Genomic DNA, 144179 nt, shown 5'->3' with positions numbered 1-144179 from the left:
TTCATGGACAGCGCCGTATATAAAGCTTGTTTTCATGGGACAAATTGTATATTTTTTAATGGTACCATTTAATGTACCAATTTTAATATATTGAAAACTTTAAAGAAAATTTAATTGGGGTGAAATGGGGAAAAACGTAATTGTGCCATTTTCAAGGGTTTTGCTTTTGCAACATTTATGGTGTGGTAAAAATAACTTTATTCTATGGGTCAGTGCATTTTTTAAAGGAGTGCCAAGCTAAATATTTGCCCCGAGTAACAGAACATCTAGCTATGCCTCTGGCTTCTCACTGTTTTATAAAGATAGCCATAGAAGTACCCGTATTGTTGGGTGTTCCAACTTATTTGTGATCAAAAAGCTCCCTGGGGAAGACATGTACATGAATAGATAGTTCTCAGCATACTATAGGAACTGTTATCCCATGAAAAGCTGTCATTCCAGATCACAAAAGTGAGCACTAATAAACATTTACTGCTAATTGAAAATTTGTATGTGTTGTGTTATATTCCAATTAAATATATTTCTAGCATGCCCATAGAATCCATGTTTAATTGGTGGGGGACACTAGCAGTCAGGATAACAGATGTTTTCATGCTCTTCAATTGGGTCAGAAGCAGACGTAGACAGTCGGTGTTCCTGCTTCCTAACCCCTATAAGAAGTTATGCAGTCGTGTATCTCTTATTTCTTTTGCTATAGTATCCCTTTAGATAAAATAATTTGCTAAAGTTCCATTAAGAAAAATTCACAACTGCCGTTCAAACTTCACCCTCATCAATTGTAAATTGCAGTCAACTGTTATTGAATGTCTGTAAATATGATAGTTTTCTTACTATCCAATACTTATCCAAGCCAATTGAGCATATTTACATTAATCAAAAGCAATGCGACTATCACATTTTTCTAAAGAGAGGTCCTATCTGGACTGAATATGGAGAGTGACATAGTGCTAGAAGCCATGTTGGAGTTTGTCATCTGTCAGCATAGGCGCCCATGTTAAAAAAAGGTGTAAGTTCAACATATAAGTTTTGCTTCGAAGAGGATCATAACACGACGTGCTTTTGGTTGCCCTATGGCAACTTTGAATATTAAGACTGAAAAAAGACACGTCCATCTAGTTCAGTCTATTTTCCTACATTGTTGATCCAGGGTAACGCAAAACAATTAATAATCCTTAGATCATCAACCCTTCTGAAGTAATCAGTGACTACAGTATGTAATATTATACTCAAGAAAGGCATCCAGGCCCCTCTTAAACTCTTTTAGCAAGCTCGCCATCACCACATCCTCAGGCAGAGAGTTCCATAGTCTCACTGCTCTTACAGTAAAGAACCTCTTATATGTCGGTGTAGAAACCTTCTTTCCTCTAGATGTAGAGAATGCCCCCTTGTTACAGTCACAGTCCTGGGTATAGCTAGATGATGGTAGAGATCTCTGTATTGTCCCCTGATATAGTTATACATAGTTATTGGGTCGCCCTTCAGCTGTCTTTTTTCTAAACGAAATAACCCCAATTTTGATAACTTCTCTGGATATTGTAGTCCGCCCATTCCATTTACTAATTTAGCTGTCAATCTTTGAACATGTTCAAGCTGTGATATGTCCTTCTTGAGCACCGGTGCCCAATAGACCAAGGGTGGTCTGACCAGTGTTTTGTAAAAATGACTTACAAGGTTCTCATCATGTGCAGCTACCCCTCTTTTAACAGAGGTATTTTAATTGTGATGGTGGGAGTTCATATATTAAAAAGAAGTCTGCAGCACACAAAGCACGCCACCATCTTACATGCACCTGATAGTTCTCAAACGTACTGTAAGGCCTCCCTTACCAAAGGCGTTTTTGTACAGAGTTTAGCGCTGCCCTCCAGCAAGAGATTGCTCTGATTGGCTGATCCCACTGAGTGTCAGCAGGCTCCACCAATCAGAATTGAATGGCTGTGATTGGTGCATCCAGCGCTAGCTGTGATTGGCGGAGCCAGCTGTGCTGAAAACTGCAGCCAAAACGTTGTAAAAAAATGCATGAAACCACAGCATTTCTGCAAACGCCTGTGTGAGGGAGGCCTGAGTATACCCATAACCTTCACTGGTTTACCCATCTATAGTTGCACATCTGTGTCCACCCATTGCAGTGTCACAAATATGATGACGCTATATAAACAAACATAAGACTATTATTATACTAAATCAATGAAATGTACACGTACACCTATACATGTTCATACATATGATGCTGACCAAAGAGTTCTACTTAGACTAGTATTCTACAGGAGAATTCATTAAGGTAGATCTGTCATTATTTAGGAAATGGAATCTATAGCAGAATTTTGCTTCACTGGGTGCTAAAATATCCTTATGGTATTCCTTTCAGCATAAGAGTTTATTGAGTTGCCCAGGATTACAAAAACATGGCTGCTTTCTAGCAAAAAGAGTGCCACACCAGTGCACAGGTTGCATATAGTATTGCAGATCAGCCCCATTCACTTCATTGAAGCTAAGCTGCAATACCAAACAAAGCCCATGGACAAGTGTGGCGCTGTTACTGGAAAAAAAGCAACCATGCTTTTATCATCTTGCATGACCCCTCTAAATAGATACAGAGAACAGATGTGTATCCCAAAAAAGGTTGGCCACAACCTAAAAAAATAGAGAAGCCCCTAATGTTTTGATCTGCCATAACCCTTTCCAATCCACTGTCTGACGTCTAAAGACATTCTGATTGAAGGCTGTACAGCTCCGATGTCGGAAGACGTCCAGCAGCGTATTTTTACTGTATATTACTGGCCGCTCTATTGTCAGGGGGCCTCTCCGGCATGTCACATACTGCAGTACTGGCTCTAGCCAGCAGATGGTGCCATTGTATAATGACAGAAAGAGAAAGCCCCCTAGGAAACCCTGAATCCAAAATTGGATTGCAAAGGGTTAATCATGGAAAGATACTATGTAAAAATGGGTTATTTTCTGAAGGCACATAGCAAATACAATGTTCAAGGATATGTGTAAGTAAAGCATTATGTGAGTTATTGGTTCTGTATTACCACTTTATAAACAGGAGATAATAGTGTCATGCTGAAAGGAGAGTTAACAGCAGGTTTTTATCCCAATTCTGCAAATGGAATTAGAACAACAGACCGACTACAGGCCTTGTATTGATCATTCTTGTTACCAGGTTCCAGTGTCATCTTTAGTTAATAACAAGTGTAGATCTCTCTATGAGCTAGCTAATGGGTTTACAAACATAGACGGCAGTTTCCCAGATGCGCAGAATAAATGTCATGGTGATATCTCTCCACACGAAGATGATTGGGTTATCTGGCTGTGCCGGTTACCATGTGTTCAATATGTTGTCCTTACTGATATAGATTTTTGTAGAAGATTACAAACTGGTTTGTAATTTCAGAAGTTCATATAGACTGTAGCTGCCTACAACCTGCATTCACACCCACACACCATTTTCTTCGCTATCATATTCTGCTTTAATTCCAGGTTATATTCAATTTACCAAAAAAAACCCAAAGCATTCAATCAATGCTCAAATGTTAACCCATCTCACCTTATAAATGTACAGCACTTAACACCCATCACTGTACATTTATAGCAGGTGAGACAACCACCACTCCATAATATGGATTCCATGGCTGACAGCTTTATGGTTTCCAAGCACCTTCAAAGGCTATCGAACAAATACTTATTTGGCAAATGGTTATTTCTCCACATTTCTCAATGCACATACATGCTTGGTTTGGCTGGGTGTTCATATGTTTTCTTCTGGGGACAGTGGAAAAAGGTCAGCCAGGAATTTCTCTGGTGGTGGCTTATCTCCCAGTTAAACAAAAGGATTGGGCATTGAAATCTAAAGGACAGTCTAAGAGATTCAAGGGACAGTCTAAGACAGGGGTGTCAAACTCATTTTCACCGAGGGCCACATCAGCCTTATGGCTGCCTTCAAAGGGCCGATTCTAATTGTAAGACAGTATAGTAAAAGTGAACCCCACAGTGGCCCGGTTGGTAATAAGGTCCCCCATAGTGGCGTGCGGCGCACACTATTATACATACATACACACACACAGGCACACACTATTATACACATTTAGCACACTATTCTACACTTACATGCGCACTATTCTACACGTACATGCGCACTATTCTACACGTACATGCACACTATTCTACACGTACATGCGCACTATTCTACATGTACATGCATACAAACGCACACTATTATACATATATATGCACATACGCGCACACACATATATACACATACATACATATGCACACAAGGACACTTCTGCATTTTTATACACATTTTTATACTTACCTGCCACCAATATGGTCCCACTGACAGGTATACCGGCTGCTCTCAGTCCTTCTTGGGGCCCTCCTGCATACTTGGGCCCCTGATGTCTTCTCAGGCCTGCAGCCTGAACAGAGGTAGGGCCGGTGTGAGGAGGTCAGCGCTGACCAAGCTCTCACCCTGCAGCTGCTCCCCCTCAGCGTCACTCTCCTTGCTGCAGAAATCATGTTCTCTGCAGTCTTCTTCCCTCCTCCGCGGCTGTTGTAAGTGTGCTATCGGCACTCCTCTATTACTGTCTGCACTAGACAGAACAAGTTGATAGAAGATCGCCTACTGACAGCAGCACGGAGGGTGAGGGAACTTTGTGCACTGCCGGTGGGCCACAGAAAATGAGGTGGCGGGCCAGATTCGGCCCGCGGGCCTTGTGTTTGACACCTATGGTCTAAGAGATTCAGAGCTGTGAATTCCTGTTAGGACGCGCCTAAAGTAGCAATTAGAGATGAGCGAGCATACTCGTCCGAGCTTGATGCTCGTTCGAGTATTAGGGTGCTCGAGATGCTCGTTACTCGAGACGAGCACCACGCGGTACTCGTCTCGATTAAATGAGCACTGACCATTGAATTCAATGAAGCCGGCAATACAGCCGGCTCCATTAAAAGCAATGGGCTGTCGGCGATCGCGGGATGAATTGTTGGGAAGGGCTTAAATATATAAGCCCTTCCCTGCAATTCATCCAGAAATGTGTAAAAAAATATATATATATATATACTTACCTGGTCCCGGCAGACGGAGTTCAGCGCGGCCAGCGGCAGTCCTCCTGAACTGCTCTGAACAGCTGTGAGTAGTATTCAGCAGCCGGGGATTTAAAATCCCCACCTGCTGAATGAGCTGCCTCTGATTGGTCACAGCCTGACCAATCAGAGGCAGATTCCACTCACACACCCATTCATGAATTTATGAATGCGTGTGTGACTGCTGCCTCTGATTGGCTCAGCGGGACCAATCAGATGAGAGGCAGCAGTCACTCACCCATTCATAAATTCATGAATGGGTGTGTGAGTGGAATCTGCCTCTGATTGGTCAGGCTGTGACCAATTAGAGGCAGCTCATTCAGCAGGCGGGGATTTTAAATCCCCGGCTGCTGAATACTACTCACAGCTGTTCAGAGCAGTTCAGGAGGACTGCCGCTGGCCGCGCTGAACTCCGTCTGCCGGGACCAGGTGAGTATATATATATTTTTTATTTTTACACATTTCTGGATGAATTGCAGGGAAGGGCTTATATATTTAACCCCTTCCCGACAATTCATCCCGCGATCGCCGGCAGCCCATTGCTTTCAATGGAGCCAGCTGTATTGCCGGCTCCATTGAATTCAATGGGCTAACATCGTTCTTCTCTGCCACAGCTGTTACAGCTGTGGCAGAGGAGAACGATCTTTATGCTGACAGTGGGGGGGGGGGTGTCTCACTCTTGCCACTATTGTGGCTTAATAGTGGGACCTGTGAACTTGAGATGCAGCCCAACATGTAGCCCCTCGCCTGCCCTATCCGTTTCTGTGTCGTTCCCATCACTTTCTTGAATTTCCCAGGTTTTCACAAATGAAAACCTTAGCGAGCATCGGTGATATACAAAAATGCTCGAGTCGCCCATTGACTTCAATGGGGTTCGTTACTCGAAACGAACTCTCGAGCATCACTGAAAGTTCGACTCGAGTAACGAGCACCCGAGCATTTTGGTGCTCGCTCATCTCTAGTAGCAATACATTGGAGTACACATATTATGAGGCATTATTGTTAATCCTAGAATCATAAAGTTGGAAGGGACCTCCGGGGTCATTTAGCCCAACCCCCTGCTCAATACAGGATTCACTAAATCCTCCCAGACAGTTGTCATTGATCACCCTCACTGTCAGAAAGTTTTTTCTAATATCTGATCTGAATCTCCTTCCTTTCAGTTTCATCCCATTGCTTTTAGTATTTCCTTGTGCAAATGAAAAAAGTTTAATACCATGTTAGCCAGTAGAGCAATTATGCTCAAAGAGATCTCCAGCAGCACAACCAATAAACCAAAAATCTTGGGGAAGTATGTAGAGTGCCCGCTTACCATTCGGATCCTGACTTGATTAGGGCCCAACGAAGAGTGATCTCCTAGAGGTGTTTCATAAGCAGCACACGGAAATCTTTATATTAAAAATAATTGCATCTGTAGATGCCTGTTTATTATGTCATTAAAAGCGACGTTTCGGCCACCATCTGGCCTTCTTCAAGCTTGTAAAAGGCCAGATGGTGGCTGAAATGTTGCCTTTAATTACATAATAAAGAGGCACCTACGGATGCAAAATGCCGATGCGTTGTCCCGAACCCACTGCTTGATTAGTAAAAGTTAGAGATGAGCGAACGTACTCGTCCGAGCTTGATACTCGTTCGAGTATTAGCGTGTTCGAGATGCTCGTTACTCATGACGAGTACCACGCGATGTTCGAGTTACTTTCACTTTCATCTCTGAGACGTTAGCGCGCTTTTCTGGCCAATAGAAAGACAGGGAAGGCATTACAACTTCCCCCTGCGACGTTCAAGCCCTATACCACCCCCCTGCAGTGAGTGGCTGGCGAGATCAGGTGTCACCCGAGTATATAAATCGGCCCCTCCCGCAGCTCGCCACAGATGCGTTCTGACAGAGATCAGGGAAAGTGCTGTCTTGCTGGAGTTGCTATAGGCAGAGTGTTAGGAGTATTTTAGGCTTAAACAACCCCAACGGTCCTTCTTGGGGCCACATCTAACCGTGTGCAGTAGTGTGGAGGCTGCTTTTTGCAGTGTTACACTTTTTTTTTTTTTTTTGTATATCGGCCGTGCAGAGCATTGCGCTCTGCAGGAATTATACATAGTCCAGGGCCAGTAGTGGTGATGCAGAGAGAGAAGACATATACAGTGTATATAGGCAGTGGGCCTTTCCAAAAACATTTGGGAAAAAAAATCTATTTGGGCTGCCTGTGACTGTCCTCAGTGTACTGGGTCTGTGCTGGGGGTAGTTGTCCTCCTAATTCATACGCAGCCAGCTAAGTGTTACAGCAGGCTTGCGCAAAATTATTTCCTGGCTCTGTGTTGGCTGTTACATCACCGCTGTATTCCAGTCCACAGTGCAACAGTCTGCAGTTCTTTGACATACTCCAGGGCCAGTAGTGGTGACGCAGGGACAGAAGACATATTTATTGAATATAGGCAGTGGGCCTTTCCAAAAACATTTGGGAAAAAAAAATCTATTTGGGCTGCCTGTGACTGTCCTCAGTGTACTGGGTCTGTGCTGGGGGTAGTTGTCCTCCTAATTCATACGCAGCCAGCTAAGTGTTACAGCAGGCTTGCGCAAAATTATTTCCTGGCTCTTCTGTGCGTTCCGTAAGCGAAGTCAGCCTCCAACCACAGGCCAATAAGCGGCACATTTAATTACAGCGTTCTGTTTCTGCACTACTGGTAATACACCATGCTGAGGGGTAGGGATAGGCCTAGAGGACGTGGACGCGGGCGAGGACGCGGAGGCCCAAGTCAGGGTGTGGGCACAGGCCGAGCTCCTGATCCAGGTGTATCGCAGCCGACTGCTGCGGGATTAGGAGAGAGGCACGTTTCTGGCGTCCCCACATTCATCTCACAATTAATGGGTCCACGCGGTAGACCTTTATTAGAAAATGAGCAGTGTGAGCAGGTCCTGTCGTGGATGGCAGAAAGTGCATCCAGCAATCTATTGAACACCCAGAGTTCTGCGCCGTCCACTGCTGCAACTCTGAATCCTCTGGCTGCTGCTCCTCCTTCCTCCCAGCCTCCTCACTCCATTACAATGACACATTCTGAGGAGCAGGCAGACTCCCAGGAACTGTTCCCGGGCCCCTGCCCAGAATGGGCAGCAAGGGTTCCGAATCCTCTCCCACTGGAGGAGTTTGTCGTGACCGATGCCCAACCTTTTGAAAGTTCCCGGGGTCCGGGGGATGAGGCTGGGGACTTCCGGCAACTGTCTCAAAACCTTTCAGTGGGTGAGGAGGACGATGACGATGAGACACAGTTGTCTATCAGTGAGGGCAGTAAGTCCGAGGGAGGAGCGCACAGAGGATTCGGAGGAAGAGCAGCAGGACGATGAGGTGACTGACCCCACCTGGTTTGCTACGCCTACTGAGGACAGGTCTTCAGAGGGGGAGGCAAGGGCAGCAGCAGGGCAGGTTGCAAGAGGCAGTGCGGTGGCCAGGGGTAGAGGCAGGGCCAGACCGAATAATCCACCAACTGTTTCCCAAAGCGCCCCCTCGCGCCATGCCACCCTGCAGAGGCCGAGGTGCTCAAAGGTCTGGCAGTTTTTCACTGAGAGTGCAGACGACCGACGAACAGTGGTGTGCAACCTGTGTCGCGCCAAGATTAGCCGGGGAGCCACCACCACCAGCCTCACCACTACCAGCATGCGCAGACATATGATGGCCAAGCACCCCACAAGGTGGGACGAAGGCCGTTCACCGCCTCCGGTTTGCACCGCTGCCTCTCCCACTGTGCCCCAACCTGCCACTGAGATCCAACCCCCCTCTCAGGGCACAGGCACTACCGTCTCCTGGCCTGCACTCACACCCTCACCTCCGCTGTCCTCGGCCCCATCCACCAATGTCTGTCAGCGCACCGTCCAGCCGTCGCTAGCGCAAATGTTGGAGCGCAAGCGCAAGTACGCCGCCACGCACCCGCACGCTCAAGCGTTAAACGTGCACATAGCCAAATTTATCAGCCTGGAGATGCTGCTGTATAGGGTTGTGGAAACGGAGGCTTTCAAAAGTATGATGGCGGTGGCGGCCCCGCTCTACTCAGTTCCCAGTCGCCACTACTTTTCCCGTATGCAGTCCCAGCCCTGCACGACCACGTCTCCCGCAACATTGTACGCGCCCTCACCAACGCGGTTACTGCCAAGGTCCACTTAACAACAGACACGTGGACAAGCACAGGCGGGCAGGGCCAATATATCTCCCTGACGGCACATTGGGTGAATTTAGTGGAGGCTGGGACAGAGTCAGAGCCTGGGACCGCTCACGTCCTACCCACCCCCAGAATTGCGGGCCCCAGCTCGGTGGTGGTATCTGCGGCGGTGTATGCTTCCTCCACTAAACCACCCTCCTCCTCCGCAACCTCTGTCTCGCAATCAAGATGTGTCAGCAGCAGCACGTCGCCAGCAGTCGGTGTCGCGCGGCGTGGCAGCACAGCGGTGGGCAAGCGTCAGCAGGCCATGCTGAAACTACTCAGCTTAGGAGATAAGAGGCACACGGCCCACAAACTGCTGCAGGGTCTGACAGAGCAGACCGACCGCTGGCTTGCGCCGCTGAGCCTCCAACCGGGCATGGTCGTGTGTGACAACGGCCGTAACCTGGTGGCGGCTCTGCAGCTCGGCAGCCTCACGCACGTGCCATGCCTGGCCCACGTCTTTAATTTGGTGGTTCAGCGCTTTCTGAAAAGCTACCCACGCTTGTCAGACCTGCTCGGAAAGGTGCGCCGGCTCTGCGCACATTTCCGCAAGTCCCACACGGACGCTGCCACCCTGCAACATCGGTTTCATCTGCCAGTGCACCGACTGATGTGCGACGTGCCCACACGGTGGAACTCTACGCTCCACATGTTGGCCAGGCTCTATGAGCAGCGTAGAGCTATAGTGGAATACCAACTCCAACATGGGCGGCGCAGTGGGAGTCAGCCTCCTCAATTCTTTACAGAAGAGTGGGCCTGGTTGGCAGACATCTGCCAGGTCCTTGGAAACTTTTAGGAGTCTACCCAGATGGTGAGCGGCGATGCTGCAATCATTAGCGTCACCATTCCTCTGCTATGCCTCTTGAGAAGTTCCCTGCAAAGCATAAAGGCAGACGCTTTGCGCTCGGAAACAGAGCCGGGGGAAGACAGTATGTCGCTGGATAGTCAGAGCACCCTCCTGTCTATATCTCAGCGCGTTGAGGAGGAGGAGGAGGAGCATGAGGAGGATGAGGAGGAGGGGGAAGAGACAGCTTGGCCCACTGCTGAGGGTACCCATGCTGCTTGCCTGTCATCCTTTCAGCGTGTATGGCCTGAGGAGGAGGAGGAGGAGGATCCTGAAAGTGATCTTCCTAGTGAGGACAGCCATGTGTTGCGTACAGGTACCCTGGCACACATGGCGGACTTCATGTTAGGATGCCTTTCTCGTGACCCTCGCGTTACACGCATTCTGGCCACTACGGATTACTGGGTGTACACACTGCTCGACCCACGGTATAAGGAGAACCTTTCCACTCTGATACCCGAAGAGGAAAGGGGTTCGAGAGTGATGCTATACCACAGGACCCTGGCGGACAAACTGATGGTAAAATTCCCATCCGACAGCGCTAGTGGCCGAAGGCGCAGTTCCGAGGCCCAGGTAGCAGGGGAGGCGCAGAGATCAGGCAGCATGTAAAGCACAGGCAGGGGAACACTCTCTAAGGCCTTTGACAGCTTTCTGGCTTCCCAGCAAGACTGTGTCACCGCTCCCCAGTCAAGGCTGAGTCGGCGGGAGCACTGTAAAAGGATGGTGAGGGAGTACGTAGCCGATCGCACGACCGTCCTCCGTGACGCCTCTGCCCCCTACAACTACTGGGTGTCGAAGCTGGACACGTGGCCTGAACTCGCGCTGTATGCCCTGGAGGTGCTTGCTTGTCCTGCGGCTAGCGTCTTGTCGGAGAGGGTGTTTAGTGCGGCTGGGGGAATCATCACAGATAAGCATACCCGCCTGTCAACCGACAGTGCCGACAGGCTTACATTCATCAAGATGAACAAAGCCTGGATTTCCCCAGACTTCTCTTCTCCACCAGCGGACAGCAGCGATACCTAAACAATACGTAGGCTGCACCTGCGGATGGAAGCATTGTTCTCTATCACCATCAAAAACGGGGACATTTTAGCTTCATCAATCTGTGTATAATATTCCTCCTCCTCCTCCTGCTCCTCCTCCTGAAACCTCACGTAATCACGCCGAACGGGCAATTTTTCTTAGGCCCACAAGGCTCAGTCATATAATTTTTGTAAACAATTTTTATACGTTTCAATGCTCATTGAAGTGTTGAAACTTTCACCTGAACCAATTTTTATTTTAACTGGGCTGCCTCCAGGCCTAGTTACAAATTAAGCCACATTAACCAAAGCGATTAATGGGTTTCACCTGCCCTCTTGGTTGGGCATAGGCAATTTTTCTGAGGTACATTAGTACTGTTGGTACACCAATTTTTTGGGGCCCTCGCCTACAGTGTAATCCAATTAATTTTTAGCCCACCTGCATTACAGCTGACGTTACATCAGCTGTGCTGGGCACTGCAATGGGATATATTTATGTACCGCCGGTGGGTTCCAGGGAGCCACCCATGCTGTCGGTCCACACGGAGTTGTAACTGCATGTGTCCACTTCTAAAGAACCCCAGTCTGACTGGGGCATGCAGTGTGGGCCGAAGCCCACCTGCATTTAATCTGACGTTAGCTCTGCTGTCCAGGGCACTGCAATGGGATACATTTATGTACAGCGGGTGGGTTCCAGGGAGCCACCCATGCTGTGGGTGCACACGGAATTCCCATTGCGGAGTTGGGGATTCCCAGTTGTACCTGCCTGTGACTATTTATAAAAAACCGCGGTCTGACTGGGGCATGCAGACACCTTGACAGAATGAATAGTGTGTGGCACATAGGTTCCATATTGCTATGCCCACGTGTGCAGCTCCTGATGGCGGTGGCACAGGATTATATTTCTCATTGCTTCTGTACAGCATTGTGGGCTATCGCCCCACCCCTTTTAAAGAGGGTCGCTGCCTAGCCGTGCCAACCCTCTGCAGTGTGTGCCTGCGGTTCCTCCTCATGGCAGACGCACTTATAAATAGACATGAGTGTGGCGTGGCATGAGGGCAGCTGAAGGCTGCGCAGGGACAATTTGGTGTGCGCTGTGGACACTGGTTCGTGCAGGGGGGGGGGGGGGGTTGGGCAGCATGTAACCCAGGAGAAGTGGCAGTGGAGTGTCATGCAGGCAGTGATTGTGCTTTGTTGGAGGTAGTGTGGTGCTTAGCTAAGGTATGCATTGCTAATGAGGGCTTTTCAGAAGTAAAAGTTGTTGGGAGGGGGGGGGGGCACTCTTGCCGCTATTGTGGCTTAATAGTGGGACCTGGGAACTTGAGATGCAGCCCAACATGTAGCCCCTCGCCTGCCCTATCCGTTGCTGTGTCGTTCCCATCACTTTCTTGAATTGCCCAGATTTTCACAAATGAAAACCTTAGCGAGCATCGGCGATATACAAAAATGCTCGAGTCGCCCATTGACTTCAATGGGGTTCGTTACTCGAAACGAACGCTCGAGCATCGCGATAATTTCGTCCCGAGTAACGAGCACCCGAGCATTTTGGTGCTCGCTCATCTCTAGTAAAAGTGTTCACCCCTACAGGTTCGAGCAGAGGGGGAGGGTATGTGAGGTACTTAGGAGCGTAGTGGTGGACGGTCGCTACGTCGCCCCTAGGTTCCGGTACTATGCATAAGGGGACTGGAGGAAGGTCATGTCCCGCTCTCGGAGACGTAAGAAACCAGGAGCGTAATGTGGTCTCCAGCAAGCAGTTGCTGTAGTTCTGTTCTTTAAAAATATCTGGGCCTGTTTTTTTTGGAATGGATGGCAGGTTGGTAGTTGGGCTGTCCATTCCACCTCCTCCACTCCAGGGTGTGGGCGAGTTCAATCAGCCCAGGTGCTGCGGCTAAGCCAGTTCTAGTGTGCACATAAATAGCAGGTGCACGGACACAGGGTAGCTAAGATGGCTGCTGGACCCTGGCAGCCTGTGTGACCAGCTGGAGATAGAAGCCCTGCTGTGCGCTGCACCTGCTAAGTGCGGCCTGATAGCTGGATTTTGGACTATTATTTGTTTGCCTGAAGCTAAGGTTGGACTTCTATGTTGCTGTTATAAAAAATAAACGCAGGTCATGCCTGCTTTTGGACTGCATCCGCTGGTGTTCCGTCTCTGAATAACGCGAAACCAGCACGCTACTGAGCTATCCTCCCACAATACATATACACATGATCAAATGGGACGGCACAAACATGTGATTAATGTGCACTTAAAATGAATTCCAGAACAGAATAAGAGAGCACAGACATGATGTAATTAATAGCATTCAGATAAATGCCAGAAAGGGATGAGCAGAACAGTAAATACTCAATAAGTCCAGTGACAAGGGATGTGGAAGCATTATGCCTCCTAAGGTCCCAGGCACCCTTACTTCCTCAACCATTTCTTCTCTACTGGTAAGTATTAAGTCCAAAAAAAGCAGATCCTCTTGTTTTCTCTTCTACCTTTTGGAAGATAAAGTTATCAGCGAAAGCGGATAAGAATTAGTTGGATCCATTACTTTTACCTGAGAGAGATTCCCAACAAATGTCTGGATAGGTAAAATCTCCCATGATCACAATGTCATGCTTTTTTGAGATCTGGCCATCTGATGTAGAAAGAGTTTATCCAGATCTTTCGCTTGTCCAGGTGGCCCATAGAAAATGCCTACAATGGTGTCCTTTCTGTTGTTCTCTTCTTGTATGCTTACTAGAGATGAGCGAGCGTATTCGGAAAAGCACTACTCGCTCGAGTAATTTGCTTTATCCGAGTATCGCTGTGCTCGTCCCTGAAGATTCGGGTGCCGCTGCGGCTGACAGGTGAGTCGCAGCGGGGAGCAGGGGAGAGCGGGCGGGAGAGAGGGAGAGAGAGATCTCCCCTCCGTTCCTCCCCGCTCTCCCCTGCAGCTCCCCGCTCCGTGCCGGAACCCGAATCTTCAGGGACGAGCACAGCGATACTCGGATAAAGCAAATTACTCGAGCGAGTAGTGCTTTTCCGAGTACGCTCGCTCATCTCTAATGCTTACCCAAACAGCTTCTACAGAACTACAAGCTCTGAAGCTTGAATCTCTGTGGAGATGAATGTTTTCCTGACATACAACGCATCACCTCCTCCCTTTTTATTATATCTGTTTTTAATAAATAAGTTATATCCTTCAAGCCTTGTGTTCCAATCATGTGTATCATCCAAACAAGTTTTTGCGATGCTTATGACATCATATTTCTCTTCCTTTTTTAGAAGCTTTAATTCTTCTTGTTTGTTTCCCATGCTTTGTGCATTTGTGGAGAAACATTTTAATTTGTGATCTGTGTCTCTTGTGCCTCTACTTTTCTTCTGAATTTTTTGTCTTTGTTTTTTCTTTCCACTTCTAGAAATCAAAATCTTTGTTGACAGCACCATCGACATAGCAAGTTGTTCATCTCTACAATCCTGTTCCATCTTCTGTATACTATGGCCAGCTACTGAGAGGATGGATGAGAAGACTACCTATGGTTGCAGTTCCTTGAATTCCCTGCCGAGGTCTTCAAAGGCTCTGCAGATAGTTGCAAGGTCCTTTTTTGCAGTGTCATTTGTCCCTATGTGTATTAGTAGGAATGAGTAGTGGTCTGTAGAACTAAAGAGTCTTGATAGCTTATCAGACACATCTTTCATATTTACACCTGGAACCACCACTCTTCTTTTCTTTTTCACAAAAACCCTTCTTTTTCTCCACCCAAGAGGATTCTAAGTGCTTACTGACTAGACTGTTTTTAGTGGACAAAGTAATTTCTTGATGTACCTCTTTGTTGTTCTGCATAAGGGCCTGGTGCCAGTTCCTGAGCAGTATGGGTGCTGACTGACTCCTGATCCTCCTGCTTCTTTGGGTCACATGTTTCCATTCCTCTGCTTCTGCAGGTACACTGAACATTTCTTTTCCTTCAACATTCTGAAGAGTTACTTCTGCTCTGTCAAGGAAATCCTCATCTTCCCTAATAAGTTTCAATGTAGCTATTTTCTTCCGAAGATGTTGCACTTTTTTTCTGAAATAGAGACACAAGCTTGCATTCCTGGCAGGCGAAGATTGACTTTTCCTCTGTTAGGTCTGTAAACATATAGCATACGTTGCAGCTCACCATATGGCTCCTCTCCACTTCCATTTTGCACACAGTTAGTTGATGTCCACTCCTGAAATGCAAGAATTCCTGTGATGATATATAACCTACAAGATGTTACTAGGTGTAAATGTTTGTGAGCGGTCTGGCGATGTCCTCCAAGCAACTAGACCCACATAAACCCAGCAATCCAGTGAGTGTGATTATCCTCCAATCTCTGGTCTGAATTTTTATGAATAGGTTAAGTAATAGTGATGAGCGAGTATACTCGCTAAGGGCAATTACTCGATCGAGCATTGCCCTTAGCGAGTACCTGCCCACTCGGGAGCAAAGATTCGCCTGCCAGCGGCGGGCAGGGAGCTGTGGGGGAGATCTCTCTCTCCCTCTCTCCCCCCCCAGCTCCCCCTTGCTGACTGCCGCAACTCACCTGTCACCCGCGCCGGCAGCCGAACCTTTTCTCCCGAGCGGGCAGGTACTCGCTAAGGACAATGCTCGATCGAGCAATTGTCCTTAGCGAGTATGCTTGCTCATCTCTATTAAGTAACCATATTTTATGTGCTATAAAAATGTTCAGATTCCTACTGTCTTAGATTCCAGCTATAGCAAGTTATGCAAATTCTATGAGCGCTGTTGACTTGGGACAATATGATCCTTACTTAAAATCAGTTCTGTCATTTTTGTGAAGTAAAAGATTTTCTCAATACCCGATGGCCGTGATTTGGCCCGAAGGCAGTCGCAACGTCTACAATCTCAGCAGATCTGCATCAAGGTATTTATAGTACAAAGAACATATCAGAATTTCAGATTTTCCCGGTATAATCCATTCTCTGGGTAATGCCAGTGATATGAACGTGCTCAGGGAATTCCTATGGTCTGAACAGCAGTATCATAGGACTCTTGGGAGTCACCATAATTCAATATCTGCTCAACCGAGTAAGCTAGGACATCTGTGTCTAGCATTTATAAACTTCTAAATTTATATTCTGAGATCTAATGGTCAGAGATTCTCCCTAGGAACTTCCTATGGGGAAAAGTGACCAAAATAAGAATTATTGCTGGAAAAGTTTAATCTTGAATGCATTCAGTTGGCCCCTATCACATCGTCAGAAGGAGGACCGTAAATTTCCCGCACTCTGATTTGAACCAATCTAATCTGGTAGTCTACGTTTAGTTTTTGTAACGTTTTTTTCTTTGTACTGTACGTTATTTTTTATATTCTCTTTTGGTAACTTTTCATAAGCATTGCAACTTTTTGTACTAGAAGTTTAAACTTTAGTAAGTTCAATCCTTCATGCTTTATAAAAACTTGTTAGGCATTTGACCTGCCTTACAATAAAAAGTCAGTGGGGTACATGGGACTGTGTTGAGGTGTGATTTATGCTCCATCTTGCAACAAGTACAGCATTGAGGGAGTGGAAGTAGGTAAAAACCTTACAGTCACCCACACATCATGTTCGGTGAACTCCCAGTTTGTGAGAATTATAATAAATATATATATGTGTGTGTATGTATATATGTGTGTATGTATATATGTGTGTATATATGTATGTATATATGTATGTATATATATATATATATATATATATATATATATATATATATAAACTTATAGTTCAAAGTAACATTAACTTGTGGAAAAAAGAATTAAGTTAAAAAACAAAAAAAAACATACTTCCAATGTAAAAATATAGAAGATTATTATTCTTTTTAAACATTTTCTTTTTATTAAATGTAGAAGCAAATAGAATATGAAACAGTAGGATCACGCAGGACCCAAACATAACAGGGTTACAGCGTCAGTAAAGCCAATTAGTTATAATTTCAATACAACATAGTGATAGTATCTTCTGAAAGCAGCAATGAATTTAATAATGCTAGTGAGGTGGAGTGGGGGTAAGACCGGGGGTAACATTTGGTGAAGGAGGGACGGGATAGGGAGGGTGTGGGGGAGATACAAACAGCAAGTAGATTTGCTTTCTACCTAGTTAGAGAGAGGAGTGCTAGACTGATACTACTTAGGTATGGCTTGGAATGCTAACATGTTGGTGGGCTAGGTTATCTCGATTCTCATGAAACCGAATCTATGGTGACCACAGAGATGTAAATTTGTCTCTTGCACCCATTTTCCAGGCTACAACTTCTTTAAAACTGAAGATTTGTGTGACCCTTTCCTTCCATTAGGGTATTGAGGGGGATTCTCTAACCTTCCAGTAGAGGGGAATGAGGAGTTTAGCTGCTGAGATTAGGATTGTTGGTAGACTTTTATTCGAAGGTTTAAATTAATTTGAGGGTTTCCAGATCAGGATCTCCTCAGGCATGAAGGAAAAAGAAGTGCCACAGATTGCATTAATGTGGTTGGTGATTGTTTGCCAGTAGGGTTTGATTCTGGGCAGTGCCACCAGATGTGTAGTAAGGTTAGTTTCTGTGCCTCGCATCTCCAACACCTTTCAGAGATCTCAGTGTTCACCTTCGGCAGGGCTGCTGGTGTCCTGTACCATCTGGTCAGGATTTTGTAGGAGTTGTTACGTGTGCTGCTGGGATCTGTAGTTCTAAGCTTCCTAGCAGCACATCTACAGGTGGTTGAGGGTTAATTGAGCTGGCTGGGTGTGGTACTTCCTGCTAGCCAATTTCCTGGGTCTGTGCTCACATATAAAACCAGCTCCGGGTCAGTCACTGGTTGGGTCCTAGGGTGAGCAGTCATGTTACTTCTATGTTCTGTAACTTGTTATCAGTCATGTTCAGCTTGTTCCCACTGTGATCTGTGTTTGCAAGTAGGTCTGTTGTGTCTCTGCTTCCAGTGTGTCAGTTGGTGGATCCTTGACACAGTCCCCTCTGTCAGCTCTGTGGCTGACTGTCTATCCCCCCTGGTATGAGGACACATAGACTTGCTGTGAGTTTCATCTGTGTTCATGTGAGCTCTGGGTAGAGTCCGTGCCCTGGTTGTCTGTCCTGTTGCAAGCTTGCTGTGTCATCTGTGACTTGCTGGTTCATGTCCGTTTGTATGTTTATTTCCTGTCAGCTTGCTGTGTGCCCTGTGCTCTGTCCTGTTCATTATGCAAGCTTGCTGTGTGATCTGTGTCTTGCTGGTTCATGTCCATTTGTTTGTTTAAATTCTGTCAGTTTTGTGTTAGCTTGCTGTGTGACCTGCTATCTGTATCCTGTCCTGTTGCAGCGTTCTGTGTGAACTCTGTCCAGTTCTGCTGGACTCCTGGTTAGTGTAGGGACTAGCGGTATAACCAGGAGCCGTGAAGTTGGCCCGCTAGCTTTCACGTTTTGTACAAAATGTCAACTAATACCTGGTATTTATATTCAGCTTATCTGTTTCTAGTGGTTGCATTTTGTATGCTGTGTATTCTGGCTCTGTGTGTCCTGTTGTTCTGTCCCTGTCATGTGGCATGTGAATGCGTCCTGTTCTGGTGCGTGGCTCCTAGGATCAGCTAGGGCCCAGTTCCGAAGACCGCTGGGCCGCCCTCTTATTCGAGCGATGTCCCAGCTTAGGTAGGGCCATGTCATCCTCCCGTGTAGCACAGGGTCAGTTACCTGAAACCCGTGTGAATACCATGTGCAACCTCTGCGTCCATCCCATCCACTCCCTTTTTGGGTACGATCGTGTGGGCCCCGTGCTTAGTTTGCCCACACGATGGTAACAGGAGTTCTCTTGAATACGAACACATCTAGAGAAACCATGGAAGTCTTTTAATACATAAAGGGTTTCATCTTTGTTGAAGCTAATGCCTAAGTCTCTTTCCCCCTCCCTGAGAAACCAAGGCTTTGGGAGGACTGTAGGATTAGACCTTTATATAGGCGTGCTACCACTTTCTTAGGGCGTGAGGGGAGGGAAAGGTATCTTTCGAACCAGAGGGGGTTCCTAAGTTATACAAGATTTTTTTAATGAAAAATATTTTAGTAAATAAGACACTGCATTAGGTGTTCCCTCTATACCTGGTAAAATACATTTAAGACCCTTCAAAAACGATAGGAAAAAAAACTAATCAGCATTTTTGTTAGAAAAATTTATATGAAACGCTAATCTTTATGTACCAAATAATTCTAGAAAAAAAATCACACTGACAAAATAAGTTATGGTTTTCAGAATGTGGCCTAAACAGGAAAATATACTGTGTACTTAAGATCAACATTTGTCACATGCTTAACCCCTTCCAATCCAATTTGTATCCTGGTTTTCCTAGGGGCTTACTCTTTTTCTGCTGTTATACAATGGCACCATCTACTGGCTAAAGCCAGTACTGCATGGGGTGACACGTTGGATAGGCTCCGACAGCAGAGAGGCTGGCAATATACAGCAAGAGAACCCCGACGGACGTCTTCAAACATGAGAGCTGTACAGCCTTAAATCATAATGTCTTTAGACGTCAGACAGTGGATTGAAAAGGGTTAAGGGCTTATTCAGACAAATGCATCTGTGCTGCGTATTACATATGCAAATTTTGCTAGAGTAATATATAGTGAATAGATGATTTAGATGGCTTCGTTCTCATGACCGTATTCTGCGTATACATTTAGTTTGCGTATAGCGCAAGAAAATAGCACATTAAACTAATTAAGCTTCATTGCCCATTGAAATCAATGGGAGCAAGCTTGTGCTTGTTTTCACGCACAAATATGCATTGTATTAAACCAGAGATTACTACAGGTGGGTAACAAAAGGGAGACGACTTATTTTATTAATTCCGCAATAAATTACAAAGGTAGTGGACAATAAAAAAAAATGCAAACAAATTAAAACTGCATTGTGGCTTTGCCTAAAATTGTGAAGAAATAATATTGTATTTGATTTCACTGTAACCCTGAGGAAAGAAGACCCAAAATGTGGAAATTCAATTTTTTGCAATTAAGTGTAATAGTTATATTTGGGGTGATATCTAGCAGGATTACATTAGCGCTGTAATCACACCTGTTCAGACATTGTGGAGTCCTGGCCTTATGGCTCTTTTTACCAAAAAGTTGTTAGGGGAAATAAATACTTTGCCTGAAAAACTTTCCAAGAGGTTAGAAATTCAGAAATCACAGAGCCGAACTTCATCTAACTATTAAACAGCCGCCACGATGCAGATACAGTATGTGTAGGAGGACTCCACAAATTGTCTCTTCTCTGAGCCTTACATATCCTGCTATTAAAGGGGTTGTCCCGCGCCGAAACGGGTTTTTTTTTTTTTCAACCCCCCCCCCCGTTCGGCGCGAGACAACCCCGATGCAGGGAGGTAAAGAAAGCTCACCGGAGCGCTTACCTGAATCCCCGCGCTCCGGTGACTTCTCTACTCACCGCTGAAGATGGCCTCTTCCTCCGTGGACCGCAGCTCTTCTGTGCGGTCCACTGCCGATTCCAGCCTCCTGATTGGCTGGAATCGGCACGTGACGGGGCGGAGCTACACGGAGCTACACGGAGCCCCATAGAAGACTGCAGAAGACCCGGACTGCGCAAGCGCGGCTAATTTGGCCATCGGAGGGCGAAAATTAGTCGGCACCATGGAGACGAGGACGCCAGCAACGGAACAGGTAAGTATAAAACTTTTTATAACTTCTGCATGGCTCATAATTAATGCACAATGTACATTACAAAGTGCATTATTATGGCCATGCAGAAGTGTACAGACCCACTTGCTGCCTCGGGACAACCCCTTTAAGTGTAAGCCACGATATCCATCAGAACTGCATGATATAGGGGAGTTCAATGTCAATCAGGATTTCATGTATTATTCACACATCCAGAAATGTATGCATGCAGTGAACAGAGAATTCTCCCAGATTTGTTGACCGAGAAGAAAAAACAGGGCTTATCTGAAAGTTATAATGTATGGAGACACTGAAGAGCATCTGACAGGATTCCTAATAACCTACGAATGATATTAGGCCTGTTTCTGTATGCAGATTTGTCACATTGAGGACATGGACTGGTAATCACTCTGTCAGCAGGGTTTTGGTCCTTTTTAAATTGATACTGGAATATATCATCTGTTGATTTGCCCCGCCAAATCACATAAATGCTCGGTTTGGCGGGGCGTTCACATGTTCTGTACTGGGGAGAGTAGAACAAGTGCAGCCAGACATCTCTGCCAGTGGCTTATCTCTAGCGAGAACAAAAAGATTGGGCACTGAAATTTTAGTTGGAGTCCACCAACAGCTGGAGAGGCAGAGGTTGGGGAACACCGCTTTAGGGCTCAGTCAGATGGGCGTTTTTTGTTGTGCATGTTTTTTTGCATTTGCGATTCGCATCTATTAAAACCAATGCTTTTCAATGGTAGCGGTCACATGTCTGCTTTTTACATGCGCAAAAAATTTGCATTGATAAAAAATATGACACCGAGTCGCCAAACACAAAACGCAACTAAAATTCGCATATAAAGTGCGGTGCCATCGCTATTCCAACAGCACCGACCCCATTGAGAACATACAGAGAAGATCGCGATCCTCTGCCACAGCTGTGGCAGAGGATTTCTTCATCCCGGGAAGTCCACACATCACTGAACACTGTGACAGCACTGTTCCAGTGTCCAGTGACAAGGCGACTCCCCGCGGGGATGAAGAATTCCCCTTCCATAGCTATGACAGCTGTGGCAGAGGAGCGCAATGTTCGCCAATTGCTTTCAATGGGGATGGCGCTTCTGCAGATCCATTGAAAGCAAGGGGATAATAGCAAGCCTGCTTGAAATATAAGCCCTTACCTGAAAATTATCCCTAGCATGTGTAAAAAAATAAAAATAATATCTACTCACATCTCAGGCTGGAGGAGCTCAGGCGCATCTAGCCGCTTGGTCCCTCTGCACTGCTCTGAAGTTCTTTCAGCAGCCGGGGATTTAAAATCCCTGCCTCCTGAAAGGGCTGTGTCTGTTTGGCTGAGCGCTCAGCCAATCACAGGCAGCGCTCAGCCATTCATTGAAAGACAGCTGAGCACTGCCTGTGATTAGTCACAGCGCTCAGCCAATCACAGGCAGCAGTCAGCCATTCATAATTCAATGCTAGGTAAGTATTGCTTTGGGTTTTATTTCACGTATTGTAGCTAGGCTTTATCTTCGGGGCAGGGCTTATATTTCAAGCCAAACCTCCCCTCCCAACGCACACAAATCAGAGTAGGGCTTATTTTAGGGGTAGGTACTACTTTTGGTGAAACACGGTATATTCATAGAAAAAGATAAAAGTTATGGGTGTCAGAAGATGGTTGCAGAAAATAAAATATATTTGCTAAAAAAATAAAACATTTTTTAAAGCAGTACAGCAAGAAAAAAGCAAAAAGTAAAAAATGTAGGTATCACTGGAATTGTACTGATCCATAGCATAAAACTATGTCATATTTGTCATAGTGTGTATGGTATAAAAACAAAATCACTTTCCCTCAAAAAAGGTGAAACTTCCTTTTATTTTTCCATTTCACGCCACTTAAAAATACTTAGACGTTTTTCAGCACAAGTCTCCAGAGACTGCTATCCTCCGCTCGCCTCTCCACCTGCGCTAGCGACCCTTCCCTCTTCCCGGTGGTCATCTCCCACCTCACCACTATATTCAATCTTTCTCTGACCTCTGGCATTTTCCCCTTCTCATTCAAAGAGGGTCTCATTTCCCCGCTGCTAAAGAAACCAACTCTTGACTCGACCGATGCTGCCAACTATCGACCCATCTCAAACCACCCCTTCATCTCCAAACTACTAGAACGCCTGGTTTACTCTCGCCTTATAAGCTATCTCTCAGAAAACTCTCTTCTTGACCCTCTACAGTCTGGCTTCCACCCCTACACTCGACAGAAACAGCCCTGACTAAAGTGTCAAACGACCTCCTGTGACTGCCAAATTGAGTGCTCCCTACTGATCCTCCTCGACCTCTCTGCAGCATTCGACACTGTTGACCACAAACTTTTCCTCACTATGCTTCCTTCCATTGGACTAAATGACACTGCCCTCTCTTGGTTCTCCTCCTACCTATCCGACCACTCCTTCAGTGTCTGCTTTGCTGGCTCTACCTCCCCTCCTCTTCCCCTTGCTGTTGGCATCCCCCAGGGTTCGGTCCTCGGTCCCCTCCTCTTCTCCATCTACACAGCTCCCATTGGACAGACCATCAGGAGATTTGGTTTCCAGTTCCACCTCTATGCTGATAATACCCAGCTATACACCTCCTCCCGGGATGTCACAGCAACATTCCTCCAGAACGCCACCAACTGTTTGTCTGCTGTCTCTAACAGTATGTCCTCTCTCTACCCTCTACCTAAAACTGAACCTCTCAAAAACTGACCTACTGGTGTTCCCACCCTCTACTAACCGACCTCATCCTGACATCTCCATCTCAGTGTGTGGCACCACCATAACTCCTAGACAACATGTCCGCTGCTTTGGGTTCATATTTGACTCTGATCTCTCATTTACCCTCTACATCCAATCTCTTGCCTGAACATGTCAGCTGCACCTCAAGAACATCGCTAGAATACGCCCTTTTCTCACCGTGGACACGTTAAAAACGCTCACTGTTGCCTCAGCCACTCTCGGCTCGATTATTGCAACTCTCTGCTAATAGGCCTCCCCTGCACCAGACTCTACCCCTCTCCAATCTGTCCTGAATGCGGCAGCCAGGCTCATCTTCCTGTCCGGCCGCTACTCGGATGCCTCTGCCCTGTGCCGGTCAATGCACTGGTTGCCCGTCAAATACAGTATACAATTTAAACTCGTTACGCTCATCCACAAAGTGCTCCACAGCACCGCCCCGCCCTACATTGCTTCCCTCATCTCAATCCACCATCCAGCCCAGGCCCTCTGCTCTGCTAATGAAATCAGACTGAGTGCCCCTTTAATTTGAACCTCTCATTCCCGCCTCCAAGACTTCTCAAGAGCAGCACCTGTCCTCTGGGACACACTACTAAAAAATATCCAGGCACTAAACTTCAGGCGGGTTCTAAAAACGCACCTCTTCAGGGAAGCATACCATATCCCCTAAACCAAACCTCTCGGTACTCCGCCTGTTAACATGCTCCCTATCCTACTGACTGCAATACCTGCTAGTTGTAATCAACCGGCACCTGCAGTCATCCCGATTTTGCCACTATACGGCCTGACCATTGTCTGTGTGTATAGCATCCCTCATTCTCCACTTCGCCATACCATGCACATCTCCAGCCCCTTTACCTTCTGTATCACCCCATTATCTGTAGTATGTAAGCTCGTTGGAGCAGGACCCTCACCCCTACTGTTTCCATTAATTGATTACGCCATGTAACCGTTGCCTTGTGTTATTTCCCCTGTATTGTATGCGCTGCGGAATATGTTGGCGCTATATAAATAAAGATTATTACATTATACAGTACATTAAATAGTACCATGGAAAAATACAACTCATCCCTCAGAAAACAAGCTATCAAACATCTGTGTCGACTGACAAATAAAAGTGTTACGATTTTTTGCAAGTGGGGAGGAAAAAACGAAAATGAAGAAAAAGGGCTGAGCCCTTATGAGGTTAAATGGAAAGCATGGACCTGCCACGATTGTACTTTTTTTTACTCTCCAGGAGTTGCTGAACGAAGGGTAGGTGTGAAGTGTCTGGTACTGTGTTTTATTGCCAGGATGTATACTGCAAGGACAAAGTATGCAGCCACCAAGAGAGCAGTTTTTCAACTGTTGCCATGTTTTGTCGCCCCTTTGGAGGTAGCCCTTTACTGTGGAGACAGCATAGTTTTCCCTCTTTTGTTACTGGCAGTCTGCTCAAATCAAAGATGGCACCATTGAGCTATAGCGCTCACGTGCAGAAATCCCGCGAGTCTCATTAGAATAGCTATGGTGCGAATCTCTAATGCGCTTAGTTTACTGAGTGCTCAGAGGCTCCAGGCCAGGCAGCAGTTCCTTCCGCAGGATTAAAGGGGTTGTCCCGCGCCGAAACGGGTTTTTTTTTTTTCAAACCCCCCCCCCCCCCCCCCCGGTTCGGTGCGAGACAACCCCGATGCAGGGGTTAAAAAAGAACACCGGACAGCGCTTACCTGAATCCCCGCGCTCCGGTGACTTCTTACTTACCCGGTGAAGATGGCCGCCGGCATCTTCTCCCTCCGTGGACCGCAGGGCTTCTGTGCGGTCCATTGCCGATTCCAGCCTCCTGATTGGCTGGAATCGGCACGTGACGGGGCGGAGCTACACGGAGCTACACGGAGCCCCATTGAGAAGATAAGAAGACCCGGACTGCGCAAGCGCGTATAATTTGGCCATTAGACGGCGAAAATTAGACGGGCACCATGGAAACGAGGACGCCAGCAACGGAACAGGTAAGTGAATAACTTTTGATAACTTCTGTATGGCTCATAATTAAAGGAGATGTCCCGCGCCGAAACGGGTTTTTTTTTTTTTAAACCCCCCCCCCGTTCGGCGCGAGACAACCCCGATGCAGGGGTTAAAAAAACCACCCGCACAGCGCTTACCTGAATCCCGGCGGTCCGGTGACTTCAATACTTACCGCTGAAGATGGCCGCCGGGATCCTCTATCTTCGTGGACCGCAGCTCTTCTGTGCGGTCCATTGCCGATTCCAGCCTCCTGATTGGCTGGAATCGGCACGTGACGGGGCGGAGCTACACGGAGCTACACGGAGCCCCATAGAGAAGAGGAGAAGACCCGGACTGCGCAAGCGCGGCTAATTTGGCCATCGGAGGGCGAAAATTAGTCGGCACCATGGAGACGAGGACGCCAGCAACGGAGCAGGTAAGTATAAAACTTTTTATAACTTCTGTATGGCTCATAATTAATGCACAATGTACATTACAAAGTGCATTATTATGGCCATACAGAAGTGTATAGACCCACTTGCTGCCTCGGGACATCTCCTTTAATGCACAATGTACATTACAAAGTGCATTAATATGGCCATACAGAAGTGTATAGACCCACTTGCTGCCGCGGGACAACCCCTTTAAGGTAATATGTATGTCAGCACTTTGTAGCTGTTGTAGGTATCACAGCAGTGTTGTCATGCCTCCACTTCACTTTGTGCTGCCAATTACTTGTGAAATCACACGGTGGTATCCGTTCTGGTCTTTGCCTATGTCTGCAGTATGAGTTTTATTACCTATGACTCTGCTTTGTTATACAGATTATGCTACTACATTGTAAGTCTTGCAGTAGTGTTTATGTAAAAGTACTCAGGATAAGGGTTTTCTCTGCTCTCCCCAGATATCTGCCTCCAGCATACAGGAGGAAAAAAAGTAAGAGAAAAAGTAAACACAGAATGTGCAAAAAATGTGATCAGCCCTTGCCAGATGACTCACCTATAGATCACTGCAAAGATTGTATGCCACAGACAGAAACCACATATTTTCTGACTTGGCTAAGAGACCAGCTTAATAAAGTGTTTACTGAATATAAAATGTCCAAAAAGTGAAATTCATTTGTTTACTACAGGCACACTAGAGTTCACCCTCTTCCACCTGAAATATTACATGGCCATAGCTAGAAGGGGGAGCCGGCGGGGCATCTGCCCCAGGTGCAACTAGAAGGGAAGGTGCAGAGGGGGCTCCAGCATACACACAAATTAGTATGTACCTTGATATCACCATCACCTTGTATTCACAACATCTGAACGCTGCTGTTGCCACCCGAGCCTGACGCTTGCAAACAGACCTCTTCTGATACAGTTCAAAATAGCTGATTGCTGCTGATTAGTGATCTGCTGCTCAGGGCTAGCTAGCTGCAAAACATAAGTAATGTTAGAAGAGGTTTGTGTGCCAGAATCAGACTAAGGTGGGAGTTACAGTCAAACGGTAGTGAAGTACATGTCACGTCACGGCCAGTCATTTCTCTGCCAGCAGACCTTTGCTTCTGTAGGTTATATCCTGTCTAGCTAGGGTTAATGTCTTTGGTCTTTGGTCCTGTTGAGTAAGTTTTATTAGTCCTGCAGCTGTTAGCTGAGGTGGTGATGGCTGGTGACTGACAGCTCTGTCAGTCAATCAGTTTCTCTCCGCTCCCTATATAACCCCGTTCTTCCTGGTTGGAAGTGCTGGTTATATTTCAGTGTTCCTAATCTAGTAAACTTGCTCAGTGCGTCTGTCTGTGGTCTGGCTCCTTTGTTTCTGTTTGTCTGGCATTCTGTGTTCTTGTCTTATATTTTTTGTCAGTTTCTGTTTGTCCCTGGTTTACTGTTCTCTGGTTTCCCTCTGATCTTGGACCTGTCCTTATGGGCGTAGGGGATTGTCCCTTTCGGGATGGGTGCTCCGCTATGAGGAGGGTTCTGTCGGAGGGGCTCAGAGTGCTCTGCTCTGATTGCTACCTCTTGTTTCTGTCTGCTTGTGTAGCAAGCAAAAACGTCAGTCCTGACTGCTCCAGTACCAAGTCATCTCAGGGTTTTGTTAGCAGTCCAGGACAAACGTAACAGTACATTCTTGGTGTGTGGACCAGCACTCCTCCCTTCCATTCCAATTGTAATGTAATGAATACTGCTCTATGACTGAGCTGCCTACTGTGAGGCTGGCAGTGGCAGTCCTGGAGTGAGTGTGGGCAAGGGGTTTCAAAAGTAGTCAAGTGGTCACTTGCAGGCACTTATAAATTCACACCAGTGTTAAGGCATAATTCAGGATTTCCATCTCTCTGCTCTGATTTTGGAGCATAGAAATGGAAATAAATGTATGTTTTTTTTCGCTCGTTGATTTCAATGTGATTTAAAAAAAAAAAAGGTGAAAAAAAAGAATGTTTATTTGCTTCCTGTGCTCCAAAAAACAAATCAGAGAGATGGAACCCCTGAACTGAGCCCTAACGCAGGCGTGAATTCACCCTATGAGTGCAGTGGTCCTAACTCCTCCTTTCAGAGTAAGCATTCCTGCTCCACTTGAGTCCTAGATTTGGAGAAGCAATGTTGCATGTTAAGCAAGACAATTACAAAAGCAACTGTCTGACATCCACCAAGCATTGTCCATGGGTCCTATTAATTAAAATAAGACCCATGGACAATACCTGCTAGGTGTTGGGCAATTGTCTCTGCATCTGTTCCACCCATATTGCATTTAGTGTTCTCTACATGAGATGCTAGAGCAATTGCTTCTATTTTTGTGTATTCCACCTCCAAAAAAACACAAAAACTGATAAACAGCATAAGTACACCACAGTGTAAAAAAAAACATATGGCCATGTGGACGGAAAAATAAAGTTCTGCCTCTCAAAGCACAGTAATGCAAAACAAGTTACCTTATAGGGGTATTCTAGGACTTTGAGGGCTTGTATTATTAATGACCTATCCTCACAATAACTCATCAATAGTTGATCGTCTGGGGTCCACCACTCTGGATCCCTAGCAATCAGTTGATCTCAGCCCCCGCACTCACTACAGCTGAGCTGCATGTTGATGAATTATCAATAGCACAAGAGGTAAAAGTCCTGGAATACCACTTTAAATTTAGCTGGTAGGGGAGGTGCATGACAGACTGAATTAAGCCGTATATTGGGGAGGGGAAGTCAAAATTGAATTTTTGTCCTGGCTGCAGGATAGCTTAATTAGACCTCTGATCTCTGTCATGGGGAGAGTGTATTTCAGATGCAGAGGATTCTGACGGTCCTGATGATGTTTATATTCTTAAAGAAAAAAGTACCCCATGTGGTAAAAGCAGTCAAAGACACAATGAAGTCCGACAAAGATGTATCCGATATCCCCCCCCCCCCAAAAAAAAAAATACTCTTATTTTCCAAAACCCCAAGATAAATGTCTTCCTGGGCATCTTCTCCTGGCAGAATGGCTCCAGAAAGATTGGACCAAACAAGACAAGAGTTTTGATCAATCTGCAAAGTTTCATTCTCTGTATGGTGTTGATTGATTCTATACTTCAGAATGGAAGTCTGTCCTTAAAGTGGACCTAAACTCTCTAACAGGAATCATCACCATTACATTGGAGAGAAAGGCAGAGAGTAGCCTAAAAAAGTTTATGCTGACTCAACAGCAGCTTGTAAAGTTGCTCTAGCCTCAGTGCCAGTAGCAAAAAATGTATGTTGTTGACTCCATTATTTTACGCAGGATATCTTAGAGGACATACCCTGTTTCCCTGAAAATAAGACATAGCACGATTTCCCAGAATTTTTGAGGATGCAAAATGATTTTTCAGGCTTTTTGAGGATGCTTGAAGTGTAAGCCCTACACCAAAATTAAACCTTGCTAACAGTTAATTAAAAAAGTCAATTTAAATAGTGTCCAGGCAGCTATACATGTAAAAAAGTTAAACCTTTTTGAACAAAAATTAATATAAGACACTGTCTTATTTTAGGGGAAACACGGTACCAAGAGAAAAGGTATTTTTAAAATTGTCAGTAATCAAATAAAGCAGCAGAATTTCTCTGTGACAGCCTACTAGATGTAATAATGTTTTCCTCCAGATCCTTAACTGTGTCAACATCCAAAAGAAGGGCTCTCTGATTAAAGCAATGGAGTGGAGACACTGCATCAAAAATACACTTCTGCAATCTACCATTTCAGCCATACAGTTTGCTTGGTCCACAACTAGAAGGAATTTAAAACCTTTGAATGAGGATAAAAAAGCCAGAAGTTTCCTCAAACTAGTAAAAAACCAAATGAGCCCTGGCATTTTTCTAGCAGAAGGTCTCCCAGGCTTCAAAGAAACAGGTAATTCCAAAACCAACAAGAAATGTATAAATCACTAAATGAGCCAACCATTTCCAGTAAGAAAAAGAGTAACCAAAAACCAAAGGATTTGTGATGCCAAACCAGATATCTGCTCAGTTGGAGGAAGGTTGAGTCATTTCTCTTTGATACAGTCTCACTTTTGCTCAAATGCGTGGGTAAGGGTATCCTCCAACATAAAAAGTGGAAACTCCCTAGAGTTCACTGAATTTCCCCAGATAAGTTTTTCATACATCAACCCAACAAAATCCTCCTGCAACATTTACAACAATTCCTAGAAAAAGATGCAATAGAAGAGGTCCCAGTTCAACAAAGATCCAGTGAGGCGTATTCACGAACTTTTTCCAGTACCGAAGCCCAACGAAGGGCGTTTATTCATAGACCCAACTTATCTAAACAACTTCATTCTGAAAAAGATTCAAGATGGAAAATCTTTGGTCAGCGATAGCAGTTCATCAAAGAACAATTTCATGGCCTCCATAGACCTCACCGATGCATATCTCTACATACCTTTTTTATCCAGACATAGAAAGTTCCTAAGGATAGCAATCAAAACATCAAATAGTCCTCGCTATTTTCAATTCAAGTGCTTTCCATTTGGCATCACCTCAGCCCCAGGAGTGTTCTCGAAAATAGCATTGTCACTAACAGCAATCCTACGACTGCAGGGTATAGCAATAATTCTGTATGTAGATGATTGGCTGGTTCTAGCTCAATCTGAGTAAGAATCGATACACCTTCTCTAGTTAACCATAGAAAATTAATGTTTTTTAATCAACAAGAAAAGATACTGCATACGTGAGCAGGAGATACAATTCTTGGGATTCATATTCAGCCCAGATAGACTTTTACTATAGCAGGTCTTCTTGCTAGCAGAAGAGTATTAATTACGCTTTTGGAAAACCAGCTTGACTTAGGGTTTCCTGCTCAGCTTCCAGACTGTTAGATGGAGTTTGTCCCCCAAAATGTACACCATCTGTATTGCTGGACATATCATCATTTTCATGTTTTATGATTGATACAAATGTCTTTGCTAGTATGTGCTCTATACTAGAGGGGTGAACTCCCTCACACCTGTGATATGAGGTCACCAGCTGATATTCATCCATTGGTCTAGTTTTAAGGCTAAGGTCAGCATTCATGATTGGTAATCCTGGGGGAGGGTTGGACTGTTGTAACATGCCATATCCTTCTATACTATTTAAGACCTTGATTTCTACTGTAATGCCATGCTACGAATAAGGCTATATAACAGCCAAAACGCGTCAGCTTGTCTTTTAATCCTGCTGCACATGGGAATTTTTTTATATGTATTTAATAAAGAAGTGATTTTTAAAAAAATAACATTGGTGCTGGATCAAATCTTCGTACTTTTCAGCTTTGCTCCAGGACTGGGCTCGGCCTACAACATCCATGCACCTGTGGATTATTCTACAAGGTCATTTGATCATTCTAAGTCAACATCTAACGGTGAGCTGTATCGTTTTTTTTCCTTTTTTCCTCACTTTTTAGGTCATGTATGGCACTGTATGGAATTGATTTAGTATACACATCAGGAAAAGCTCATAATGTATACGTAAAGAGTTGCCATAATAGTCAATAAGTGTAATGATCTGGTTTTGGGTTGGAGTCGCTTTGTCGTAATCAATACGGTAAGAGGAGCAGGCAGGTAGCGTAGTCAGTGGAAGCCAGAGGTCGGTAAACGGGTAATATCGGTGCGCAGTACAAGAGGAGCAGGCGGGTAGCGGAGTCGGGGGAAGCCAGAGGCTGGAACACAGAGAAGTTGTTTGTAGACAGAGGAGCAGGAAGGAGATGAGCTTGATTACAGACTGGGAGGTCAATAACCACTCACTGAGGGAGGGCTAGGTTTAAATAGTGTGGGTGGAGCTAATCCAGAGCTGGATTGCAGGAGCAAGAACTGGACAAGGTGTAGGCAGGAGAGCAACGACACCTGGAGCACAGGAGTTCCCAGGTTCGAACCCTGACAGTAAGTGATGGATGCCACTGTTGGGCATTTGGTACAGCCTTCATTTAATGTAGAGTATAAGATAGTACTGCAAAAGTAGCAATCAATAAGGCAGAATGTCTAGTTATCTTCACAAAAATGGCAACTGCAATGAAATTTTCTCTCTGGGAAAAAAAATACATTAGGAAGCTTTGTTTTGCACTGATTGGGAAGGGTATGGCGTCTCCTTAGGGAGAGCACCAAGTGAGGAGACTTCTGAGGTCATGGATAGTCCTCTGGGAAATTTATGCAAATGGTAAGATGGAACAATACAACTACAGCACTACTTAATGGAAGGCAACATTACTGCAAGTCAATGAGAGACCTTTTAAAAGGCCTTGTAACAATGACTGCATAGGTTTAAAAGAGGAACATGCATGGTCTTGTATGTCTCTTCACTACGTGTTCTCCCTAAGGAGAAACCATACTCTACCCGAAATACATCATAGGCCTCTCACCTAGCCAAGCCAGCAACCTACTTTACACTGATGAAGGGTAAAAGCCCCGAAATAGTATGTCTGTGCATGGCTTATCTTTTCCTTCTGGACTTGGTCTTCGGCTTATATTCCCAGTCATTGTTACAAGGTTTCTTAAAAGGTCGAAGTTGATTAGCAGGAATGCTTCCTTCCAATAGGTGGCACTGTAGAGGCATTGTTACATCTTTCCATTGTTTAACACTGTGATATCTTCTGATTTACTTTAATATGCCAATTTTTAATCTTTTGGGGGTGAAAAGTCCTTTAAAAATGGTTGTCCCATCAGGACTACCCACCCCTGTCCATGTGCACTATTAGGTGGGTCCCATCATATGACAAGCTGTAGTTCCCTTTCTGGCAGACTTTTGCTATCTTTCTACTACATGAATGTCTATTCATGTGAATGGCCACCAAGTAATACCCCATTTTGCTGCAGGGAAAACAATGCCAACCATATCGTCCTCTGGCAATCTGTGCTGACAACCACAGCAGGTCTTCCATTGCCGAGGTTGTTTTTGTTGAGACAACCAATTCGAAGTGGTTTTCCTAAGACTGAGATATGTATGATTTATCCTAAGGATAGGCCATCAATATCAGATTGGTGGGGGTCTGCCACTTGAGGCATCATTAACTGAAGAGGCCACAGCACTCACCTGAGCATCATGGCCACTTCAAATAGCTAATCGGTGGGTGCTTCAAGTAACAGCCCCCATTGATCTGATATTGATGACCTATCCTGAGGATGCATAGTCAATATGTCAGTCTCCAAAAGCCCCTTTAAGTAAAACATTTTGAAATACCCTATTGCTTTTTCATTTCAAAATATATAAAAAATATCTAGGAACCACTTTGGTAACTTTCTAAATCCGTCAGAGAGCAACAGTCAGACAATGAGTTAATAGTAAATATGAGCTACAGTACCTCAACAACCTCTCGTCCGCAAATACTGGACCTATTCGGAGTTAACTTCCTAAAGAAAAATAATACCTGCTTTGATCCACGGAGTTCCTGTTGGTGAGAGGTGGGTGTGATGGCCTATTTTCATATTCCTGGTATAGCTCTTCACAGTAGGATACTGATTTGCCGTTCTCCCAGTGCTTTCGGGGAGGTGTCATTTCACAAGCACATTTCATAGTCCTGATTGCCTGGCTAATTAGAAACATCTGTAGCTGCTCATTTACTATTTTACTTTAAATATAGTGTAAGTATCTTTAGCTCCTGTCAATCACAATCTGCAGATCTATTCTCTCCCACTTAATTCCCTGATAGACGATACATAGAATGTCTTCTGAATCTCAAATTTTAAATGACTAAATCTTCCCATCAGTTGAATACAAGCAGATGTGACAACTTCTAACGTGGGATTATATTTGCAGTTGTTATTCCACCCACAACACTAGGAATAAGACGCACTTGTATTCCCAAACAAGATCTTGAACACTAGGAAGTCTTAACTCTTTCCGATCCAACATTGGACGTCTTCTGATATCATTTAGCCTTTACAGCTCTGATGTCAGAAGACGTCCGACAAGGCTTTTTACCTGTATTGGCTTGACCGCTGTTGGAGTCTGTCTGATACATTACCCAATGTAGTACTGGCTTTAGCCAGTAGACAGCGATGGTTGTTTCTCGGCAGATAAGGAGTATGCAGATGGTAAAAAAATTGGATTGGAAAGGATTAGTAAAGAATGGCTGTACTGTTATGTTGAAACGTAACAGATGGTTACAAATATCATATGAACAGAGGTCAACTGGAACTTGGGAGCCACATTAAAGTTTTAGTGACGGTCGGAAGGAGAGACAAGAAATCATAATATTGCAAGAATTTGCTGATCAAAAATTAACACAAAAATTATAATATCCAAGTTGGTTTGGAAAAAAAAACAGCTTACGGGCTCTTTCCCACGAGCGTAGGTGATATTAAGTGCGCCCACCGGTGCCATAAAAACACGGGAATGGGCACACAAATCTAACGTTTGTGCGCCCATTCAGACAGCATGGGCCACACATATATGCCGAGGCCACAATGATGTTCGTCTCCCCCTTCCCTCCCCCTCACAGGCTCACTTCCTCTCTCCTTCCCTCCAGCTGTTTGCAATTGGAGTCGGTGGGGTGGAGCTAAACATCCACCCCACCCCTTGTCTGCAACCAGCAATGTGAGGGGTGGAGCTTAGCTCCGCCCCTTCCCATTGCAAACAGCTAGAGGGGAGGAGAGAAGGGGGAGAGACTTTAACAGACATGCTGCTAAACTCCCTCCCACCTCCCTTCTCCGGCTGCTGTCATTGGCTCCCACTGGAGCCTTTGCAGTGGCCAACGTATTTTGGGTACAAAGATAGTTCCAGGACTATCTTTGCAGCCTGGTGTAAAAGCACCCGGCCCTATATTTGTCGGCCGGGCGCTTTTACGCCATGGGAATACGCCTGTGTGATCTGATTCTTTGGAATCCAATGCATCAGATCGTAGTGTATATCGGTCGGACGTGAAAACGACCGGCCCATATACATTCATGTGAATAAGCCCTAAGGGCAATCTAACCACAGTATATTAGTATTTGAATGGACAGTGCAGAGATCGTATTATCATTTTACACCGTAACAATGACAAGTGGGCATCCTCTCATCTAGAAGATAGAATGTTTTACCATCATCATAGATGGAGCTTCTTTACTGTAAGAGCAGTGAGACAATAGAACTCTGCCACAGGGTGTTGTGATGGCGGATTCACTGAAAAAGCTTGAGAGGTGCTGGGATGCCTTTCTTTTAAGAACAAATATTAACACCTTAAAGGAGATGTCTCGAGGAAGCAGTGAATTTTTTTTTTTGCCCAGTCCCCCCCATTAAGTACACATTACTAAGCCCCCCTGTAAATGACATTTCTAGCTGGTTCGTACTTACCGTTCCAGCGTTTCAGCAACTTATAAAAGTTTCCCCAAGATGGCCGCCGGCTCTTTTCCCGTCGCTCGCTGCAGCCCGACGTGCGCGCTCCCGAGACGCTGCCAGCTGTGTCTCCATGACAACACGACGCCCCGCAGCCGCCGACCGGACCCACCGCAGCCGCCGACCAGTCACCCACCGCCAGGCAGCAGGTAACCGGCGCACCCCCCCCCCAACCCCCCCCCCCATCACAGCGGCAGGCCCCCCCGGCGCAGCGACAGCCCCCCCGGCCCAGCGCTAGTTCCCCCGACGCAGCGACAGCCCCCCCCGGCCCAGCGCTAGTTCCCCCGGCCTAGCGACAGCCCCCCCCGGCCCAGCGCTAGTTCCCCCGGCCTAGCGACAGCCCCCCCCGGCCCAGCGCTAGTTCCCCCGGCCTAGCGACAGCCCCCCCCGGCCCAGCGCTACTTCCCCCGGCGCAGCGACAGCCCCCTCCATCGCAGCGACAGCCCCCCCATCGCAGCGGCAGCCCCCCCCCCAGCCCATCACTTACCAGGACAGCTGGACGGCGGGACAGCTGGGCGGCTTCTCCGGACAGCTCGGCAGCTCTGCACCTTCCTCTAACAGAGGAAGGTACAGAATGGCCGCTCCAGCGCGCTCCCGAGCAGTGACAGCCGACCAGTCACCCACCGCCAGGCAGCAGGTAACCGGCGCACCCCCCCCCCCCAACCCCCTCCCCCCCATCACAGCGGCAGCCCCCCCGGCGCAGCGACAGCCCCCCCGGCCCAGCGCTAGTTCCCCCGGCGCAGCGACAGCCCCCCCCGGCCCAGCGCTAGTTCCCCCGGCCTAGCGACAGCCCCCCCCGGCCCAGCGCTACTTCCCCCGGCGCAGCGACAGCCCCCCCATGACAGCGACAGCCCCCCCATCGCAGCGGCAGCCCCCCCCCCCCCCGGCCCATCACTTACCAGGACAGCTGGACGGCGGGACAGCTGGGCGGCTTCTCCGGACAGCTCGGCAGCTCTGCACCTTCCTCTAACAGAGGAAGGTACAGAATGGCCGCTCCAGCGCGCTCCCGAGCAGTGACAGCTCGTCTGCGCATGCGCAGAAGAGCTGTAGCGGGGAGCACACTGAAGCGGCTCGTGCTGAATGGAGAAGACCGGACTGCGCAAGCGCGTCTAAAAAAGCAAGCTGCCGGCGAATTTAGACGGAACCATGGAGACGAGGACGTTAGCAACGGAGCAGGTAAGTGGAATAACTTCTGTATGGCTCATATTTAATGCACAATGTACATTACAAAGTGCATTAATATGGCCATACAGAAGTGTATAACCCCACTTGGTTTCGCGAGACCACCCCTTTAAGGACACGGCCCTTTTTTTTCTTTTCCCCATTTTCGTTTTTTCCTCCCCCCTTTTAAAAAAAATCATAACTTTTATTTATCCATCGACGTCGCTGTATGAGGGCTTGTTTTTTGCGGGACGAGTTGTATTTTTCAATGGTTCTATTTATTGTACCATATAATGTACTGAAAAGGGAAAAAAATGAAATACCGTCATCTTTGGGAGGGTCTTGTTTCTACGGTGCACACACTGCAGCAAAAATGACATAGCTTTACCCTCCGGTCAGTACGATCACTGCGTTACCAAATTTATTTATTTATTTCCGTCGACATATCTGTGCGAGGGCGCATATTTAATAGAGCACATAGCGTATTGTTTAGCTGTGAAATAAATAAAAAACCTACACTCAGCCACCTCCATCTTTCCCCTGCTCGCTGCAGTCTTGCCTGCTCCCCAACAGTTTTTGTATCCTGTCCTCCAAGTGATGATGTGTCATATACCTGGGCGGGGTATAAAGTGTAACTTTGCTTTTAGAGTGTGTATTACTTTGTATGTGTGGATACATTCTGTATGCGTATTTACACGGAATGACCCCTTTATTAGGCTACATTCACAGTAGTGTTTTCTTGACTGATCAATCTTTTAAAAAACAGAAATCAGAAAATGGAAAGCATCCGCAAGCTTTAACTATATATCCACTAGCAGCAGGGGTCCGAGGTTCAAATCTCAACAAGTGCAATATTAACTTTGAAAGATGCCATATAGACAACACCCTTGGTCAGATGTGCTAATGGCTGAGCTACCGTGCAGAATAAACATAACAACATACAACCTCCATACAGATGTTCTTTGGTCAAATTTGACCCCAGTGCAGCAAGGCGACAGTGGTAATGACTAAGCCGCTGTCCTTTCTTTCTTCTACCTCCTCCAGAGGAAAATGAGAAAAAGAAGGTGAAAGGGGATCTAGAGCAAGAGGAGAATAAGAATATCATCTTCTCCTGAGAAAGAAGGAAGAAGCTTGATGGCTCAGTGGCTAACACTCTTGCCTTATAACCTTGGGGTTCTAGGTTCATGTCTGACTATGGATAACATCGGCATGGAGGTTGTATGTGCTTATTCTTAAGCATGGTAGCTCGGTCAGTAGCACTACTGCCCTGCAGTGCTGGAATTGTAGGTTCAAATCTGACCAAGGAAGAGATTGTATCTGCTTCCATACATCCCACAAAGCCCAGTTAACAGAGTCTGAGAGTGGGCGCATTATTGGAATGCAAGAAGCTGGATAGTTGTATCAATGAACTGCCCACCACCTGGGCTGCTCTGACCAGACTATTAGAAGGTGTTGGGTCCAGTAGATGCGTGAGGGCATGTACACAATTCAACCAGGCTCAGGACACTCTGGACAAACCACCAGTAGAGAGGATCATCTGATTCTCCGAGAAGCATGAGCAGCTCCAACTGTTTCATTGTTTGCCATCCAGAGACAACTGGCACCATTGTTACAGGCCCCTGTGGTTGACTAAAGGGCATCTGATCTCATCTCATGGTGCCCATTACGTGTACTGTCTTTGACACTCACCGCTGCCTTCATTTGCAATGGTGTCATGAACCGAGTGGAATTGTGTTGTCTTCAACGACAAATCCAGGTTTAGTTTGGGCACAGACGACGGCCATGTTCGTGTCTGGAGACCATGGAGTGAGAGCCTCAATCCTGCCTTTGTTGTGGAGCGGCACACAGCGCCCCATTGCTGGTCTGGGGGGGCTATTGCATACGATCGTCGGTCCGCCCTAGTAGTGGTAAGTTCAGGCCATCCTGCAGCCACATCTGTTGCCTCTCATTACAGGGCTTCTAAGAGGATAATGTTTGGTTGCACACAGCTAAGGTATCACCGGAATGCCTCAGACATTGTCACACTTCCGTGGCCTGCCCAGTTGCCAGATTTAACGCCTGTAGAACCATCTGGGGCGCCAACTTCAACAGACTACGAGTTTGCATAATCTAGAAGCTCGGTTGTAGCAAATGCGGATCCAATGTGCTGCAAGATACTATAACCTGTATGCCTGCATTTCCGCTTGTAACACATCTGGTAGTAAATTCTCCTTTTGCTCTGATATTGTAAATCACTTACTTATATCAACGTTACAATCACACAGAGAAAGTTTCATTTAATTACAACTCCTCCTATTGGGCGCTTGATTTCATTTTTGACAAGGAGTGTACATAGGTGAAGACTGAATATGTAAGGGGATTTCATGGCCAAGTCAATCATCGATACTTGTTCTATGGAAGTCGTAAGCAACGATCACACCGCAGAATCCAATTTGAATTTTTCATGTTGATCTCTGTGCGTATCCAACCTCATATAAACCCCTTTTAGAAGTAATATCCTATTCTCTATTTTGTTTGCCTTCAATTACTGATTTCTAAAATGAATGTAAGTCCTAGAAGTGCCTTATGTTATGAATAACCCATACAGTACTTACCTCTTAAGTTCTCTACTACTCTGGTCCCCAGCCGATCACTGTTTGCATGGCTGCATCAATCATGTCTCGTATGACACACCAACTACTGGTCAATACAGTGAGGTCAACATGTATGGCATGGGCGGCAACATCAAGATTAAAGGGGTTGTCCCGCGCCGAAACGTTTTTTTTTTTTTTCAATAGCCCCCCTGTTCGGCGCGAGACAAACCCGATGCAGGGGTTTAAAAAAAAACAAACCAGATAGTACTTACCCGAATCCCCGCGCTCCGGTGACTTCTTACTTACCTTGCGAAGATGGCCGCCAGGATCTTCACCCACGGTGGACCGCAGGTCTTCTCCCATGGTGCACCGTGGGCTCTGTGCGTTCCATTGCAGATTCCAGCCTCCTGATTGGCTGGAATCGGCACACGTGACGGGGCGGAGCAACGAGGAGCAGCTCTCCGGCACGAGCTGCCCCATTCAGAAGGGAGAAGACCGGACTGCGCAAGCGCGTCTAATCGGGCGATTAGACGCTGAAATTAGACGGCACCATGGAGACGAGGACGCTAGCAACGGAACAGGTAAGTGAATAACTTCTGCATGGCTCATATTTAATGTACGATGTACATTACAAAGTGCATTAATATGGCCATACAGAAGTGTATAACCCCACTTGCTTTCGCGGGACAACCCCTTTAAGTCTGCATGTCTACGGGCGCGATTCCGCTGGCGAATCACGCTGTCTGAAGCTTTCCATAGCATTGCTATGAAAAAGCACAGCCGCGGTATCCATGAGCAGAGAATCATTGCGATTCTCCACTCTCAGGATTCAAATCGCAGCATGCTGCGATTTGCCACGGTGAGCCTATTTGTCAGATAGGCTCAGTGTAGAGAACTGTCAGCTGTCTCCGGCTCCCCTGCGGCGGCGATCTGCCGTGGGATATCGCTACGCTCGTGGACAGGCAGCCTAACAGTTGTTTTTAGAAATACATGACCGTGTGTCATGTTAACATTTCCGATAAGTTGGGATTATTATATCACCACCTACCAGGAAGGGTAAGCTGTACTTTATAATATGGAGCCATATACATTTATCATTCAGCATCACTGAACACAAAGGACCTGAGGCAGTGGAAATGTTGTGCACCATGTGTCATTTGGGGAAGATCCATTAATTTTCATGTACAGCGGATTGTATTTTAAATCAGAACAAGTAGAATTTCTACAATTTTGCTCAAAATACTTTTTAAAACTGAGTAATAAGTGAGTCCGTCTTATCCAGCATTTATTTTTGTGTTCGTAAACATATGCCCTCCCATGGATAAAATAAAGATAGTCGTCTTTTCCTGAGATTAATGATTCTAAGAGGAAGAGAAAAAATAACAAGAACTGCATTCACTTGCTGAAATCTGGGTCAGAGTAATTAAATACTCAAAGGAATTGTGACGGTAAAAATTCTATATCCCACTGCAAGATCATAAACAAAATAATGGCAGATGGCAATGGGATCTGGTTTGAAATATCACTTATGCATTGCAGATAGCCTGCACTTGACTCCGGATTCTTGGAGAACACTACGTTCCTGTGACACTGAGCAAATGTACATTACATAATTGTTACTGTTTATGTTGTAGTAGGAAATATGTACATACACACATATATATATTTATATATATATACATATACATATATACACACACACACACACACACATATACACACACACGTGTTACGCATTTTATAGAATTACTTATACTTACAAAATAAGCATTTAACCCCTTTAGTGGTACGCCCAGAAAATCTCCGGGGCTTGCTGTACTGACCATGCAGGTAAACCCCAGATGATTTCTGTGGACAGCTTTAGTGCTGAAATGTGCAGAGCACTGAAATGTCATCTGAGATCTTCCGGGGGTTTTATTTTTATTTTCCAAAATTGTTATTATGTATTCTTTCATTACAAAAAAATGTTGCAATGTGATTGTTGCATTCCTTAATTAATACTTGTGAGATTAAGTTTAGAGTTGAGCGAACATACTCTGCCAAGCTTGATGCTCGTTCGAGTATTCACGTACTTGATGGTGCTCATTACTCAAACAAGCATCAAGTGTGTTCGACCCCGCCCCAGTTTTTGGCTTTGTTGGCCCGTCCCCGCCACAGCGCGCGTCATTGCAAATTTTTTGTCTGGCAGGGGAGGGAGAGGGAGAGAGAGAGAGAGCTATGAAAAAAAAAAAAAAAAAAGGCTCGGCACCCGGCGTCCCACATACAAAAATGCTTGAGTCTCCCATTGTAGTCAATGCGGTTCGTTACTCGAGTAGAGCTCTCGAATTTTACAAAACGCTTGACTCGAATAACGCGGACTCGCTCATCTCTAATTAAGTTGCATTGTTGACTCATTTAAGAAACCTGTGAGGCGTGACATGGTAATAATAAACCTGCCACTGAAGGGGTTAAAAGTGGATTGATTAAAGGTTTTTCTCTCCTTTTATAATAACCGCAACCACTGTTCATGCCTATTGGGGTATATAGACATCACAGATGTCGTTTCCCGAATCAGAAACCCCTGATTCTGTATTGCCAAAACAGTTCTGATAGACTGCTATTCATTCGAAAGGACTACTATGTGAAGATGGAACAATGCCTCTGTAGCGCCTCCTATTAGAAGGTAGAAATCCTGCAAGCCAATGTTTTGTTCCATCTTCCCATTTGCCTAAACTTCCCACAGCCCCATGCATAGCCTTATAAGCCTCTTCACACCTAGCAGGTGCCTTACCTATAGAGAAACGTTACCCCTCCGACTCACATCAAAGGCCACTCATCCAGCAACCAACTGTACCATCATGAAGAGGAAAAAAAAACAGGCTGTCTGTACATGGTTATCTTTTCCTTCTACAGAAGACTTTGACTTCTATTCCCGGTCATTGTTACAAGGTCTGTTAAAAAGTCAGACATCGACTTGCAGGAATGCTGCCTTCCAATAGGTACAAAAAAAAATATGGATAGCGCTCCACCCATTGGACAAAAGAAACAATAGGGATTTAGAACGGACTCCCCTGGTGTGGATCGCCCATCTGTTGACTGGCGTCCACACCATCGGTCCAAGTTTGCCTCTAATGTGGTTGTAAATCGAATCCACCACAAAACCTTTGAGAGGCGTCCTGCTGCGTAATGAGAACAATAACCACCAGGATTAGGCTCTGTTCACTTGGCATTCAAACTTGACATTCTATGCATATGCTGGGGACATAGCCTGACATATGTAGCAAACATAACGCCTCACTGTATGCCATTGCATAGGTTCCATAAAAAGGTAAGGAATACTGCGTTGTATATGCTTCTTTGTGGGATGCCGCTGCACTGAAGAGCATAGTCAACCATGCTGTTGATTACAGCAAAATACAGACAGGAAAAGGTTTGCCAGCGCATACCCCAAATGTATGCTAAAAGGACAAGCTATGGGCATGCATTGGTAAATTGGGCTCTATAGATGCATTCATTGTATATCCCGCAACTTTTCAGGTGCATATGCTGAACACAATGTGAAGCTAACCCTAAAGAAGACGGAGAAGTGATGATCAGCATGCCAGCTTTCTTAGAAAAAGTTTTTATTGAGACTTTCCACATGTATGTTCCTCTGATGGACACAAGGCAAGCATTATCAAATCTTTATTTTGCCATTTATATTCCCACAAAGCCGTCAATAGTGATGATGCTTAGAAATCATTGGCTTTTAGGTATCTACAAGATCCATAAAATCCACTGTGCGCAGACTGTCATTGCAGGATCCATCGGCATAGTTGTTAATGTCGCCTTGTCCTTCACAGTGGCAGCAATAGAAAGGGAAACCCGTTGGAAACCTCTGTCCTTCATACATTGCAGAAGCACAGTCATCGGATGTCAACACCTACGTGAATAAGGATATGCTAAGAGTAGTTGACAGAAGGCTCATTGAACTGGAATACTTCCTCATCATAAAGGTCTTCTGGCAGCTCTTCATCTCCATCAGCAAAATATGTAGGGAATGGAAGATTTTCAAAGCCTTTTTGTTTCCCAGGAATAATCGAGTCTCTGACCTAGAAAACAAAAAGGATGAAAAAAAACCCCCAAAAATTACTTTTTTTCTGCTATTCTTGTAGTTTCCTAAACTATGACAATAAAGCTGACAGGCAAATAACTTGAAATAATTAGGCCAATGTGGAACAAAATATATTTACTGTCCTTATATAATATCATCCTATTAGGCCACATTCATGCCGTCTGGACCCCAATATGTAGTGTACTAGACCCCAGAGGTGGCAGTGGAGCCGCAGCCTGGAGGATAGGAATGTGAGAATGCCCTCCCATAGAGGACTTATTACTCATCTGGGAAGTTGGACTGAAGATAAAAAGGCGGCCTGATGAAAGCCGGTCCGGCTAAGAAACACGTAGCCCAATAGAGGGATTGAAGGCTATGCCGCCTGGTCCATGTTTACAGCAGCGCCAATCTCCCAGTTATTGCTTTTGCCTATTTGGTATTTTTTATTGGCTCCGAGTACAGAATAATGGAAATGTGACGCGCCTTAGTGACAGGAGCCTTACCTGACAAACCCTCATGCATCAATAATAATACTAGTGTTCAGAGAAAGTTTACAGAAAATAACATTCTACATAATTACAAAAACATCAAGTCTGAGGTCAGGTATGGGGGGGTATCTCCAGCATTCAACTAAGTCATTCAGAAAAGCCTAACGTAACCCCCAACAGGCGTTAACCCTCTAGGTATCAAGCCTATTGTTGGCATTAAGGCCCACAGTAATTTTTTTCAATTTTGCGTTGCAACATTCGGTGCGCCATAAATGTACTTCTTCCTTAGGGCAGCTGTGGGGTGCCTTGTTTTTGCAGGATGAACTGGCATTTTGAAAGAGTACCATTGGGGGTACAAGTGACATATTAACTCTGGGGGGGAAATGGAAAAAAAAAACAAAAAAAAAAAATCGCACCATTGATTTTGCGTTTTCCATTTCACAACATTGACTCTGTAGGAAAAACAATATTATTATTAACCCTTATTATTTATTCTAAGGGTCTACATGATGACCAGGATACAAAATATGTACTTTTTTCAGTTTTGCTACTTTTTGATCAACTCATGGGAAAAATACTGACAATTCTGACTGTTTTGCATTTTACATTTTTTTTCCAGTATGGAGGACTTAAAAAAGCAAATCTGCAGTTTATTAGTCTTCTTTCTTTTACACCATTCACTGTATGGTAAACAATGTGTTAATTTTATTATTCGCTGTGACGACTGTAGCAATGCCATATAAAAAAAAAGGGTAGTTTTTTATGGCAATTTTTCTGTTTTTAAACAAATTACCGTATATACTCAAGTATAAGCCAAGACACCTAATTTTAAACCCCCCCCCCCCCCCCAAAAAAAAAGGGAAAACTAGGTGCCTGGAGTATAAGCCTAGCTAGACTAGGTAAAAAAAACAAAAAAACGCAATACTCCCCTCCCAGCCGGCATCTGTGTCTCCAGCGCAATGGTCTCCCCGACAGTGCGGCAAGCTGCTATGTAATTCTCCCTGCTGATAAACGAATCACAGCCTTCCCTGAAAATCATCCCTAGTTGTAGTAAAAGAAATAAAAAAAAAAATTCTATACTTCCGCCTGCTGAAAGAACTTTATTACAGTGACGGGACCCAAGCGGCTAGACGCACCTGAGCCCCAGCAGCGGCGGAGAGGTAAGTATAGATTTTTTTAGATTATTTTTTACTACAACTAGGGATGATTTTCAGGGAAGGCTGTGATTGGCAGGATGACAAGCGGGTAGACACGCCTGAGCCCCGACAGTGGCGGAGAGGCGAGTATATATATTTTTTTATTTTTTACTACAGCTAGGGATGATTTACAGGGAAAGGCTTAAAGGGGTTGTCTCACGGCAAACATCAAAATTTTACCTTACCCCCATTCCCCCTGTCACACCCCTGGCATAAAATAGCAATTTAAAGCGGTTTTTAAACCGCTTGCTACTCACCGATGTGATGAAAGATGAACTTATAAAATTCTTCTCCCAAGATGGCCGCCGGTCCTTTCCCAGGGATGCACTGCGGATTTCTCCCATGGTGCACTGCGGGTCTTCTCCCATGGTGCACCATGGGCTCTGTGCGTTCCATTGCCGATTCCAGCCTCCTGATTGGCTGGAATCGGCACACGTGACGGGGCGGAGCTACGCGATGACGCGTAGAAGGGGGCGGAGCCAGAACGCCGCTCGTGCCCGGACCGACCAGAAGGAGAAGACCATTCTGCGCAAGCGCGTCTAAAAAAGCAAGAAGACCCCGAAATTAGACGGAGCCATGGAGACGGGGACGCCAGCAACGAAGTGGGTAAGTGAATAACTTCTGTATGGCTCATATTTAATGCACGATGTACATTACAAAGTGCATTAATATGGCCATACAGAAGTGTATAACCCCACTTGCTGCCGCGAGACAACCCCTTTAAGTACAGCGGCATCCCCATTGAAATCAATGGGAGAGCTTTGTGATCCTCTGCCACAGCTGTCACGGGGGATTCTTTACTCCCTGCAGCTTATAATTAAGTCACCCCAATTTTTTGTAGTAAACTTAGCTGCCTCGGCTTATATTCGGGTCGGCTTACACTCGAGTATATACGGTACATTATAAAATTATTGAGCCTTTTATCCATACACTGATGTTGCCCTGCAGTGCTGGGGTCTTGGGTTCAAATCCAAGTTAGGGCAACTTCTGCATGGAGTTTGTATGTTCTCCTTCCATGGATTTCCTCCCACATTTCAAAAACTGATTTCTGAATGTCCATCAGCAACGTTAACCCTGCAACGAGGCTCCGAGCTGTGGTCCTGTACATTATAATACGTGTGTTCCTTACATATTATACTACATCATTTTACTCAAAGCTTCCCAGCTATCCTGTTTTACACTAATATGACAATGTACTCCAAACATTCAGTGAAGATACATGACTTCGCCATACATTCAACATTTTTTCCATTTTTACTATCAAAACACGTAACACGTATCCGTATCTCTGGACATGCTGTATTAAACCTGATTTCTATTCAAGGCTGCGGCTCTAGGCCTATAGAGAAAAGCTGGTTTTATGAAGAATACTTTAAGCTGGATTGCTTGTCTGCCTAAATCCTGCTCTGGGCATCTCCGCAGGCTCAGAATTCCTTTATTGTACTTTCAGTGTTTTCCGGTCCCGTATCCCTGCCCCGAGGATCATTTCAGAGGCTTATGTGTGATTTTTTTTAATTGAACTTTCTGAATGTATTTTTCTTCATCCAGTTTGTTTATGCATATCTTACAGCAAAGACTATTGCCCCCCCACAATTATGTGCAGTCTGGGACAGTATGGGTGTAAATAACTGTTCCTACCGGACCTGTATACACACACGATATGAAAACTTCAAATATCCAGCGTCTATAAAGAGTACTGGATATAATTTGTGTGATGAGCTTTGGAAAGGAGGAAGTATGGGGTAGTGGGACATTTCTCCGTGAACAGCTCTGGTGCTGAAATGTGCAGAGCACTGAGCTGTCATCTGAAATCTTCTGGGGTGTTTACTGCATACGCAGCGCAGCAAGCCCCAGAGATTTCCCTGCCATAATACCAACTGTCATAGTACAACAGTACTTTCAAAAACTCCGTCGTCAGGCAAGCGTTTGGGAGAAAAAAATTTAAATTAGTCTCCGATGCATGCCATGCGACGCGCGAGAGCGACTTGGGCCCCATTTTCATCATGGGCGATGAAATTAATGGGCGATGATCATCAGTGTTCAGGTATGAGGGGACTGATTTTCAATGGGGCGATGATTTTCAATGGGGCCGGCGGCTGTAGCATCACATCTGCTAAACTATACTAAATATTATTTTTCAAAACATTACACTCCCAAGTTCAGAAAAAAATCATAGAATTTAAATTGCTAATAAAAAAGTGACATTTTTTAACCCGTAAATAACTAAAAAAATGTGTCACTTAAGTGGTTAAATTGCATTGTTGACTCATTTAAAAAACGTGCCCAGCGAGGCATGACATGGTAATAAATAACCTGCCACTGAAGGGGTTAAACAGGGGTTGTGTTGGGAAAACTGTTTCATACATCTAAAGGAGGTCTGTAAAAATTCATGTTTCAGAAATAACCACATCCAAATGCATGGAAAGGATTGCTGCTGGAGAAATCTCTGCAACAAATCTGCCATATATGGAATCTAACCTGAAAACAGTCAACAGGTACATCCCACTTGTCAAACAGGTCATACAAAGCCCGCTGTAAAGGTGGCCTCAGAGTCTATATTTGCAAAAATGCCACTGCAGTTTTTAGAGACAAAGCCAGATGTGGATCCAACATGAAGAAGACAAACGTTTGTCTTTTATATTGCCCATTGCTTTTAAATGCACATCGTACACAGAGGGGAAAAATGGTCATGTAAACGGGCCTTTTTTCCTAAAAAAAAGGCTGTGTGTGAAACTATATTAGGAGAAGCATAAAGTCTAGATCCCGTGAGGTCATTATCCTCCTCTACTCTTCAGACCTCATCTGGAATACTGAGTCCAGTTCTGGGCACCCCACTTTAAAAAAGACAGACAAACTGGAGCAAACTCAGAGAGGAGTTACCAGGATGGTGAGCGGTCTGCAAATCATGTCCTATGAGGAACAGTTAAAGGATCTGGGAATGTTTAGCTTGCAGAAGAGAAGACCTAATAGCTGTCTACAAATATCTGAAGGGCTGTCACGGTGCAGAGGGATCAGCCCTATTCTCATCTGCACAAGGAAAGACTAGAAGCAATGGGATGAAACTGAAAGGGAGGAAACACAAATTAGATAATAGACAGTGAGGGTGATCAATGAGTGGAACAGGTTACCATGGGAGGTGGTGAGTTCTCCTTCAATGGAAATCTTCAAACAAAGGCTGGACAAATATCTGTCTGGGATGATTTAGTGAATCCTGCACTGAGCAGGGGGTTGGACCTGATGACCCTGGAGGTCCCTTCCAACTCCACCATTTTATCCTAAAGAGTGCATTTGTATAATGTTGATGATCAGAGCCAAGAAAAGGATGTCAAGTCTTACGGAAGCCTACAAACCTCCTTCAACACAAGAAAAGTGAAGCAGTGAAACAAAGTACATGCAAATATACTGTTCCGTATACTGCAGCTAATTCAGTTCATAAAGGTGTCCAATGGTAGACGTCTACTTGAAGCTACAGCCTTGTGATAATGCGCAATTACAATCTGTCTTGCTGTTGGATATTTTATAGCGGGGGTAAACCCGAACATCCAACATCAAGAAGCAAAATAAAAGGCAAACTAAAATGTATCATAACCTGTAAGCAGCATGATCTCCAGATCTTACAGTATAAAGCATAAAAGCAACACCTTCTCTAACGCTGGCGAGCAACCACCTGTTCAACAACTCCGAGCCCTCATGTAGAAGCTTCTCCGAATGTGACAGCAAAGGGAAGCCACTTTCCCCAGCTGCCAGAGAACAGCTTGTGCAATTTCAAATCTCTTCACGTCTGTCAGGAACCTTTCTGCTGGTGAATACTGCAGTTTTTTCCTCGCTGTATGGAAACTTCAGTTACAGCTCCCAGTAGGCTTAGAGAAAAATAATGACATAAGAAAAACAAATGTACTTAGCAGAGTGTGTCGCAGGAACGTGCAGAAGCGGTGACCACCTAGAACATCTATAGCACTGCACAATGCCTCTGCACATAAATCAGCAGTGGATTAGGATGTACCAGCAATAAGGAATGAGCTTCTTTACATAGAGCTATTCACAATGGGTTACTTACGGTGCATTTCAGCTAACTTGGAATATGCATCATTTCTCAAAATGCAAATAAAAGCAGAAAATTGATATTAGATCAATTAAAAAATTTAACAGTTATTAAAAAATAAATAAATTAATTAATAAAAAAAAAAATCAATACTTACTAATTCCTCCCCAGGCCGCCTTCTTACCGCATCTTCTGCAGTCTCCTGGGTCACCTTACCACAAGCTGGCGGGATCCTCGTTTTCTTGTTATGGAGCGTCCATGCTCTACATTCTTCTTCCTGTAGGTCAGTGTAGGTGACATCACTAGTGACATAATGTTCACTGCCTAGGAAGAAATGCCGATCCACGTCCGAGACTGTGCATGTGTGCTGTCTCGCCGCGAGAGTTCATATGCTATTGCAACGAGACAGCATGCATGCGCAGACTCGGCAATAGTTCGGCAGTCCCTGCTAGGTTATGAATGCTACATCATCAGTGACATAGGGTACATTGCCCTGCAGGAAGGAGCATGCCGGCAATGGGTCTTCGTCACCAGAAGATGAAGAATTGGCTGGCTTGTGGTGAGGTGACCTGGAGGACTGGAGGAGCCAGGAGAAGATCGGCGAGGAGAGGATCTGGTAAGTAGACTGCCTGGGGAGGAATAGGTAAGTACAGATTTTTGTTTTCTAATGACAGAACCCCTCTAATCCCCCTTAAGGACATGGCCTATTTTGGGCATTAGATTTTGGTCGAGTTTTCATCTCCATTTTTCAAAAGCCATAACTTTATTTTTCCGTCGATAAATGTAAATGATGTAAATGAAAAAAAAAAAATCCATATTCCCCTGATCTCCCCTGTGAGGCTGTGCTTACAGGTTGCAGTCAGCATGTGTACAGGACATCAGATGCTGCTGCAAACAATCACAGACCTCACTGCTTAAACGCTGAGGTCTGCAATAGGCTGTAAGTCAGCCCATTTACGGCAGGTCACAGGCTGCTGCAGCCAGTCATCACAGACCCGGAGAGGCGAAAGGAGATGCTGCAAGCCGAGTATACGAGGTCTTATTCTTACATAAGGGCAACATGAATTAAAAAAAAAAATAACTCAGACAACGGCTTTAAACACCACAAATCCTGTTATGCTGCAGCTTTTGCTGTGGATCCGCAGTAGACTTTGCCCTTTCAATTAAAGGGGTGAAGTCTGCTACTGACTTACAGTAAATTCTACAAATACCAGACGGATGATGCGGATTATGAAGTGTTTTTTTGCTGCTGAATTTCTGCCACGTGACTGGACACTGACTGCATACTCCTACTGAGCATAAAAACCTATCAGTCTTAATGCCCATTTACATGTAACGATTATCACTCAAAATTCTTTCAAACCACCGAAAATGAGCAATAATCGTTACATGTAAACGCGGGTATCGTGCACTTTTCGTTTGAGCGATGATTTTAACATGAATTTAAAGGCAGATAACATTGTAATCTGCTATCAACCACAAGCCAAACAACGCAGCTGTGTGCACAGCTGAGCTTGTGATTAATCACACACTGGGCTCTGCAAACAGCTCCTGGCGGTCATTTTACATGCAAACGAAGACAATAAAGTGTTAATGGCAATTAACACTTTATGCAAACAGATCGCAAAATCTTTCAGTTGTTTGAAAGATAATCTTTTGCGTGTAAATGGGCCTTTACACTGCTTGCTGAAGGAGATGTCCATACCTGCATGCATAAAAAGCTGGCCTGTGGCATGTCAAGTCCAGAAATATTTTATTCGACAGATTCTGACTAGGTAGTAAAATATCCCCTTTCACCTTGGACATCCTGCAACTGAGCTTCATGTGTTCAGATATAGTAGGGGACTGTTTTGTGACACGGACCTCTTGGGAGGGCAGTTTTGTCCCGTGCATGGTGTAATGGTTTATAAAAAATAGTAAAGAAAATAACTTCAGTTCTAGTTTTTTTTTCCTAGTAATCTGATAGCACTTAGTAAAGATTTTATATTCACCACGATATACAGTAACCCATTTGTATGGGTGATGTACAGGTTTGGTATGAAGCTAGTCTGGGAGCAGAGCATGCTGCATACCCAACAGGTGCTGGCTGTTTAAAAATAGCGGACACTTGCTGCGAACAGCCACAGATGGCTTCAATCGTGGCGGTTTGACAGCTCACATGCGTTGTCAATTTTGGCTGCGGCACGAGTCCCTCCAACTAAACAGTAACACACTTGCGAGATGCCATGTTCTGATGGTTGCAATGGCAGCCCTGAGCCTACTGATGGGCTGTGGTAGGATTAAAAGGGTTTTGTCATTAAAAAAAAAAATAATAAAAATCAATGCTTACCTATTCCTTCCCCGTCAGTCTGCTTACCACATCTTCTCCTGGCTTCTGCAGTCCCCCGAGTCATCTCACCACAAGCGACCAGCTCCTCCTCTTCTGTTATGCTGTACCTTTTTCTTCCAGCAGAAGAGTGTCTAGCAGGAAGCGCCGGGAGCTATGCCGGGCTATTGCCAAGACTGCGCATGCACGCTCTCTCGTGGCATTAGTATAGGTACTCTCGCGGCAATACAGCGCACATGTGCAGTCTCGGAATTAGCCCGACATAGGATCCAGGGCTTCCTACTAGGCAGAGAACGCTACGTCACTAGTGACATAGCGTACATTGACCTGAAGGAAGAAGACTGCAGCTAATGGACGCTGCGTCACCAGAAGACGAAGAATCGGCCGGTTGGAGGGGAGGTGACCAAGGTAGACTGCAGTGGACAGGAGAAGATTGGCGGGGAGAAGATCCAGTAAGTAGACTGCCTGGGGAGGAATAGGCAAGTATGGATTTTTTTTTTTTAATGACAGAACCCCTGTAATAGACGAATGTTAAAAATACAACTTACTGCAATACTGAAAGGTTTTGTAGTAAATTGTAGAAGCGATCACGAAACTGGAATAAGCGAAGATGCGGCTGTTCTTAGCTCCGTGACCACCTCAGGTAATATTCTCCTTCTATTCTCTCTATAGAGCATACAGTTGCAATGTTTCAAAGAATATGTTTTTTGAGAATATTGCTCCAGGACTAAACACTACAAGATTAGGGCAGGGGTGCTAAATATTTAGGTGAGGAAATGTGCAGACGGAAAGTTGGAAGGTTGATCCATAGCGATACGGCTATAAGAGGACCTGAGAAAGAAGCGGAGTAACGATCTGGTTTAGAATGTTAGAAAGAAAACACAATCTAATAAAATTATAAAAAAAAGAATGTTAAAAGCTGAAAGTTTCAAGATTATTAAAAAATCCTTCCGAGATCGTCCCCAGGAGACCATTTTTAATCATCGCGAAACACCGAGCTCTTAACAATCACAATCATTTATTTTATTGGATTTTATTTCTTTTTCTGGTTTTCTGGTTAACTGTTGATGTCGTGTAACCCTATTCAAGAAAATGTAAATACAGTACAACACTACTAACCAAGTGACAACGGGTGTGTTACTAACCGGTGGGCAAGGGCCAAGCCAGTAGACCCTTGAGACTGGGGCAGACTTGTACAGGGACGTGAAGTACTATCGGACATACGTCATGAGCGGTTTTATAGCTATAGAAACTGTGACTCTTCCTCCTAAAATACCACACCAAACCAGTGCATGGCCTTCCTTCAATATTCTCCTCCCACAACAGCGACGTCACGGCAGGTCCTTCAACCCACCAGCTTTCTAAGGTGATGGTAGGTCGGTGTCTCCTGTCAGGACCGCTGAGTTGTGTCTGACATAATAGCAGTTAAGTTGTATTCTCATTTTGTTATTTTTGTCCTCCCCCTTTCAAGAGCCCTAACTTTGTTGTGCTTCTGTTGGTCAGGCTCTGTGTTTTATATATGTTGTAGGACCTGTGATGACATCATCATGGGCGGAGTGATGACGTCACCATGGGTGGAGCACCAGAAACGCTCACATACTAACTGACAAGTGGCCATTAGTAGTTTGATAGTTATCGTGCGGATTGGCCGTGGATCGGACGGCTTCCATTGACTTCAATGAAAGCCGTCGGTGCGGGATCCAGAACAAAATGGAGCATGCTGCAATTTGTTTTCTGGACTGAACGGTCTGCAAAACAAATCCTCATGCTTTAATGCATTTGCAGACATCAATGTATCCCTATGGGCGGCTTGATTTGCGGATCTTCCTCAGGGCTGCATTTCAGTCTGGAATATCACAGCATTGTTGCAGTTTCTTTCTGGTTTCTGCGGCCTTGGATTTTATAGGCGATCTACCATAAGGTTCCATGTGCTGGACTAACGGCATTTGATTCTAAAGTGATCATTTCCATAACAAGCCTCCCCAGTCACTTGCTGTCAGAGTCATGGATACTTTCAGGCCAGAAAACTCATTAAGAAAACATAGTAAGGTTACATGCAAAAGGTTTTTGCACGTGAATCCCCATCAAAGTCTGCAATGAAATTCCGCAATTCACTTCCTTGCAAATTTTGGTGCAAATTTTCATAGTAACTAATAAAATCCGCACTGAAAATCCTCCACTTTTCCGCAATAAAAAGAGCGTGCTGCGGCTTTTAAAATCTGCGGCATATCTATAATCTGTTGTGGATTTTTTTCACTAAGACTAACTTCATATAGACAAGTTCGATACGGCGCTCGCCAACATGCGATTTTGCAGTGGATGTGAGGCGTTTTTGTTTCAAAACTGCCTCACATCACTTTGGGGAAGTACCGATCCTCCACCGCGGCCGACAGCGGAATGGGAGATGCGAGGGCATGCCCAAAGATAGGACGTGCCGCGAAAAAAAAAATCACTTATGTGTATGACTCCATTCAAAAGAACGTGGTTTATATTCGTGCGTCTCGCGATTTTCTCGGCTGTGTGAGAACGGCCTTACATTGTATTGTACTTTGCTACATTAATTTTTGTCACTTCCACATTTCTGACATCTGCAGGCGCTATGCAAATAACGATTATTATGAATTGCAATTAGAAAACAGCGTAATTGCCATATAAAATTGTTTAAGAGGACGCTACGGGGAAGGAAGGGAATGGAGAGGCTTTACTTGACTTACGGACTACCAGACAGAAATATCTAATATATAAGATGAGATCCCCGGGCATTTTATATAGACTTTGCCGTGAAGACGTATCGGAGGTCAGCAGGCTCATCTCACCAACAATACAAGGTAGCAGGTCGCTTCCGCTTCCCAGAGACAAAAAGTAGAAATCAATTCGACATCTCTAACAAAAGCTGCAAAAAACCCCGGAATACAGAAATAGTCTCTGACTACAGATGCAAAAATCAATAGCTTTTTCTTAAAAACGGCATCTTATGTTGTCAGGCAGAGAGTTTCTCAGAAGGACGCGGAGTTGTGTGTTCGCGCGCCAAGTGAAGGGCTGACAGGAGATTAGCAGTTTTGTATTCCAGTCGCGCCTCTGAATGGAAAGTTATCATCCTGTTAGTCTAACAATTTATACACTTCAAATTTCAGCACTTACGGGTTCCAGGAGACGGGGCGGCATCAGACGGTAAGAGGCGGGTAATCTGCGCAGAAGCTTCAGCTATTGATTTAGAAGTGAATATTGCAGCAGGAGCGCGGGGCTACAGGCAGATACTTTCCTCGTTATTAACTTGCTCTAAGTGCCAAATTGATTCAACTGTCAACAATGTATCAAGTGACAGTGAGATATTAACTATTATATTGTTTGTTCGTATTAATGGGTTTGTGTGCGATGAGGGAAAAAAATAAAATCTGCTCCCCACTGCCCCCGAAACTCCGCGGCACAAAGAGAAGAGGAAACATGAAGGACTTGTTAGTAAACGGTGTATTTAGGGGGGGCGCTGTGACATCATAGGAAATCAATTGCTGCAGCGCTCCTCCTTGCAGCGGCGGCACTACCGTATAAGGGCTCATCCACACTGCCGTTGACCTCAGTTATGCATTTCCGTTTTGTTTGAGGGAATAAAAACGTAATTTAACGGTTCTGTTTTGTTCTCCATTGATTTCAAGGAGGTTTTCATTAAAAAAAGCAATATAAAATTTCATTATAATCCTTTTTGTTTTATTTCTGCTTTTTAAAATGGAACAAGCAGCGCCGTCCGCTGCGCTATTTGTTCTGTTTGAAAAAACGAATTAAAAAACGGAAATGTGCGCCCCAACCGCAGACCACACATGCAGTAAAGAGCGCGCATCACATCAATCGAAATGACTGTCGTGAAGCCTTTAAAAGGATACGCAGTAATCAACTACTCCAATAGAAGAAGAAAAAAAACAAACAGACGTGTACCTCTACTAGTGACCTACAATTCACAGCTAGAGGTACTAAGGAAGACTGCCAAGAAACTCCATCATACCTACACAACGATGACCGTCTGACCACTATATCCCCAGACCCTCCCCTTCTGTGTTATAGGCAACCTCCAAGTCTGAGGAACCTTATAATCAGGAGTGCATTAGAGTTATTATACTGAAGGGCAATTTCAAGTCGCAGCGTCACAGAAGAATTTGGGAGTATAAATTTATGGCCATGTTTGATACCCTCAAGAATGGAATGAACCTCAGCCCGGGATTCTTGCATAAGTGGAAAATATGAAAGGTCTGAAGGAGGTCAAGAGGGATGTCCTCTTCCCAATCATAATCCCCCCCCCTCCTTTGTTTAAAACGTCATAAAATTTACAAGTTGACTTGTAATAATGTTGCCATCCAATAGGTAGTGCTGCATCTCCTTCCATGTGCAGGCTAAAGGAGAGATAAGACATCATAAAACTGTCCTGAGCTCAGTGGACTGATTTAGGATTTGTGTCTCAGCTCAGTTTGTCTGTTGCTTTAGGTATTGAGTACAAAACAGTCCAAATTTCTGTGTGTGAACATTTATTTAGACCAAGAGGAATGTGTTCTCCTCCCCTCTGCATCTGTATGTTATAATGATGTGCCATCCAAACTAGCTTCATTCAGAAGCCTGACAAAGGGGGCGAGATATCCATGAAAGCTCGCTGTGACATCATGCATTTTTGTTAGCCATTAAAAGGTATCATATCTACAAGATAACTTGGTTTCTCTCACTGAGATCAAATCACACATTGCCTTTAAAAAGAATACGGAACAACGTACCCACTACTATAAATTAGAATAAGGATTACACATCCATGGATCCCGGCTGCTGCCAAAGAAAGGAGGTAAAGATGGTGGTTGCCATTATTTGGTGCTGGGCCTGGTCTGCACTACCTAGCCAGGTAAGCATTTATGTACCACACTTCACAACTCCCCTATGGTGATAAAATACTCTATTTTATCAGTTGGCAGAGTGTGCAATAAAAATTGCCCCATTTTTTGGAGCATGATGTCCTATTTAGAAAACGCCCCATTTTCAAAAGAGGAACGCCCCTTTGCAGGACACAGCAAAAAAAAAAAAAAAAAAGTATCCAAAAGTGTCTAAAGGCTCATTCCCACGACCATATTGGTAAAACGCTGTTTGTACAGTGTGGCTGTCTTTCTTTCCTACTAATTCCCAGCCCTGTTTCATAGCGGGGCGGCGTATGGTCAGCATCTGCATACGCTGCCTATACAAAGATATAGGGCTCACGCTGCGTGGTACGCAGAGAAATGGAGCGTGCTGCGTTCTATTTCTCGTGTGTATCGATACGCAGTGTTTACAAGCTAGTGTGAACGGATCAATGAGAGTCTATTTACTTTCATTGACTCCATTCACCGCGTGTCACGTGGCTGTGCATCGTGGCAGTAATACGTGCTGAAATGACGGTCGTATGCATGAGCCCTAAGACACATAGTAAATGTGCTGCAAAGCATGCTCAATAGTTTTATGATGCAATTTGCACCAGAAAGCTGTTACATTTTCACTAACAAATATGCCCCATTGCCCCAACTTACAATTACTTGCATGCCCTCTATTATAAAAAAAAGCAAGCCAGTGCTGTAATCAACCTGAGGTATGTTTGCCGCCTAGCATGTGAAACACCTCACTCCAGGGATGGGGAACGAAGGAAGGCCAAGAAGGTGTACCAGGCAGAGAAGAAGCAAGTGAGGTGCCACATCGCATACATAAGGGCGTGAGGGAGAGAACGGTTCATTGCACAAGATAAGCAAATACACATCAGGGCCATATTCGTGTGATTGCATGCCAGACTGCCTTAAGGCCCATTTACACTGAAAGATAATCGCTCAAAAATCACTCAAACGACAGTCTGAGTGACAGTTTGGAGCGATCATCTTTGCATAACTCTAGCTAATTAGCCACTTGAGTTAATGCAGGTGGAGCGGGATACTGCCACAATAGCTCCGAGAACAAAGCAGCTATTTTGTATATGCAAACAGCTGCATTGTTCTCTGAGCTTTCAGCTGGTGTCCCGTTGAGAACTGCCAGCAGGATACCAGCTGAAAGAATACTATCAGCGCCGCCCACTGAGAAAATCAGTGTGCGGCGCTGATAACAGTCATCGGTGACTTCTAGCTTGCTAGAAACCACCGATGAACGAATAGTGCATGAACAGTACATGATGGCAGCGCGTTTAGACGCAACGATTATCGCTCAAAAATGGCTTTTGAGTGAATTTTGAGCGATAATCGTGTCTAAATAGACACGACTGGGTAGGATTCCAACTGCGAAATCAGACCCTGTGCTTGGCATTGGCCCTTACATACTTGTCTGCTCTCTCTGCTCTGCGGATCTGCCGGTTGGCACGTCGCTGCCCATGCGCAGTGCAGAGTCTCGCACCGATGATGACGCAGATCTGCTGTGACTCCCAGCACGACGAATGGCTTCGATGGACTGCAATAGAAGCTGTCCGTGCGAGCCTCGCACTGGAACAGGACATACTGCGATTTTCCCCTGCGAGTGGAAAACCGCAGTTGATTTCCACTCCTTGGCATGGAAAAGAGTTTTCCTTGCATGTTCGGTGGGCAGAATTTGCTGCAGGATCTGGAGGCAAATGCTCACTCCAAGTCCCGCAGTGCAAATATGCCAGTGGGCATTGGGCCCTAGGCCGGGCTAACACGGCTGTAAGTGTAAAGCGCTGAGCGGCGTTTATTACGCACCCATAGAGAACAATGAGCTCTCTTGTGCGTAATATGCTGCAAAATAGAACATGATGGATTTTTTGCGCTTGTGTAATTCCTACACCCTAATGTGAGCGGAACTGCGCATGGCAATGCATCTGATTGCCTACGAATTACCGCGTTACATGTGTGTGCAGCGCATGCGTAATACAAGGTCCTCATACGCTTGTGTGAGCCCGGCTTTACAGCGCCATTTATATACATTAGTAATACATCGATTTCCATGCTTTGCACACTATATTTTAGACACTGGAAGCCCTTTGTTTATGCAGCGCGGGGCCGTACATAAACCCGAATCTTCTTATGTATTATTAATAATCTCTCTCTATAGTCCCAGCAAGTTTTGCAGAACTGATCAATTTAAAAACACATTTTTAGCTTTCTTCAAATTGCATACTGTGTGCATCCAGTCCCAGAAAACAAATGTAAGCATTTCTACAGTCCTTGAAAAGGCACTAATGTTCCCCCTCAGCAAAACCCTATACAGAGAGAACTGCTGAACGGAACTTTGTGAGGATTGTTAGCGAGAAGCCGGTCACAAAGGCGTGCTCAGTGTGCAGCCATCTTTATTGTGTAAATACTAGCTACATCGGATGGCGATCTCCTGGGGGACGGAGCGCGGCATGTAGCACAACGGGGCAGAAGTCCAAGCTGAATGCATCTACGTGGAAATTGTCAACATCATTTTTTTAAATCTTTGTACTTATAGACCAGGGTCTCAAACCTGTGATTTAGGTCCAATGTCTACAAGCGGATTTGAATTGCCGAATTCGCGTAGGGAACCCGTGTGAATGATCTGCAGTTCAAGTCACCCATAGGGAAACATGGGCGTCTGCAACTGAATTAAAGCAAGCAGATTTGATCTGTGGATCTTTGGGTGCAGAAATCAAATCGCAGCATGCTCCATTTCAGTGTGGTTCCCGCACTTACAGCTTCCATTAAAGTCAATGGAAGCCGTTCGATCCGCGGCCCACCCGCGGATAAGCAGGAGTTTGAAACAAAAAACCCTCTACTGCACATGTGCGCCGGCTGGCACTTCTGCAGTAGACTCAGGGTGGGTAAAGTAAGGTCCATGGCCGCGGGCAGGGTCTAATTCCGCTGCAAGCTACCGCATGTGGAATCCGACCCGCCCGTTGACATGAGCACTTAAATTATATAGCGTAAGCTAGAGGGGATATCACAAGAAAAACACGTATCACCTTCCACGGGATAGGGGGTAAAAGACATGATTACTGAAAGCCCCAACGACCGCTGGAATGGCGTACCCAAAACCTACAATCCTCCACACTGCCGAGGCGCTTGAATGGAGTGGTGGTCAAGCATGCACCCCGCTACTCCAATGATTGCCGACAGGACCGAAACAATTGAGCATTGTTCTTCACCATCTCCGTTAGTCCCATAGACTTTAAAAAGAAGAGGCTCCAATCTTCCCGTCACACATGAAGGAGGAAGCGGGGGGACTCTGGAGTCACATCCTAGTGATTGGTGACACTTTTACCACTCATCTTGTGAATTAAATAAATTGTGCCGCCATATCCCAAGATCCATTCCTTCCTTCTTATTCCACCCATAGAGCTGTGACAGGGGGTTTTCCTGTGGGGCAAGCCTACTTTTTACTGCGATCATTTTGATCACATTTTATTTGAGAGGCAAGATGACCAACAAATACCAATTCTGGCATTGTACATTTTCATGCTGTTCACTGTGTACGATAGATACACCACCAACTATTTTTTATTGTTTTGACTTTTTCTTATGTGATGAATGGGAATAGGGCTTTTTTTTTAAATTAAAGGGTTTGTACTAGAAAATACTTCTCACCTTTCCTATGGATAGGTGATGGAGTCTCACTGCTAAGACTCCCACGTCCCCGTCTCCAGCTCACTGCATCCCCTGCAGTAAGGCCATTGAATGGCATGGCGGTTGCTCATTTTTAAATGGGACTGTTGGAAGTAGCCAAGAGTTTCTACTTCATCATTTCCATCAGCCTCATTGAAATAAATACAGCGGCACTGCGCAGGTATAACCACCGCTCCATTCAATCTAACGTCACTGAGGGAGGTTTTAGCGAAGCCACAGTGATGATAAAGAGGGGGGAGGGAGGTGGGCCAAGGACCCCTGTTCTTAAGATAGGTGGGGTGCCTCAGCGGTGAGACCCCACCAATCATGATGAGGTGATGAGCAGCATTGGCCAGTAGTGTCTTCGTTACCGATGCATACTAACGCATAGTGAGTATTCGGTGGTCAGAGAAGCTGATCGGCCATCTTTTGTTTGTCCAGAACTGGACGGTTGCTTTAAGTCCAGAGAGTGGTCCAAAAAGTTAAGAAAAGATATCGCTGCCTTGCACAAACAACTGATTAGGCAGCATGTTTGCATCAATTCATAACAGCAAAAGGTGCTCCAAGTAGTAAGGAAGCCGGTCATGAAGGGGTTGAATAATTCTGAGACTGCAGGAGTCACTAAAAGTGGCATTTGGTGTTGAATTTGGAGAAACCGCTTGTTATATTAGTTGTGTTGAGATATTTAAACTGTTCTTGTGTTTTGATTGCAAACCGCTGAAAGTCTATAGATTTGGCACATACACCTAATTCACAAGGGGGGGGGGGGGGGAATAATTTGGATTGCAACTGTTTTGTGAAAAGATGCAAAACAAAAGTCTTACCTTAACTAAACAATTTGTATGTCCGGGGACGGAGCCGTTGACGTAAATGATGTTGTGCTTTGTATTCACTCTCCATACCTGGATAATGCAACAACAGGGAAAAAAACACCGTATTTTAAACATAATGAGAAAGCCAAACACATTGTTAGAACTGGCCAACCAACTCCAACTAGCGAACAGACCTTGAGCGCGTGGGACGTCCTGTAGAAATCCCCCAGAGGGCCGGGCATCTTTTTACCTTTCAGCACACGGCACAGGCCCTGTTGAAACACCATGAATAGAGGATTTACTGAGAACGCTGAGGACCACATTAACATTACATCTCTCCCGTTTTATTTAAAGGAAGATTATTATTCCAACAGAGGGTTGCCGAGCGGAGAGAAGAGTCACGTTGGGTTTTCTGCATTCTTTAAGACCATACTCAATATTACTGAGTATTTCGGAGGTGGGTGGTAAATCCAAAGGCTGTGCTCTAGTGCCATGTCACAACAGAGCAGTTCATAAGTCATCAGGTCTGTAGTCATTGACTGCACTCTACTAGGAGTTCAACCCAAAGACTCCGAGGCACATGTATAGAAACATCTTTGTGCCGATGTACTGTACATTTGATCTGTGGTTTTTGGATAATGATCACTGAAGCATACAACAGGTTGCAGAAATGTGGTAATATAAATACCAAATGTGTGCCGGATGTGACCTTCATATTGCACGTTTAGTAAAACTGGATCAGGAGGGGTCTAGTTTGTCCTTGTGGAGACCGCAAAGTAGTTGTGGGGAGACTTACAGACCAGGCAATGCTCCTCTTGGAAATTTGGCATCCAAATGGGAGATGTTACAATGCCTCTACAGTGCCTCCTACTAGCTTATCTACAAGTCAATGTCCGACCATTAACCTACTGTATACCGATGGGGCAAAAATACCCAAACAGTGTCTGGACACGGCTATCTTTTCCTTCTGGAGAAGACTCTGGCTATGGCTTATATTTCCAGTCATGTTACAGCCCTGTTAGAAGGTCGGACATTGACTTGTGGGAATGCTGCCTTCTAACAAGTGGCGCTGCTGAGGTATTCTAACATTTCCCATTCGCATAGTACAACTGGCACATGCCTGGAACTACAACTACTAGAAATGATGAAACCTTCAAAAGCAGTTGAGCGTTGCTTTATAAATATGAGGGTCTATGTTGTTGCTTGTTGTGGGCATCATTTCGACTTCTTTCACAATTCAAGTTCGGCTCCACCATTGCTCTCCATCTTGGGTTTCCATCTCACATGCCAACAGTGGCACCGATACAGAAACCTGTGCAGAACCATTGCCTTTAATAGGTGAAATGGAGAACTCTTTGGTCTGCCTTTTAGAAGGTTTCTGTCCCTCTCAGTCTTTTTAGAAGGATAGGAAAGCGCAGTGGATGACACTTTCCCATCTTCCAGCTAAAAAGACAGAGATGGAAACCTTGTGATAAAGGAGACCAAAGTTTTTGTTTCTTTTTAAACAGGTGAGTCTATGGGTGACGGATGGCACCCGTTGATGTGTCCGTCGTATCTATAAGTTTGTTTCCATGTTTAAATCTTGCACTATACACATTAAAAGATAGATTGAGTTTACGGACAAGTTAAGGAATAACACATCAAACACTCTAAGGCCGCCTGCACATGACCGGGTCGGATCACGCAGTGGAATCTGACCCTGTGCCCGGCTGGTGGCCACACGTACCGGTCCGTATTCTTCTGTATTTGGTACTGCGGATGCGCTGGCTATCGCGCCAGCGGACATACGCAGGACAGATTATGCTGCACCGCCGCTAGACAATGACACAGATCCCCTGGCCTTTCCGCAATGATGATTTTTGAAAAGCTGCTGGTCAGACGACTTCCACTGACTTCAATGAAAGCCATCCACACATGGAATACACCTCGATAGCATGCTGTGATTTTTTTTCCCTGCGAGCAGATAATTGCAATTGATTTCCACTCGTGGGCAGGAAAAAAAACACTTTTCCATAGCATGCTATGGAAGGTATTCGTGGCGGAATTCGGAAGCGGATGCCCGCTACGGATTCCGCAGTGCAAATCCAACTTTGTGCAATTGGCCTAAAGATACAAGCAAACGGCAAAGCCCGCGAGCGGAATCACGCAGCGAAATCTGGTCTTGGCAGCAGTGGCGTCCGTGTGTAACTGGTTTTGCTTTCTTCAATCTGTACTGCGGATGGTCTGCACAGCTCGCTGTCGGACAAGTCAATTGTGGAAAGGCCATGGATCAGACGGCTTCCATTGACTTTAATGGAAGCCATCCATGCGCAATCTGCACAAAAATTGAGCATGCTATGATTTTTCATCCCTGTGCAGAAACCGCAATTGGTTTCCGCTCGTGTGCGTGAAGAATCACTTTTCATAGCATGGTATGGGCAGTATTTGCTGCGGACGCCCGCTCCAGATTCCGCAAAGCAAATCCGCCCGTGAACATGAAGCCTGAATGTCTGATATAATAGTTGCAGATCAATTATCTACAGTGACATAACTATACAATGCCTGGATAAAATTATGCCCTCCCCCAAAAACAAAGGAATCAATGTTTAAAAAAAAGATTCATTTTTCTAACTGTATTGTAATACATGCGGAATGTAACACGGTTTGTCCGCCATACAATACTGAACTTATTCACTGACTTACCAGACTACCTAAAGCCCCCGGCCTGCGGTGTGTTTTAGTCTGTCCATGTGAAGCTGGCTGACCTTTAAATCCCCATCTCTTCATGACTCCTTGAAATCCTTTACCAATCCTGAAAGAAAACAAAAACCTACCTTACAAAAATAACATTATCTACATTTCATGGTTCACAAAAGGAGGAGGAAAACCCCAACATATATTTGGGAACATTTTTTTGTGATCTCAACTGGTCATCATCTACTTCATATTAACGGCCCACGTTCAGCCTCCCGACACATGACAATCATGATACAAACGTCCGGGTGTAGATGACACAATGGTCTAGAGCTATGCTCAACGTCAAGAAGCGGGAGTTGGAAGGTCCAACTCTATACTAATGCCATGAGGGAATGAGACGTTCAGCTACATAGAGATGTGACCTTGTTGTATTCATATATTTTTTGGCAAATGTATTGTTAAATATTATACTCTGTGTAGAAAGCAAAATCAGAAGGGGGTTCTTTACTGTAAGAGCAGTGAGACTGTGGAACTCTCTGCCTGAGGACGTGGTGAAGGCAAAATCCATAGAGTTTAAGAGTGGACTAGACGTCTTCTTAGAGCGCTATGAGACTACAGGATATAGACACTAGGTGACCAGTGGGGTTGTTGATCCGGGTCTTGGAGTCAGGTAGGAACTCAAACGTTGATCTAGGGATTATTCTGATTGCCATTATGGAGTTCGGAAGGAATTTTCTCCTCCAAATGAACTAAATTGCCATCTACCTCGTTGGGTTTTTTCTGCCTTCCTCTGGATCAACAAGGGGGAAGGGGTTGGAAAAGCTGAACTGGATGGGCATTGGCTCGATCCAGCCTAACATACTATGTTCTCCCCAGTCAGCTTGCATGTGAGTGTTGGCCTTTGAAAATCTAACTTTCATGAGGCTTTTGACAGTTTGCCCTCAATATGAGCAAGAAGTAGTTTGGAAGAGGCAGTATGAAGAAATGTCAACAGTGTTCCTCAAGAAGCAGTATGCTCATTTAGAGGGCAAACATTTTCTCCACATAACGTGCTTGCCCAGATGTTGCCCATTAGATCATATGGACATCATAGAGTGAGGACCAACATTATAGAGTGGAGAGTCACAAGAAAGAACAGCTCCTGGTCTGGAGGACCAAACATGGCCATGTATTCCATCATCACCCACATTTCTAACTTGTTGAGGATTTCAGCTGCCCTTATTGGGAGAAGGGTTTGTCCAAAAGGGACAAAATCTTTACCTCAACTTGGTAAGCCTGCATGGTGCTAAGCTTTTGCTGTACATAGACCTATCTATGTCACCGTATAAGCATCCCTCGGCATGTGTCCACATGACTTGTTCAACACATACCACTTATCTACTGCTTCTTCTACTGCTTATCTTTATGGCGACTGCATAGCTATAGAAAAGGTCTTTTCATTTGCAGAAATGGGAAATGTCTACCAGAACTGCGCCTCGTACGAACGTACCCTGGATGGTCCTCATTCACTAAGAAAAGAAATTAGGGAATTCTCATGAGGCAGGTCCTCCGTGGATTTTCACAACATTTAAAGTAACCGCTAAGTGAATGAGGTTTAGGCCTCGTGTCCACAGCACACGCGGATTCAACATGCGGAATCTGCGCGTGCCCGGCTACCCGGCGTAACTGTCAGTGTCTTCATGCGGGAACCGCAGTAAAATGGAGCATGCTGTGATTTTTCGGTCGCAAGTGGAAACAGCAATTTATTTCCGTTTGTGTGCATGAAGAATCATTTTTCCACAGCACGCTATGGAGGGTTAGTGCTGCGGAATCTGGAGGTGGACACCCGCTCTGGAATCCGCAGGAAAAATCCGCCCGTGGACACGAGGCCTTAAGCAAATCTCAAATCATACACTGCAAAGAAAAAAAACCTCTGCCCAAATCTTGCATGGAAATTGATTGTGTGGATTTTATGAATACAGTATTCCAATTTCCACCTGCAGAAGGTGAAATCTGTGGCAGAACTGCAACAAGAAGATCTGCACCATTTGGTGCAATTTGTTGCTGCTGTGGAAGACCCTTTAGTGTACCCATCATATAGATGCACTAACATCACTGATTGTGAGTAAACAGAGGCCCCTTTATAAGGCCTCATGTCCACGGGCAAAAGAAGAATTAAAATCCGCAGCGGATTTTAACTCTTCTCCTGCCCGCGGATCCGCATCCCATAGGGATGCATTGACCACCCGCGGGTAGATAAATACCCGTGGATGGTCAGTAAAAGTGATTTAAAAAAAAAATGGAGCATGAAAAAATCTGGACCATGCTCCATTTTCGTGCGGGTCTCCCGCGAGGACGGCTCCCGCGGGCTTCTATTGAAGCCTATGGAAGCCGTCCGGATCCGCGGGAGACCGAAATCGGAATTTACTCACCTGCTCCGGATCTTCCCTTTGCCGCGGCTTCATCTTCTCTCCGTCGCGGACAGATCTTCTTTCTTCGGCCCGGCGGAGAGAAGATGAAGCCGCGGCGAAGGGAAGATCCGGAGCGGGCAAGAGGTGAGTTAATTCTTATTTTCATCCCTCATGTCCGCGGGGCAGGAGGGACCCGCTGCGGATTCTCCATGGAGAATCCGTAGCGGGCCTGATTTTCCCCGTGGACATGAGGCCTAAAGGGTCTACAGAAATAATGAAGCCCAGTATCAGAATAAACTTATATTGTTAGTCGATTTCCTTTGCAGATTTACCTAGCACTTCAGCTAGAGCAAGTCATCCGCAACGACTGGAAAAGGAAGTTGCTTTAAAGCGGAATAGATTGTGAAGGCTGTAGGAAAAACTTTCCATTAGGGAGAACCAGCGCTGTCACTTCGGAGCACCCTGTCCGTCAGCTGTGTTTTGCTCCTTCCGGCAGCTGAAGATGGCCCCTATAGCTCTATGTAAGTGCTATAGGGGGCCATCTTCAGCTGTTGGAAGGAGACGAGAACAGACGAGGGGGCAGGAATTGACGAAGTCACACTTGATACCCTCCTTCCACACCGCCTTGCTTTTCAATAACTAGTGTTGTAGATAGTCTTCTAGTAGGAACCGGTCCCAAGAGGTTGTGTTAGCAATCACATGTCCGGCAACTAGATCAACACAAAATGTGGCCTTTTCTCCGGTTCACAGAAGTTGGCATCAGGTGTCAAGTTAGTTCAGTGTAATAATATGTGTTATTTAATTGTTCAATGTAACATTACAAATGTGTTTAGCAAATCTGCCTTGTTCTCAAGCCTGAACCGAAATGGAAGAGTCTTGAACGGCAGTAAAATGTCAATTAGCGGTCTCACTGGCCGGGGTTCACTGCAGCTGCCTTGGTATATATTTTAGCAGGCATGATGCCCACTGGGACAGCTCACCTGATGATGCCAACCCAAGCAGAGAAAGTGCTCATTATATAATGTTACAAACGCATCATCTGGAAAGTGGGTTAGCAAGCAAACTGTATGTCCCGAATTAATTGGATCTCTCTGTGGCTTTGTTGCCATATCAAATCCTAAAAATGCACAATTTGGGTTTGGTTCATGGCTTGTTTAATATATAGACTCCGATCCGGCGCTTCGTCCGTCGGTTACTAAAGTGTCAAGAATAAAACGTTACTAAGAGAATAAAATATAACCAACTGTGCTTTTCCTTCAGAACAAAACAAAAAACTGGACGCCAACTATTCTATCTGCGACCACAAGGCTTCCAAACTCAGCGACCTACTTATGCATCCCCCTTACTGTAGAACGCTGCTGCAGCCGCTATGTTCTTTAGATTGGCATGGGTTCAAGTTGTGGAGATCCACATGAGGATGATCGGAAGCAAATGTTCACCCAACTATGGGTTTTGGAAGGACCTACAACTTTTAGCACACACTTCAGAATATATTGGTTAAAGGGGTTGTCCCGCGAAACAAAGTTGGGGTATACACTTCTGTATGGCCATATTAATGCACTTTGTAATGTACATTGTGCATTAATTATGAGCCATACAGAAGTTATTCACTTACCTGCTCCGTTGCTAGCGTCCTCGTCTCCATGGTGCCGTCTAATCTTCAGCGTCTAATCGCCCGATTAGACGCGCTTGCGCAGTCCGGTCTTCTTTCTTCTGAATGGGGCCGCTCGTGCCAGAGAGCTGGTCCTCGTAGCTCCGCCCCGTCACGTGTGCTGATTCCAGCCAATCAGGAGGCTGGAATCGGCAATGGACCGCACAGAAGACCTGCGGTCCACCGAGGGTGAAGATCCCGGCGGCCATCTTCACAAGGTAAGTAAGAAGTCACCGGAGCGCGGGGATTCGGGTAAGTACTATCCGTTTCTTTTTTTACCCCTGCATCGGGTTTGTCTCGCGCCGAACGGGGGGCTATTGGAAGAAAAAAAAAACCCGTTTCGGCGCGGGACAACCCCTTTAATTACCTGAACAGCAATCACCTAATATAAAAATTAGAAAATTAGTGTACAGATAGTCCCCTACTTACGATTCTGGTTGAGGAAGTACATTTGTTCGTATGGAGGAACAAATGCTTGTATGGAGGGGGGATCGGGGAAGGAATCCCGCTCTATACGACATGAGGTTTCGGCTGTTTTGTACAGCAGACACCCGGCCACAGCAGCTCCGACAGGTCACGCCGCTCATTGGGCGGTTAACGCTTAAAATGCGGCTATCAAAATTGACAGTGGTATTTAAAACGTTTACCGCTCCAAGGAGCGGTGTGGCTCGTCAGAACTGCTGTTGCCATGTGTTGGCTGTAAGAAACAGTCGGCACCTGACGTTTGGGGGTCCCATATGGCCTCCCGCGATAAGATCGCAGGATGCTGTGCGGTTGCCACGGCAGCCAGGGGCCTTCCGATTCGCCCAAGGGCTGCCTATGCAGAATGCCTATCATGCCGTGCCTACCTCCTCATCCTTCCTTCTCCACTTTCACTAGACTTACACGTAATTCCTTTGGTCCGCTCATGCTCTCAGATCTACAGTTCATTCCCCGCAATTTTCTATCCTTAACTGTTGGGTAATCTCAGTTTAAAAACCAATTATGCGCTATTCTAAGAGATCTGAAGTATTCCAGTTCACAGGTTTTACCTTGTCAATGCATTAGACATCTTACAGTAACAATGGCAACGATACTATCATTTGAATACGGGGTCATTTTCGTTCGGTATGTGTATAGGCAGGACATATGGAACCTGAAATAGAAGCCGATAAGAAACTAGAGTACTTCCAGTTCCACCCGTTTAGGAAACCTTCACCCAGAACAAAATAATAAGCCCTTAGCGGAAGAGAGAAGGTCTAATTATTTCAAGACCAAACAGTCTTAGATATAAAAATGAAAAAAAAGACACATTCACCCCCCACAGGTCAGGACTAGCTCTGTTCATTCTGCAGGAAAAAGCGTTACAGTTTTGGATGAACCGAGTTTGTTCCACCTCAATCGGCTGTAGCTCCGATGGTATCAGCACTAGTGATAGGCCAAGCTACTTGGCTTCAAAATGACCCTAAAAGCAGAACCGGAGCCACAGCCGCCTGACGTGGGGTCGGGAAAACTGAATTTACAGCTGTCACTTTTCAGTCAGTGTGCAAAGCAGAGAAAGAGGAAGGGAGAGGTACCGGTAGCAGAGAAGATTAGGGATACTCCGGTCTCTTCCCCTGTCTCAGGGAAGGGTACCACAGACTTCTGTTCATGTTATCCCAACCATTCAGAGAGCATATTTAATTTGTCATTGTTCTTTTTCCCAGGAATGAAGATTTAGCCCCCCCCCCCCCCCCCAAGCACTTTTTACCACGATTAGTGTGCTACAACGCTCCGATTGTTTTCAATGGGACCGCTTACACAGCTACTGTCAGACGCTCGAATGGCTGTGATTGGTTCATCGAGCGCCGGCTCCGATTAGCTGAACTGGCGCTCAAGAACCAATCAGAGCAATCTCTTGCTGGAGGTTTTCAATCCTCGTTACCAGCAATAGATGCTCTGTCGGCACTGACAAGTGCGCAGGATACCTGCAGGAGCGCCGGAAAGCGGTGGGATGGACCCGAATAATGCCTGATAGGAGAGTATGGCTTTTTTCCCCCAGCTTCCTTTGAAAACGCAGCCAAAACCTTGTCAGAAACGCATGACAACGCTGCTGAAAAACCGCAGTAAACGCAGCGTTGAAAAATGCAGCGTTTCTGCAAACACCTGTGTGAGGCTCCTGTCCACGGGCGATAGTGCTTTGCGTTACCTGCAGCGATAATCCGGCCGTAACGCACTGCACGCTTTCCATTGCGTTGCTATGGAAAACGCAGCCCCCTGTCCACGAGTGATTTTCCGCTCGCAGGACTCAAATTTCTGCGGGAAAGGAGGGACATGCTGCGGGATTCTGCATGGATAATCCGCGCGGGCCCCAATTTCCCAGTGGACATGAGGCCTTAAGGTGACAAAGTCAAAATCTACAATAAAAAAAGGTGACATTTTCAGGAAGGTTTTTCCAGATTTGTTGAGGGATTAACTGCAGGAGGGTCAAAAAGAACAGCTAGTACCAAGAGCGAGGGGATTAGTCCAGTCAGACCCGGTATGACACTCATTGGCGGGTGTCACCTATTATTTTACCTATAAAGCCCTATATAGTCTGGATATAAAACATCTTGTGCAGAGAAGAGAGCGATTATAAATAGTATTCTTCTAATACACTAGTATACTAAATATTTAATTATTATATACTAATTATTCAAGCCTCCGGGTACCAAAGCAACCCATCAGGATGTGATCGCGAGGGGTCCAATGGGTGACAAAGGGAGTCCCTTTCCTCTGTTAGCCTTTTATATGCAGAGGTTGCACTGACCGCGGCATGTAAAGGGTTAAACACCGGGAATCAGAGGTGTTTGGTCATGTTGGCCACAATGCAGGACACTGGTTAACACACATCGTGCGGGGGCTACTGCTGCATACTGGTGTGCCATCTGAGAATCCTACCTGTGAGAGGGGGTTTGGGGTGGGGTTCCTTATCCCTGCTAGCCTTCAGCAGGTGCGAAGGGCTTTATATTCCTACCCTTCCCCTTCTCCCTTGCTCTTTATTCAGTTCAAGTTGGGGGTAGTAGTTGGAGCCTCTACCCAGGGGGAAAGATATCTACTTTTAGTTAACTGCTGGTTTTCTTTCCTTTTACTTTCTTCGTTTTTACAGTTGCTTTGTGGCGTTTAGTGCATCTCTCCAGGTATGGCCCCCTGCACACGGGCAGAAAGCCCGTGGCGGGATTTCCCGCAGAATTTCCGCCTGTGCTGGCGCATCACAGAGCAGAGGAGACACCGGGAGTGGGTGAGCCGCAGGGCTGTGCAGAGGCATGGGTCCGCATCTCGCTGCGAGAATTCTCGCAGTGGGATCCGACCGGGCCGTCTGCAGGCGGCCTTTCTTCTCTGGGATAGTCAGGTCCTAGGTGAAGACAGCGTGGCCGTCCTTACCAGGACGCTTACTCCACGCTTAGGTAGTGGTTTCCCCATCCCCCTGATTATTAAGGGACAGGTTTCTCCATTTTCTATTGCCTGGAGTGGTATAGTCTATCTCAGCATTAGTATTTTGTGTGCGTTTACGTTTTTGAGTGTGAACGCCGCCCTGTGTCCGAGCTGGCTGTGGTGCCATAGCACCATACGGGCACAACAACAGTGCTGCAGCGTAAAGCCCCTTAATAGCCGCCATCAAAAAACGTACGGGCAGTTATTTTTTTGTGGTATACTCCCGGGGTCAGATTGCCTTTTATACTTTGGGACAACCTGCTTTTGTAGGCTATACTGATTAAAGTCCATAACTCTTAGCTTAAGGCCTCGATCACAGAGCGATTCCACTCCATTTTTACATCCCACTGAATTCAATGGGATTCCGCTCCATAGCCGATAGATACAAAGCAGGTTTTTTTTGTGCATTTTAAAATTAGGCGTTGTGGAAAAAGAAGTGTGTCAGCTGGCCAGGCATAGATTCACCTCACTGAGTGATGCTAATCAAGGTGTGGATCTGCAGGCAAATCTGTGGCAGAATCCCAAGGCTCGCCTCCGATATCTGCTGCAGAAATAGGTTGCCGATCTGACACTTTTATTCCCATGTGAAAAAGATAGTAAAGGTGTATATAGAACATATAGCTTGGTCTTTTCAATACTAGCCCCTTATGTGAATCTTAGAAGGAATCCGTGTACTTATACAAGTGCCTGACAGGTTCACTGAAGGGGCAGAATGTCAAACTCAGATAAAACCCACATGTGTAAGAAGAGTCCAATTAATTACAGTCAAGTTCTTTCTACACTCTCCCAAGAGATTGGCTGGACCGTCTCGCTGCCGGAATTCATGCAAGGGAAAAAAGTTAAATATACTGGGTTTTTTTTTTTTACTTACAGGCAGGCTAAAAATCACAAAATAGGAAATATACTGCAACATATACAAAACACAAGGTACATTATGAATACTAGATATACTGGATCAAATCATCTGTCTAGAACGTTCAATGGTTGACCAGCTGGGATCCATCGCTCGGGGGCCCCCGGCCGACCAGCTGGGATCCATCGCTCGGGGGCCCCCGGCCGACCAGCTGGGATCCATCGCTCGGGGGCCCCCGGCCGACCAGCTGGGATCCATCGCTCGGGGGCCCCCGGCCGACCAGCTGGGATCCATCGCTCGGGAGCCCCCGGCCGACCAGCTGGGATCCATCGCTCGGGAGCCCCCGGCCGACCAGCTGGGATCCATCGCTCGGGAGCCCCCGGCCGACCAGCTGGGATCCATCGCTCGGGAGCCCCCGGCCGACCAGCTGGGATCCATCGCTCGGGAGCCCCCGGCCGACCAGCTGGGATCCATCGCTCGGGAGCCCCCGGCCGACCAGCTGGGATCCATCGCTCGGGAGCCCCCGGCCGACCAGCTGGGATCCATCGCTCGGGAGCCCCCGGCCGACCAGCTGGGATCCATCGCTCGGGAGCCCCCGGCCGACCAGCTGGGATCCATCGCTCGGGAGCCCCCGGCCGACCAGCTGGGATCCATCGCTCGGGAGCCCCCGGCCGACCAGCTGGGATCCATCGCTCGGGGGCCCCCGGCCGACCAGCTGGGATCCATCGCTCGGGGGCCCCCGGCCGACCAGCTGGGATCCATCGCTCGGGAGCCCCCGGCCGACCAGCTGGGATCCATCGCTCGGGAGCCCCCGGCCGACCAGCTGGGATCCATCGCTCGGGAGCCCCCGGTCGACCAGCTGGGATCCATCGCTCGGGAGCCCCCGGTCGACCAGCTGGGATCCATCGCTCGGGAGCCCCCGGTCGACCAGCTGGGATCCATCGCTCGGGAGCCCCCGGTCGACCAGCTGGGATCCATCGCTCGGGAGCCCCCGGTCGACCAGCTGGGATCCATCGCTCGGGAGCCCCCGGTCGACCAGCTGGGATCCATCGCTCGGGAGCCCCCGGTCGACCAGCTGGGATCCATCGCTCGGGAGCCCCCGGTCGACCAGCTGGGATCCATCGCTCGGGAGCCCCCGGTCGACCAGCTGGGATCCATCGCTCGGGAGCCCCCGGTCGACCAGCTGGGATCCATCGCTCGGGAGCCCCCGGTCGACCAGCTGGGATCCATCGCTCGGGAGCCCCCGGTCGACCAGCTGGGATCCATCGCTCGGGAGCCCCCGGTCGACCAGCTGGGATCCATCGCTCGGGAGCCCCCGGTCGACCAGCTGGGATCCATCGCCAAGAGCCCCCGGTCGACCAGCTGGGATCCATCGCCAAGAGCCCCCGGTCGACCAGCTGGGATCCATCGCCAAGAGCCCCCGGTCGACCAGCTGGGATCCATCGCCAAGAGCCCCCGGTCGACCAGCTGGGATCCATTGCCAAGAGCCCCCGGTCGACCAGCTGGGATCCATTGCCAAGAGCCCCCAGTCGACCAGCTGGGATCCATTGCTCAGAGCCCCCGGTCGACCAGCTGGGATCCATTGCTCAGAGCCCCCGGTCGACCAGCTGGGATCCATTGCTCAGAGCCCCCGGTCGACCAGCTGGGATCCATTGCCAAGAGCCCCCGGTCGACCAGCTGGGATCCATTGCCAAGAGCCCCCGGTCGACCAGCTGGGATCCATTGCTGAGAGCCCCCGGTTGATCAGCTATTCAGGCACCAGCCTGGCAGCGCTGCAACACGGTTTACAAAGTGGAAGCAGACGATCACTAGTAACTGAGATTACCAGCACCGACCACTATACAGGGGTTGGAATGATTTGCTTCCCCTCTGTACAGTGGGATGTGGTATGATAGCTGCCACCTGAAAAGTTGATAGTCAGCGTACCAAGAAGTGGCCCCTAGGCAATTAACTATTGATGACCTATCCTGAGGATAGGTATTCAATAGAAATTGACTGTAAAACCCCTTTAAAACTCTAATTTAAAGTAGGTCTGTAGAAATAACCTTACCCCTAACCCCTGGTTGGGGATATGCAGTCTAAACATAACTATCTCACCTCATTCTACTGCCATATGTCTGAAATCAATTTTTCCACCATATGCAAATACAATGCATACCGTCTAATGGCCGTTTGGCTTGCATGGACTGGTCCCGACTTTCTCCCATAATTCCTCCTTAACCCCTCGACTTGCCTATTAAATGGCCATATTCAGTTCTTGAGCATACACAGGATTCAAAATGCGTGGTGTCAATAGCTCAAGACATAATCGAGAGTCTAACAAACATCCAAGAGAAAAAAAGCAGCACTATGATCAAAAGTCCAAATAACAAAAGGTATTCGATTCACCCGCGTGAAATATTTGACCTTTTTAGGTGATTAAGAAGAATAGAAAGTTCTACCCTGTTGAAGGATAGAGGATGACTGATCAGGAGTGGTCTGACCGCTGGGACTGAGAGTGGCAGTGCTAACCTTGGCCACATGCATGGAGCAGTAAATGAAAGAAAGGTGTATGGCCACTCCATTCATTCCAATGGAACCCCAGGGAATTACAGAATTGAAGCGCTCGGCAATCTCAGGTGCGACCACTGCTCCATTCAGGAGGAAAACAACGGGATTGGTAGTGGTCTCAGCAGTCGGACCACCAGTGATCAGAAAGTAATCCCCTATCACAGTGGTTCCCACACTTTTTTCAGCCATGGAGCCCTTTTTGAAGGTTTCTCAAGGAGCCCCAAAGCAGGACAGGGGGTGTGGTCAGGGGGGGGGGGGGTTACCTCCATCGTTATTAAAAGGACAGGGTCTGGATAGACTATTGATATACATTATATTTAAAATTAAGCTGCTGCAGAATTAAATCCCGCACCTCATGTCAGCGTTCACACGGGCTTTGTACAGATTGTTTCCACATCGTGTGGATGAGATTTTCAAAATCTCCTCCACTTTGCTGCTACAGCTGCTGTAAACTGCACAGCAAATCCGCCCTGTGTAGTAATAGTGACCCCCTATATTGGTGGCCCCAGTAGTAATAGTGACCCCCTGTATTGGTGGCCCCAGTAGTAATAGTGACGCCCTATATTTGTGGCCCCAGTAGTAATAGTGACGCCCTATATTGGTGGCCCCAGTAGTAATAGTGACCCCCTATATTGGTGGCCCCAGTAGTAATAGTGACCCCCTATATTGGTGGCCCCAGTAGTAATAGTGACCCCCTATATTGGTGGCCCCAGTAGTAATAGTGACCCCCTGTATTGGTGGCCCCAGTAGTAATAGTGACCCCCTGTATTGGTGGCCCCAGTAGTAATAGTGACCCCCTGTATTGGTGGCCCCAGTAGTAATAGTGACCCCCTGTATTGGTGGCCCCAGTAGTAATAGTGACCCCCTGTATTGGTGGCCCCAGTAGTAAGAGTGACCCCCTGTATTGGTGGCCCCAGTAGTAATAGTGACCCCCTATATTGGTGGCCCCACTAGTAATAGTGACCCCCTATATTGGTGGCCCCAGTAGTAATAGTGACCCCCTATATTGGTGGCCCCAGTAGTAATAGTGACCCCCTGTATTGGTGGCCCCAGTAGTAATAGTGACCCCCTATATTGGTGGCCCCACTAGTAATAGTGACCCCCTATATTGGTGGCCCCAGTAGTAATAGGGTCTCACATTGCCGCAATGCTCTTCAGATGCAGAGAGAGGAAGGGGTTAAATTACTTACTACACATAGCCTTCCCTATCTCTGCTGCACCGCAGGAGATCGCAGGCAGCAGAGATGGAAGGCTGTGAGAATAGGACGTTGCTTAACCCCTTCCTATCCCTGAAACTGGAGGTTTAGCTGTGCGGATTACATTAGGAGCCATTGGGATGGCTGTGCGCCCCATTGGGAGTCTCAGGCCCGGGGCAGTCGTCCTAATCGCCATTATTAGGCTGGGTTTAGACGGGATGGGATTGCCAGTGGAATATCCGCAGCGGACATCTTGCTGCAGATCAGCCGCGGAATGCCTGCCTCCAAACCGGCAGCATATGGTGCGGGTTTTGAAGTGGGTTTCATTGCATATTCCTGTGTGGAAGTCACCCCCTATCTTTTTGCGATATCACCAATTGAAAGCCATGGGAGAACTCTGTGATCCTCTGCGGTGGCCTTGACAGCCATGGCAGGGATGAAGGGATTCCCCATAGTGATGCGAGGCTGTTTTCACATGAAAACGTCTCACATCCATGGGGCGTTCACATGGTGGGGAGCGTGATATCAGGCCTAAGGCTGGTTTCACATAGGCGCCAAAATCGCACAATTTTCCGGCGATGCGATAGGTGTATGAAACCCATCCTTTTCAATAGTTTGCTTCACATTACCGATGTTTTCACTGATGCTACGATTGCAAGAAAGGAAAAAAAAATTGCAGCATGTTCTATCTTCCTGTGACGTCCTACTTTTTATCTCCCATGTTTCCCTATGGAGCCTCCTTCATTATCGCATCGCACAAACTTGCGATTTTTATGCGATTTTAACATTAGAAACTCCTATTGATTTTCGCAATAAAATTTGTGCAATTTTACCGCGGCCGGCAGCGATGTGAGATTATTCTGTAGAAAATGCATCACTGATGCGCAAAAATCATGGAAACAAAGACGCGGCAGAATCGCGATTGCTCATGTGAAACTAGCCTCAGGGGGCCTTCACACTGGCGAGGAAATTGTGCGAGATTTGTGCGTCGCGAGATGCACAAACACGAAGCCTGTTCTTTTGAATGGAGTCATTCACATTTGCAATGTCTTCGTGAATTAGCAGCACTGCGATGTGATGCCATGCGGGAAACGCAGCGCAGCATGTGCTATCTTTTGGCCAAGTATCGCACATTGCTTTTTAGTGGGCCTAACAGCAGCGCCGGCCCCATAGAAAACAATGGGAGAACTCCGCGATCCTCTGCTGCGACAGCCATGGTGGAGGATCTCTGCATCCCCAAAGAGATGCAAGGCTGTTTCCACGTGCTAATGCCTTGCATCCAGGGGTTTCAGATGGATGGCGATATCACCCATGCCAGTGGGAAGGAGCCATTGGTCCCTGCTCTACTCACCGCTGTAACCATGTCCTGACAGGCTGTACTGAGCAAATGAAACGTCCAGGACCTGCGGTAAGCATAGATACATCGATCAAATGACCAGAGCTGGCTCATGGGATTCGCGTTGCTATGGCGACTCCAGGTCCTGGACATTGCTTTCCACAGTGCGGCCTGTCTGGACACCGATACAGCAGTGAATAGAGTGGAGACCTAAACCCTCCGTCGGAGCCCCTGACACTTTGGGATACCCTGCCCCATCCTATGGACAGGGCATAACTTTGGATGTTGGCATTATCCTTTTAGGCTAATTTCACACGTCCGCATCGCATCACACTCCAGTGTGCCGCACACGCCGTCCGATGCTTTCCCGGCCCCGTTGAAAACAATGGGTGATGCAGTGCGAGGGAACGCTGAAAGATAGGACATGCTGCGATATTTTTCCTACACACTGATGCTGGAGAAATAAATAAATAGGTCATTTAAAAGAATAGGTCAGAAAAATCCAATTTTTAAAAAATCAGACATTTCCTTAAAGAAAATGGCAGGAAATTGAAGTCCCCTTGTCCCTTAGTGGTGCTGACGTGGAACAGCTGGTCCATTTAAAACCGAAATATATGTGTAATCATATATATATATATACACACACACACACACACACACACATATATATATACACACACACACACACATATGTATATATCAGCATGTATATATGTCTGTATTTTTTTTTTAAATTTAACACATACTAGCATAAGTGTATATCTTATTTAGTGCATGGCCATTAGTCTATCTAGTTTTATGACTTCGCTCCGACAATGGCGCGGAGATGAGCTGCGAGGGGGATTTACAATGCGGCAGTAACGTAATGCTGAGTAATGGTGGGATATATTAATGTATTCCAATGCAGTAACTCTGTGCTGTGCAGCTTGGCATCCTGGTAGCTTCCCACGTGGACCCTTGCCCTGTAGATAGAGGGAATGGGTTAACCGTGAGCAGCGGCGCCCCCCAGCATCTTGGAGCGCTTGGCAATTTGTGTTGAGATGGAAAAGGGTGAATTATTAAAAGCTCTTCCAAGGCAGCACTCATCAAGTGATTTCTCTCCTCCTTAAGTGGCCTGCGCCATTGTTATCAGTTTGCTGCCCTCGCTGCTCGCAAGCCCTTCAGAGAATAAGCAGACATGGAAGCAGGATTTTGTTAAAGGCCGAGGGGCTTTTAGCAGGACTGCTACTGCTGAGGGATAATACCGGGCGCCCTCCAAGATGGATTTACAACCGGATCCGTCCACACACCGCCGCCGCAGGAGGAGGACCACTACTGCGGCCGCAGGATTGATGCTACATACCTACGGATTCGGCAACCACATTTTTTTTTCTCAACTTCAGGGTCAAACAAACCAACAGAAGGACATCTAACCGTATATAGACAGTGCATAAATATACCGGTCTGTACAGAGGTCTTCCATAAAGCCAGTAGATTCAGGGAGGGGAGGGGGGGGTAGACCCGCTGCTTTTCTTTAGCAGCTCATACACAGACGAAACTTGGTCAAATCCGTCACTTTGGGCAGAATCGGCCACCTATCCACGGGTGTCTCTCGCCGGCAGATAAAGTGTCCATCTAACCTGTATGGCTTGGGAAAAGTGCTTGCACGCACCGAAACGCGTAGCCGTTATCTTGTCCCATCATATTTACATGAAGCGCCATCACTAGGAGGGGCTTCTGTGTTCATCATATCCCCCTCCTTCGAAGTGTCAGCTACTTCTCTGGGTATTACTACCGATAACTGTGCAATATCTGCCCTATGAGTGCAGGATTTTGTGTAACGGTTTTGTTTATGTGCCGGGGAGGTTCCCCATAATCGGTGCAGCTCCCCTCTTATACAGCGGATGCCGCCAGCATAGGAAACCGCCGACTGAGACATACCTGCAGGACCACAGGTGAGGCCTCTGGGGACCCCTTTGGGTCTATGTATGCACACCAGGCTAGTCCAGATCATCTATATTCTGAGGCTGTTTGGAAGTATACTTCTCGACCCCAATTACTAGTGGAATCGGCACTGGGTTGACTGCATGCCGATTAGTCATAATGAAGAAGGCGCACCTCCGAGAGCAGACTGGCTGCGGCAGCGGTCTGCGTTAGACACGTGGATTTCTGCAGGTCTGAATTTTCTGTTGCAGAAAATACTGAGTGAAAACAGCATAAGGCCACGCTCACAGAGGCGCTCTTTCATTGAATGGCTGTGATTGGTTCATCAAGCGCTGACTGTGATTGGTTCTTAAGCGCCGGCTCAGCCAATCAGAGCAATCTCTTGCTGGAGGCGGGGTTTTCAACCAGCAATAGAGGCTCTGTCGGCGCTGACAAGTGCATGGGAAGCCTGCTGGAGCGCCAAAGAGCAGAGCAGCGGCAGGGACCCGGACAGCGCCTGCTAGGCGAGTATTTTTTTTTTCTCCCAGCTTTCTTGGCTTTGTTTTCAGCTGTGCTGAAACACACCTAAAACGCTGTCAGAAACACAGGACACTGCTGAAACCGCAGTAAACGCAGCGTTTCTGCAAACTCCTGTCTTAGGGAGGCCTTTGCAGATTTGGATGCCAATCCCATGGCAAAATCTGCATCATTTTGTAATACTATGACGGTAAATCCATTGCAGGCAAAAACCAAAAAAAAAAAAAAAAAGGACCAACCTGACCATTCTTGGTTTGGAAACGGCATTAGCCTGCCGAAAGCAGATTTCACCCATGGATTGGGGCTGAATTTGCATGCAGATTGATATCAAAAGCCATTGCAAGACCTAAAGCTTAGCCTCGGATTTCTGCGGCAGGTTTAATGGTCAGGAACAATCTGACAGGTATAAAGCCCGTGTGAAAGAGGCCTTCATGTCCAAATAAAAGCCTTCATAGGAAGAAAAAAAAACGTGAACATAGTTGCCATCAGCTGAGTTGTTTACAAGGTTCTTCGGAGTAAACAATTCCAGCAGCGGCACACAGGGACAGCGATATTCTGTGCTACTGAACATCAAAGGCGTTACCTGCTAAATGTCACCTCCGTGCCATCGCAATGTTTCCAAAGCACCGCATGATACTGGCACAATCACTCTCACCCAGAAAAACAGAAGCGCCGCCAGGATGTGACCTTTCTATTGTATACCTCCATTGTAAGCAAACAGCTGCTACAACCGGCGGCGCCGTGCCAGAACAGTAGGATATAGATATAGATATTATAGGAGAGGCATTCAATAAGTACCCCTTATCACTTCCTAAAGTTCAAGAAGCTCCTCACAACTAACGATACAAGAGATTGGGACAGGGAACTTCTGAAGAATGAAGGACACCGTAGTCAGCGGCTCTCGAATGGTAGGCAGCCCATTGTATGGCGTAAGGGAACCCGTCAGCTCTCTATGGCACCATAACATTAGGAGAGGTGGCATGGAGGGATTTTTATACTCACCCCCTACCTGGTTCCTGCAGTGTCCCCCTCTGAAGGGCTCTACTTATAGGGACACGGTATCACTGGAAGGAGAATGCTAAAATATAAAACTTAATAAGTCTAATTAAAAATCCGGATCTGATCATAGCCAATAGCGATGACATTAGTGTGAAGCAAAGCATCGACCCAAAAGACAACTAAAAACACCAAAAAAAAATGGCCGGATCTCCCTCTGTAGTTGGTTATCCCCAACAGCTATACAAAAATAGGCGCTAATGGCTATTCGAGCGCAATTTGTGTAATACACACTACGATCCTTAATTTATTAAACCGTGTGTTATGGTCACCGGGCCCTTGGCATCGCAATGATTGATGACGGAGGTGAGAGCACACGGTTTATTGGTAAACGCCACTCATGGGTGATAAAACACCAGATGCCCGGATCAGTAGGTCGTGTTAGATGTCCTATAGTTTACAATGTGGCTGTATAGTTGTAATTAAACCAGTGCAGCAGACATAACACGCATTCATTGTTGTACCCCTCTAGTGACGTCATTGCGGTACCCCCTCTAGTGACGTCATTGTTGTACCCCTCTAGTGACGTCATTGCGGTACCCCCTCTAGTGACGTCATTGCGGTACCCCCCCTAGTGACGTCATTGTGGCACCCCTCTAGTGACGTCATTGTGGCACCCCTCTAGTGACGTCATTGTGGTACCTCCTCTAGTGACGTCATTGTGGTACCTCCTCTAGTGACGTCATTGTGGTACCCCTCTAGTGACCTCATTGTGGTACCCCCTCTAGTGACCTCATTGTGGTACCCCCCCAGTGACGTCATTGTGGTACCCCCCCTAGTGATGTCATTGTGGCACCCCCCCTAGTGACGTCATTGTGGTACCTCCTCTAGTGACGTCATTGTGGTACCCCTCTAGTGACCTCATTGTGGTACCCCCCCTAGTGACGTCATTGTGGTACCCCCTCTAGTGACGTCATTGTGGTACCCCCTCTAGTGACGTCATTGCGGTACCCCCCTAGTGACGTCATTGCGGTACCCCTCTAGTGACGTCATTGTGGTACCCCCTCTAGTGACGTCATTGTGGTACCCCTCTAGTGACGTCATTGTGGTACCCCTCTAGTGACGTCATTGTGGTACCCCTCTAGTGACGTAATGAGCAATAAACTCTTTTTACAACATCCATTAATTGACGCAACTTTTTATTTTTTTTATAACAACCTTTATTTGACCTTCCAACTATAAACCATGGTATATGAGATCTAGTATTTACCACTAGCTTCTGGGCACTAGGATGATCTTTCTCACAGACACTCATTGCAGGCTATGACTTCACGGCACGCATGGCTTTTTGATGCGGACTTCTGCAGCAGACGCACTGCGGGTCATAAATAAATTGAAAAAAATATTTTTTTTATTGCTTGCGGGAGATCCCGGATTATTTTTTTGAAGCGTGGATTTTCCCCACCTTTCTAATTGAATTTAACCTTCAAATCTGCCCTGCATCCACAAATATATTTACGGATCGTAAGCTCCCATAAAGATGAATGGTGCGTCATCCGCGGTACGATTTATTTTATCTTATTGTTTTTTAAATATCACACCCGCAGGTGCGCCCAATGCTTCTCTATGGTCTAATTGAACTGCGGATCACACGCACAGATTCTGCTATTCAATTATGCCCACAGACATGAGGCTCAAGACGCCACTGTCCACGGGCGTGCACGGATTTCAAGTGCAGAATCCCGCAGCCATTGACATTTTCTCACCTGTCAGGATGCGGTGTGGGTCTGTTAGCTGCGGGTGTGTCCGTAGAGCGGACGGCTTCCATTGACTTCAAGGGAAGCCATCTGTGCAGAAATCCGCAGAAAATAGAGCATGCTACGATTTTTATCCCATGCGTGTGATCCGCACGCCGAATGCCCAATGTTTGTCTATGGTCATATTGAACTGTGGATCGTCCGCAATTCAATTTTGCCCGTGGACATGAGGCCGAACGTCTACAGCAGGGATTCCCAGGCGGGGTGCCGCGGCTCTCTGGCTGGAAAACACATCGGTAGTAGGAACATGCAAGACGCTGCTGGAGGAATGCTGCCAGGAGCAGAGACCGAGCAGAATCACAGCTCTGCTCACAGCGGACGTGCAAGACACAACTAAAGGACATTCAAGGACCTGGAGGAAAGCAGCCAATGGGGAGCTAAGGGTGTGTCAGGGGCGTTCCTACATCCCTACACTGTCACACCTGGTGGCGTCAAGATATATCAGTACTAGAAGGAGGTAAGTATATGGGTTTGGGGGGGGGGGGGGTTAATGTTATTACTGAGGGGAGGGTTAATGTTACTAGGGGGTCAATATTACTGGGGGGTTATTATTACTGGGGGGGGGGGGAGGGGTGGTTAATATTTTTGCTGGGTCTACTGTGGGGTTAATATTACTACTGGGGTTGCTATTGCTACAGGGGGGGGGGCGCGATGGGGGACGCTATTGCTACGGGGGGCCCCATTAGGGGACGCTATGAGGGGCCGCCATAGGGCACGCTCTTGCTACTGGGGGCCGCCATAGGGCACGCTCTTGCTACTGGGGGCCGCCATAGGGCACGCTCTTGCTACTGGGGGCCGCCATAGGGCACGCTCTTGCTACTGGGGGCCGCCATAGGGCACGCTCTTGCTACTGGGGGCCGCCATAGGGCACGCTCTTGCTACTGGGGGCCGCAATAGGGCACGCTCTTGCTACTGGGGGCCGCAATAGGGCACGCTCTTGCTACTGGGGGCCGCAATAGGGCACGCTCTTGCTACTGGGGGCCGCAATAGGGCACGCTCTTGCTACTGGGGGCCGCAATAGGGCACGCTCTTGCTACTGGGGGCCGCAATAGGGCACGCTCTTGCTACTGGGGGCCGCAATAGGGCACGCTCTTGCTACTGGGGGCCGCAATAGGGCACGCTCTTGCTACTGGGGGCCGCAATAGGGCACGCTCTTGCTACTGGGGGCCGCAATAGGGCACGCTCTTGCTACTGGGGCCGCAATAGGGCACGCTATTGCTACTGGGGGTCACCTATTACTGCCAGGGTCGCAATAGGCAATTTTTGCTGGGTCAACTGTGGGGTTGCTATTACTAATGGGGCCGCAATAGGGGTCGCTATAACTACTGGGATCGCTATAACTACTAGGGCCGCAATAGGGGTTGCTATTACTACTGTGGTCGCTACCGCTACTGGGGCCGCAAAAGGGATCGCTACTGCGGTCGCAATAGAGGTCACTACTGCTACTGGGGTCACCAGTTACTGCCGGGGCCGCAATAGGGGTCACCTGTTACTGCCGGGGCCGCAATAGGGGTCACCTGTTACTGCCGGGGCCGCAATAGGGGTCACCTGTTACTGCCGGGGCCGCAATAGGGGTCACCTGTATATCAATAGCCCACCCAGCGCTCTTCCCTGTGTGTTTTTTTTAAACAGCCCTGTCCTTTTTATAACGATGGAGGGAAAAATCATATGTTGTGATAAGCCACACCCTAGCCACGCCCCTGACCACACCCCCTTTTGGTAGGGGTGTCGCGCTGTAAAAAAATTTGCCCAGGAGTGCCTCAAGGCTGAAAGGGTTGGGAAACACTGATCTACAGGCTTCTACTTTCTAGGACTATCTATAGTGTCCAGTTTATTATATTCTTGCCTCACACCGCTCACAAGAAAAATGTAACTGCATATTGAATTAATTGGATGTTAACGGTCTATTGAAGTAATTGAACTGCAGTAGGAATGATGTATAATATCTCCTCATATGCCGGAATCATGAGAGAGTTCAACATTATTTATCCGTTCTAGCTCTCAGTTTAATCTCGTTTGCAAGGATCAATCATGGATCTCTCTTTGATTCAGTCTTCAGATTGCAGCTCATAGAATATGGGATATTTAAATGGAGCACGTAGAAACCTACAAAGATCAAATATGGTGCAGTCAGCAAACTCGCTGTAGCCCAGTGTTATATATGCAAGCTTTTGAGGCTGTTTCATACCCCTTCATTGGGCAACGATCTGGCTACAACTGAGGAAACATTGATGCACAACAGGGCAGAGACATAGTGTGATTAATCTATATACATAACAGGCAGGATGACAACTGGGAGAAAGACAGTATGATCAACCAGAGCTGTAGGACTACAGATTGTGTACAAGAGGAGGATCAGGAACAAACAGACAAGGTCCAGGTAACACGGCATATACCCAGAGGACAGATTAAGCCCACCTGTTAATGTCTGGAAAGTCCTTGCTTTAATTTCCCATATTTTTCTGTCTTTCTTGAAAAGTCCTTTGAGTATCAAAATGTTCAGATCCTTTGAACTGTGATCCGGTCCAGAGAGATGGTTCCCCAGCGGGCGTCCAGCTTCTTCCTTGCCGTAGGGCTCTTCATCCTGGACTGTAATATCTATTTGTTTCTCCAATATAGATTCCACCAAGTCACCTTGTACCCCGTATCATGCACACCACATTGGAGGATGTACGGGAGAAAGCGCCAGTGATTTTAAAGCCCCGTTGGTAGGATGTGGGCACCGCTCTTGCATTTACTGCTACAAGGAAAAGTGCCAGTCTTGGGTGGTGATGAGAGGGCATATCTGACAAGAAGATTTGAAGTCTGTTGTCTTTGTCGAGTATGGGTTTCAGATCAGCAACATTTATCCTTAAGGCCCATTTACACACAAGGACAATCTTTCAAACGACTGAAAGAGTGACAGTTCTAGTGATCATTTTGCATAAAGTACTAATGGGCACTGATGCCCATTAGCACTTTATCAGCTTCATTTGCATGTGAATGAGCCTCTAGCAGCTGTTTGCAAATCCCAGCATGTTGTCTGGACTTTGCACTCAGCTGCATTGCCTTCGCACGGGCTGTCAGCTGAATACAATGTAATCAGTGCTCCCGTGGAGAACACAGTGTGCAGTCCCTGCCATCTCTCTCTGGCTAAAAGATGGATTTTATGCTCACCTAAAAATTATTGTTCAGCCGAAGAGTGAAAGATGAAAGCATTTACACGCAACGATTATCGCTCAACAGCCATCGTTTAAACACATTTTGAGCGATAATCGTTGCGTGTAAATGGGGCTCTAGGATGTTCATCTGGGCGTTGTACGGGACCACAAGGGGTGCCCTGCTGTTCTCTTCCTTTTGTTTGTATTCGCGATAAAGTTATCACCTCTATAATACTTTTGTCTTTTTTTTATATAAATAGTATTTCACATTACTGCTTGACCATGAAACCTAAAAGGGTATGTGCAGATGTGAATTTGTCATTGATATTTGGTGTTAATTCTGAATGTAGTGGCTGAGAAAGATCTCTACATAAATATGAGGTAGTTCTCGAGAAAAAGAGGGTAAGAGCCTTCAAATGCAAGCCTTTAGTTGTGTTATATGTTACATGGATATCTCTTATTGTACTATAGACTGTAATGGTTTCAGTTTCATTGTGTTTTTTATGCTGTGTTCATGCCCAGAATGGAGGCTGGTGGTTCGAAGACAATAAAGTTTAATTTAGGAGGGGATAGAACAGTCCCAATGATTTAACTTCTTCCCCCAACCAATCAGTATTAAGACGATGGGAGGAGCAAAAACTAAGTTGTTGTAATGTTTCAGAAACTTGAGCAGAGATAGAGCAGATATAGTGACAAATGGGCAGAAAACTAGCTTAGGGGACAGAATATCGCAGATCCTGAACAGTTGTTCCCCGTACAGAATGATCGAAGGATTAAAGCAGTTTAGTGCAGGCCATAGATATCTTTGGGCCCTGGTGGGAAATCCAGACAGGCAGTAAGGAAGGAAGGAAACAGATAGAAAGGCAACAGCACTTCTAGCCACCACCTTCAGGATGGGATTTGAGAGACTGGATTGTAATGGACCTTGACCCTACACCATCTGGATGTTGAATCAACACGTTATTTATACCCTGGATGACTCCTTGGACTCTTTTGGGGAAGGGGGTTCTTAATGCACCATTACATCACACCTAGGAGGAGAGGCCAGCCCGTACCATCAATGGCCAAGATTTCACTGTAGGGAAGCCGGGTGGGAGAGATATCAGCAACAGTGACACTAACCTCCCCACACTACATGAACCAAACATACATGACAATTTACAGTACAATATATGGGAGTGGGATTTAAAAACCCCAACATTTATCCTTAAGGCCCATTTACACACAGCAATATCCCGATGCGGAGATCCGCCGCGGGAGCCAGTTGATGGTTCTCCGTATCTGACAGATAGGCTCACCGCAGAGAATCGCGGCTTGCCGCCCCCGCGAGTGGAGAATCGCTATGATTCTCCGCTCGTGGACAGGGGGGCTGCGCTTTCCATAGCAACGCTATGGAAAGCATTCACTGCGTTCCCCGCAGCTGGATTATCACTGCAGGGAACGCGATGAAAATACGCCCGTGGACAGGCAGCCTAAATATATTATAGAAATGACAGTTTTCACACTTGATGATGCAAAAATGCAATATATAGGGCAAATTCACAATCACAACAACACAAGACTCGCTCTGCTCTGTACTGTCTGAGATAGATCTGCAGGAAATACCAAGTCAGCGCGGAGCAATATCAGTGCATATATACAGCTGCACGTACACCGCAGAACAAACGGAGAACGCTCTGTGCAAAGTAATCATAGAACACACACTGTACATTGATGGGACAGCCGCATTAGTCTGTGTATAGGGATGAGCATGGAGGAATACTCCTTGTTTATGGCATCGTGAGCAGCATATATATGGAAGGCTCCTTCACAGAAGACACAGTTTCCTGAGACCAATTGTGTACTTGCCGGTAGCTGGAAGCAAGTGGTTTGTAGACATGTTGATCTTGGGGTGCCTTCACATCTATGCTGGGGAGTCCGCTTTTCTGTTTGGGACTCGTGTGGCGCAGAGTGTTAGTCTGGGTTCACACGGGGCGTAACTGCTGTGGAATGTCCATCCGGAATTTTGCTGCAGCCAATCCGCGAGCTCCACTAATCCCAGGATTAGCCAGCCATGTGGATAAGATTTCTCAGAAATCTCGTCCACACGGGACGGCGAACTGGCATTGCAGCGCGGATTCCCTGGTTGCAGGATGTCCATTCTTTTTTTTCCCGTTGCGACCGCGCTCTCCCCTATGGGAGCGCCAGCGGCAACAGTAAAGGGTGCGGCCAAGCCGCTCCAAAACCCATGGCTAAGTGCTGCAGGTTTTGAAGCAGCGCTTTCCCGGCGGCCAAACTGCGCGATTTCCGCCGGGAATACGCCATGTAGGACCCCAGCCTTATATGCGGAAGGGTATGAGAGGAGCGCTATACAGTGCTTGCTGTCCTTATGGAAGCTACATACACTACTGCAGAAGTGCTGGCAGCTGCATGCAGAGTCCCACACATGATCTTCCCACTTGCTCTGATGGATCAGGCCTGGGATATGTGATTTTCCCTGAATTAGTACAATCCGGTATAACGTCCTCTGGGTGCTGTGCCCGCCCTGCCATCCTTACTGTACAGTAAAGTACTCGCAGTGCTCAGGTCTGTAAGACTGAGAACCTTCATAAAATAGGCATGATCTGCCAGACTCAATCAATCAGCGGAGCGCTTACTGCCGCTCGCGTCCTGTGTGATTCGGGGATAATAATCAGGGAAACAGCACGCAGCCTGGAATATTCCAAGAAAGGCTGATAACGCTTCACACTCAAGATGAAGGCAGATTTGAGGCCGGAAGTCTTCGTTTTTAGGATTACACACATCTAGAAGTTTAACTACGGCGTCAAAGAAAACAGAAAGATTAAATATGGAAACTGTTATGTACAGCGCTCGTTAGGAGTGGACTGATTAGTAAGGCCGGCCTGGCCATTAAATATATAATAGCCCGTGTGATAATACTTGGCCTGCGATGGATGCTGCCTGTTCGCCACAATTCACATGTTATGAATGAGGCCTGGCTTCCTTTTTTGTAACCCAGTGGCACCGGCCCAATGCCGTTACAGACTAATTAGCTATCCATGTATGCATCTCCATATATACATTATGTATATGCATTATAGTTACTATTAACATATTAGAACCTCCGTGGACAGCGTTACATATGTCATATAGGATATTACTATGAGAAAATGTCGCAAATTAAAGCCCAATTTAATCTACCAAACAATTATCTTGTAACTTAAAGGGCCACTGCTCCTTTAACGTGGAGACTCTGGACATTTCCTATGTATATTGCTGTCACTTCCATGCAGTGCCGCCTCCTGTCTGATGCTTATCAGCCACCATCTTCATGATGAGATTTCTGTTTTCACTTCCATTAATCTGTACTAGCAATAACAGGACGCATCAGCACAGCATTAGCTAGAGGTAATGCCATTTCTGCCTGCTGGGTGGACAGTTTAATCATTTTTACCTTCTATATTCCTCTTAATAAGCTACAAGCCATAAGTATATGGTCAGAAGGATGAGCTGTGGTATCTACTATAACTTATTATCAGCAAGTGGGACAAAAGTATCTGTGAGCTACTCTAAGCAGTTTCTGGAGGTAACAGCATCACGCAGACTGAGAAACTGACTAGAAACTGAACACACAAACCCAAGTAGATCTGAGCTGGTTAGAATTGAGATCACATGGCCATCTAAAGAGAGAGGGGCCAGGAGTTTCAGACAGGGAGGAACAACTAACCAAGGTAAGGAAAGGGGTGATGTAGCTAAACAATGAATGACAAAAAATCCATTGATACTACTGTGTATTTAGTTACGATTCACATCTGGGTCAGGTCATTCCGCTTTCCTATACCATCATAGGGACGGAAAAATTTAAATATGGCACATGGTGGCAGGAGAATAGGATTCTGGGGCTCCTTAAGCAGGATGAGCAACGGAGGAGGCACTTATAGCATTTCACCTACGTCAGCACCCGGGCAATGCTGCTGGTTTAGTAACTGCATAGACGGTAACAGAGGTCATTAAGTCTGCTGATTTCGGTGCAGATCGCATTAAAATATGCAGCGCCCTCTTAAGGAGTTATTCCCATTCCCCCTTGTGGGGTCGGGCCTTCATTACTCTGAGTACAGCAGCGCTCCTCATCATCCTCGACTGGCCCATCCTACAGTTCCCTGCATAGCGGGTGGCCAGAAGCGCCACTGTGCACGGCCAAGCAGTGAGGGGGGCGCAGCACTAAATCAGAGCTGTGGCACCACCATTCTCTGGATTGTCGGAGGTCCAAAGTGTGAACTTACATATATGTACCTACTGTCTACACACAATCTCTAGGATACACACACAGAATAGGTTACAAACTCTGTCCGTCCTCCACATAATAGTACTGGACATACAGGACATCTCCACGGGTTAGAATCCCTAAGAGTAGGGACAACTACCACCTCAGATGTGACATTGCATGTTACTGCTATGGCCACCTTCATTTGGGGGGGGGGGTTTAATTCATACATCTTTACATATAAAGCAATTTTGTAATTGGTTGTTAGTGTTTTTGGCCAAGCACAGAAAATAAATAGCCGGCAGTTGTGACTGGGTGACCAGTCTGTGTGCTCCAATACACAGCAAGCTGGAGGACTAAGGGTCCCTCTACACGGGGGGCGACTGTCGGGGGTATTAGCGCTCATTGGCCATCTCAATGACTGTCCCTCCTATGCTTTTAGACAGCAGCAATAGTCCTTCAGTGAATGAAGGCAGTGCGGATCGGGGATTGTTCCTGCCCTCCTCCATTCACAGTAGACAGGCCGTCATCCAAAGACGGAGCCACTTCCGTTTACACGACCCGACAGTCGTTCGGCTTTTGGGTGAGCTTAAATACCAAGCAACTCGGACAAATGGGCTATTTGTCACCCAGTGCCCTGTTGGCATCCGCTTGTACATGAGATGACTATTGCACAAATTTGCCATTTCCCACGATAATATGTGAGGAAACCTGCAGTTTATGGCCGGGGAGGGAGGAAACCTGCAGAAAGCACATCAATCATCAGACTCCAGAGGATTTGATTACAATAGCTAAAAAGTGTCAGTGTCTGTAATAACAAGTGCTGACCACTAGGAGCTGGTTCATACTAGGAGCATCGGCTTCCGTCTGAAAGCCGACTGATTTTTCTTTCCCGCCTCACCCCGATGCCGTTGGGTGGGCTGTGCTCAGATTGGATGGACCCTTGTCGAGAGCGAAGAAGCACAACTGTACTGGGCGGGCGCAGCTCTCTACCAATAGCAGCGTTAACCATGACAAAGCCAGCCCCTAGTGGCCAGCACTTGTTATGACAGGCAGGAAAGTGTTGCCCATCAGCCACTTTTTAGTTAATTATTGTGAAATCCCCCTCCCTTATGCCATAAGTATAGGCACAATCCGTCAACCTGATGGATTCTGAAAGAAATCCACTGCAAGCAGAAAAAGAAGAAACGGACGGGAATTTTTAATAAGATCCAATTACAAAAATGCTTTATAGGAAAAAATACAGAACTGATAAAAAAAAGCAAAACATGCAAAAGTGTCGGAAGCCTTAGGAGGCTGAGAACGTATACTTGCATACAGCAGTCGTCGCTGCCAACCCAACAGCTCACAGAGCCAACGATGGCCACGTCTCCACTCCAGACATCTTAGCATTCATCTAACGATGTGGTTTATGCCAGAACTATATGGGCACCAAGTACCCCCCCCACGCACTTCCTCAACTACATTTCAATGCTCAAGAAATGTTAAGCTGGTCAATTACCAGCATTTCAGGCTGACAGGAAGATACATACATCCAACATTAATAGGCAGTGACATTTTAAATAGAGGGAAAATAAAGCAACCTTTCTCTTCAAGGCGGACATTTTTATTATGTGTTGCATCAAAATGCTACTCAATATTATGGATTTCTCACACTGACAACACTCAAAAGGCTGGAATTTTAGGATAATATAAAAAAGGCCTCTTAAAGCGATGGAAACAGTTATAAAACAGTGGCAGATACGGTGTTTAACCAAAAATAAGACCCTGTCTTATATTAATTTTGCGCTAAAAGAGGCACTGGGTCTTATTTTCCTTACCTAGCCACTGTGGTCCAGGTCCCTGTCGCTGGTCTCGTAAGTCCCATCGGGCATCCTGCACTCCTCGGCCACCAACAGATCATCACTTCCTAGTTGCAGGGTTCATAAATCCCGCCTCCGGGAAGCGATGGCTCTGATTGGCCAGCGAGCGCTGCTCTCAGCTAATGAATGCAGTGCTGGCTGAACCAATGCTACATCTGTGATTGGCTGAGAGAAGCGCTGCTCTCAGCAAATCACAGCCTTCGCATTGGTTCAGCAAGCACTGCACTCATTGGCTGAAAGCAGCGCTCGCTGGCCAATCATAGCCATTGCTTCCTCGAGGCGGAATTTATGAATGCCTCATCCTGAAAGTAATGCTCTCTCAGCAGCCGAGGAGTGCAGGACGCCAGCGGAGAAATTGAACTTCGAAGATTAGCTGGAGGGACTCGGACCGCGGTGGCTAGGTAATGTATTGATTTTTTTTTTATTTTTAATGTAGTCTAGCTAGGGCTTATTTTGGGGGTAGGACTTATATTTCAAGCCCCCTGAAAGTAGCCAAAAATCATTTTCAGGGTAAATCTTACTTTCGTGGAAACACTGTATATCTGGAGGGTAATTGACAGATATTCCAAGAGGGGCTAAAATCTGATCAAAGCATCTAAGCCGCTCACTTGTATCTGATGCCACAAATTAGACCCCATGCATTGCATGCGATGAACTCCCGTAATCCATGACATAATTAACATGCTGCAGATTTGAAAATTTACGAAGTACCCCTTTTGGCAAGAAATTGTACACTGAACACAATGATCTTTAAAGGGTTAATTCTGCAAAAAGAGTTGCAATGCAAACATAGAAGGAAAGACTTACGTTTTGGCAGTGACATCCACATACTGTCCGGGCCTGAAATGCGCGGCATAAAGTGGGGTACCTGGAAACAAATATATTACATTGTAGGCACATTTCTAAAATGTCAAACTAGGGAAGACTTATCAAAACTGGTGCAAAAAGGGGCAAATGGGGGCGGCAAAGAGTCATTTATTAAAGGGCCTCGGGAAAAGGAAAGCCAACACCTGCATGGTTCACCTCTGTAGATTAATCTCTCCTGCTTATTACCTTTAAATGAAACATCATTAGCTACATAAAATTTATACCTTAACCCCTTACTGACCGGTCTATTTTGTACTTTAAGGACTTGAAGATGTGTTGGTTCAAGTACTAGAGTAGTACACTGCATTACTTATGTAGTGCATCATATTATGTCTATGAGAGCAACCTATTGGAGTCTGCAGGAGGCGGGGACCAATAGGCCGAGTTGTATGCCAGATATGGAGGCTTCCGACTGCCTTGGAAACCAATTGGTACCTTGCAACTGCATTTAGGAGTGCCAGGGGGTGATAGGGAGGGGCCCCTTCCCCTGTAATCTGCTTGCATGCTGCAGTTGCTATTGATTGTGGCATGTAAGGGGTAAAACTGTCAAGATCTGAGGTTTCTCCGCCCCTGGCTGTTAGAGCAGGAGCCTGGCTGTTAGTAGTCAACCAAGCAATCCCCTTAAAAAGATGTGGTCAATAAAAAGGCATACTGCGGTCTCTCATGGGTTAAAGGGGTATTCTCACACCTCACAATCAAGACTGAGACAGGAATACTCATCTGTATGCCACAGTCAGAAGTGGGCAGAATTACATAAATAGCCGAGCTGGCTATCCTATGCCATTTCTGGGATCCCAGCTGCCCGTAGCTGCAACAGACAGGCAGGCACTCCAATCTCAGCCACGACTGTCTTGAGATGGGATTACCCTTTTAGCGAAATATCTCCAGAATTTCCACAAGAAGTAGTTATCATGCGGTAGCAGAAGCTTCGAACCCCCATAATATAGAACGCTTTGAAGCAAAAACTCCTCCTCACAATCTGTAGATCATGGCAATCACGTGAGCAAAACTGCAGTAAAACCGTGATTACATTGCAATGTGGACATAGACCCTTGGAGGTTGCCGCCCTCACCTGCCGCAGACGTCCGTGCAAGCCACGGTGTCATTGTACTTGCAACGTGCGTCCTTCCGTGCCATTCAAGTGGGCGGCGGTGGCGAACTGGAGGATGATGTGCATAATTAGCGGAAGCTGCGATTCTGAGCTCATGCGGCCCACCTCCGTGACTCGAGGCGGGTCATTTAACATGCGATTTGTTTCCCCTGCGTATCGATGCGCAGTGCCCACACGCAGGTGTGCATGGAAGAATGAAAGTCCATTGACTTTTATTGCCTTCATTCCCCGGGAAATATGCGTGCGTAATACGCGATGACAATACGCCCGTGTGAGTGCGCCCTTGTTGCTGCATGGGTGTACATGACTAAGTAATGCCCCAGCTCTTACAGCAGCTTACCTGGCTTGAGGATGGCATTGCCAGTCACTTTGAACATACTGACTTTCTGCTTAGGCGGGACTGCAGCTTCTTGAAAATACCCCAGTTTGCCTTCTGATTTCTGTGATGGTGAAGTAAACAAAAAAAATGCAATATTTAACAACTTGATAGCAAATGTTCTTTAATGCTACCCCATTGGTGAGCGCCTTCAAGACCAATTGTTTGGTTTCATTTTTATTCATCATCGCATTCCAAAAGCCCAACGCTTTTAGTCGACTTCGTTGGATTGGATTGCATGGTTTTGATGGCATCAGTTTTGGGGTACAGAACATGCATTGCTTAACCTATACATACATTTTCTAATGGGGAATGGAAAGAGAACCCCAAAGATTTCACAACAGGTTCTTGGGCTTTATCTCTGCACGATTCCAGAATGCCACTTATGTTTGTTCTTTTACTATGTTGGTGCAATCACTCAGTTTTGTGGAGGCGTTGGTGCATTTTGGGGTATATGTGACTTTATTATTGCCTTTTATCATGTTCTTTTGGAAGGTGTACAAACAGTAAACAGCACCTGGGATAAACAATATGTTGATTGCTCGGGTCCGTACGAACACGCCGATACATATTCTGAGCATTATTTTCCATTTGTTATCATTACGAGGCATTTAGTGGGGAAAAATGTATTTTATTTCTATTTTTAAACTTGCTTTTATTTAGAAATGAAACTTTTACTTGCAGTGCAACGTGGTATGTCTGACAGCTGGAGGCAGGATTTAATAGGCTGGGTTACATGGCAACCCATCGGCACCCGCGACTGAACTGCAGGGTGCCCATGGAGCTCCCTCTGTTGCCTCTTACAAGCTACGGTTGCTATTGACTAAGGCATAAAAGGGGTTAAACAGTCAGGATTTAAAGTTTTGTTATCAACTCCTGGCCATTTGAGCAAGAGCCCATCATTCAGTATACAGCCGACCGCCAACCATGCTGCCATAGAAATGCAACAGCCTATTTGACCACCGTAGGAATACGTATGGCTGAAGGTGCTGGTCGCTAGGGTGCTGAAGCTCAGAGCCGTTGGGGCAGGGACTCCACGAAACCTCTGAAAGGTGTCCGCAATTTGTGCTACAGTATCTCTTCTGTGGGCTTGGACCAGACAGGCGAGCCTTTCAAGAACCGACTGTTTACTAATCTATTACACCATGACCTGTACCACGGTCAAGAGATCGTTCCTGCAATATCCTATTCAGACAGACATATCCAATTAGAATTTGCAAAAAATGGATTGATTGTAGTCAATGTGTCATTCGCATGAGATGCTTGTTTATTTTTTCTTCCTTCTGTGCGTCATTTTTTTTTCTATGCAAGGCAAAAAAAAAAAAGAAAAAAGCCATAAAAAAATGGAGCATATAGATGTCATCTGTGAGCTCTTTTTTTTTTTTGCGCACCCACTGAATTGGTTCGGAGACGGTCATTTGAGAAATTGGACCAGAATAGGGCATGCCGCCTCTGTTACCAAAATAGCCCCGTTGACTGTAACAGCTACACATGCAGTCTGAGGGCACACATGGACCGCACATGGATGAGAATTATGTCCGTGTGACTAAACCCTAATTCACGCCATCAGTCAGTGTAATGGCTGGTCAGTGTATAGTAAGTACAATGTATCCATGTAGGCGGCACCAGAACTCTTTCTGTAACCGCCATCTAATGACAGTTTAGGGTTTTGCAGTAGGATACCGAGCCGATGCGACTGGAATTGGAAGAAGAATCCTAATCTTACGGAAAGCAATTTAGTGGGCTGTCTGTGGCGTCACGCTTGGATAATCCCATTTATTAGGGCGGCCCACATGGAATAAAATCCTATTCTTTAAGCCCATTTTAAAAACAACGTGCTATAGCCGAGGGGACTTACGTGGGAATTGCAGGAGTCGTCTAACCATAAACGACAAGTGTATGTAAGAAGGAGAATCCCGCAGGTCTTTCATCACAACAACACCGTTAAAACGGAGACACAATAGCCGATCGCTGGACAATGCAGAACTGGCAATGACAACCCGGTAGAGGACGTGGCGTCATGGCGGTCATGTCAGGTTACCTGATAGCTTTTCACAGTGACAATGTGTCTACAAGGCCACGAGCGACGTGGTCAACGCAATGGCAGAAAGGAGTCGCAGTAACCTGGAAAGTGCAAACCATTAACACCTGAAGCCGGCGGTGCGCAGACGGCATCCAATCCAGGAGAAGTACACTTACTTTTGTTCTTTTATGCTATTTACTTTTTGGTCGCTGTGACATATAGCAAAATAAAATGCCAACTAAGAAGCTACTAATAGCCCTTGGCTTTCATATGAAGGAGTCTGCTAGTTTGTGGCGGTCGCACTATTTTCTGATCCTGGTCTTGCAAGATTCCACTTAATCTGGTAGTTTGAGGAGACAACGGCCATAATATTAGCAAGGTGACGGATTAATAGGAACGCCTCACACATTGGAGAGTAATAAGTGAATTAAAACACAGATGAAAATTGTGGTTTTGGCATTAGGGCGATTTCCCATCTGCGTCAGAACCTTTAGCCGCAGGTTCTATCACCGATGTGGCTGTAAATACAGGAAGAAAAAGTGCCGCATGCAGCGCTTCGTCGTCCATTCAGAGGCGGGCCGGCTGGGCAGAAAGCGGGCGGACCGGAATGTATTATGGTCACTGGTGTCCACCCTGCGCCATTCGGTTGCAAGGATTCCCTTTTCCTGCTCCCCAAACAAAGCAGGAAATCGCAATCCCCTGAACATGTGAGAGCGCAGGCTTGACACGAAAAACCCACGACTAAATCTCTCGTTTTCTCGCCCATCACAGGGCCAGGTGCAGCGTATAGACGCCGCAGCCCAGAATTCCTTCGGCGGCATAAATATTTCTACTGCTCAGCAGAGCCCGCTGACACAGTTTACCAGCCCTAGCCGCTGCTAAACTCCCTCTCCCTCCCTTTACTAGCAACTGCAATAGAAGCCTATGGGAGCCGCCAGCTGATCGTGGCAGAAAGATAGGGCTATCTTTTCCAGCCGGCACATTTGGCGGCGATGTCCTATTATCGTGGCCGTGATGTTTTGATGCGGCTACATAGTGGCCATCTGAATGAATACAATGGAATCTAATGCTTCAGATGGTCACGTTATTTTTATCGCTGCGATAAAACGCCCGCATGAAAGAAGCCGTAATCAGTTTTTTTTTTTTTTTTAAAGGAATATACATTGATGACCCCCCCCCCCTACCCCCACCCCGCCCCCAGCAAGGTGGGATCTGATCCCCTACACCCCCACCAATCAGCAGAATAACTGCCTTGACTGCGCCATTTATTCAGTTTGAAAAATGGAAACAAAACAGGACAGAATTAAGCGGAAGCTTTCATGGAGACCCCATTGAAATCAACGGGGGCCCAAACTGAACCATTTTTAATTTCGGTTTCTCTGCAGAATAATGATTAACTGCCCAACGCCAGTGTAAGTGAGCTGGTAGTAAGGATTAAACTACTTACATAGAAAGTAGAGACGTCCTTCCCTCCTACAGCGAGGACCGTGTTTTTTCCATTAAATTGCTCTTTTGTCAGATACTTGATCACATGACAGTTTTGGACCTAGAAGAAAAATCAACAAAAGTTTTAATGAGCTTCAAATGAAGACGTTTATGAACAGAGTACTTACAGGCAGGGAGAACGGGGTACCAGGCTGGTTATTAGCGTAACGGTGCCATTACAGGGAGCAACTACCGGCCCCTTTCGGACGAGCCAATTCGGATCTGAACGAGTAACATCAGCGCCATTGGTTGCACTGGTGCAGCCTGCTTAGACAGGAGTTCATTGTTGAGAGCCGTTCACTTCTTGTCCAGTGTCTCACATTCCTATCTGTAAGGCCGATCTCACACGGATGGGTCGGATTCCACATGCGGGACGCCAAAGCGGAAACCGGCTCTGACCGCGGCCGGCGACCCCGCATGCCTGTAATTTCTTTACTGCAGATGTCTGGCCTTTACCGTTGGCATGCACAATTGATATATATATTTTTTTTTTCTGGTTTTAGTATTTGCCATGACATCGCTAGGCAATGACGCAAGTACCTGCAGCCTATCCGCCATGTCTATTGCAGACGGGCTGACGTCGGATGGCCTCCATTGACTTTAACGAAGGCAGTCTGCGCGGAGTCCGCAGCAAAATAGTGCATGCAGAGATTTGTCCTCACGGAAATCGCAATTAATTTCAGAAAAGTCGTGGCAGTGGACAAACGCCGGTTGTTTGCTTTTACACGGAGCGATGACGGATCATTAGTGGCTTGCAGAGATATCATTTATGCAGGGAATCTGCATCACATCGATATACCTTATTTTTATTTTTAATGGGAAAAAATAAAAATTTACATGTCATTCAGTACTTATGAATGGTAAAAATTACATCGCATTCGCATGTGAATGCGATTTTTTTTCCTACATAGGAAATAATGGCCGATATTGCCCAAAATGAGGACAAGCGGCAATGTTCCTCTCTTGCAGCATTGCCGAGAGAAAAAACTTGCACATGTAAATACATCCATTGCAAAAACTGGGTTCCATCTCCGTGCGAGTTTGGGGCGTTTCACAACGCCCAAAACTTGCAAGATAAAATCGCCAGTGGAAATTCAGCCTTAGTTCGCAAGTCGCTCAAACATGAACTGTGACTTTCCAGCGGACGACTTCTGATCAAGCAGTGACTAAATCGCTCGTCCCCGGTGCGGTTACACGAATCAACTACTTTTTTAATTGGCTCGATAGTTGTTAGTCTGTGCCGACGCCATCCTTATGGTCCTAGCCGCAGACCTCTACGCGCCCGTCATACCCAAACAGAGAAGCCTGTTGCAGACCTCTACAAAGTATAATTAGGCAGAAGTTATTTGTAACTGAAAGATGTAGCAAACTACCATGTCCAAATATAAAAGGATACCTGTTTTTTCAATTTATTAACGTGACTTGCCAGGCCTGGACAAACAAAGATGGCTGACCCGCTTCTCTGACTACCTGACTACGCACACTGGGCAGCTGGTTAAAAAAAAAACTAAAAAAAACAAACTTTAAAGCTATAATAAAAAATAAATAAATAAATAAATAAAAGATTTAGGGTAAAGCTGCACCGTGCAGCTACTCCACTGAGGGTGGGAAAAAAATTGCAGCCAATAAGCTGTGAGGCGCTTTTAACCCCTTAAGAACCAGATTGTTTCTTTCCTTAAAAGGACCAGGCACTTTTGAAGAATTTTACGCTTGTGGTGGTTTTACTGCTTTATTTTATTTTCTTCAGCTATCCAAATTAATTTTGGCTGCGGTTTTTTTCCCTGTGACATATAGGGTTTGTTTTTAATCTTTTTTTACTGACTTTTTTTCCGATTTTTTTGTTTTGTTTTATTGGGGGTAAAAAGTTAAAAAACAAAAAATATATATATTTTTTTAAATTTATACTTTTTAAAATGAGTATATTTACACTAAAATAAAGTACAGGAATGGGTCCTTCGTTTTGTTTCAGAGATATTATGATATATAATTTGTATAGTCCTGGATTACAGGCCGCATAGGTTGACGGTTTTGGTTGGTGCCGGCATAGGGTCTTTCTTCTTATGTAGATATATATTTTTATTTTAATTCTGCAACTTTTTACTTATTTTGTAACTATTTTTTTCACACTTTTCACTGTAGCTGGGGTATCGATAGGAGCCGCATCCATAGGAGCCCCATTTACAGGGGAAAACATCCACCTATAATGACAGAAATCACTAATAAAGCTGATCAGGGTCTCCTGGGACCCTGCAGCTCTGCTGCAACAGGGAGCACCCGATAGTCACGTGAAATAACACTTCCGCTTTCTCTCTGCACTACATAGCGCTCATTCAACGCTGTGCAGCCTAGAAAGGCAAAGGCAGAAGTGGTTAAAAACTTCTTCTGCCTCCTCCTCCAGGTCCTTGGCTGTCACTAACAGATGAGTACCCCACCGGCTTCATTGCAGGAGCTTTTATCCTGCGCTGTACTTCTGTTATCGCCCAGGACCAAGCTCTGTAATTTACCTGCTAGGTCCTTAAAGGGTTAAAAACTGCACCCTAAAACACTGAAACCTTCTATGTTCACCGTGTGAATGAGGCTTCATAAGATCCTATTTACTGGGGTGAAACATTTGACCACTGTGATAGCCTATTGCAGGGAACAATGTATTGTGATGGCCATCATCACACTATGCTAGTCGCTTTCTCCGAGGGGAACGGTGCCAGATAATTTCATTTGAGCCGCTGCTCTCCACAATTACCAGGATCATTCCACTTCAGAAGGCAGCATATAGACGTATAATGGCGGTAATGTAACTCCCAGATCTAAAAATCTAAAGCGCATCAATACAGCACAAATCTAAAAAAAAAAAGCTACATTGTGTGTCCTGCATCTCGTTAGCCACAGCAAGAGGATCGTACAGGTAGGGGGCGCTGTTGCTTTAAACTATACTCTCATACATAATTTCCTTTTGGATTTAACCAAATGTGACAAAGCACGACTACAGATACAGTATCTCTGAATTAAAACAGGAATAAAATATGAAGCTGGGTAACAATAGAAGATTTCACACTTCCATTTCCCAGAACCCGTGTGCAGCAGCATTCACGGAGAACTTGCCAGACTAAATCTGACTGCCAATCATTTCCGGCAGCAGACGTCTCAGCGATGGAGGATGGAAAGGAGGGTTTTTTTCAGCTCAGGGTAAACAAATAAAAAGTGTCACTTATAATCAGGGTTGACTTTTAGAAAACTTCGTTTGGTGGTTTCTATGTTGTGATGAACGATGTAATCACCTTTTCTTTCATCCATGTCTGCTAGCAGTCGGTGCAGCTAATATCGTCGGGAGAAACAAAGGGAACAACGGAGTCTTTGATTACCGTCCTCTAAGCTGATAATGGTCAGACTTCTAGAAGATGCGGGTCACCACACGTGCAAAAACAGAACCATTTACCATCGGCTTATTTGGTTCAATGAAACAAACAGTCAGGAGAAAAAGTATGTACACCCGCTATTATTTAACAAAAACTAGGATAAAATGCAGAAGCAGTGTGTGAAAAATTAGGTACACACTTACCGCCCCTTGCCACTATTTGCAATGGGAGGGGTGGGGCGGGGCTAAGTGCTGATACTTAGCCCCGCCCCCTCCTATTGCAAATAGTGGAGAGGGGCGGAAGCTCAGTTCTTGCTACTGGCTCTTCCATCCTCCTACCCCTGCAGACAAGGACACCGTATATCGGCTCGGCGTGAAAACCGAGCCGATATACGGTAGTCTGAAATAGCCCTAACAAAAAAAAAAAATGAAGGTAAGTAGCAGCGAGGTGCTGCTAGTCAAATGCCCTTAATTAACTGCTCATCAACAAGTGTGACCACCTTTATAAAATAAGAAGCTTCAGCAGTTTGCTGGCCTGGAGCATTCAGGCTGGTGTTAACATAACGCCAAGGAGGAAAGACATCAGCAATGATCTTAGAAGAGCAATTGCTGCTGTTCATCAATCTAGGAAGGGTTATAAGGTCATTTCCAAACAACTCGAGAGGACCCCCATTAAAGGAGTTGAATAGGACAAGAAAAACATGGCTATATTCTTCCACAAACAATACCACACCTGTCCACAAGGTTTGTGTAGTATTTCAGCTCAGCCCCATTCACTTCAATAGAAGTGAGCTGTAATACCAGTCACAGGCCATAGACAGGGGTAAAGTGGTAAGGCGGTTTCTAGAAGTCCTGAACAACGCCTTTAATGGTTTCCTTGTCAACCACATATCCCCTACATCTTTGCAGGGAGGCACTTCAGAAGCCAAAACTGTATGGGGAAAAACATCTTTGTCTGCATCTCAGGCTGTTGTACGACTACATCTTCAATTTTAGGCTTATTTTAAAGCCAAGAATATTGGCTTTTAAATGAAAACTAGAATCGTGTTTTTAGCCACAACATAGCCCAAGAGACAGGAAGCTGAAGCGGGAGATGAAGTTATGGCTGTACATTTCTGCAACTCTTTCTCAACTGTACTTCTACGGATGATCTCTCAGGCTGTGGTTGATCCTATGGCTTTGATCTTGGCCTTGTTTTAAAGCTAAGGAGTCTTACCTTTAAAATAATACTAAGACTGGCTTCACATTGGTGAGGGCGATATCGAGCTGTGATTCACCATGTAAAAGCCCCGTGGATGTGAACTGTTTTCATGTGAAAACAGCCTTCCATCACTTCAAAAGAATGGGTTTCATATTTGTGCATCTCACGCGGTTTTTACGCCAGTGGGAAGGCAGCCTATGCCCGACTCATTATTTACTACACAGACATATCACTGTAATCAGTGAGCCCGTCGCTATGCTGCCCTCAGAGAGAGATGCAAAAAGATGGTGACAGAGTCTCTAAGAGTATAAGTTGTCATTTTGCAGCAAAATTTGTTCTGCAGTTCCATCTCAGACAGATCTGTAGATGATGGGAGTTGTGGTTATATGGACTGTCTTGTCCCTGGAGGCCCTAAAAGTGATTTCCCCCTTGGCCTATAAGAGGCTCTCGGAGGCTCCTTGTGTGTAGTGACCTCTTCTTCCGCTTGTATAGAGCTTGTTGGCCACCAGACGCCTCTACGACGCAGAGAAGAGATTTCACCCTGTTACCAGAGTCTGAGAGGGGAGCATTATTGGAAGGGGAGAAGCTGGATGGTCGTATCGATTAATTGTCTCCCACCGGTGTTCTAATAACTGTTGGGACCAGTGGATGTGTGAGGGCACACAAGGTGATCGGGCTCAGGACGCCCTCTACAGACCACCAGTAGAGAGGACGTCTGACCAGACTGTTAGGAGCTGTTGGGACCAGTGGATGTGTGAGGGCACACAAGGTGATCGGGCTCAGGACGCCCTCTACAGACCACCAGTAGAGAGGACGTCTGACCAGACTGTTAGGAGCTGTTGGGACCAGTGAATGTGTGAGGACACACAAGGTGACTGGGCTCAGGACCCCCTACAGACCACTAGTAGACAGGAGCGTCTGACTAGACTGTTAGGAGGTGTTGGGACCAGTGGATGTGGGAGGGCACACAAGGTGACTGGGCTCAGGATGCCCTCGACAGACCACCAGTAGAGAGGAGCGTCTGACCAAACTGTTAGAAGGTGTTAGGACCAGTGGATGTGTGAGGGCACACAAGGTGACCGGGCTCAAGACCCCCGACAGACCACCAGTAGAGAGGACAGTGTAACCGTCCAACAAGTACCAGCAGCTCCAACTGTTTCGTTATCTGCCACCCAGAGACAGGTGGTGCCATTGATACAGGGCTCTGTGTCTGTCAGAACCATGTCCAGGTACTTAGCTGAAAGACATCTGGTTTCACGGCGCCCATTACATGTACTACCTATAACACTAAACCACCATCGCATCCATTTGCGGTGATGTCGTAAACTATGAAACTGAACTGCTATGTAATGGAACGTTGTGGTCTTCAGTGACTAATCCAGGTTTAGTTCGGGCGCTGACGACGGGCGCGTTTGTGTCTGAAGGCCTTGGGGCAAGCGCCTCAATCCTGCCTTTGCTTTGGAGCAGCACACTGCCCCCTGCTGGTGTGATGATTGGGGGGGGGGTGACCATCACCTACGACAGCTGGTCACCCCTAGTAGTGGTACGAGGGACAATGACTGCTCAGCGATATGTTCAGGACATCCTGCAGCCACATGTGTTCCTCTAATGGCGGCTTCCAAGAGGCAGCAGGATAATGCTGAGCTGCACACACAAGGGGGTCACAGGAAGTCCCCACAACATTGTCACACTTCCGTGGCTGCCCAGTTGCCAGATTTATCACCAATAGAACATGTATGGAACCATCTATGACTTTGCACGATCTAGAGGCTCAGTTACAGCAAATGTGGAGCGATATATTCAAGACTAGCAAGAACAAAAGAAAATGCATTGAAGGCAAACCCAGCAAAACGTGAACTTACTTGTAACATGGTGACTGCGTGCTTGTCCCCAGACTTGGTCCATATTTGCATCATTCCAAGTTTAACGGCTATTAAACCAACCCTAAGGGAACCTGTAATATAAAGGTGGGGTTATATAAGGATGTGAGAATCAGAAATCACACAGTAGATCCAGTGAGCAGAGATTTATTAACCCCTTCCTGACACGTGACATACATGTACTGACGGCACATGTAGAGATGAGCGAACGTACTCGGTAAGGGCGATTTCGCAATCGAGCACTGTGATTTTCGAGTACTTCACTACTCGGGTGAAAAGTACTCGGGGGTGCTGTGGGGCGGGGGGTTGCAGAGGGGAGGGGGGGGGGGGGGAGAGGAAGAGAGAGAGAGCTCCCCCCTGTTCCCCGCTGCTACCCCCACTCCCCTCTGCAACCCCCCGCCCCACAGCGCACCCGAGTACTTTTCACCCGAGTAGTGAAGTACTCGAAAATCGCGGTGCTCGATTGCGAAGTCGCCCTTACCGAGTACGTTCGCTCATCTCTATCACATGTTTCTGAGGAGTGTATGCAGCAAGCTCAACAGCTGAGCCTTTGTTTCACATCTTCTGTTCCACCCTGCAGAAAATGTCCTGAGGTTCTCAGTTTATTATATGGTATATCAGGGGCTGTGCCATTAAAAAATACAACTTGGTTCATTAAAAAAACAAGCCCTTATACCTTTATGTCGACAGAATTTATGGCTCGAGTGAAAAAAATACTGAAAAAGTCGCCACAAAAAAAAAAAAAAAATTAAAAAGGGGTTAAAGAAGCATTACCTAAAACTGATACAATGTTAAGCAACATGAAGGGACAAGCACCATAAAAGAGAATTCTTGACTCCTGCCCCCTCAGGCCCTGAACCAGGTTATGTTCAGATCTGCATAGGAGATTCCAGAGTCCCCACTGCAGATCTGTCTGAAAATCCGGAACACAATAGCGCAGCATGGTGCGTCCCTTCATTCAGGAAAATGCATGACCGCGGACATTATAGTCAATGCAGTCTGCCCAATGCCATTTATTTCCAATATAGGACGGACCCAACTTTCCATTTTACTGTTCCTATTACAGAATCAAAAGGCTGGAAAGCAGAATGCTGAGTACCACCCGGCCTTACACAATAATGCCCAGTATACCCACCTAGTAGGAAAGGGAAAGTGCAGTCATTGTTACTTGCATATGCCAAAATGGCTTTGAAAAACCAGAGCAGGAAGCCGACTGGATGCTATGAGACCCTACATCTACTTCTCCCTCAACCCCTTAGCGACGGAGCTTTTTCGTTTTTTTCTAGTTTCGTTTTTTCCTCCCCCCTTTTAAAAAAATCGTAACTCCTTTATTTATCCATCATCGTCGCTGTATGAGGGCTTGTTTTTTGCAGGACGAGTTGTATTTTCTAATGGCACTGTATAATGTGCCATATAATGTACTGAAAAACTGTAAAAAAATATTCAAAGTGGAGAGAAATGGAAAAAAAAACAACATTCCGCCATCTTTTTGTGCGTTTTGTTTCTACGGCGCACAAACTAACAAAAATGACCTGATAACTTTATTCTATGGGTCGGTGCGATTACTACCATACCAAACGTAAATCGTTTTTTGCTGTACTACTAGTATTTGTTTTAAAGATATTATATTTTTTAAGTTATTTTCTGTCTCCATCTTCTGCGCACAATAACTCAATAACTGCTATTTTTCCGCCGACGTAGATATGCGAGGGCTCGTTTTGTGCGGGACGTCCTGTAGTTTCCGTTGGTACCATTTTTGAATACATACAACTTTTTGATTGCTTTTTATTACATTTTTTCTTCGGGACAGGGTGACCAAAAAGGCGTATTTCTGGCTTTCTTTATTTTTTTATTTGGACGACTTTCACCTTGCAGGGTAAATAATGGGTTACCTTGATAGATCAGACTTTTACGGACGCAGCGATACCAAATATTTATTTTTGTTTTATTTAAATTATTTTATTGTACATATGGCAAAAGTTTTTTTATTTTAAATAATTAGTAAAACTTTGTTCTTTTTTTTAGATTTTCTTTTAGCCCCCTTGGGGACCACAACATGCGATGCATTGATCGCTCCTGCAGTATGATGTAATGCCATAGCAGCCTATCAAGACACTCCATGGAAGGGGGGTGGCGTACGGGACCAGAATTCCAGAATTGATAGCGGCATTTAAAGGGTTAACAGCCCTGATCGGCTGCGCAGCTTGTCGGGGCTGTTGCACACGGATGTCAGATGTAAGAAACACCCGTGATGTATGGAGGGAGATGGCAGCGTGATCTCCCTCCATACACGTCATGCTGCTGCAAAATATAAAAGGCCTATGGGGCCGTCACTTAGGGGTTATGACACTTTGACGTTGTGCTTCAACTTGCAGCATCGGTTCCACCTGGGGTTTCCATCTTCTACGCAGGGATGAAAACCTGGACGGCACCAGGTTGGAACCATATTTAGTATGTGAGACGGAGACCTCTTAGGTGTCTGCTTCACATGGTTTCCGTAACGGTCAGTCTTTTCAGCTGGACAGAAAAGGGCAAAGAATAGAAAGACTAACAGGTATGGAAACTATGTGAAAGGGAGACCAAAGAGGTCTCCTTCTAATATACTAAACCTTATGGTGCCGTCCAGGTTTTCATTTCGGAGCAGTTTTCTGCATAGAAGATGGAAACCTGAGAAGTAATAGTGCAATATGAACGCAGCCTTAGACCGGCTTCACACGGGCGTATTTGCGCATACAATAAGCAGAGAATAGAACCCATCGATTTCAATGGGTTTATTCACGTTTCCGGTTTCTGGACGTATTCTCAGATTGGCTGAGCCACAGCGCTCGTGATCCAATCACAGCACTCGCTTGCTGGAGGCGGAGTATTTAAAGCTCCATTACCAGGAAGAGAAAGCTGTCAGCACAGAGGACACGGCAGCCTGCCACACTGTGCCAGAGACCAGCACGAGGCACCAGGACCCCAGCGGCTAGGCAAGTATAAGACACCCCCTGAAAATAAGACCCTGTGCCTCTTTTGGGGCAAAAATTAATAAAAGACAATATCTTATTTTCGGGGAAACATGCTATTATCATCCAGCTCCAGACCTTTCATTGAACGGCAAGTGATGCTGCTGCAGAAGATCTTTGAGAGCGCAGAGATCTGGATTGCCATTTGCTACTACATATTTCCATAAATCCCAGGCAGGATAAATCTGGACAAATAGTAACCAGACCCAGAAGCCAGAGTAAAAGATTGGTAAGCTCAAAAGGAAATATTTCGTCAAAACACTAAGAAAAAAAAAAGCCATTCAGAAAATCCACTGCCCCTTCACCCAGTGGTCACAATATTGCCTGCCTTCCATTGACACATAAGACTGTCCCTTCACCCACACTAGCAGCACAAAGAGGACCTATCACTACTCCTGGCATCACTACTGGGGCAGCTTCACACTATACCGTTCCTCTGTTATTCTTCCATGAAATCTGGCCACCGTATGACTTGTGTCCTGCATTTATCACCAGATTTTTACACTTTGTAGGTTCTTCCTAAATTGTCCCTGAACTCTTGTGTATGGGGGTGGGGGTGGGGGGTCACTTATGCATTATGCAGACCCCAAAGAAACAGAGTTTTTTTTTAATGGTGTTGGCCATCAGGAATCAGCAGCTGGCTAAGTTGGTCTCTATCACTCTGTTGCTGAACATAAGGTCTTATGTTCACTCAGATGTCTGATGAAGAGGTCTGTGAACCTCGAAACGTATTACATTCACTGGCTTTAAATAAAGAATACAGATAGTCCCCGACTTGCGAACATTCGACTTACGAATTTCGCTAGATACGAACTATCTGTCCTGCACAGTATGATGTCATGCTATGGCATTACATCATACTGTGCAGGGACCGGACAGGCTTCTATCAAGCCTGATAGAAGCCTGTCCGGTCAGATCGCGGTTGCTGGGCAGCCGGGGGCCTTCTGAAAGGCCCTAGGGCTGTCTATGCAGAGCGCCTAGCAAGCCGTGAGCTTGATAGGCACTCTGCATAGGCAGCCCTGGGGCCTTTCAGGAGCTCCCCGGCTGCCTAGCAACCACACAGCGTCCCGCGATCTCATCGTGGGACGCTGTACGGGCCCCCTGACGTTGTATGGAGCGGGGTCCACCCGCGATCCCCTCCATACAAGCATTTGTTCGACTTGCGAACAAAACGGACTTGCGAACGGGCTCCCGGAACAGAACCTGTTCGCAAGTCGGGGACTAACTGTATTTGTTTTTTCAGATACCGTTAGCTTTATTATTTATCTAAGCTAACAACAGGTCGTGCCAGGGTCCTAGCTTTATAATTTCCTCTTCATTAAGTTAACATATGATGTCTTGACCATCGGTGAACCAGCGCACTAGGCCGGCAGCACAGTACACAATTCTTGATCCCACCTCTCACAAACCCAGCACACCAGTGCACCATTTGTATCAGGTTTCTTCTTCTGGGACACTTTGCTCGATTTCTTCTTCTTATCTCAAGCCTCATTCAAGCAATTGGCAGCGATAGACAATCTAATCTCATACAACCCCTTTTTACTAGTTAAGGACCTCTTACATGGGACAAGGTGTTGGGCAAATGATACCCAACACTCGCCCCAGTGATGCTCGCTTCTGCGTTGTTGCACAGGAGCGAGTATAGCTGGCATCGCCTACAGCACTGCCGGAGTGGAGGCAGAACGGCCGGGGAGCGCTCCCCCCGCCAGCCTCCATTCACAGTAAGCAGACAGTCATTGAAAAGTGCCCAACTTCTGTTCACACTGAACAACGCGACATTTTATTTTTTGCATGCAGAAACTGAACAATTCGCGTTTAATCTTTGCATGCGTTTACACGGGACGATTAGTGTTCCGATTTGCGCAGGAATCTGAATGAGAATCGTCCCATATAAAAGGGCCTCTGGTGTCCAGTTGAACCAACGGTTGATTATAGCCAATCATGCCAACACTGCCCTGTATAAAGAATATCCCTTCTTCAATATGCATACAGTTGATATGGTGCGTAAATATAACCCTATCCCAGTGGGTCCCAAACTTTTTTTAGCCATGGAGCCCTTTCTGAAGCAAAAGTTTCTCATGGAACCCCCAAAGAGTGGGACAGAGGGTGCGGTCAGGGGAGGGGTAAGGGGCGGGGCTTATCACAACATATGATTTTTACCTCTGTCATTATAGAAAGGACAGGGCCGTTTAAAAAAAGACAAGAAAAAAAAAAGGAAAAAAAGAATAGGGAGGAACGCTGGATGGACTATTGATATAGTTAAAACTAGCTAATTGCCCGGCGTTGTCTGTAAATTCTGCAGAAAATCCGTGCCGTGAAGTAATACTGACTCCCTATATTGGCGGCTGCAGTAGTAATAGTGTCCCCTACTGCGGCCCCAGTAGTAATAATGTCGGTAACAAGAGAGCATCCTCTATGTTTATAGGAAAGCAGGTTTCATCACCAACACAGACAGGGGTTCTTTACTGTAAGAGCAGTGAGACTGTGGAACTCTCTGCCTGAGGACGTGGTGATAGCAAAACCAATAGAGGAGTTTAAGAGGGCCTAGATGTCTTTTTTTCCAGAGCGCTATGAGACTACAGGATATAGACATTAAACAACCAGCAGGGTTGTTGATCCGGGTCTTGGAGTCAGGGAGGAACTTTCAAATGTTGATCCACATAATCCGCCATTGGTCCCCGCTCTACTCACCGTTGTAGCGGTGTCCGGACAGCCTGTACTGAAAGGAAGTAAACGTCCATAGCAACGCGGTGCAATGCTGACGGCAGCACCTGGACGTTTATTTCCGCAGTACAGCCTGTCCGGATACCGCTACAGCGGATAGTAGAGTAGGGAGCTAGACCCTCCGTCGGGGCCCCTAATAATCTACTATGGGAAACCCTGCCCTAAACAATACAGCGTATCCTTCATTTAGAAGGAGTAGTGGATCCACACCTGTTAACCCTTTCGGCACTAGCTGCCAATGGCATGTGTGCTTCTGGTTGCATGAGTGTTAAGGCCCTTTTACATGGAACTATTATGTAAAAAAAAAAAAAAAAAAGTGTTCAAACGAGTACAAGTCTCCAATAACAGTTCTGCCTCAAGGCAGCTAACAACCGAATGATAAATCGATCATTTATTGTTTGTCATTCTTTTTATGCAGGATAACAAGCATCGCTGGCTCGGTCACCTTAAATTAGCAACAAGTCGCTCTCATTCACTGCGGCTTCTTCACACGTCACTATTTGCGCCTGTTTTTGTGCTCGTGAAATATACGCACGCAAAACACAGAATTCATTGATTTCAGTGGGTTGGTCATCATGACCACAAACTCGTCTAAATGGACCCCAAGTCTACATTCACAACATCACTCTGCAAAGGATTTGTATGAAACTGGAAGCATTCATACGTGTGAAGTCGCATCTAGACCGGACGACAGTCGTGTAAACAACTGCATGAGTGTGACCGTTAGGTTGTTGGAGCTCTTGGAGACCGGTTACACAGGCAGAACCGCGCTGGCTTCTCGCTCAACGCTCACATTCTATGTGAAGCGCTGAGCGTTTACACGCAGCGAGAAGTCAGCAATCCAGAGATGCCTTTTACACTGGTTGAAAGTGAGTGACCAGCGAACTTTGAACGAAGAGTGCACGGCGGCGGCGCATTCAGACACGATTAGTAATTATTTTATTATCAGGCAAATTGGTTCGTTTGAACTCATTTGGTGCAATAATCGTGTAAATGGCCCTTAGGATATTGACGTGTCTATGCTATCTGACGACTGTTGTATTTCGTCTTCCAGTATAATTTGCAGCTGATGTAAAAAGCTTGAACAGGCAGCTGGCAATGCCCTGTGCCGCCGGTCTCGGTAGCTTTACCCATAATCCTGTACACAACGTAACAGTAACATACCTGGCTCCCACGGCTTTATAGGCCACGGCTCGTCCTTCAGGGGACACAGTTTGCTTGCGGTCATAGCTTTGTATTCTTGAGATGTGACCCCTTTTATATATTCTCTATTTTCCTCGGAGAGATGCTCATCCCACCAGGTGCCGCCGCCGTCGCCACCACTGCAGGATCTGACTAGGAGGACGCAGGATGTACGGCTGTGGAGACATCAAGTAAGAAGCAAAGAAAAATTGACCAACTTGAAAATGAGGACCTATTCCAGCATCACCCACATCCCAGACTGATGATGTAGCTACAGCGCTGCAGTACTTGGGTCATGCGGCACATCACATGCAGGCGCACCGTTCACACAGTTTTAGACAAGTACAAAACTTTATCAGACTTAATAATTAGGCCCCTCTCACACGGCCGTAGGTAAAAACACTGAGGTTTTTTTATGCAGCGTTCTACTGCGTTTTATGCGATTTTGTGAAAGTTTGCCTGTGGTTTTACTGTCTATCTTCGTGCAGTAGAATACAGCCAAGCAAAGCCAAGCATGTCACAACTTTTTTTCTCCTGCCTCTTATCGACCTGTGTAAAAAACGCAGTATGAGTGCAATTATGTATTACTGCAGGTTTTTTTTTTCCCTTTTTTACACACCCCATTCGAACCAATAGGCGATTTATGCATTAAAAATAGCAGACGCTGCATGTAATTTTGGGCACCTGAAATACGCGGCGCAAAAACACTAGTGCGATGGTGTGAGAGTGACCCAAGGGAACAACAATGATGCTTTTTACCACTTTGCTCTATTTAGCCATTCCTCCCATTTCAGGTGTCAACAGATCACACAGCAAGTTCATGCAGGAGACCTTAGTAAAGTCTTCCAGCTCTGTCAGACAGCACCGTGGCTCTCCCAGTAAGGGCTCACTCACACGGGCGCGTAAAAACCACAAGACACACCGAAACACATGTAACAAGTATCTGCTGCATATGTTAAATCCCCACAGCCTGTACAGGTGCACAATATACACCAAATTAGGGCATGCTGGGTCTTTTCCATGCGCCCAATAGAAACCAATAGGCTTTTAGACCCACCCGCATATTATGCACATGAAAAATACACGAGCCACGTTCGCCCGTTTGAGTAAGCCCCGATGGGGCGCTGCGGAGGAATGATAGCAGCCACTAGGGGTGCCTTCACACTTGCAAAAAAATAAAAAATAAATTGCAGAGATTTTCCATGTTTCATTCCCATTTGCAATCACTCGTGATGTGGCGTTAAAGAAATTAAATAAAAATCGCAGCATAATTATCCTTTTGCGTTTTTTTTTTAATCTCCCATGGTTCCATATGGAGCCTCCTTTTTATTGCATCAACACACGAACTTGTGATTTTTGCGCAATGCGACGCGTTTTTGACTTTGGAAACTCCTATTGCAAAAACGCCTGAACAAAGATGCAATTTTGCCGTGATTATCTTGTGGGGATATTGCAATTGCCAAAATGAAGGAGCCCTTACAAGCATAGGGTACTATTGTATCTTGTCACCACCAGAAGTAGTGGTGGAGACCAGTTTGACAGTCCGGTGACGCCTCCTGTTCCTGATTGGCTGCAGAGTTGGCTCACGTGCAGGTCCTGGCAGTCCACTAACATTGCCACAGTCTCCCTGCTATGTCACTTGGCGCTGCACTTATTCTCTGCTCCTGGCCCTGATTTCACCTCCCCACTGCTGCTGTTACTCTGCCTGCTGTCCGTGTCTTCCCCGGCCCTGATGTAACCTCCCCACTGCTGCAGTCACTGCCCCTGCCTCCCCACTGTCCGTCTCCCTTTTCCCAGCCCTCAGCTCACCTCCCTACTGCTTCGCTTGCTGCTCGCTCTTCTGCTCAATCTCTATGACTGCTGCTTTCACTTATCGGGTGGTCTGCCTTTTCTCCCCTCTCTAGTCCGCCGCTGACAAATGATTTTTGTCCTGCAGCGCTGCTGGGAGGCCGCTGGGGACACTTAGTGCCGAAGACAGAGAGCGGCAGAGTGGGTAGCCGACACATTGCAAGTCCTAGCAGCGTGGGGACTGAACTTTGGCTTGGATGGAGGGTTAGGGTGAGGGTTTGTTTAAGTGTTATGGTTACATTATTAGCTGTGAAGGCTTCCTTTTTGGACCAGTTACAGCTAATAATGCAAGCCTAAGGCCGCCTGTCCATGGGCGTTGCGAAGTCCCACGGCAGATCTGATAGATAGGCTGGCCGCGGTGAATCGGGGCAATTCGCAGCATGCTACGAATTGCCCACCGCGACTGGAGAATTGCAATAATTCTCCGCTCATGGACGGGCTGGCGCTTTCCATAGCAATGCTATGGAATACACATCTGTGGACAGGGGGACCTAACACTTAAACAAACCCTCACCCTAACCCTCAGGCAAAACTCACTCTCCACACTGCTAGGACCTTCCTGCAGGCAGCCAATCAGGACCTTTGGGGCGTACCCTAGCCATAAGCTGTCACTTTAGGTCTCCACCCATTCTTCTGTTGGGTAAAAGGTACAATAATACCCAAGGATAGTGGCTACATCTCCTGAGGGCTCAGCTGCCGCTTGTGACAGGACACTGTGTCCATTACTGCTCTGCTAGCACCTTGGCTTGTTGTAATACTGGGGCGCTATGGAAGCACCTTCAGGTCTCACTCACACGGGCGACACGGTCGCAATGCTACAGATCACATGTATGTGAAGCCCGTGCTTTCCTGTGGGTTCCTTCACATGTGATGTTTTGTAGTGTGCGACGTCTAAACACAAAAACCTTGCGGGTCCGGCGATATGCCCGCGACTCATGAGGTTTTGTAGCCCATGTTTCCTTATGGAGCCTTCCTCTCTGTTGCATCGCATGAAAACGCGATTTTTGTGCGATGCAACTTTGACAGAAGGAAATCCTACAGTCAAAGCCAAATATAAGCCCTAGCTGCAGGAAAAAATAAAAAAATAGCATGCATCACCTTAGAAGCGCTGTCAGCCCGGCCGCATCTTCTCCCCGGGTCCCGGCACTAGTCTCCTTAATCTCTTCTAGCCAGGATTGAAAAATCTCCGCCTCCTGGAAGCGCTGTCTCTGATTAGCTGACGCTTAGCCAATCCCAGCCAGCGCTCGATGAACCAATCCCAGCCAAAGAGTCAGCCAATCAGAGCCAGCGCTTCCAGGAGGCAGGGATTTTTCAATCCCTGGCCAGAAGAGATTAAGACGACAAGTGCCCGGGACCGGGAAGAGGCTGTGGCGGAGCCTCTAAGGTGACATAAGCTTTTATTTTCCTACAGTCAGGGCTTATATTTCAAGCCCCCCCCCCCCCTCCCCCTGAAAATCCTCGCACGTGGTGCAACAAAGTCGTGCGACTTTGTAACCCTACAAAATCGCGGTATTGCCGCGAGCAGACGCAGTGGACCAGCGATGCGATATCGCGGTGATGCCGTGTCACCCGTGGGAACGAGGCTTTAGGGCTCATGTCCACGGGCAAAATATCATTTAGGATCCGCAGCGGATTACCTGCACGCGGATCCGCACCCCATAGGGATGCATTGACCACCCGCGGGGTAGATAAATACCCGCGGATCGTCAATAAAAGGGATTTAAAAAAAAATGGAGCATGAAAAAATCTGGACCATGCTCCATTTTCGTGCGGGTCTCCCGCGGGGACGGCTCCCGCGGGCTTCTATTGAAGCCTATGGAAGCCGTCCGGATCCGCGGGAGACCTAAAATAGGAATTTCAAGGATTTACTCACCCGCAGCGGACCGCGAAGGTCTTCTCTTCCTCACGGCCGCATCTCCCTTGCTTCGGCTCGGCGGATGTGCCCGGCGCATGCGCGCGGCACGTCGACGACGTGCCGCCGGCGTAAGGAATTCATCCGCCGGCCGAAAAAGAAGATCCAGCCGTGAGGAAGAGCAGAGCTTCGCCGCCCGCTACGGATAGGTAAATTCTTATTTATTCTTATTTTCAGCGCTCACGTCCGCGGGGCAGGAGGGACCCGCTGCAGATTCTCCATGTAGAATCCGTAGCGAGCCCGATTTTCCCCGTGGACATGAGGCCTTAGGCATTTTTTTACTTACATGCATTTCTGGCTGAAAAGTGTTTTTGCACCGGGTTATATTAAAAATTGCGCATCGTTCTCTTCCGTTTATCCCAGAACACTGGGATCGGCTGTCAGACTGCAGCGGCCGTATACAGCGATATGCAGAAGCTGCAGAAGACAAACGCTGCGACATTCTTAATGACACCCGACTGCGAAAACACCCGCCATTAGTCACATAAATAAACAAACTTCGGACATGTCAAAAGTTTGCTTGGTGCGGATCCGGGTGCTGAGACCCCCCGATCGCCAGAATGACGCAGCAGAAGCGCCATCGCCGCTCGTTAGTTGAAGAGTATTGAGTTCGTCTTCAGCTAAAGAGCAGAAACCGCGCTGCTGGTGATCGGTGGGGCTCAGCAGACTTTTGGACATGTTGGTATAATCTGTGACAAGTTTTATTAAAGTTCAGTTTCACTTTAAGGCCGCTCTCACGCATGCGGTCAATTAGACGCCATTCAAGCATTTAACCGCAAACCGGAAGTTGTTGCACCGTCCCCTGTATAGTGGCCAGTGCTGGTAACTGCAGCCACAAGCACAGGGTGTCAGGGTGATGGCGGTAAGAGCAGCAGCACTACAAGATCTGCTGTATGGCGGGAGAACACGCCATGACACCGCCGGGCACTGCTTACACGCCGACGCCATGCTGCCCGTCACTCACCCGCTGGCCGCTGCACAAGTCCTGCCCAACCCCGGCCACCGAGCAGACAGCAGCCTCCAGCCCAGCGCCGCAGCCATGGCCACCCGCAGGGACACCACCAATGACAGCTGCAGGTCACAGCTCTACCGCCCGCAGCCTCTCGTCCTCTGCGGACGCATGAGAATGTCAGCACGCGCTTCCTGTCCGTCGCTCCAGTCTTCCGCCCGGAAACAAGAGACGAGGAGAAAGGTTCCGGCTGGGTTATGTCGTTGGGGGAAAGTCATTCTCTATGAGGGGATGAACGATTAATAGTGACGGCTCCCAGTACTGATAATAAAGCAGTGCAGTGTTCACCTCACAGATGGCGGCAGGGAAGAAAAACCATTAAAAAACCCCTCTCATATTAGGGCGTATTCGCACGGACGAGCGCCATATTGCGGAATTAAGAAACGCATCACATCTGTGAAATTTCGATCCTCACGCATGTGAAATAACGTCAAAGGGGGACAATAAGGTCCAATTGAAAACTATGGGCGAAGCCATCCGAGGGAACGACCAAAGATAGAATATGACACGGTTTAAAAAAAAACCAAATAAATAAAAATTTTCTTGTGGCAACCATCCAAAAGAATGGATTTCATATTTCTGCGCATCGCAAGAATATCTCTCATGTGAATAAGCCCTAAGGCTCCCTACGCACGGGCGGCGTGATATCGGACTTTCTGGCAAAAACGCCCCCCATTACTTCGGTGAAGTAGCAATCCTTCGGCGCGGCAAGTGTTTCTCATTGTTTTCAATAGGTAACCCGGCGTGCAACTCGTCCGCTGTGCGACGGCTCTTACTGTCACATTGATAACAACGGGTGATGCGTTCCGAGGAACGTGAAAAGATCGGACAGGCCGCGGTTTCTTCCGGCACTGTCAAAAGAATGGGGGTCATATTTGCGCAAGTTTTGTGAGTCTCACAACCCACCAAACTCGCGTGAGATTCTCATCCGTCTGAAACCGGCCTCACAGTGTCTTCGTCTGACGGCGCTGAAGATGGTTTCTTATTCGCAGTAAATGCTTTTTCTTCGCAATGAAGAGAACCTATAATAATGAATTATATTGCAGCTCGTCGCCCCGAGGAGAACGGGGGAAAATGGCGTAAAAAATAACAATAAAGGGGAAAATGGGCATTAATGTAGACACACAAAAGTGTGATTGAAAGGGTTAAATGGGTTAGGGCCACTGAACTAGCACACAGTGGCCGATGCCCACATCAATAACAGCGGAGTCAGCCTTGCCAAAAGTGTATGAAAACTGGCATCAAAGTGGGCAGATTTTACTGATTTGAATAAGTAACTGGTGTTTTCAAAGGGTTAAATTGCTTTGGTCCGCCGATCTGAGCACACAGAGGGTGATGCCCCACATCAAGGGCAACTGAGCCTAGCCTGGCCCAAAGTGGTTCTGGGCATCAAAATGGGCAAATACGACTTTTCACTAATTTGAATATGTGAGTATGCCCACTTTGATGCCAACTTTCATGCCCAGAAGGGCTATATTGGATGCGGGGCATCATCCTCTGTGTGCTGACAGCACTAGTTCAGCGGTCTAAATCCATTTAACCTTTTCAATCACACTCTTGTGTGTTCACATTACTGCTAACTTTTTTTCTCCTTCTTTGTAACTTTTTAATGTATTGCGAATAAAAAACTGCTGAATAAGACCGAAGTCAGACGCGCAATTTTTTTTCGTACGCACCTATAATCGCAAAACAAAAATGCATCTATTAAAACAATTGGTTTCCTATGAAGTGTTCACATGTCTGTTTTTTACAGGCACAAAATACTCGCACCTGCAAAAGATAGGACATGCGTGCGCCGAGAAGATCCATGCTCCGCGAAACATTGGGTGATGTTACAGGGAGTCCCTCCATCACTGAACACTGTGAAAGCACTGACCACAGTGTTCAGTGATGAGGGGACTGCAGTGGCGATGAAAGAATTCCTTGCCACAGCTGTGACAGAGGACCGCAATGCTATCTCATTGCTTTTAATGGGTCGGTGCTGCTGTCACCCCATTGAAAGCAATGGGATGAAGGCAACGCCTGCAGTAATGATTTTCACGGGGGAGGGGGGGTTGAAAAATAAGCCATTCCCTAAAAATCATCCATAGCCGTAGAGAAAAAAAACATTAACTCACCTAGAAGCGCTGTCCGGCTCTTCATCTGTCTTTGGGTGGTCGGGGATTGAAAAATCCCCACCTGCAGAAAGCGCTGCCTCTGATTAGCTGAGCGCGGTGACCAATCAGAGGCAGTGCTTAGCTGTCATTCAGTGGCTGAGCGCTGCCTCTGATTGGTCACCGCGCTCGGCCAGGTACCCTGTATCCTGTTGATACAAAAAGCGATAATGTCATGTTTATCGCTCACATGACTGCTACAGGTAATTGCTTGCCTCAGCAGTCATGTGTGCATAGACAGCACATGACTGCTGAGCCCAGTGATTGGTTGCAGCGGTCATGTGAGCGATAAATATAAAGTCATTGCTGTAACAACGCAGATGTGATTAGCTGTGCTGGATTGTAAAGGCCCATTTACACGCAACGTTATCGCTCAAAATTCGTTCAAACGATGGCATATGAGTGATAATCGTTGCTTGTAAACGCCGCCATCGTTCAACAAGATTACTTCTTTCTCCACACACTAGACTCATGCCACAAAAGCATACCCCCAAAACCGTCTGTTTTTGTTGTTGTTGTTTTTTTCCCATTAATTGGGATGCAACGTGGGTGGATGTGTGGTCAGTGTATGCACACTCCCAGGGCGGGCCAGGAGCCAGGGCACATTAAAAAAAACAACACCGCCAAAAGCCCAGCCGCAAGATAGGAACTGCGCAATCTCACTGGTCGCCTGTATTACAAAGCGGAAGGGGCTGGTCTGGACAATGAGCTGCCAACTATGCAAACAGAAAACCAAGGATTAAAGAAAAACAGTTGGTGAAAAATAAGGTAATGGCTGTATATTTTATTTCTGAACTTTGAGCACAACGAAAGTTGATTGTCGAGATGACAGTACCCCTATAACAGTGTCCCCCGATTAGGAATGCAATACTTTGGGAAATATGCATACTCATGCTAAATACATGCTGGATGCATATTACAAACATGTCACTCACACACAGAACTTTGTGGCACAAACACACTACTTACCTCCTTGATAGAAGTGCCTGTCAGAGGCTGGAGATGTAGGGGCCCTCCATAATGTTATATGTTTGTCTCGTTCAATGGTATTGTCAGTGTCTTCTATGTAGCATGAATTGGATATGTATTGCACCTCTGCAGCACTGAATGGGTTAATGTCTGGGTTTTGTCTGAGAAATGTATCGTGTTGTATGTCATGTGACCTTGTGATATATATATGTTTGCAAAGTGTAAGAGAGGGGGAGAAGAGTAGTGTTCTTCTGTCTTCTGCTATCCTGCTTACACAAGAGCATCATTGAGCAAGTGAAGTCAGTGAGTGAGTCGCACAGACCCCAATCGGTCTGTATGTGAAGAATGGAGGAAGCTGAGCGATTCCCTACTGTTTGGTCTGGGATTATTCTACCTGGGATGTGCAAGTGCTACCACTAAGCACTGAGTGAGGAAGGGATCGTTGCTAGGCAGATGAAGGCACAGGAAGCGTGAGTGTGAACCAGTAGAGAGTAATTGAGAGAAAGAGAGTCACTGGGAGCGGGATTACACAGATAACTAGGACTGTGGATTGTCCGGATTGCCCCGAGTATCCTCCCTGTCACACCAACTTCTCCTGGTGTATCTCTGCCAAATCTACTGTTGAACCGTGGATGTTGTTATCAAGTTACAGTAAACGGACATTACCGACAGTCCCGGTTTGTCCAGAAAGTTATCCCTGTGTGTAGACTAAGTTATTTCCTACAACAAGTTTCACTGCAGAGGAGGGAATGGTGGAGTCACGAGTGACAAGAAGATTTAAGGTAACCTCCGGCTGCATGTTTCCTGTGATCTCCCCCAGCAGTAATTTGGACGGGTCCAGAGCTACCCCCAGGGAAGGAGATGGTAGAGCCACCGTGACATAGCAAGCCTGATCTCTCGACTATGTTTGGTAGCCAGGAGCAGGGAGATTTTAAATTACCTCGGCAATCCGCGGCTTCTGCGCATGCGTCCGCCACTTCATCAACGGGCGCGTTTGCAGAAGACTGTGTAAGATCCTTGGATAAATCCAGGGGCTTTAAGTACATAATTTCCTCTCCCCTCACGAATATGATCTGTGAGGAGAGATGAAAAAAACTTTTTTTTCTTTTTTTTTTTTTCACTTTTTAACTTTTTTAACTTTACATGATCACTGTTATCCATTGTTATTCAACGTAATAACGTCTGGCGCACGCAGGTCCACGAACACCAGAAAGCCGCAGGACATCGCGGAGGAGGGGGGTGAGTACTCTTACCTCCCCTTATGAATCTGATCCATGAGGGGAGCTAAAACTTAAACTTTTTTTTACTTTCTATTCACTTAAATGCGATCGGCGTTATCCATTGTATAACACTGATCGCATGACTCGGGGGGTTGCTCCCCGCGGCCCCCCCCATGACAGCTCCAGGTTGTTGGCTACCTCCCGTCCACCGGCCCCGCGGCTTTAACCCTCAAGGAATGCATGTTTTTACATCCCTGAGGATTAAAGCCCACAAAGCCAGGACGTAAAATGACAATGGGGCCGTCACTAAGGGGTTAAACAAAACAAGAGATGTTGGCCCGCAGACCGCAAACTTATATATGTATCACTAACACCAAAATCACTCAACAGAAGAAATGTCATATAGACAACGTCGAAGCTGAATGAATATTGGATTACTGATATTACCCTCCATTGACTGAATCAACATAAAATACTTGAAATCTTGTAAAATTGAGTTGTGGGGACTCCCAGAGTCGGGAATGAGAGAGGAAAAAAGGGGAGGGCGGGGGAGAGATAAGTTTGTTAAAGGGGTTGTCTCGCGCCAAAACGTTTTTTTGTTTTTTTTTCAATAGGCCCCCCGTTCGGTGCGAGACAAACCCAAGGGATGGGTTAAAAAAAAATATATATATTACTTACCCGAATCCCCGCTCTGCGACGACTTCTTTCTTCCTTCTCCAAGATGGCCGCCGGGATCTTCACCCACGATGCACTGCGGGTCTTCTCCCATGGTGCACCGTGGGCTCTGTGCGGTCCATTGCCGATTCCAGCCTCCTGATTGGCTGGAATCGGCACACGTGACGGGGCGGAGCTACGATGAGGACGCGGGACCAGCTCTCCGGCACGAGCGGCCCCATTCACTAGGCAGAAGACCGGACTTCGCAAGCGCGTCTAAAAATGCCAGAAGACAGCGAATTTAGATGGATCCATGGCGACGGGGACGCTAGCAACGGAGCAGCTAAGTGAAGAACTTCTGTATGGCTCATATTTAATGCACGATGTACATTACAAAGTGCATTAATATGGCCATACAGAAGTGTATAACCCCACTTGCTGCCGCGAGACAACCCCTTTAAGAGGCTAAAGATCTGAACCCCTGAGAGTCCTGGAACTCATTACAGAAGAACCAAGACCTCATGAACTTCTCTTTTGGCGATGCTGTGAGTTTCTTCTTCCTCATAATCTCGTAAATTTTGTTAAACCCTAAGGAGACCAGGGTGGTGAGGTCTGTCTCCACATCAAGGGGTTACAGGCTCTTGCCGTGTTCACCAGATGACGCACCACCAAACGACTGTAAACAGACATGGGTATGTCACAGGGGATTTAGTAAAACTTGGAAGTTATGCGCCACACATTTTTCCAGAAGACAGTTGGGCAGTTCCAAAAAATATGCAGTATTGTACCCTGTTCCTAGCTACATCACCAACACAGTGGGGACACTGTGGGAAGCATGGAATGCAGTCGGGAGGGCACCATATGTCACCGGGTAAGGATTGTAAATCCCAATTGCTGTATTGTGCTGGATGTTGAGGATTTATGTGTAAAGGTATTTACCTACTTCTTGTCAGGATTATATTCATCGGGACGTGAACTCCGGACTTCCCTGTTATGTTTTGCAGCCTTTGCGATTCTGCTATGGAGACATTTTACTTGTTCTGCTTTTGTCCGGTTGTCTGTTCTACATCTCCATGCTCTATGTCTCTGGTGATGGATTAAAGGGATTTTCTGATTACTTAATGACGTCTTTTCCATAGTGTTAGCGCAAAATTCGCTATTATAGATATACCGTGTGTTCCAAATTAAATAATATGTGTACAGGCCTGGAGAGCCTTTCAAAGATCACAAGCCTACATCATGTGTTCCCAAAAGAGTCTGTCTTTATTCAGCGCGCGTAAAACCTTAAATAAAGTTTCAACACAGGAAGTCAGGCAATTTAGCAGTTACAGTGAGCTTATAGGCCATTTCTCAGAGGGAAGTATTTGTGAGGTAGCTTGTGATGTCATCCATCTGGGAGGAACTTCAGTGAGCACGCTCAGTTCATTCTTGAATTTGGTTTCATGAGAAGAACATCCTGTTTCTCCTCTCTGCTGTCCAAGACAAAGCACTCCTAAAAAGGTTTGGCCAGTTAGAACTGGTTTTTCCAGTTCTTGAGCACACAGCACTAGCTCCTCCAATTCTTGTGGAGGTGGGGGGGGTGGGGGGTGATCTTCACTTCCCCCAGAGTTTCAGACCATTATAGACAAAATACAGTATATTCACAGTTGACAACAGAGAATACATATAGGATATCTCCCACAATTTTGGTGCCGAAACCCGGGAAGATTAGGAATATTAAAAATATTCATTTGCTACAGCAGAAAACTTATCAAGTCTCTCTGGGCAGAGATTGTTGGATGGATAAATTTAAACTACAAAAATCTGTAGTTTAAATTTATCCATCCAACAATCTCTGCCCAGAGAGACTTGATAAGTTTTTTGCTGTAGCAAATGAATATTTTTAATATTCCTAATCTTCCTACATTACGGCACAAATACCTTCTACATACAGTAGACATATAAGTCAAGAATTCTTACTATGTAAACAAACAATATAATATCAAACATTGCAAATCAATCAAGTTAAGCAAATCTTATAACGCAACATTCCTAGATTTGTCCTAATCCTCTTCATCAGTAGTTATGTATTTACCACATCCCTTATGAGGAAGAAGAGAAATGACAGCCCAATGACCGCAGGGGTCCTACATATAACAAAGGATTATGGGCCACATTTGTCTCCTTCCTTGATTATCTTTATTCAATGTCTGACATGAACCCAAATTAGTTTTTCTTGAAGTTTCACTGAGACCGTAGTGGTTAACAGCACTTGAAAGGATTCTTTGCATTTTGATCTGGAAACACGGAGAATACACATTTATGAGTGACAGATGATATAACTCCTGATGTTAGGCACTCACATGGGAGGTAAGGCCCTCCTTTTTGGCCTGGAATAGGCATAGGCCTATTACAGGAGCCCTACGCAACAAAACATTTATAAGGACTCAACTTAGTCTTACATTTGGGCGTGGTTCTAACCAAGTGGATGACTAATAAAATGTTTACCTTTATTATTACTTCTGGTGTACCCAAATATTCAAAATTACTTTCATAAAACATATTCTTAGGTCATATTTTTGGCGTGTTAAAAATTATTATTTTTTTTTTTTTTCTCAAGCCACGCCTCCAAATAACATGAAAAGAGGTCTATGCAAACCAACAACTCCAAACACCTACCTGTGGTAGCTGTATGCTATCATTCTGCAGTCACTGATACAGATAGTCTGGCTCGCATCGAGAAGGTACCTTGACCAATTGGCCTGGATTGTAACGGGCGCATATCGTGCATCCCTGTACAAACCCTATTGCAGCAGTGTTGAACCCTGGGGTAAGCCAAGCAGAAGACACCATGCCACACATTACCTCCTTGGATGAATGGGTTAGCTCAGGGATCAGGTGTGACATCATGGAGCACAGCGTGCAGGGGAGGCACAGGCATTTACCTTTCTGCCAGACCCCAGTAGCATTCCGCTCGCTTTTTCACTCCTCCTTTTTCTTCTTTTGAGGCCTGTTCCTGTAATTCAAGCAACAGAGAAATATCTACACCTGTTTCAGGTGCAAGCAGGTTACCAGCCGTTACCTCATTCAAGGGAAGTCAGGCTGCTGCGGTGCCTGCTCTCTGGTTCCTTCCAGCCTCAGTGGTTGTCTCTGTGGCATAAGCCTGGACTCTGATGATAAGTCACCTGTGCGGAAAGAGCTAAAAACTTGTAGAACAAAGACATTTCTTCTGCGTTCTAAATTGGCTTACTCGAGGACCCCATGAAATGTCCACTGTGCCACAAAGGATGTGAAATCGTGTACGATTCCCAATGTGTACCTTAAGTCGGTGCAGACATAAACAGTCTTACCTGCAGCCAGCTTACATATTTCAGTGAGCGCCATCACCTCTATTTCCTGAGTAACTGAGTGTCTCAGGAGGGAAAGAGTGGTTTTTGTACAATTACCTCTTTCTGTCGGTTACCACTGCATAGCCTGTTTTACTTGTCCATTTCGTCGATATTTGGAACCATCTATGGGTAAAACTCAAGATTTTACATTAATCATGGCAGTTACAACATTATTGTTAGGACACCCAGTTTTCTGTTTTCATTAATCTTCAGACAATTGTACAATCATGTGCTTGCTATTTAATGTCATGGTCTGTGCCTGCTGCCCCTCCTCTCAACCTTCTGAATTCAGTAAAAGATATGAAACAGCATTTGGAACTATACCCCTCTTGATTGCGATATGTGAGGGTGCTAGCAGGGCAGTCTCATACTTAGCTAGTCTGGAAACTGAAAGATGTTTAGTTTGCACTCTATACAGTATTTTATGACCCCTTGAGGAAGCATGATATTAAGGGGCCCCACACCACCTCTGGTACCTGCAGGAAAACATACTGCAAACAGGAGAGGAAATATTGTTATTACAATCTGCAACCATAACAACTGCACCAATGATGGTAAACTACTGGTTTACTAAGGGACTCGTATCCCTGATACCATTTGGGATATACTCAAATTCTGTCATTAAAAATTTTCTTATTTTTCAAATGTAACGATTTTCATGTAAAATACTGTTGTTAACTGAAAATGAGATACACTCTAAAATAGAACTTTTGTTACTAATTTGATCAGGTGTTTCAAGTACACAATTACCTCATTTTAGTATCTTAATTCAATGATATTCAATATAAATACAACTCAATATTTTTAAATTCTTCACATACTCCAAGAACCTACATATATATATATATATATATATATATATATATATATATATATATATATATATATATATATATACACTGTGGCAATCCTGGACTATTATCTCACACAACTACCCTCAGGAATAAAATTAGATGCCCCTCCTTTGGTCACCTACATTTGTTCAAGTGAGAGACTTAACATGGAGTCTACGAGTAACCTTCCCTCTATACATTACCACAATATACATATCTATACCAACATCCACTTAAATGGAGACACACTTCTCTCCTAGGCTAGTCTGTGTGGAGGGTGGAGCAGGACCTCTTCCCATTGTTCTTACTTCCCATCTCCTTACATCACCTAGCTCCACCCCCTGTGGTCTGGCTCAGCGTTTGGTCTTTCTTGCCTCATTTCATTTCTAGCCACCGGACAGTACACACCATATAACACAATCTAACTCTCATACGGGCCCTTCATTAATACACAAATTCACACTCACTGGGGTTTTAATTCACTCATACACAGACTGATAAGTATCTCATGTGAAGTAGAAACTGGGATTGTATTTACTGTTCATAGGACTTCCCATATTGAACAAAATATATATATATAAGAAAAACTCTTATGTACCGCGGTTTTTACATATTTTGTTCAGAATAGGCTATCCAATGACAAACATAATACAACTTATGCCCATTTCCACCCACATACTTATATTCACCACTCCAGATAGCAACCATTATCACCGTTCATTGTTAAACCTTCTACTTTTCCTTAACTCATTGACTTGCTTTTTCCTTCACCCATTTTTGTGTGTCCAGTTATGTTTACAAACATCATCTCACTGAATTTGCTTGCGAGTCATACTTCGATTTTTCCCACACCTCACGACACAGGTCTGGCTTATCTTATTAATAAGCACTTACAATTTCACCCCTGCCCATCTTGTTGTAATTGGAAAAATCCTTAATTCATTGAGATTCTCTACTCCTGCACCTCATGGCACAGATCTGTACTTTTGGCACCACATTGTGGAACCTCAACAGTCCGTTTGGCCTGCCATAATCGGAGCAGAATCTCTGGCTAGCCCACATCTCTACTCGAAGCCCAAATTCCCTTGAGTTGATGTATGCAGACATGGCAAATGCAAGCATTCCATGTGCACCCCTCCCCCCACATAACAAAGGGAGACCTCTTCAGCCACATGTTGAACAATGGAAACTCACCGCATGGACACTCTCAGCAACTTTACTCACTACTATAACCTTCAGCTAAAATTGCTTATATCAACTTTCCTTTTTGCTTTCTTTTAACAAGTTATTCTACTTTCTTTGTTCCTTATTAACCTGCAGTCTGTTCACACCATTCACTACTACAGAGAATATATAAACCCCCATAGCTCACACCTTCTTTCACTCAGGACATTTTCTTCACAGACAACATAAAAACAACACAGTATATCTATTTCATAGTTCTTTAGATACAGACTTATCATATTTCAACTCACCCGGCCTGGGGCGGATCATAGCAGAGAGGGAGAGATGATACAGGTATAAGAATAGCTTATTACCTTGTTTGAGCTCATTATCTGTCCGTCTCTGCTTCGAAGTCCCCTTGTGTCCGGATAACGATGAAATATCTTCATATCTCTGTATCTTCATTATCCCAGCGGTGCCTCCAAATTTGTTAGCGCAAAATTCGCTATTATAGATATACCGTGTGTTCCAAATTAAATAATATGTGTACAGGCCTGGAGAGCCTTTCAAAGATCACAAGCCTACATCATGTGTTCCCAAAAGAGTCTGTCTTTATTCAGCGCGCGTAAAACCTTAAATAAAGTTTCAACACAGGAAGTCAGGCAATTTAGCAGTTACAGTGAGCTTATAGGCCATTTCTCAGAGGGAAGTATTTGTGAGGTAGCTTGTGATGTCATCCATCTGGGAGGAACTTCAGTGAGCACACTCAGTTCATTCTTGAATTTGGTTTCATGAGAAGAACATCCTGTTTCTCCTCTCTGCTGTCCAAGACAAAGCACTCCTAAAAAGGTTTGGCCAGTTAGAACTGTTTTTTCCAGTTCTTGAGCACACAGCACTAGCTCCTCCAATTCTTGTGGAGGTGGGGGGGGGGGTGATCTTCACTTCCCCCAGAGTTTCAGACCATTATAGACAAAATACAGTATATTCACAGTTGACAACAGAGAATACATATAGGATATCTCCCACAATAGGAACCCCTGTGTGAAAATAATTAACAGAAGTGTACTTCCCTTCCATGGCCACCAATATCCAGCGGTTTAGCTCACTGTGGTCCTGGTGATTCCTGTGAAAGATGATGTCACAGGAAATACGGTGACCACTTCAGCCGATGAGAGGCTGTAACGTCTCTGCCTGTTTTCCTGACATCAGTGCGCCATGATGCCAGGAGTTCAAGAACATGATGCTGCAGCTTTTCATTGGCTGCAGCGGTCACATGAGTTCCTATGACATGTGACCCTGGGATCACAGCGAGCTGCAGCGCTGGATCCTGGCAGGTAAGGGGTAAGTATATTTCTGTTTATTTTCCCACAGACGTTCTTATTGAAAAAGGGTTGACCAGTAACCTGACAACCACTTTAGTAGATTGCATTTGCAGTAATTGCTGCCTTATATTAACCCAGAGCTTGTTAGTTTATATCTCCTGATTATTCTGGCTTTTGGCTTTTAGTAAACCATATTTCTTGAGCACCTTTGGTTTGAATTAGAGATGAGCGAACGTACTCGGTAAGGCCGATTTCGCAATCGAGCACCGCGATTTTCAAGTACTTCACTACTCGGGTGAAAAGTACTCGGGTGCACTGTGGGTGAGCGGGAGAGGGAGAGAGAGAGGGCTCCCCCCTGTTCCCCGCTGCTACCCCCCACTCTCCTCTGCAACCCCCCGCCCCACAGCGCACCCGAGTACTTTTCACCCGAGTAGTGAAGTACTCGAAAATCGCGGTGCTCGATTGCGAAATCGGCCTTACCGAGTACGTTCGCTCATCTCTAGTTTGAATGTATATCCAAAACCTGGACCTGTGTTAGCCAAAATTCAAAGCCTCGAGTCTTAGATGTGAGCTTGTTTCCATATTTCCTGATTCCAAGTTTGTATCCTATACTCTGAATCTTGCGGTATATCTTGAGGTTTGGAAGTGTATGTTGAACCTTGTCTTCTGTATCCTTAACCCTGGATTCCTGGTTGTGGGCTTGCTGCAGCCTCATATCTCTTGTACTAAACTGCATGTCAGGGCTTTGAACCCAGGACCTCCTGCACTCCAGACATCAGCACTCCTTGCTGAGCTATTGGACCTCTGGATAGCTTGCTTGCTGGATGTTAACCTTGCTCATAATCCTGCTCTGTTCCCCTGTCCTGGCCCCAGCTTGCTGCTAATTAGGCTCATTCTAAAAGCCTGACCCTGCAACTGCACCAGTGCATGATTATTGTGCGCCACAGCCTTAATCTAGTGCCTCTCCTCCTTCCCCACTACAAGTTACTTGAAGACTTCCTGATAGCGATTTCTGGCTTTCCTCCTGACAACCCTACCCGCCCCCTCCATCTGTACTGCAACCCGAGACTCCCTGATAATGACTCCTGGCTTTCCTCCTGACAACACTACCCATCTCCTCCATCCGTACTGCGACCCAAAATTTCCTGATAATGACTCCTGGCTAGTGACCTGCATGGCTACTACATTCACGGCTCCTATCCAGTGTTGGAAGACACTACACTGTAACTTTGGTTCTGCTGTAACTCCACAATGTGCTGTCTTGAGCTACAGATCCAGTTAGTTGTTCCATTATTATTGTTCACCTCTGCTTATTGTGTGTTGTTACCCTAATCTACATTAAATCACTCTATGATTATGAACTTTGTTGTTGCCTCACTTTTTGGACTTCAGATAGGAGAACCCACATCACTACACATAATATTGTTTTCTGCTATCTACATCTATGTTTGATGCATCTTTAAGTATACATGTGTCTTTTTTGCCCAATTTTATTCCATTCTTTGTAGTATAATAGGACAGGATACAAACGGTACAGTTAGCCCAACATACTGTGCTTAAAAAATGAGGCTGGTATCTTCTAAAGACCTCTGAAATGTGTTTCACTGACTGTACCATTTGTATCCTGTACTATTGTGCTACCAAGAATCGAATATAGATTGGACAAAAAAGACACCAGGACCATTGTTCATTGGATTGTGAAAGCCCACCTTGGTTTTGTGAGGCGGTTTGCTGGGAAAACGAATCCCTCAACGACGTAAGTTCTTTCTTTGTGACTTTCTCCCTGTCACTTTCGACGCACACCAAGAGCGCGGGATTTTTTTAACTTTGTTTTCTTCCATAATAAAATATGGGGATGTTGGTGGAGGAAGCCGTCAAGACTGGAGAAGTCTTCTTGACTGCTGCACCCTTCACTGACATCCCCATATTCTTTCCCGACAGTTGGGACTTCACATTCATTAGGTCCTTGACTGTATGGAATCCAGCTGAACTGATGAAGGGGTCTCGCTCTGAAATGTGTATTTTAATGCTGGTTGTCGAAAGCTATGTTGAGATTTATGAAATTATAATAATATTCTTTTGGAATAAATTTCAGTCCTGTTGGCACAAAACAAATGCAAATGCTGCTTGCAGGCATACAGATTGGGGAAGAGAGAGAAAAAGACATAGCAGAAGAGCAAGTTATAGTAAAGTCCTCCTTTAAGTCCCAAAATAATCTTAAAATTGGACTGTTATGTGAAACAATCTGAATACTGGCAGCCTGGCCAGGGCCTAACTTGAATTAAATGGAAGATTTGGGTAAGGGGAGGGAAAAGGGAGAGGGAGGGTGTCCTGAGACAAGGAGATTTTTCCCATGGGGTGGACACTACTAAGAGCAGTTTGGGGTTGTAGAGTGGAGTTGTAATAGGTGCTTTAGTTACCGGTATTGTAACAGGGAGGAGACTGAGGATTTGTTACCTTGTGGGGGGGGGGGGGGGGGGGGATAGTGTATTCTAGCCATGGGGTCCATATTTTCAGGAATTTCTCGTGTCTATCTGCTAGAATAGAAATCAGTTTTTCATTAATTAGGTACCAATCCATCCTGTGCTTGACCTCAGTAAAATCCAAGGAAGCTTCTTGCCACGAGCGAGCGATAACTTGTTTCATGGCCAGGAAAAAGAAGGAAATTAGTTTCCTAGAATCGGGGGTGGGAGGAATTATTAATGATTATTATTAATGCTCTTGTTTTAATAGAGCCGCCCAAGGGTTTTTCCATAGATTATGGCCTGTGATTGAGTATATTAGGGAGTACACTCGGATCCATAGCCTCTTAACTCAGGGACATGACCACCAAATGTGAAGCATATCTCCTGGCGCTGAGCATTCGCGGAAACAATTGGAAGGGTATCCAGATACTGCGTAGGCTATTTGGTCAAGTGTTAATTACCAACAGAGTAAGATTTTAAATGAAGTGTCTACAATTAATATGTTTCTGGCACTACTATTAGTAGATTCCCACATCTGAATCTAGTCCTCTTTGGAAAGAGTTTCGCCTAGATCCCTTTCCCAGCGTCTGACATAAGGTAACTGTACGATAGGAGGAATGCACCAGTCCGGAGTAAATTTGTGGATTGAGGCCTCTTGCGTGTGGGTATTTATAAAAGTATTTTTCAAATGTTGAAGTGAATGAAGAGTGGGTATACTTAAGGAGAGAGGATGTAAAATGTTTTAGCTGTAGGTATCTATACGCTTCCAAAGGTGGTAAGTTATATTTTTCTTGTAGGGTAGGGAATGGAGTGGTTTCATTTATGGAAAGTAAGTGGTACACTTTAGTAAGGCCTGTTCTTGTCCAATCTTTTTATCATTTGATTGTGGTGATTCTATTCCTGGTGGTAACATAGGGTTTCGCAGGAGTGGCATAAGAGGCAGGTGAGGGGATATTAAATTTCCTGAGGACTTTATGGAGTCCCAGATGCGAAGGGAGTGGCTCATAATAGGATTGTTGATTGGAGGTCTGTGGTTAGGCGGTATCCATAATATGGAGTCAATAGTAAAGGGGTGAGTTTCAAGGGCCTCTAGGGAAATCCAGAGAGGGGTGTTATAGAACCTGACCATTTTAATAATTTGATGGCTTCTGGAGCTCTGCGCTGAGCCATCAGTTTTTTTTGTCTCTCTCCGTTCACCCATGACCAATTATCTGGAGCAGTATCTAGTTGGCTGCACCTCCGTTATAACTTGTACAGTTCAAATACATACGGCCCTTGTCTTTTTTTTGGGCCACTGCTACTACATGAGTTTTGCTCCATCCATTTTTCTATTCCGCATCTACATGATTTAAAAGTCACTGCAGACCAAGAGAGGTGTAAGTTCACCACGGAATGGTGGTGGTGAAGTCTACTTTTGGCCTTTGGGGTTGACCATCAACTCCGCTTCCTCAGATTGTTTTATACCTCAAACCCGCTGATGGATGCTAAGTACATCACTGTGTTGTTTTTCTGTACCTTGCTGATACACTATATATTCTGTTTGTATCTTTTGATTGTCTTTTTTGATATCTTGCATGCATATCAACTTTTTATCAACTCTGGACAAACTGTCGGGCAAACAATGTCTGACAGCGTCTCCCAGTAAAGCTTGCTCCTGTGCTGTTACACAGGAGCGAGTATTGCTGGCATTGCTCACAGCACGGCCAGCATGGAGGCAGAGCGACCGGAGAGCACTCTCCTTCCACCCGCCTCCATTTACTGTAAGCAGGCAGTCGTCCAGAGCTGAATGAGTGCTGTTTACACTGAATGGCTAGTTGTTCAGGTGTCTACATGCATTTACACGGTACGAGTATCGTTCGAATACCCATGGGCATGTGAAGGTTCACATGGAAATTTCAAAGCTAATCTGACCCATCTGGACCGCCTTATAGTAAACGTAATAAATATTTGGCCTGTATGTATGTGAACTCATTTAATCTCACTGTGGAACCCACCATAAAACAAGATGTCGTAGAATGTTTTTCCAAGTGGGGCTCTACTTGCCAAAGTTGACGGCCAATGGTCCTGCTTCATGAAACTTGGTATGACCAATACTGTTTGCACCCTGAAGCAAAATTTGGAAACACCATCATGTTCCTCGTATCAACTGATTCTTGGGGTTTCTGAACATCCATCATCCAGACTCCCTCACTCTGGCCATTGTTGTCCTGAAGGCACAAAGCCTGTAATGACTACTTGTCAATGCCCCTTTGACTAATAGCACAATAGGCTGATGTTGGATCAGCCTGGCCTAGTTTAGAGCGGTGTTTATATAACTTGGGTATAACATTCTTGAACTATAACTTATTTGTACTTCTTTTCCAAGACAATAATCTCTTTACAAAGTAGGTCAATGAGGCATATGTGCTGGTTTATAGGCAGGCTGCAGGCAGAGTATGTAAACTAGCTGCTACAGATAAAAATATGATTTCTGTGTCGTTTTAACATTCACCTCCTGTTACCAAGTCGCTCATCTGTCATGGAATTAATTGTAATAGGCTGATTTTTTTAGAAACCTAACACCTTCTGCATAACTTGTGTTTCCTCACCAAATGTTCAGATCTCATAACATTTGCCTATATTTTCCTTCCCAAGTTTAATATTATGTTTTAAATATGAAGGAGTTCTGAATATCTGAATGTATTTTTGTGAGCGTAAAGATGAAATTGTGTCAGATGAAGGTCTATGCAGAATGTATTTTATATTTTTGGTCTTTATTTAAGCAAATGCTTGTCTTATTTCTTTTTGCTCACTGGTTTTAATTACCGTATATACTCGAGTATTAGCCGACCCAAGTACAAGCCGAGTCAATAAGTTTTACCACAAAAAACTGGTAAAACCTATTGATTCAAGTATAAGCCTAGCTATACTCGAGTATATACTAGGTTAAAAAAAAAACGTAATGCTCACCTCCCAGCCGGCGTCTGTGTCCCGGGCGCTAGTCTCCCTGGCGGTGCGGCAAGCTGCTTGAGAATTCTCCCCACTGTCATCTCTCTGCTCGGCTTTGAATTCCCCCACCGTCAGTGCTGTGTAAGTAAGTGCTGCGATTGGATCGAGCGCCAGCCAATCATAGCCAGCGCTAGATAAACCAATCACAGCCATTCAGTGATGCCATTCACGGCTGTGAATGATCGGGCACCGGCTGTGATTGGCTGGCACTCGATCCAATCACAGTGCTTACTTACACAGCGCTGATGGCTTGGGAGTTCAAAGCCGAGCAGGGAGATGATGGTGGGGAGAATTCTCAAGCAGCTTGCCGCACCGCCAGGCACACAGATGTGCTGGGGACACACACACCGACTGGGAGGGGAGTATTGCGGGTTTTTTTTTCTTTACCTCACTCAAGTATAAGTCGAGGGGGGCTTTTTCAGCACAAAAAAATGTGCTGAAAAACTCAGCTTATACTCGAGTATAGACGGTAATTCAGGTCTTCGACACTTCCTTTAGTGCTGTTAAGAAATGTATATGGCATTAATTTCAGTTGTGCTTCAGAAGATTTCGCAGCATGTTCTATCTTTGGGCGCTCCCTCGAATCGCATCGCCTACTGTTTTCAATGGGACTTTAAAAACCATCACATGGCACTTGCATTGAAGTCAATGGGAAACACCTATGATCCTTTCTCGCACATGAGGATTGCAACTTCACAGAAGTGATGCCTTGCGTTTTAAATGTTATTGATTTTAGAAAGGTCAAAGCATATTAATCCTGACTTTCACATTCCATTCATGTATTTAGTCAGGGGGTTATAAAGGTGAGGGAAAGCCCATAATCACCTACCTTGTGATACTTCTTACAGAGTAAAAAAAAATCAAATTCAAAATTCTGTTCCTTTATTAGAAAAAACCTTAGTAAAATAAAATAGTATCAGCATAAGTAGAGCAGTAGCAAAAGTAACATTTAGGGAAAGACAACTGTAGAAGAGAGTGGGGGAAACACATAAGGGGAAGATCATGGGGTGAAGGGCGTTGGGCTGTGCTTGTAGCTTGTCAAATCGCTGCCGCTGTGTTGGCAAGGTAAAGTAATCTCTCCTGTTGATTAGCTCCGTCAAAGAGCCTCATAAATCTGTTGATGGAGTAGAGGATATAATGGATGGTCAGCTAGATTCCTCTTGGTCAAAGATCCGGCTGTTGGGTGCCATAGACACATAGTGAGCGAGTATTGATACCAAGATGACTAGGTTTTTTCATATACCGTTCACAGTCTGAATGGATAGCCGCCAGTTTCTCATTGACCATAATCTATGACAATTTTGTTTTTACTAAATCAATGCTAACTGATGTTTTCCTCCAGGAGCGAGCGATTGCCATAGCACAGCTAGGAAACAATATGATATCCATTTATGAGCGTGTTTGGGGATGTTAGGAATTGCAATGCATTTTTGAATCTAAAACTCGTTGCATCACAGTGATAAACACTCTCCTCCATGCTTCACTGTTGCTGCAGACACACATTATTGTACTGCTCTCCACCATGCATCACTGTTGCCTGCAGACACTCATTATTGTACCGCTCTCCCCCATGCTTCAATGTTGCCTGCAGACACTCATTATTGTACCACTCTCCACCATGCTTCACTGTTGCTGCAGACACACATTATTGTACTGCTCTCCACCATGCTTCACTGTTGCCTGCAGACACTCATTATTGTACCGCTCTCCCCCATGCTTCAATGTTGCCTGCAGACACTCATTATTGTACCACTCTCCACCATGCTTCACTGTTGCTGCAGACACACATTATTGTACTGCTCTCCACCATGCTTCACTGTTGCTGCAGACACACATTATTGTACTGCTCCCCACCATGCTTCACTGTTGTCTGCAGACACTCATTATTGTACTGCTCTCCACCATGCTTCACTGCAGCCTGCAGACACTCATTATTGTACTGCTCTCCACCATGCTTCACTGTTGTCTGCAGACACTCATTATTGTACTGCTCTCCACCATGCTTCACTGTTGCCTGCAGACACTCATTATTGTACCGCTCTCCCCCATGCTTCACTGTTGCCTGCAGACTCTCATTATTGTACCGCTCTCCCCCATGCTTCACTGTTGCCTGCAGACTCTCATTATTGTACCGCTCTCCCCCATGCTTCACTGTTGCCTGCAGACTCTCATTATTGTACCGCTCTTGCCCATGCTTTACTGTTGACTGCAGACACTCATTATTGTACCGCTCTCCTCCATGCTTCACTGCTGCCTGCAGACACTCATTATTGTACCACTCTCCCCCATGCTTCACTGTTGACTGCAGACACTCATTATTGTACCGCTCTCCCCATGCTTCACTGTTGACTGCAGGCACTCATTATTGTACCGCTCTCCACCATGCTTCACTGATGCCTGCAGACACTCATTATTGTACTGCTCTCCCCCATGCTTCACTGATGCCTGCAGACACTCATTATTGTACCACTCTCCACCATGCTTCACTGTTGCCTGCAGACACTCATTATTGTACCACTCTCCCCCATGCTTCACTGTTGACTGCAGACACTCATTATTGTACTGTTCTCCACCATGCTTCACTGATGCCTGCAGACAGTTATTATTATACCGCTCTCCACTGTGCTTCACTGTTACCTGCAGACACTCATTATTGTACTGCTTTCCCCAATGCTTCACTGTTGCTGCAGACACTCATTATCGTACTGCTCTCCACCATGCTTCACTGCTGCCTGCAGACACTCATTTTCATACCACTCTCCACCATGCTTCACTGTTGCCTGCAGAAACTCATTATTGTCCAGATCTCCAGCACTTTTGCAACAAGTGGCCTTCTGTTTTACAGCCAAATATTTCACATTTTGACTCATCTGTCCAGAGCGCCTGCTGCCATTTTTCTGCCTCCCATTTACTATGTTTTCATACATAGTTGAGTCGCTCGACCTTGTTTCTATGTCAAAGGTACGGCTGCCTTATCACTGCTGTGCAGTTTTGAAGTTGTTAGGTCAGATCAATCTATGATGTTAACCAGGGCCGTTATGTTTTTCATTTGCACGAAAAAAACCAATGTTCGATGTTTCTTTTTTTTGTGGTCTGAAGGTTTATCAGGAGCCAAAATCCATTGCACTTTCCGCACAGTACGGGAACAGTAATGCTGCAGTGGCTACAAACGGATAGAAAAATTCAAAATTGATCACACAAATATACCTAGAAAAATTGATACTGTTCCAAAGGCGACGGGCGGTCACAGCAAATATTGATTCGATTTTGATTCCTCTTTTCTGTATTCACTTTTCATTTTGCTAATTGACAAAAACAAACCATTAACGCTTTTCTATTTTTGAAAGCATTGTTATTTTGGAGCATTTTTTTCCACACCCGCCTAAATCTTTTGTACAGTACTGCAAATGAAATATTATCATTGTGACACGAATACATGTGTGTAATGTATTATCAAAGGGGTTTTTTGTTACTTTACTAATCTCAGCATTTACTTTCAATGTGATGTAATGGATTCGTGATATAACAGATCCAATGAAAAGAACAAAAAGTTTCTCTACCACCCCAGAGCATTCTGGGCAATATTAGCTAGTAGGTAAGGGCATATCCCATATTATGGTGTTCCCTTAAGGACTTCTCATACTAGCTATGCCCTGTGCCCCTGTAACCTAGAACAAATTGACTGCTTTCAATAGACTTTATGAAACATTAATTTCATGATATGTACTTAGGTACGTGCCCTTGAGGTTTTGTAGCCTACTTTCTATCTGCTAGAGAACATGTTATTAAAAAGGTTTATTGAAAAAAAGGCAACAGCCTTAAAACTAAATTACAGGATAATCAGACAAAACCTGTACATTTTTCCCAAAGTTCAACATAATAGCTTTTCCAATTTAGCCTGTACACTTACAATATGGTATAAGATGACCACATACAAAGAAATCAGTGAAAGTGAATGCTCAGTTGTAAGACCAAAATGTTACTGTATGTATAAGTCATAAACTATATCTACTACTTTGCCTGCTATATATTTTCCTCAGATCTTTTTAGATTAACTCTATTAAGGCGGACCTGTGATCAGTCACTAGCTACAGTCACAGATTAGCTACAGTGTCTACAGGGAGTCTGAGGTAGTCTGAGACACACTCCCTGCCTTTTTATTGGCTCAAGGAAACATACCCCTTTCTCATCATTGGTTCAGCCTGCTTTTCATTCTCCTACTCTGCCTCTTTCGATTGGCTGGTGCGTATAGACAGACGTCTATCACAGACTCACCAGAAGGTCAGTGTATGGACAGCTGTTTTCTAGTACACCAAGGGCAGAATAATTACAAAGTACAGATACTAAACAGCCAATGACAAAAAGTCTCAGGCAGGCAGCTATGGATCTAGTTTGCCATTCAACACTTTGGCTTTAGGCTATGTGAAGAGACAGCACCTGGGGAACCCCGGTTTTCACTCTTGACCCCTCCAAGTGGGATGCCGTCTTTGCTGCGGGGTCCACAAGCCGCTACACACAGAGATAGTCCCGGTAATGTGGCTGCTGATGCACTGGGCTGAGGTGGGGTACCTAAAAGTCTGAACAGGGGCATAGTGAAGATACAGGTTGGAGTCAAGACTGGCAGCACAACGAGGTCCAGGCTGAAGGTCAAGTCAGGCTGCAAGTTCAGAATATAGAGAAGAGGTCAGAATAGTCAGAATCAAACAAGGGTCAGAACCAGAATGGCTAATGAGACCAATTGCTTAGGTATCCTCCATGAGGGGAGGATGCTTAATATAGCAGGGAATGGCTAGTGATTGGTAGGGGGCTAGATTAGAGAGTGTGCACTGGCTCTATAAGAAAGGCGGTGGGAGTGTGTGCAGGCCTTACTGATTGAGTACTGGTTCATGGTAAATATGTGTGTTTCTGTTTTCTGACAAGAGGGTGACCTTTTTACATAAAGGGTTTGTCCAAGTTTTTTTTTTTCAAATTCCTGCTCCCCGTACCTAAAAGTAATAAAAGAAATGCAAAAGCTAGGACTCAGGCATGACCTATAGCCGATGTAGTCTTATGGAACTAACGAGCTTATAAACTCTATGGAGTCTCAATATACATGGAGCCAAATAACGGCTTTGTAGTATTGAGCCGATAGTATAGAATCCAAATGGTATTCTTACTTCGTAAAATCAAACCAGAAACATAAAGCATTTTGAGAAATGGAAGGACCGAATGTCATTTGGATTCTCTACCATTGGCTCAGTTCTACAAAACCAATATTTGGACTCCGTAGAGTTTCATTAGTTGAATAAGACTACATCGAGTATAGGTCGCGCAAGAGTTCAAGCTTTTTCATTTCTTTTATTATTTTTAGTCATGGGGAGCAGGAATTAATAAAAAAATAACTTGGACAATCCCTTTAAGTAAGAAGGTCACCCTCTGGTCAGAAACACACATATCTATCATGGACCAGTAAGTATTAGAAGGATGGCAGGTAATATTCAGCAATCAGAAACCTTGGCAGTCAATGTATCTAAAGACTGACTAACTGCACACCCATAATAGCTCCGGTGAGGCACCAGCTTTCACAGCAAATACAGGCATGGTTTATCATTCAAATGTCAGGCAGCTCAAGGGAAATGTCAGTATGTGACTGTTCAGATTTGATAGAGACCATAGTTCATCAATAATATAAAGGCGAAAAACTGTCCTTTTAGCCAATGTTATTTTGAAAATCCAGCAATGTCCACTCCCATGAAAATATACAGCAAATATAAGTGGAGACTCCCATAATGGAAGAAGTAGTTGGACTGCAAGTTAAGTATTTAATGAGGATTTAGATGTGAACTGCTGTCGAAGGTTTTGAGTTAGTACTGAAGTTCAAAAAATTAGTCAGTACACTGAAAGTCGGGGACAGAGTAGATATTAATTTTGCAATTCATATAAGAATCTACATGAATTCTATCAAATTATTTGCTTCTAGGTAAAATTTACTGTAAATAAAAATAATGCTATAAAATTTTCATAATGGGAAGTGCAGATTTTATGTGTTCGTTTGTGTTCTGTATTTGTGTTTACATATTGTATTCAATGGTGAAAGCATTTACATACCTGTTCTACCTCTTTAATGTACTTCTGTAGAACTAAATGATATGTATACCTTCTGTAACATGTTTTACTGCTCCATTCTATCTAAAATGTAAAAAAAAGTCAACTTTGATTTTTTGGTAAATTCATAAATTCTACCACTTTGTCTCTACTTCCCATGAAACTTCCCTCACAGGCTGCTCCCCATGGCCACTCTGTTACAGACTGCTCCCCATGATCCTCCCTCTCATACATACTGCTCCCAAAGCCATCATCTTCTTCACAGACTAATCCCTGTGCCCTACTTGTCACACAAACGTCTCCCCATGACCCTCCCTCTCATACTGCTCCCAAAGCCATCATCCTCTTCACAGACGAATCCATGTGCCCTATTTCTCCCACAGGCTGCTCCCCATGCCACCATCTCTCACATAGACTGCCCCTTCCTCTCACAAACGGTGTCTCATGCCCCAGTCTGCTGCCTATGCCCTCTTCACACAGAATGAGCCCTTTTCCATAGAGACTACACACCTTGCTCCTTCCTACGGTATTTGACTTCTCGCCTTCTCACAGACAGCTCCCTCTTTACTCTGTACAGGTACTGTATGGTGGTATTAGTGTAACTTGATGCCACCGGAAGTACTGGTGGAGCCAAGATACATGCAGTTTGACAGAGGGTTGCTACCCCCTGTTCCTGATTGGCTGTCCAGCTGTCTCCCTGAGAGTGGTCTCACAGGTCCTGTAGGCGACAGCTGCGGATGTGGAGGAAGCTGAGAGACATCGGATTGAGCGGTGAGAGCTGCGGAGAGAGCTGGCGTGCAGGACTTGTGAGTGTTGCTGTGGGACGCAGCGATGAGCGCTGCTGAGAGAGCCAACGGTCAGGACTTCTGAGGGCAGTAGTGGGACGCAGCGGTGAGCAGTGCACAGTGAGCCGGCGGTCGGAACTTCACAGCGGTGCAGTGGCAGGGAGTGGTGGGCGCTGCACAGAGGCACCGTTGGAAACTTTAAAGTGGAGCGGTCGGATAGAGCAGAGGGGGGGAGGGGAAGGGCCTGTTTAATGAGGGGACTTGTTTGCCGGCAGCAGAGGGTCAGGGGTGCATGTGCTGGAGCAGTAATGAGCGCCGGGGGGCCACAGTTTCATGAGGGAGGGCAGCGCGTCCGGGAAGGGGAATGCCAGGTACCTGTAGTCACATCGGTAGAGCTGAGCGCCGGCTGCTTCAGGATTTAATCCCCGGTAGCAGGACCTTTAGCTCTTGAGCCAATCGGGAGCTAGGGGTGTGACAGGGGGTGTTCCTCATGGAAGTCCTGTCAAACTCCTAGCTTTCAGTGGTGTCAAGTTACACTAATACCCTGTATGGCTGTACTGGTTTCTCTATGATCAGGCAGAGAGCTTCATCAGTGCTCTGCCTGATCATTAAGAGGGAGAGTTGTTAAAGGAGTTCTATCATTAGAAAAAGAAAATCAATACTTACCTATTCCTCCTCAGGCAGTTTTCCTACCGCATCTTCTCCTCAAACATCTTCTCCAGAGCCTTCTATCCCCCAGGTCACACCACCTCCAGCCCGCTGGATCCACTTCTTCCTGTGATGGTAAGTACATTTTCGGCAATCTCCTTCCCGCAGGTCAATGTATGCCACGTCACTAGTGATATAGCATTCACTGCCTCGTAAGGAATGCCGAAGCCTATGCCGGGCTATTGCCGGGCCTGCGCATGCGCTTTGTCTCGCGGCAATAGTACATGAAACTCGTAGCAACAGAGCGTGCTTGCACAGTCTCGACAATAGCCCGCCTTAGGATTCAGCATTCCCTGTTAGGCAGTGAATGCTACGTCACTAGTGACATAACCTACAGTGTCCTGCCGGAAGGTGAATGCTGCAGTGTACGCTTTATAACAGGAAGAAGAGGCTTGTGGGGAGGTGACCCGGGGGACTACAGGAGGGAGGAGAAGATGCAGTATGATGGCTGCCTGGGGAAGAATAGGTAAGTATTGATTTTTTTTCTTTCTAATGACAAAACCCATTTAAGCTGGGCAGCTCTAAACATCTACATGGGGACTCGCCCCGGAACACATGCCCACCCCTGCTTCTTGTTAAAGGAGCTGCTGGCCAGTGGTTTGGAACAATGTGCTTCTGGGGCACCTACTGCCCCTGGTCTCTGCAGCTTATCTGCATCAAATAAACCAATTTTAGTTGAACAGACCATAAATTAGATGCCCCACTCCTGACATAAATGATGTGTCCAACATTGCTCTTGAGCCAGACTCTGATGTAAGAGAAAATAAGTGCATGTGATTAGCTGCTGCTGGGCAATTCACACGCAAGCTCCATTTACATGAGGACAGAGTAGCTTAGTAACATGGACAAGTAAGTTTGAACATGTAGCTAACACTGTTTTGGAGGTATTTATGGGCACCCTGACTTTTATTTATAGGGTATTGTGTTTTCCTCTATTGATTGCATTGTTCCATCAAAACTAGGAATAAAATCAGAAAAAAATAAACCTAATGATCTGCTTATTTATCTAATAGATACTGAGGCAAAAAGCTTAATTAGCAGAGGTCCTGGTTAGTTAAAGGGTTCTGTTCTGTTTTTACAGCATACTGTACTAAGCCTAAGGCGAAATTCACATTTGCTCTAAGGATTCAGTTTTCTGCTCCATAGGTTCGTAGAATGGTAGAGTTGGAAGGGACCTCCAGGGTCATTGGTCCAACCCCCTGCTCCGTGCAGGATTCACTAAATCATCCCAGACAGATATTTGTCCAGCCTTTGTTTAAAGATTTCCATTGAAGGAGAACTCCCCACCTCCCGTGGTAACCTGTTCCACTCATTGATCACCTTCACTGTCTAATATCTAATTTGTGTCTCCTCCCTTTCAGTTTTATCCCATTTTATCCCATAGTCTTTCCTTGTGCAGATGAGGATAGAGGAAAGTTTATGCAAAGTCAGGTTCAACGTATGGACTTTAATTATTTTTATTATTATTTTTATCATTATTGTTGTCGAGATTATCCTTATATATATGATAACATATGGGGGCACACATACATGTACAATGCACCCATAATGTACCAATTTTTAACACACGTGACGTTTATGTATTGGTGACTGAGCTGATTGGGCCTTAGCTCGGTTGCCATATTTATATTTATATTTATATTTGTATTTACCTATGTTACATATTTTTATCCTCTTTTATATGCAATTCACACATAACAGGACATCACCATGTTTTATTAATGTATCATTACCGTATTCTTCCAGTTTTTAATTCCCATGCCAAACCAATTTATAAATGGCTCATTTTTTAGCCCTATAGCGCTTATTTTTAGCCCTATAGCGTTTTTTTGATGATTTATAACGAAATTTAAGTGATTATCCATATTTTTATTAATTTTATTTATTTATTCCCCTATTCATACATTTATGCACCTCTATAGGTCGATCAAAATATGTTAAGCACCGTTATATGCATATAAAGTAACCCTGCTACAGAGGCTCTCACCACCTCTAAGTTCCCATATGTTGTGCCAACAACATATGGTCTTTATATGGGTGCTATAATCTATATCCATGTATTCCGTTCCCATTGTCCACTTTTTTGTTCTGTCACGATAACAGAGGTCTTAGGATACCGGCGTCTTTAGGTCCCGCCCAGAACTTGTGACGAGTCCGTCACTCATCTCTACTACGGGACACCTCGTTCCAAGGGCTACGTTCTAGCCCTAGACATGTGACCATTGCGTCACCTAGCCATCCAACCACGCCCCCCTTGTACAGCCGGCGTCTTTAGGTCCCGCCCATAACATGTGACGATTCCGTCACTCGTTCTCCACTACGGAGCGCTGCGTTCCAAGTGGCACGCACCAGCCTTAAACATGTGACCATTACGTCACCTGGATACCCACGCCCCCCTTGTACAGCATGTGACCCATACCCATACGTCATTCCCGCTAGATCCAGCGGCCACACCGCCATCACGCATGGGCTCATGATAACCTTAGAACCCACGCAACCTTCCCTGTTCCGGTATATCCATTTTGGAATTTCAGAATTTCGAGTTTGAGCTCACAATAGGCAGCGCTATACCATAAGCCCGCCCCCTTCCTGATGACGCCACTGTCGTCATCCCGTCCTACCCACGTGACCCTCAACGTAGACATGTGACCCAAACCCCCCCCCCAACATGGCGGCCGCCACGTTGGCAACATGAGCAGGTACTTTCGTTTTCATGTTTCATTAGTTTTTATTGATACATATGTATATAAGGTGATGTCTTTGTGTGTATTTTATACTATGCCTTTGTGTGCATTATACATTATTTTTGTGCTTGATAAAGTCTGTTCAGACGAAACGCGTTGCACTAGGAGGACCCGTGTGTCCTAATAAAGAATCCTTTTCCTGTTATCACTACTTGGTGGATTCTTTGTGCTTTTACAGACCTCTGTAAGTAGCGCTGGTGTACTTTTTTGCACTTATGTGCAATCTTTTCTCGCTCTTGTGCAGATGAGAATAGGGTTGATCCCTCTGCAGTGTGACACCCCCTCATATTTGTAGACAGCTATTAAGTCTCCTCTCAGCCTTCTTTTTTGCAAGCTAAACATTCCCAGATCCTTTAACCGTTCCTCATAGAACAATATTTGCAGACCGCTCACCATCCTGGTAACTCTTCTCTGAACTTTGCATCAGTTTGTCTATATCTTTTTTTGAAGTGCTCCATTATGAGAGCTGGAAAACTGTATTCTCTGGGTCAACGGATCCATCTCATAATGGAAACAAACTGTGCCGAACCTACCTCATTGACTGTAATGTGGTCCATTCAGTTATTGGACCTGTCCAGCATTTTTACCGGACAAAAATGTCCTGCATGAATGATTCTTTTGTCGGGTATTTTGTCCGGCACATATGTGCTCAATAAATGACATGAACAGCAAAGCTGCTTGTGTGTTATTTGTTTAGTTAGATTGTTAACTAAGTCACAATTATAGATGAACACAATCAGACCACATTTTATTAGTAATTATTGGAGAGATTCAGGTAATTTTGAAGGGTTCACTTACTTTTTCTTGCCACTGTAGCAAGACTATCCTGAATCAGCCCCGCACTTTGGCCAAAAAAGAAATGGAAATGAGTCTTATGATAGTGGCTTACTATGCAACTGTTTTTGTGAAGAAACTGAGCCTGGCAACGGCATACTTCCCAACTTTTTGGACTGTCAAAGAGGGACATTTATGGTTCTGTGTGTAGAAGATCCTCTTTCCTATGCATCTTTCTATGTTTGACAAGTTTTCATTGAAATATTGGCAAAAAATCATCACAATATAGAATATCTTAAGATTCACATTACACCATGCGATGGAATAATGGAAATGTTTGGGTCTTATATACAGTGAGGAACCATATAGGTAGTTTTTATGTGATTCTCATTTTAACTAACAAGAATCACATGCATCTTGTTGGTCGACTTGGGCACTTATCATGCCATTTAAACACTGCTCATTCAGTGCTTCACATAGGAAGGTGAAACATTGAACGGTAAGTGCCCGAAGACTGCTCGATTCTCCACAAGAATCAGGCAGTCTAAATGGGCTACCTGAGCGAGATCAAGCTGGTGATGACGTCACCAGCTCGTTCCATCAGGCAAACGAGAATCAAGAGATTCTTGGCCCAGGTAAAAGGGCCATAAATGTAAGTTCAAAATCACAGAGACAGAGGGAACCCAAAATTTCACATAGTGCCATGAAAAGCGTCATCAGAACAGATATTAGAATATTTAAATTAAGTTAGATAGATGCCCATAGGATTGATTAGGTGTAAGAGGGGCGTAATCACAGGGGATTGACCTGCAGACTTCATATGGCTCAGTTAGTAGGATCTGCTTAGTTGCATCTTTTAGTGACTCTCAGATTTGGGTCTCTCTCCTGGTGAGAGTACAGCATTACCTAGTCTG

The 144179-nt window shown here is 45.7% G+C and overlaps 1 protein-coding gene across 1 annotated transcript; it reads right to left on the bottom strand.

Moving 5' to 3' along the window:
- Positions 1–42569: 42569 nt before the first annotated feature.
- MRPL3 (mitochondrial ribosomal protein L3) lies at positions 42570–115195 on the bottom strand. Its single transcript, XM_066584554.1, has 10 exons — positions 114990–115195; positions 110248–110441; positions 103334–103425; positions 96881–96979; positions 93375–93474; positions 91864–91924; positions 63158–63266; positions 60670–60747; positions 60488–60565; positions 42570–43054 (listed from the first exon to the last, which is right to left on the bottom strand). The coding sequence occupies exons 1-10, from the start codon at positions 115064–115066 to the stop codon at positions 42905–42907; spliced, it is 1038 nt and encodes a 345-aa protein (XP_066440651.1). The 5' UTR covers positions 115067–115195; the 3' UTR covers positions 42570–42904.
- Positions 115196–144179: the final 28984 nt, after the last annotated feature.

Source organism: Eleutherodactylus coqui, chromosome 12, assembly GCF_035609145.1.
Source record: "Eleutherodactylus coqui strain aEleCoq1 chromosome 12, aEleCoq1.hap1, whole genome shotgun sequence".
NCBI classification, from domain to species: Eukaryota; Metazoa; Chordata; class Amphibia; order Anura; family Eleutherodactylidae; genus Eleutherodactylus; species Eleutherodactylus coqui.
Note: the sequence above shows the minus strand (reverse complement) of the source record. Positions and strands in the feature narration are given on the sequence as shown.

Bases quoted from the DNA above. Each gene is read 5' to 3' on its own strand.
- MRPL3 (XM_066584554.1), bottom strand. From the start codon at position 115,066: ATGGCTGCGGCGCTGGGCTGGAGGCTGCTGTCTGCTCGGTGGCCGGGG. The intron at 103,426-110,247 runs GTATGTTACTGT...TTTATATTACAG, and splicing joins TATAAAGCCGTGGGAGCCAG to GTTCCCTTAGGGTTGGTTTA. The intron at 96,980-103,333 runs GTAAGTTCACGT...TTTTTCTTCTAG, and splicing joins ACGCAGTCACCATGTTACAA to GTCCAAAACTGTCATGTGAT.